Source organism: Mercenaria mercenaria, chromosome 8, assembly GCF_021730395.1.
Source record: "Mercenaria mercenaria strain notata chromosome 8, MADL_Memer_1, whole genome shotgun sequence".
Classification (NCBI taxonomy): domain Eukaryota; kingdom Metazoa; phylum Mollusca; class Bivalvia; order Venerida; family Veneridae; genus Mercenaria; species Mercenaria mercenaria.
Genome location: NC_069368.1, coordinates 85,985,500 through 86,129,678, shown reverse-complemented (window position 1 = coordinate 86,129,678; position 144,179 = coordinate 85,985,500). Strand labels below are relative to the sequence as shown.

Below are 144,179 nucleotides of genomic sequence, written 5' to 3'. Positions count from 1 at the left end.
TGACCCAGTGATTTCATGGAAACAAATATTCTGGCCAATTTTCATTAAGATTGGACCAAACATGTGTTCTCTTGAGTTTAAACAACTATTTTCTTAGATATTACCTAGTGACCTAGTTTTTGACCCCAGATGACCCATATTCAAACTTGACCTAGATTTTATCAAGGCAATCATTCTGACCAAATTTCATGAAGATCAATTCAAAAATACAGTCTCTATCACATACACAAGGCTTTTCTTTGATTTGACCTAGTGACCTACATTTTGATCCCAGATGATCCATATTCAGACTCGACCTAGATTTTATCAAGGCAATCATTCTGATGTAATTTTAAGACGACCAAATGAAAAATACAGTCTCTATCGCATACACAAGGTTTCTCTTTGATTTGACCTAGTGACCTAGTTTTTGACCTCAGGTAACCCGTATTCAAACTCGACCTAGATTTTATCAAGGCAATCATTCTGATATAATTTTATGAAGATCAATTGAAAAATACAGCCTCTATAGCATACACAATGTTTTTCTTTGATTTGACCCAGTGACCTAGATTATGACCCAGAGGGCCCACATTCGAACTTGACCTAGATTTTATCAAGGTAATCATTCAGACCAAATTTCATGAAGATCAATTGAAAAATACAGCTTCTATCGCATACACAAGGTTTTCTTTTGATTTGACCTAGTGACCTAGTTTTTAATCCCAGATAACCTATATTTAAATTTTATCTGGATTCTATCAAGGGAATTATTCTGACCAAATTTCATGAAGATCAGTTGAAAAATACAGCCTCTACTGCGTACACAATGTTTTCTTCGATTTGACCTAGTGACCTACTTGTTGACCCCAGATGACCCATATTCAAACACAACCTAGACTTCCTCAAGGCAATCATTCTGACCAAATTTCATGAGAATCAATTGAAAAATACAGTCTCTATTGCAAACACAAGATTTGTCTTTAATTTAACCTAGTGACCTAGTTTTTACTTCAGATGACACATATTCAAACTCGACCTAGATTTCATCAAAGCAATCATTCTGATTTAATTTCATGAAGATCAATTGAAAAATACAACTTCTATCGCATACAAAAGGTTTTTCTTTGATTTGACCTAGTGACCTAGTTTTAGACCCCAGATGACCCGTTTTCAAACTCCGCCTAGATTTTATCAAGGCAATCATTCTGACAAAATTTCATAAAAGTATGTTGAAAAATACAGCCTCTATCGCATACACAAACTAAATGTTGACAGACGACAGACAGACAGACGACGGACGCCGGACATCGAGCGATCACAAAAAAACTCACATGAGCATTGCTCAGGTGAGCTAAAAAGTGTGCAATAAAGTCTATAAAAACACTTTAGAAGCACAGACCGCAATTAAAGCCCTGCTCCGCTGCTATTCAAATTCTTTTGTGTGTATGCAACCCATGATTACAATAGGTAACAGTTAACGGTCACGTTCCACACTTTAGGACGCAAAACCGCAGGTATTTCATATATAATTTTATATAAAATAGACTCTATTGTGACAAGCGTCACTGTTTATAGTCAGGATTTTCATGCTTTTTCAGTTACAATTCAAGGTTAAAAGGTAGGACGGGAGCAGGGCTTTAAGCAAAATAATAGCAGATTCAGTTTGACTGTCTGTTCATGAAAATAATAAAATTTGCAGACACTTGTCACAATCCCTAGCGTTGGCTAAATGGAATGTTACAGTAGTTAACTGAATGCACTCAAACACTCCCAAAGGACAAAAAATGAGTCTTAGTACAGAGGGACTATTTAAAGCTACCACGTGGCATGTAATATTTTATTGCTTGATTTTGTAATGACTTACCAAATCTGTAGGATTTGAATCAACTTCCATTTCTGTGACAATGTTGTCATCCGATTGAGCCGTACTGTTAGGAATGCTATTGGATACCTGAAAGTATAAGATTCAATTATTAGTCCAAGTGATAATGCTTGAAAGGAATTATCTGAACAATAAAATACAGATGTTTTGGTTTTTTTTTTACACAAAAAAGGTTGGTGATGTCTATCTATTTTGAATCCACAAGCTACAGTTGAAACCCTATAAGAATTGAATGCGGTAAACACAACAAAAGCCACATATTGTAAAACACATGCCCACAACTTGTAGAAAAAGTAGGTAATGGGCATCAAGAAAGTTTCATTTTGTTTTGTTGATTTTGTCACAAACTTTTAAGAATGAAATATTCTTAGTCTGGGTAAGGCCTGCTCTTTCTGGTGAACTCTGAAATAGTTATATTTATACAAAATACTAAAGACATAAATTTCAAAATCATATACCGTTTTTGTTTTCCTCTTGGACGTGATGTGTCCCATATCAATATATTCTTTCCTGCAAGAGAAAATATATTCGTCTGTTATAAACAAAACAACTTGTTTGGTTCATGTTTTAATGGTACTGTACTACTGTCAAAATTTATATACATTGTAATACCATACTATCTTTTAAAAGTATTTCATTCAGATTATTTTATATAAAAACAAGTCAATCCATATTGTTGGGCTTTAAGTCACACCAATTTAAGTCATTTGGCAACGTTACAGATTTTGATGGTACAGAAAAACAACAAGGTACACTCTGACAATATTTCAGTCACTGGCTTGCACCTAGCCAGAACCACTGACTTTCAACAAGCCACATCCAAACCAGGGTTTTTACCCTATGACATGGAAGTGATGGAGAGCCGTCTAGGAACCAGATCCAATATCAGTGTAAAAAGCATGATTATCTAATTTGTTACACAAATGAACAAATAGCAGATTATCACACTGGAATGCAAAACATAATCTAGACACTTACACTTTCAACCTAAATTTCCCTGGCCCTTCAGTTAGTAATACCTCAAGGCAGGTCTCCAGCCGCCTTTCATCATCTAATCTCATTAGATTCTTATAGAATTTTTCTGTGACATCACCAAATTTTATAATCATGGTCCAAATCTTCGCTGGCAGCTTGGCCATTAGCAAATGGTGCGTCATCTGTTGCTGAAGTGTTCTTCTATCCTGAAATAAGTACAGATTTTGTGGCGTCATCTCATCAAATGTAAAGTTTGAAAGCATTAGGCTTAGCAGTTTTACAGAAGCCTACTTACATGCAAAACCTGAGACTAATTAGAATGCTGGCTAAAGCTCTACAATATATGTAATCGTCAAGTTAAAAAAATTATAAATGACCAGACATCGTAAAGTATTTATTTTATGGAAACATGTTCATGACTAAAATCTGATAAAACTAGAACTGTCACAGGAATGACGAATACCCCGACAATACGGTCTTGTCACAGAAAAAATGGCAACCATAAGAAAGACATGGCCACAATTTAAATTTAAATCGAACTTGACCTGTATATTGTAATGTACCAAAAACATTTAAATCGGCTGTCACTGGAGTGTTTAGTGACTCCAATGGCGGATGAATATTGCACAATAGCTTGAGTCTGTGTTAAGAATATCAAATAATAAGAGAGTTACAGATAAAGTGTATCAAAACACTATATAAGTATATTTCTAAGCAAAAAGGAGGCATAATTCAGGAAATATTGGGCAAGAGTTATGCACCTTGTGTCATATGATGTGGGTGATTATGTGGAACAACTACTTCAAGTTTGAAACAAATGCATTTCGTAGTAACTGAGATATAGTGAAAATGCATTAAAATTAACCTTAAATTCTAAGTAAAAGGGAGCATAATTTATGAAATATTGGTGACAGAGTTATGCACCTTGTGTCACATGTTTGGATGATAAGGTGGAACATCTGTTTTAAATTTGAATTAAATCCATTAAGTATTAACTGAGATATAGATTTCGGGACGGGACGGGACGCGATGCAACGCGACGTGACAAAACTGACTCCTATATAGCGCCCCCACCCCTCCCCGCCCCAAACATGTTTGGTGGGTGTATAACAAGAGTGAATATTGGTAATGCTATCACTAAAGCTATTTCACTCATCATCATGTAGTTCATTTTAAACTGGAAAAGTTGAACAGAATAAAGCTTATATGGATTATAGCTACCATTCAGCAAAACTTTACCTTAAGTCTAAACACAATGACTAGCATGTCTTTCCATTTTGCTTCTGATTTATCGTCAAGTCGACAATCCCTCATCAGCTTGACCTTTTCCAGAAATGTCACTGGTCTCTTCTTCTCAAGCAACAGAAAGTTGTGCTGGAAGCCAAGGGCCAAAGCAGAAGTCTGTGGTAAGGACCTATACAATCTGACTTTCACTAGTTCCACATCGAGTGCCCCTTTCTTCTGCAGAGCCTTGAGAGCCTCACGGGTGTGGTTCCCGCCAAGAACCTCTATCGTCGCTTCACCTGGTTCACGGAGACGGCCAAGGTCTGTTCCTGGTGACACCATTCCAATCATCATCACCAGTTGGCCACATCCATTCACTTGGAACGACTCCACCAAGTTTCCAACATGGTGACGATCCAACAGCCTTGTTGACCCTGATGGATGTTGGGGACACAAGTTGCATACATGCACATCAATCGTCCCTGAAAACAGATTTTTAAAATGGGTTTATTATAATGAAGACTTACTTAAAGCGACTAATCCACATATTGTGAATTGTAATTTTTAAAATAATTTATCACAGGCAAAATGCAACCTCTGTTTCATATATTTAGATGAAACATAATGTTGACTAGTTTATAGTTTCTAGAATTACAGGAACATTCGAATTTTAGCAATTTTTCTCGTGAACTTTTATAAACTGTTACAACTAGCTAGTTACAACGCTTTATTTTGTAAATATTGATAAATATAGAACGAGATGCGACAGTATTTAAACGCTATCATCACGTGGGCAGCAAACCAAAAGTGCGCATGTAGTTTGATGGATCAATTTATATACTCCTCTACCGATAAGGAAAGTCAGCATGATTTACTTTGCCTAATCTAGGTAACAACCACTATCGTACCGAATACCACTATCTAAATAACGAACCGTTCCATTATTAAAAGTACACAAACATTGCTCACCGCAAAACAGAACTATAGTTAGCGCACAGAATAATGGTATTTAGAAGTAAAAACAAAACACTAATATCCCAGTCACACATACGGCGCAGATAGCTACGTCCAGCCACGGATAGAAACGTAGTTATCCGTATCGATCCGTACCTGAGCCGTACCTTAACGTAGTAATCCGTATCAATCCGTACCAATTTGTACGGCTCAGGTACGGATCGATACGGATAACTACGTTTCTATCCGTGGCTAAAACGTCATAATAGTGTGCGATACCTATCCATGTTCGCTCTATTGATAATCACGTGATGTTTGCTGATGGGAAGTCCGTTTTTTTTAATCCAGGAAACCTTAATCAGAAATAATAGTGAATGAATGTTTTGTCTTATATTAATTAGGAAAAAATCTGGCGCCATGATGTGTGGGTTAGTCGCTTTAAGTTAACAAAAAGTATACTTGGCCAATAAATTAGTTCATTTAATACATTTGTCATAAATGACATGGTACCCGAGTTGAATCAAAATGTGCAGGAGTCTATTGTGTAAGCTACTTAGAGATATTACTTCAATGCCATTTGTTACGCGATAATGGAGACTTTTTACATTCCACTATAAAATAAAACTATGAACAAGAGCTTCCCATAAGACAGCATGCTTGACTATTCAAACGAAATTATTTCATGACATTGATATATATTTGGTGGCAAACAAGATAGCTATGATGGCCTTGGATCTCTCTATTAAGTTTCATAGCTGACGTGAACTGTAATTTGAAAATATCTGTAAAATTACTTTGAAATTGAATTTGAGCCAGTGATTTCTGCCACTAGTTATACATAAAGAAGCAAATAAAACTCAAGAATTTTGAAAATGCCTCATCTAACATATTTTTCACAGGGATACTTGTGTACTTGTATGTTTATCATTTTTACAGTAGATAAGAGTATCAATACATTTTGTTTATTTTTTGTGCGTGTTACTTGAAGAGTGACTACCTTTCCTAAAACTTTCATTCGGATTAATTCATTCCAATAAACAAAACATTCGAACATCAGTAAGAAATTACTGTAATAGTCATGATGCAATTAAATGCTATTAAACAATAAACATCCAATCATAAAAGTCAAGATGATTTTCATGCTACAATGCTTTTCTAGGTATTGCTGATGTTATTAAAATTAATTACATATTGATGTCACACAAGGCCTCCTAAACAGCAGCACACATACTCCTCCATACAACAATAACGGAATGCTGAATGATCTTGTAGTGTAATAATGCTTCAATAAAAGTTTTGATATATGCCTACTTTTGAAAGGAATAAAAATCCCTGAAAATTTTTCTAAACACTTGATTTGAAAAAAAGTCGAAATTTGATGAAATGGTGGTTCCCGAGTTTATAATCAAATTCAACATGTAATAAATAAAATTTCAGTCACTAGTTCCTTAGATAAACTTGTAATGAATAATGGAAACCTTCCCAAGTTCTTTATGGCCATGTCGTGAAGGAATTTGGTACAGAGATATCCAGGAAATTATATTTCTGTAAAATAATTCTGAAACTACTCTTGCATCTTTTTGCATGAAAATCTGCAAAGTTTCTATCTAAGACATGGCTAAGATATGGCCGGCCCCATACTGAAGTTTATGAATAACCTGTGTGATGAAGGTCACTCAAGGTCCTATTATGTGAAATAATTTTAAAGTCCAGCCAGACGTTTCTGACAAGATTCCCAAATTTCACACTATAGCCAGATAAGGAAAGCAGCACCAAATGATCTGACAGAATTTTGTAGGTCACCAAATACATATATATACATTAAATTAATATAAAACTCGACATTTTTTTTACTTTTCCATAATTATATTCATACAGAATTGTGTTCTAAAGGCACAGATATCCCCCGGATATGCGATATTAAGACAAAACAGTATTTTATCACTTGGTTATGCAAGAAGGTTTATATGCAGCAGAGTATTTGAAAGAAACTGAGATATTATGCCAATACAAGTTGTGTGCAAGTTTGATTAAAGCTGATTGCAAAATGTGGTCGCTATTGTGTTCACGAGCCAAAAATAGCAAATTTTGGCCCTTTAAGGGGTCATAACTCTGGAACCCATGATAGAAACTGAGCTATTATGCCAATACGAGTTGTGTGCAAGTTTGATTAAAGCTAATTGCCAAATGTGATCTAAATCATGTTCACAAGCCAAAAATAGCAAATTTTTTGCCATTTAAGGGGCCATAACTCTGGAACTCATGATGGGATCTGGCCAGTATTGGAAAGGAACCAAGATATTATGCCAATACAAGTTGTGTGCAAGTTTGATGAAAGCTGATTGCAAAATGTAATGCTGAGAAATAATTAATTTATGTTTGAAGCAAATCCATCTAGTAATAAGATATTTAGCTTAAGTGCATCAAAACTTAAGCTAAGGTGTGGACCGAACGAATGCTGAAGCGGATGTCAATGCCAGGTCAGTAGAACAGCTCTCCATATACTTTGTATAGTCAAACTAAAAATGGGGAGAGAACATTATTTTTAATGCTACAGACCATGTTTGCTGAAGATTCATCAGGTTGTTTATAAGAATAATTTTCTTAAAATGTTTCCTATTTTTAGTTCTAGAGTTCTATAGAGGTCCTTTAGGCCCCCTAAGCAGAACCAATTATTAACAATTTGAGTGAGGACCTTGCTAGGATGCTACAAACCGTATTTGGTGTTATTCTGACCAGCAGTTTCAGACGAGAATATGTTTATCCGAATTGTGAACAAAGGACAATGGATGCCAGACCATCCACCTATTCTAATAGCTCACCATAAACTTTCCGGGTGAGCTAAAAGGCAATAGTAATTGAGAGTGCATTGCATGTGAAAAGTTAACCAAGTACAGTGCAGGTGATAAGGAGACATATAAAAGCCAAACAGAAAGTATCATTTTTATATTATAATGATTTGATTACCTTATATGGTACATTATCAAATAGTCTATACTTTGGTGATTTCACATTGGTTTATTATGTGGCCTTGAGCTGTCATATTAACCATTGGCTAAGCAGCCTTGAATCAATAGGAAAGTCCTCAACCAAATAACAAAATGAAATTGAAATCATCTAAGTAATGTAGTGAGCGAATGTTCCGGATAACGGATTCCGGCTATTAGACTCATGCAAAAGGCTTGTGGGATCGCCATCTTCGTCTAGAGAGTCAGCCATATTGGAAGACTGTCAAAGCGTACTACACAAAGCCGTAAATATACATTCATACAGTAGCCATCCATCTAATTGGTGAGTCTGTAATTATATATAAATAATTCTAGTATATCTTGGTGGGTTCAAAACTGGTGGCAGCGCCTTATTCGAACCAATAAGACCGCTGATAGTAAATCGCTACCTGACCGTGGGAAAAGGGTCTTTCTTTTAATTCACCAAGATTGGACTGCGTTTGCCACTCTAATTCATTTTAGGGGAGGGAAAAGAGGAATTCTACGTTGATTCTTGGATTGCTACCTGTTTAGTCAGTGAAAAAAACGCGTTTAACTCATAACGCATCACTGCGCATGTCTGTCGGCCATTCTGGAAACAAACCATTTCCGTGAAGCCGGTGTTGGGGTAAAATTCTCAACCGGTTTTTCTAAAATATTCTGACCCGATATTTTAGAGTTTTTGAGGAGAGTGTGACCAAATTATAGTTACACTAGATTGGAATCGAGTGTACCTGTAAGTAAAGAACCAAAACCTAGTTCTTTTCTTAGTGTATTGCCATTTTGACACAAAACCTGTCATGGCAACTGGTGGATCCGATTCTGCGAAGGTGCCAGCTGTCCAGATAAATTTTGCTGTTGAGACTGAACTGCAACAGATACCTGGTATTGGTAAGAGGTTGGCCAAGGCCATTATAGCCGTTAGGCTAAGTAGTGGTAATGTAACTCCCGAAACTCTTGGTGTTCTGTCCAGACGAGAGTTTTCTGATGATGAACTTCTTCAGATTGACTTTACCCCTAATGTTAAGCTGGAGAGTTCAGGCTCGGAGGGATCTGGTGACGAGGCTACGGAAGTTGGGCCAAAACCGCCCGCTTCTGCATGGAAAAAGGCATTATCGGCTGCTGCAGACAAAACAAGTATGCTGGAACAAGTAAAGGTAAGGCAAAGGTTATCTTTTCAGGAACCTGTCGTGACGCCGCTTAAACCAGTGGCGGACATCAAAAGCGAGCCACACTGCACTAGTACTCCTGATGTGGGGGGGACCCAAAACCCGGTCTTCACCCCAGTGCAGCCAGCAGTTACAGGTAGTATTATGGCAAGTGTTCCAGTTTCAGGTATGCAGTCATTAAATCTCACTAACATTACCCAGATGCCAACGCCAGCCTCAAGGCCCAGCCGTGGTGCACACACCAGGGTGAAGGAGTTTGTAGCTTCCCTGCCCAAAAACTTAATCTTTGATGGGAGGGGAAACTGGAACGCCTTTAAGTTACAGTTACAGCGGTATGTAAGGACTTTCGAGTGGTCAAAACAAGAAGCACTTGATTGTCTAGTGTGGAGTTTGAGGGGTAAGGCCCTAGATTAATATGAAATTGTGTCTGACGTGGACCAGACACTTTCATATGAAATGCTGTTGAAGAAGTTGGATGCCAGATTTGGCGAACAAGAAATTCCAGCTATTGCGCAAGCTAAGTTTCAGCAGGCCACACAACAGGTAGGTGAGAACTTGGACGACTGGGCGGATAGGGTGCTTACTTTAGCAGCCCGGGCCTTCAAGCAGTTACCGCCTGAGTATTGTACTGAGCAGTCAGTTAACCGCTTTTTACAGGGTATGCTGGATCGGGAGGCGGGCCATCATGTGTGCATGCAAAACCCATGCACAGTACAGAACGCAATTCAGTTGGTCCGTAAATTTCAGCAGGTCCATCTGGCAATGTATGGCAAGGGCAAGCCTGAACGGCGTAGGAGCGGGGATGATATGGATGAACATCCTCGTGCTGTACATAACGTATCTAAATCTGACCCACCCGTGGCAGATTTTCAGGAGGCTCTTAAACAAATGGAGTCTCGTTTAGAAAAGAAACTTGGTCAACCACAAGCGGTTAATCAAGTGTCGGCTGAAGCACCCAGCCAAAAAGGGGATGACTTCCGGGATGCCCTGAAGGAATTGGAGAGCAGGTTAGAGAAAAAGATTGACCAGAAACTGGGCAAATTCCCAACCAGGGACCGACCAAAGGGTTGGCATGCCAAGGTGTCCTGTTTCAATTGTGGTGAAGTGGGACATATAAGACGTCATTGCACCAAGCCACCTAAGGAGTCTTTAAACAAGACGGGGTCACGCTAACTGGCCAAGCCATGGCCCATGATCAGCCGCAAGGCCAGATTAATATTGAACAAGGTACTGCAATCATAGTTGATGACCCCAAATCCCGGGTTACCAGCACTTCCGGTGTAGACCCTGTTGACCCCAAAACCAGGGACACAGGTGTAGACGGAATAACACAGTCACAGGAGGATGTCATTGAAGAGGTGACTGTGCGACACATGCAACCAGTCACTGAATTTTCCATGAATATCCAGGTTAGCAACCATATGGTGAGGGCCGTTATTGACACAGCAGCCCAGGTTACTATACTGTCTGACAAAGTATATGAAGCTTTAAAGGTTAAGCCACAGAAGTTAAGGACAGTTAAATTGTTAGCTGCGGGAAGGGATATGTCTATGGTAGGGTTTGTTGCAGGTCCTTTTAGATTAAAGATTGGTGACCGTTGGTACAGTGAGAACTTGTATGTAGCTCCAATTGATCAAACTATGTTGTTTGGGGCTGATTTGCTTATCAATAAGGGTCAATCAGTACTTGATTTGGGGCGGGGCATTTTGCATTTTGATGGTATGAACATTGTTTTGGATGGGGTCACGGATTCGAACCAGCCCAGGGTAGCTAGGGTGTCTGTGACTAAACGTGTTGTCATACCACCCCACTCAGTAGCTAGGGTCCGTTGTACCATGGACAGTGATTTGTCTGATTATTTGATTGAGCCAGTGGACAATAAGAAATTCCTAGCCCCAAGAACATTCAGGGGTGGGGGCTCTCAACCAATCATGTGCTTGGTTAACCCCAGTGATTGCTTTAGGGTAATAAAGAAGGGTAAGCAAATAGGTAAGGCATATGAAATAGATAATGCCACTGTGTACAACCCGGAACAGGAAGACTCGGTCAGTATCAACTCGGTCGGTCTACAAGCTGAGTCCGAAGCCACTATGGGGGACACCAAAACCTGTGTGCCTCTACATCTACAGCAGATGTTTGATGAATCATGTGAAAAACTTGATTCAGAGCAGTGCTTGCAGCTAGCGCAAGTCCTTGTTGAATACCAGGATGTGTTTGCGAAGGACGAGTTCGATCTAGGAACTTTTAATGCAATTGAGCACAGGATTGAGACTGGTGATGCACGTCCAGTTAAGCAAAGGATGAGACGGACACCTGTTTGTTTTGCTGGGGAGGAGGAGGCTCACCTTGAAAAAATGCTCAAGGCCGGAGTCATACAAGAATCAACATCGGATTGGGCTTCAGCACCGGTGTTGGTCCGGAAAAGGGACGGCTCTGTCAGATGGTGTATTGACTATAGGGCCGTTAACCTTATCACGGACAAGGATGTATTCCCATTGCCCTTGATAGATGATTGCTTGGATACACTTTCCGGTAGTACCTGGTTTTCAAAATTAGATGCTAATTCTGCATACTGGCAGGTAAGTATTCGGGAAGAAGATAGGAAGAAAACAGCCTTCATAACAAAGTATGGCTTGTTTGAACATGTTAAGATGGGGTTTGGGTTATGTGGAGCACCAGCAACCTATGCTAGAGTTATGAACCTAGTGCTGCGGGGTCTGTCATGGAAGACCGTACTAGCCTTCCTAGATGATATTTTGGTGCTTGGCTCAGATTTTCAAGACCATTTGAATAATCTGTGTGAGGTGCTTGCAAGGTTCCGTTCTTATAGTTTGAAACTCAAACCTAAGAAGTGTGTATTCTTCCGCCATGAAGTGGAATCCCTTGGCGAATGGTGACTGGCGACACCTTACGAATGTCCAAATCCGACATTCGAGTGGTGCAAGAGTGGCCGGTTCCTGCAAATGCAAAGGAAGTTGAAAGATTCATGGGGCTTGCGAACTATCATAGAGGATTTATTAAAAACTTCTCTAAGTTAGCTGAACCACTGTAAGCGGTAACTGGTAAGAAAGTCTTCCAGTGGACTGATGAGCAGTCAGCAGCGTTTAAAGCATTAAAGGATGCTTTAACATCACCTCCAGTGTTGTCATTACCTAATGTAAACGACGAATTTATATTAGATACCGATGCATCTGATTGGGCAATTGGTGCGGAACTCCTTCAGGTGCAACAGGGGGTGGAAAAGGTGATAGCCTATGGCAGTTATGCTCTCACAAAAGAGCAGAGACGGTATTGTACCACCAGGAAGGAACTCCTGGCTGTGGTGCGATTTACTAGGCAATTTAGACATTACCTTTTAGGCAAACCTTTCAAAGTCCGTACCGACCATTCGAGCTTGAGATGGTTGATGAGGTTTCATGAGCCGCAAGGGCAGTTGGCGAGATGGTTGGAGGAACTGTCTCAATATAATATGGTGCTGGAGCACCGGGCAGGTCGCCACCACACTAATGCAGATGCACTGTCCAGAATGCCGGCTAGAGGTGGGCAGTGTGGGGCACCGGTGGTGGGTGTACGACCGGAGGACTTACCTTGTGGCGGTTGTCGGTATTGTAAGAAGGCACTGAGAGCTGGGTCTGGTTCCTCACCGATATAGACGATGTTGTGCCGTTGGGGGTCAAGCCAGTGGCTGAAGGCATGGAGTGGTTTGGCCAACCTAGTGTCTTTCAGGGTTTGGGGTCCCACGCGCAAAGGCGCTTCGTCCATGGGAGTGAAATTGAATCTTCAGCGGGCTGTCTCAGTGAGAAGTCGGTGCGGGCGGTAAAAGGTTACTTCACATTAGAATGTGAGGAACAGGAAATCCTTGGGGGTCGGGGGTGTACTGGGTGTGAAGTGGGTGAAATACCTAATCATGACCTAGAGTATACAGTAGACATATCTGATGTCAGGAACTGGAAAGCAGTTGTAGACCTTATCCCATGGAATGCTGCAAGAGGATTATCAGCAGGTGCAGTAAGTGTGAATTTGGTCACAACGAGGCGGGGCGCCAGGGAAAAGGGTCAAGTCCCAGTTCAGCCTTCAAAAGGCGGATCCCCTGACTCCGGGGATCAGTCGATTAGCCAGGCGGGCCAGGTAGCTCCAAAACCTGAATTACCTAGCCATCAGGTTAACCAAAAGAAGCCTGTCCCAAAACCGAGAAAACAGGCGAGCCAGGCAGCTGCAAAACCTCAGCTACCTATTCATCCGGTACAACTGGATAAACCTGTTCTAAACTCTGAACAGGGATTCGTTCCACCAAAACAGACAATACCTCAAACAGATGGTAAGGGTGGGACCACGGGGAATCAACCTAGTAGCTGGGGGTTCTCCAATTCTGATCTTATTAGAGCACAGGAAGACGATGTTAATCTAATTGTAATCCTAGAATGGTTAAAAGATGTATGTGATCCTGACCAAGCTATGTTGTTCCGTACGAGTCCAGAGTTGAAATCGTACTTGTTAAACAGATTTTTTTTCAAAATGTTTGATGGGGTACTCTACCAAACGAATGCACACACTGACGAACCCTTGTTAGTGTTGCCCAAGTCCATGAGGGGGGAGGCTATGAAACTCCACCATGACCTACCGTCTGCAGGCCACCAGGGGGTAGCAAGAACCCTGGAACGGCTAAGGGAAAAGTTTACCTGGTATGGCCTGAAACACGATGTCACTACCTATATTCTAGGGTGTTCCATTTGCAACAGCAATAAGAAATCCGCAAGGCATGGTCGGTGCCCCTTAACAGAATTCCATGCTGGGGTACCTATGGAGAGGGTTCACCTTGATTTTCTTGGTCCACTGCCTAAAACATCGCGGGGGAATGAATATGTGTTAATGATGGTAGATCAATTCACGAAATGGGTAGAGTGCATACCCTTACCTAGCCAGACTGCGTTGGAAACAGCCAGAGCCGCTGTTGACAACTTCTTCTCAAGGTTTGGGGTACCATTCGAAATATTCACAGATCAAGGTAGAAATTTCGAATCCAGTCTGTTTTCAGAGGTCTGTAAGTTATTAGAAATCCATAAAGCCCATACAACTCCTTATCGGGCATCTGCAAATGGCCAGGTGGAGCGTTATAACAAAATGCTTATGGACGCAGTTAGGTGTTTCATAGGTACGTTTCATAACCGCTGGGATCACCACATACAGCAGATCGCAGGAGCTTTACGGTCATCTGTAAATCGCATGACTGGTTACACAGCAAACAGATTGATGCTGGGACGTGAAGTTAATATGCCTGCACACCTGATGTTTCCATTGAAAGGTACAGAACCATTAGATCCAGATTCTTATGCAGGTAAGCTTAAGGTTGCCCTAGCAGAGGCCCATGACACGGCCAGGGGTAAGTTAAAAACTTCAACGGTCAGGATGAAACGGGATTACGACATAGGGCTTTTGGAGAGGTCGTATAAGTAGGTGACCCTGTATACATTTTAGACACAGCAGTTCTAAAAGGTAAGTGCAAGAAGCTGTGTCCGCCTTGGAAAGGCCCTGGGGTTATCGTAACCAAGTTATCTGCTTTTCTGTTCAGGGTAAAATTCAGAAACTCTGTTTTTGTAGCTAACCATGACCGTCTGAAACCTTGTCGAGATAGGCATCTACCACATTGGATAGTACACTGGAAAGAAAACCCAGTGGAAGTGAAAACAGCTCGGGGTGATGATAGGGTCTATTGCTTTTGCCGGAAACCCTGGCAGGGGCGATTCATGATTCAATGTGACACTTGTGAAGAGTGGTATCATGGTGCATGATGTGTAAATGTATCACCAACTGATGCTCTAGATATTGATAGCTATAAATGCACGGATTGTAAAAACAGGTAGGACATTTGTAGGACAATTTCCATGGTCTGTTTTTCTTTTTCAGATATGGCAAAAAGAAATCTTGTTGCCGAACTTGAGGAGTTCGAGGCTGAAACCGCCAATGGCTTGGTTATGACCACGGAAAAGATCCTACAGGTCATTCCATATTGCACCGGGGACCTGAGGAAGCGTGCAGAGGACGCTCTGTTGGGTCAAGTTAGGCTAGCACGGAGGCTCTCAAACAAGCCGATGCTGAAAGCTCTGGCAGGTAGAGGTGGAATCTACCCCTGTCGCTCCCTCGACAGAGCATATCAGGGATTACTCTGCTCCAAAACCTGAGCATAGGAGGCACCATGGTAGGGGTCCTGCTCCAAAACCTGAGCAGGAGGCCCAGTCTTCAAAACATGAGAGTAGGAGGCACTATGATAGGGGTCCTGCTCCAAAACCTGAGCAGGAGGCCCAGTCTTCAAAACGAAGTTACTCCCGCCTGAAGGAACAACATGCCCCTCGAGATATGAGGCGTGAACACCCATCTGGCAGAAGGGAGCAGCGATACGAACTCTCCCGGAGAAGCCGAGAGAGAAGGGAGAGAAGCGAATCGGGTGAACAAGCAAAGAGGCCGAGGGTAGCGGAATCGAATACCGCAAGCAGAGATCATCACGATAGGCAACGTCAATCTGGGTCCAAATCCGACCACAGAGACCATGATAAACTACGTCAATCTGGCTAAAAATCAGATAAAAAGAAAGCTAAACGAGGTTGGTCTGGCCCTCGGTGCCCGATAACTGGCTGCGAGGAAGGACTATCCATGAAACATAGCTTCAACAGTCATCTGCCGCTCTTATTCCACCCTAACCTAAGTGGAAAAGACATTTCAGCCAGACGTAGGACTGCTCTGGTGTTCCTGCAGAGAGTGCTGGTGGGGGCACATAAAACGCTCTCAGATCTTATCCGGTTGGCAGACAATACCGATCAGACTCCAGGAGACCATAACCTGTCTCCTGAGCTGAAAGCAGGAATGACCGAGTTCTGTGTTGAGACAGGTATTCCAGTACCTGAAAAGTGGTGCATAAGACCAAGGGGGAACTCCGAGACCATGCTTCTGCACTGGAGTAAACTTCTTGCCTTAGTCTGTTGTTGAGGAAGGAGGAGCAGGAGGATTTCAGGGAACTATTCCAGCCATCACCAGAGGAATTGGCCCAGTTACCAATTCCAGTCCAAGGCTTTGATGCGCACTGCCATCTTGACCGAACCATGGCAAAATTCGGGATTGAGCAAATGTCCTTGGAGACCATAAACCAGGCTGCCGTCTGCAATCCGGAGTATGAAGTGGACACTCGGAGAGTTGTGGCGGTTTTCTGTGATCCAGACACGTACCCAACAGAGGATGAGATGAGTTCATGGATCACACAAGGTGCCGTCATAGCTATCGGCTGGCATCCACGGACATCAGGCACTGAGGAGGACTGGCAACGTTTCACCACTCTGATGTCCTCCCCAAAGGTTACTGCTCTTGGAGAGATTGGGCTTGATAGGACTGAACATCCAGACACTTGGTTCACTCAGATGCTCAATATGGAGAGGGCCCTGTCGACACTAGGACCAAAACACGTCTTGGTGCTCCACAGTCGCAGCTTGAATGACACCCAAACGCCGGATGAAAGTTGGTTCACGATTCTTCAAATACTAAAGAATCACCCCAATGTAGGTAGGGACCGTCTCGTCCACTGTCACTGCTTCACAGGGACGCAAGCCTTGACTCACAGGTGGCTGCAGGAGTTACCAAACACCTATTTCGGTTATACCAACCTGGTGAGAAAATTCTCAGAAAAGGATGATCCTGAGAAACTGGAAAGCATCCGTCGTATGGAGCCTAAGAGGATGCTGTTAGAAACAGATGCCCCATACTTTGGCACCGGAGGAGTTAGGCGTACCACCCCTGCACTACTGGGATATGCAGCATTGGAAGTTGGAAGAATCCGTAATGAGCCATGGAAGGATCTTCTCCGTCGGTGCTCAGAGAATGCGTACCGGCTGTATGTCCAGGGCCAGCCTCCTGAATTATAATGGACCCAAAGGGCGGTCCAAAGTATGGGGTTGGTAAGCACAGCCAACCGGGGAACAGTCTTTTCAGCCAAACCCGCTGAGAAGTGCATAACCACCACTCACCTAGCCAACCTGGGTAGCATTTTTCTTGGCCAAACCCGCTGAGAAGTGCATTACCATCACTTACCAAACCGACCTAGGTAGCCGCCTTCTTGGCCAAATCTGCTGAGAAATACATGTACTGATGAGGATCCCAGCAATTCTTCACCTACAAGGTTCTCCTTTTCAGAGTGGGGAGGAGTGTAGTGAGCGAATGTTCAGGGTAACGGGTTCCGGCTATTAGACTCATGCAAGAGGATTGTGGGATCGCCATCTTCGTCTAGAGAGTCAGCCATATTGGAAGACTGTCAAAGCGTACTACACAAAGCCGTAAATATACATTCATACAGTAGCCATCCATCTAATTGGTGAGTCTGTAATTATATATAAATAATTCTAGTATATCTTGGTGGGTTCAACAGTAAGAAAAAAATTCAAGTATAATTAATAAAAAATAAGTAATGAAAAATGACTGTTACCTTGAACTGATGCGTCTTTTGTCTTGTCAGTTTCTTATTCATCAACTTTTCCTGTGATACAAAAATGAATACAATCACTTAAATTAATTTCTACTGTGAGATTGGCTGAATTTTGGTTAAAACAAATTAATCAGTGTTTAGAAAAGACAGAGCCATTTGAAGTCAGCTTGTTAAAGATCATAGCTGTTGCTTAGCAATTAAAAGTTTTAATAGAAGTCAATTTAATCAGAGTACTGCAGAAACACAGCTTTTATTCTAGGCTATAGATATGAATGATGTTGAACTGTGACTTCCAGTATTACAACAGAACTTCTTTAAATCAATATATATTTTATACTTCCCTATTCTTAAAAGAAATTTCATTTATCTGAGTTTTTTTCAGAATACCTTCATTCCTTTTCTTCTTTTTCATAATATCGTAATGACTATTTTTTAAGATGAACATGTTCTGTGCTGGATAATGCAAAACACAACTTACTACTAGAACAATCTGAGTCAGAGCTGTCCATACTGACAGTGGACTGGTCATCGCACTCTTTCACTGAAAAAAAAAAAATATCGTATTGAATATAAACTACATAAATATATTAAATTATAATTTATTATTCCTCATTGCCAAATATATTATTCCTCAATGCAAAAATACTGATTCAAATTCCCCTTAAATAACAGGAGTTCTAGTAATTATAACCCCTTTCCCTTCGTAGTGCAACAACCTTGATATATATATACAAATTTAAGCACCATATTAAATGTATCGGCTATCAAGGTTGAACTACTTATTAAAAGAATTTTCAGTTTGATACCTTACTTTTAACGCTTATAATAATAAAATGAAATAAATGTATTTTGGTAAAAAGATTAGCATTATACAGTCCCTATAGCAAGTCTACAGATCGTACAGACGGACAAAACTTACCTAAGCTATTTATTTCCATAGAAATAATTGATATTCACCAAAGCGTGTTGCTTTAGAGCCTTAGTTGATGTAAAAACCTTTTTTTTTTTTCAGAAAAATAAGTTGTATTTTCGTGTTTTTTTTTACATCATGGCACCCATGTTCGAGCCCGAACGACCCTTAGGGTTGCGTTGGAGCATTGCGCTATACCTGTTTGAAATAGTTCCTTAGTAGTTCTACAAATGCATGTAACTTTTATTAAGATATCTTAAAATACTTTTGTTGTTATATTTCAATGAAAATGACCGATTTTTGAAAAATGAAATATACTAACAACATTTGACCTAAATTACCTCGACATGTGACAATTCCTGTCGAGTGTCGTTGCCCGTTAAACTTTGAATCTTGAATCTTGAATCCAGTTGTCGTGTGTCGCATTGAATGTCGTGTGTCGTGGTTAATCTTGTGTGTCGTTGTACATTGTCGTGTGTCGCGGTTAATGTCGTGTGTCGCGTTTTCAAAGCAACACACATTCAAATGTTAAAATGTCGTGTGTTCTTGTACATTGTCGACCGTCACGTTGGATGTCATGCGTCGTGCCGTGTGTCGCGTTGATTGTCGTGTGTCGCCCTCAATAAAATTACTTCGACATTCAATTTTTACTGCAACATTTTTGCCAAACCCTAACGCGACAATGAGACATTCAAATGTTAAAATGTCGTGTGCCGTTGTACATTGTTGTCCGTCGCGTTGCAATTTCGTGTGTCGCGTTGATTGTAGTGTGTCGCCCTTTGATGTGGCATTAACCGGATTCCGTAATACAGCGATAGAACTTACATAATATTGCATGTGCAGGTAGCTGTGTGGTCAAAACCTTTACCTGCCTTGATTATGGATTCGAGACTTACGTCTTACCGTAGCTTTTTTCAAACTTGATCTGTAAACTTAATGGGCAGGAAAATTCTCACATTTCCGATCAAATTTGTGTTTTCATGCTTCATTTATTGAGTGAAATACGCTTGTAATCAAGTTAACCGTTGTAGGTAATGTTGATTAAAAAACGTCTTTACTGTCTTAAATAAAATGACAAATTAATGGTCACCAGCTTTCCCAGAAAATAAATACTACAAGAGAAATCATTAAAATTTGTGAAATATGTTACATAAAATAATGTAAGGGTTAAAGCAATATTGATAACATCACATTACAGTTTTTAAAATGTATTTGAGTTGACTTCGAACCCGAGATAACATGAGTGGAAGTCTGACACTGTACCACTTCATCGGTTAACTAACTATACTAGTATTATTTTTAGTAATACAGGTACAAATATTGCGTAAACTAACGAAAACGCCGGAAAATAATGGCTAAGATAAATGACTGCGAGGTAAATACCTATGTACAATAGCTATACTTGTGACTGACCCGATATATCATGCCACTCCCCTGCTTATAAAGTTGTCTGTTTCAGCCAATTAGGTTCAAAAGACAAAAAGTAAGTCACACCTCTAGGCATGTCATAATAGGTGTAATTAATCAACGGAAATAAGTCTGTGTATTGTCTATTGTCGTACTCAATAAGTTTATTTATTTAAAATGTAGTTACGCAATCAATTATTTATGGATAATCGTAAATGAAATGAAATGTGATTTAACTTGTCAACTATCATTTAAAAGTACGCAACATATTTATTATTTGTATGTTTACAAAATTTTATGGTATTCTGTTGGTGAAAGCTATTTTGACTTGAACATAAGAAAATAATGATCCTCTAATACGTTATAATAAGTTTATCAAATGGATGCTGTGGGTAAATATTTTGTAAATAAATACAAACTTGTACCAAGAAATCAAGGTTTCCTGACCATAAAATTAGGTCACATGAGAGGTTTGTCAAGTATTAAATTATTCTTCAAACCATATGATACATGTATAATGAGAGCTAAAGAGTTACAGAAATAATGAAAAACAATACATTAAGAATGTAAAACAGGACTATCCAGTCTGTTGTCGGATTAGTGAAATAACATTACATCATTATTGTTTTTAAACTTTTACAGTAAATTACACGTATTCGGGATTAAACTTGAACTAAAAGTATATACATGTACAAATAATCAGTAAATATACATCAGTAAAGGCAAAGAAGTATTTAAATACCTACAAAAGAGCATAGAGGGATGCGCTCCATCGCTAAGTTCTAAAAATGGCAATGAATTATTAAATATTTTATAGATGCTCTAACCAGGAATCCATGTTTTCAAATGTTGCTAATTAGTGACTTCATGGTTATAAACTCATCTTTAAAGATGAAAAGATACACTGACTTTGAATTTATAAAGTATCCATTATACTACAAAGACTGTAATATGTATTTTACTTCATTTTAATATGAGTATGCACCGCCTGCTTTGCTATATCAATACAAAAACGCTGGAGACGTGCGTTCGATCCTATCACTTCTGTTATTATTTTATTATTATTATTATTGTTATCTTTGTTTTGTCTATCGCTGATACAAAAAGGACAGATTCCGTAGAATGTGTACATGTAATCATTGTAACATAAAATTCATTCACTTGATGAAGACAGCCATATTGCAGGCTAATCACTGCAATTTTTTAATGTGTTCATAATAGCAATTCTATTCAACATTATCTTTTACCAATCTGCAATTAACGTATAATACAATACACAGAATGGCACCAAGAGATAATCTCGCGTTTACATGCGCATGCCAAGCGCCTCAGGTCAAAAATACCCCGCTGCGATCACAGCGATACTGTTATTTGTGTCACTTTTAAGCGGATAATTAGTGAGAAAGGAGCTAAGGGATTTATTCAGGTTTGTTTTCTCGAATATACGATTTCTGTACATGCACTTAAATTTTGCGGGACATTTACCAGACAGTTTTTGATGTTATGTAGAGAATATGAAAGACTATTAGACTAAACTTGAATTTCTTACACTTTACAAAGACTAAGTAGGGGAGGAGAGCGCCTTAATGCAGGGATTATTGTCACAGTCACAATCCTTAATTCATACAAGATATTTTCAAAACTTGGGACAATTAAGTGTATATATTTGCTTCTTTCTTAAAAAACTGTATAATTTATTTATGTGCGTCACCATTTTTTGCTTTTCATGTCTTTCATACTTAAACTATAGTTTCGGACGGACTGTTTCTTGAATATTGTCGCGAATAAAAGCGAGGTTATGATCGTTAAGTTAGTCAATTGAGATTTTTTCTGTTTCAGCACTGCTTAACATAAAATGATTACACTCTTCCAAATACATATAAACCACTGTTAGATTGTTTGTGCATTTGACTTGCGTATATTTCAATTATAATTGTACTAAAATAAAGACAAAACCTGAAGGAAAATACGAAAGCTACTTCTGCTTCTGTGAAGTAAACGCTTTCTGAATGTTAGTAGTCAAAACTATTCGCACTCTTCTCTTTGGACCTCGGGTAATAGTTTTGACTGTTAGCCGACAGGCCATTCAATAAGGCAGTGGCTAGGGGTCCGGTAACCAGACCTCTAGACCCTGAGTCTAGATGTCCGGTTACTTGGCCTCCAGACAACCCGTACATGGCAGGCTAGAGGTCAAGTAATCCTTATAGATACTGAGACTTTTCTTGTATTACAAAGAGCAGACTATATTAACGGGAGATGATTTAAAAACTTATTAAGTAATACTATATAGAATGTCACATTTATCGATACAACATATGAGCCGCGCCATGTGAAAACCAACATAGCGGTTTTTCGACCAGCATAGAATCAGACCAGCCTGCGCATCCACGCAGTCTGGTCAGAATCTAAGCTGTTCGCTAACGGTTTCTCTAATTGCAATAGGCTTTGAAAGGAACATGTTCTAAAACAACATTTGGGCCTTGAATTAAGGCCCGCTTCTATACATGATACATGTATATTACAGTTTGGAAAATATCCAGGCTTTGACTTGTATTTGAGATATAGGCTGGTATTCATGAAGCTCATAAGGCAAAATTTTCCCTAAGGGACTAACTAAGGGAAAAGTTCAAAAGCATTTTGTGGACTGTCGTCGAGGTAGTTGGAATGTCTAACAGTAATGTCACTTACAGTTTTGCAAAGTAATGAAGATTACTATTAAAGGTGCAAAATAAAGACAAATCAATAGACATAAATCTTAAAACAAGACTTACACATTTTGAAATATACTACTAAACATTGCGATAACCGTGCAGTTTTCCCTTGAAATCAACAAATGTACCGAGAAACAACTGATTGTTTCGGTATTTTCTTAGACTGACATGGGTGGTCATTTTGTCCTACTTTCGTGTTTATCGCTCTTCCGTAATCGGTCAGAAATTTTTCGGGATCACGTGATTTTAAAATTAATTCAAACGATCATCCATTTAAAAACGCGCGGCAAAATAACTGTATTTCCATGATGGTAATTATACAAGATTTGCATGAAAAATATGAGATGTACAAATTTTAAGTTTCAAATTGATAGTGACATATATTAGGCCAAGACAATGTAATTAATCTCTAAAAATTTATTGAATTAATGTGGCCATATGTACATAAATCAGTGTATTTAGGTAAATTTCAATCTAATTTTGTTTCTACAGTGTAAGATAGTTATTCATTTATATTCTTAAAACTATGCTGAAAAGAGATTAAATGAAAAAGTTTACAGACGAAGTTGTGAAAATACTTTTATACTGGAAGGGCCAAAATTTTCATCCCGAAAACTTGTAGAATAGCTGTATATTACCTGTATCATTAGAATGATTTTCATGAAGTTTTTGTGAGTTTATGCTAAGTTTGTAAAAATCACGTTATCGTTTGGGCATATAATATATGTTGCATCTATTTATAGTCTCGTTTTTGAGGATTCTTCCGAAAAAAAAAGAAGATGCGCGACGGGTTCGTAAGCAGTCGAAAAACATACATTCGGTTTGAAATTGGCAATATTTTTTGTTTATTTGTTGGTTATTCTTGAACATATTCATGACTACTTTGTCAGATCCGATTAAGTGGGTCATATTTTCAGTAAATAGGAAGTCTCAGCTACAAACTCTGGTTTTCATATAATACTCGTTCGAGTGTTAGTAGTGGACCTTTAATCTTATTATGTCTACACTTTTCTTTTGTACTATGTTGTTCAGGAAATTTAACATATTTAAGGATTTTCTAAGTTTTCTCCTAAGGAGCTATGAATACGGGTCCTGCAGGTCTCCAGATTCAAATTTCGCTGGGCCTACGATTGATTAGTTTGGCCGGGAACGGCCCAAACTACACAGCGTAGCGTAATCAAACAGAAATGAATAAAACAAAACTTAATACATTATATATTAACAGGCGGGCGATTTACCAAACGATGTCCTTAAGGTAGTAGACTGGTCTGAGGTCATTTTTTTCCTATGAATAACATTTTTTGAAACCTCTTTCTTTCAAAAGTCTAACTTATTTGAAGTTAACTGAAGTTTAAAAAATAGGGGGTCTATGGCTTCATTTTTTCGCAAATGCCATTTGAAGTGACACACTATAAAATGCGTTGGTGAAGTTTTTGACACTTTTAAATAGGGGTATGGGGTTAAAAATGGGTATATATTTTGCAATGTACATTAATCCAAATGAAATAAACTACCATAATCTTTGAAAATATCAATACCGATTTAAGATAAGTCAATCTGATGTGAAAATAGTTAGATTTCGGTATTTTATCACATGCTGAACATATGACCAGTACTTAAAACAAAAATCTATTAAAAAATTAGTTTTTGAGAATATAATACCAAAAATATTTTTTTAGTTCATGAACAGAATTTCTTAATAATTTGACATGTGATTAAGAAATCAATGTTGATACCAAAAATGTTGAAAAAAATATAGGTATATGAATTTAAAAAAAAGTTATTTCAATTTCAAACCTTGTGTATAACAACAATTTTGAAGAAAAACAACCAATTTCCTAATTTGTATAGATTTATTTCATACATAGAGATAAATTTAATTTAATTAAACATAGTTAATAAATATAAAATACAATGCTGAATGGTAAAGGTCTAAGTCGTTAATTTTCTTTTAAAATACAGAATTTAACATGAAATATGGGGTAAAATTACCCCACCCAGTTTTTTAACATTGATATTTTATTGAAAATACTGCTACCAAAATGTTTGTCAATGGTTTCTCAAACAACTTTACAAAGAGTTAACCTATGTTGGAAATAATCGAAACATGCAATAATTTGGCTAAACATACAATTGTCAGGGCCACATTCAAAGGTCAAAGTTCAAATTTTCCTTAAAAGAATACACCTTTTTATAATTTTTGAAGCACCTTTTTTAATTTATCACCATATTCTCTAAATATTGTTATATTATGATAGAGGACGATGAAGAAAACCTGTTGCAATTTAAATTTTAGTGAAAAATTTAAAAATCAATAACAAATATAGGGGGTCAAAGGTCAAGTACTTCACTAAAAAGTCATTATTTTCAAGCCTTTATGTAATTCATCACCATAATTCAATAAAAGAATCTAAAAATACAAGGTGCAACAAGATGACAGGGCAGCCTAGATAAACAACAAATGAGACTGGAATGCATGACTCAAAGGTCAAGGTCACACATGTATGTCACAGGTCAAATATATAAATACAAATAACAATTTTACCATCTTTTTGTAATTGTCTTTTTTGCAAAACTGTATTCTCAAATTACAATGTACAAATGTCCTCATTGATAATAGATATTACCCTATCCCAATACAGTACATGTTTCTAATAGATTTGCAAGCAACTCTGTAGAAAACAATAGAAACCGATAAAATCTCCGATACACAAAACTTAACACATGCACCGTTTAAACTCTCTATACATACTTTGCCCTCAATTTCAAAGTTTTGACAATGTTAACCCTACATGACCCAATTCAAGAATGACTTTGGTATAAATTACATACTAAGTTTGATCTAGATGCAAGAAATATTGCAAACTATATATAAATAAAAGCTTTTTTTCTATGATTAGCCCTTATGGTCAAGTATTTGACCCTACATTACCTGGTCATCATCAAAATAAAACAAGAGCTGTCCATAAGACTGCGCGCTTGACAATTCTCATTTGACTAAAAAGAGCTATCCATAAAACAGCACGCTTGACTACTCAGAACTAATTTTGGTAAAAATCCAAGAATTATTGACCCCACATAGGTGTGTCAAGTTTCAATACAATATCTTCAGTAGTTATGGAGACATGCCCTTACAGGCAAAACTTTAAAGTGGATTTTCTAAGTACAAAAAGACGCAGAATTCTGTTAAAATGTTATGAGACTTGGTGTGTGACCTTAGATATTGACCCCAAAGAGGTGTGTGAAGTTTCAATTCAATGTCTTCATTACTTATGGAGATATGCCTTTGTACACAAAACTTTAATGCAGATTTTCTAAGTTCAAAAGGGGTATTATAAACTATGTCAAAATAAAATTTTTGTCAAAATGCAAGCCAGCGTTATGGGACTTGGTGTGTGACCTAAGGTACTGACCCCGAAGAAGTGTGAAGTTTCAATTCAGTAGTAATGGAGATATGCCATTGCAAGCAAAACTTTAATGCATATTTACTAAGTACAAAAAGGAGCATAATTCTGTCAAAATGCTGCCAGAGTTATGGGACTTGATATGTGACCTAGGTTATTGGCCCCAATGAGGTGTGTGAAGTTTCAATGCACGCAAAACTTTAACACAGATTTTCTAAGTCCAAAAGGGACATAATTCAGCCAAAATACATGTTAAAGTTATGGGACTTGATCAGTTTAGTGTGGTCAATGACCTAGAATCATTCACCAAAGGTTTCAAAGCCATATTTCTTCTGTATAAGGACATATCCTTGCACGCAAAACTTTAACGAAAGTGTGACGCCGACGGCAACCACTACGCAGACACTGACGCCAGGGTGACTAGAATAGCTGGAGTATTCCTCTAATAGTGGAGCTAATTATGCACAGAGTTTTATGATGATCCAGTCAACTGGCTCCAAAATGATGCACAATTTTGTCAAAATACACGGTTATTTTGTGCATGTCGTTTTCTAGCCCGACTTATCGGATGGCAAAGCTAGCCATGGCTGCAAGTCAGAAATTTAAAAATGCCACTCGAGCAACAGTAAGCTTGTCTAGTCGTTTTCAACGCGCACTGTATACATGTAAAGAAAGGAGGTTTCTGCACAACAGCAAAGAGAATACATGAGAACAAATAAAAAATCCACCTACTTTCAGTAGATTAGAAGTGATAATTTCCAGTCAATCCATGGATTCCTAAATGAAAAACATTCTGATAGAGAGGTGAAATATCAGAAAAAACTGTAAGTGTACACATTTCGACAGAATACGGGTCAAAAAGCCCCACTTCCAAAAAGGACCGCCACCGTAGTACAGTGTCAAAATTATAAAAGTGGTGCACACATGTAAGAATATCTACAAATCAAGTACTCAAATGCGCATACATGCGACAAAAACTACCTCAACAGGACGTTCCCATAGCACAAGACGTCACGTAATTATGTAAACTGACTGTCAATCATTAGCAGCTGGAGTAGAACCAGACGTCACATGGTATCAAAATTAAAATAAAAACGATGAATAGGCGGTTTTGACTTGTCAATTAAACAAGAGCTGTCGGATGACAGCGCGCTCGACTATTAGAAGAATTGATTGAAGAATGGGGTCAAAATATTTCTACAGATATTCAGACAAAAGAAAAAATACATTAGACAAACAATGTTCCTGTATTTGTGGATTTCGATAAGTCTTGCACTAAATGGCAATGTGTGAACCAATTTCAAAGTCCAAAAAGGGCCATTATTCAGCCAAAATAGTTGTCAGAGTTATGTACTCTTGCCTACAGATTGAAATCATGGTGATAAACAAGTGTTCAAAGTTTAAAAGCCATATGTCAAATAGTTTCGACAAAACATGGACTTGTATGAAATCAGAACCAATTTCCAAGTCCAAAAAGGGCAATAATTCAGCCAAAATATATGACAGAGTTATGTACTCTTTCCTACAGATAGAGACTATTATACTGAATAAGTGATAAAAGTTTCAAAGCCATATGTCAAACACTTTACACAAAATATGAACTAGCACGAAAAACTTAACCAAGATTTCTAAGTCAAAATGGGCCATAATTCAGCCAATATCCTTGATGAAGTTCTGTACTCTTGCCTATAACTGGACATGGTGATAGTAAACAGGTGTTGAGAGTTTCAAAGCTTTATCTTCATAGACTTTGTCAAAATATGAACTGGTACAAAAAACTTAACCCAGATTTCTAAGTCAAAAAGGGCCATAATTCAGCCAAAATCCCTGATGGAGTTATGTGCTCTTGCCTATAACTGGCCATAGGGATGGTTAACAAGTGCTGAAAGTTTCAAAGCTTTATCTCAAAAGACTTTTGTCGAAATATGAACTGGTACGAAAAACTTAACCAAGATTTCTAAGTAAAAAAGGGGCCATAATTCAGCCAAAATCCTTGATGGAGTTATGTGCTCTTGCCTATAACTGGACATGGTGATGGTAAACAAGTGTTGAAAGTTTCAAAGCTTTATCTCAAAAGACTTTTGTCGAAATATGAACTGGTACAAAAAACTTAACCAAGATTTCTAAGTCGAAAGGGGCCATAATTCAGCCAAAATCCTTGACGGAGTTTTGTTCTCTTGCCTATAACTGGACATGGTGATGGTAAACAAGTGTTGAAAGTTTCAAAGCTTTATCTCAAAAGACTTTGTCAAAATATGAACTGGTACGAAAAACTTAACCATGATTTCTAAGTCAAAAGGGGACATAATTCAGCCAAAATTCCTGAAGGAGTTATGTGCTCTTGCCTACAACTGGCCATGGTGATGGTAAACAAGTGTTGAAATCTTCAAAGCTTTATCTCAAACGACTTTGTCAAAATGTGGACTGGTACGAAAAACTTAACCAAGGTGTGACGCCGACGCCGTGGTGAGTAGGATAGCTCTACTTATTCTTCGAGTAGTCGAGCGTAAATTCGTTGTTCTTATTGGAGGACCATGATACAAAACAGAAAGAGTAGGACTCACTCAAATAATCAGGTTATTTCTCGGGCGCTCCGCCTTCTTTAAATAAGCTAATTATTCTCGTGAGCCCATACTCTTTCTATTACATGTAAAAGCTGTGACCTCCTTGAGCTCAGGGCTTCTTTTCACCCTAGGGGCATAATATGTAAAATGTTGATAGAGAATCACTAGACAATGCTACAGACTAAATATCAAAGAACTAGGCCTTGCTGTTTCAGACAAAGAAGATTTTTAAACTTCTCTCCTCTCTAAGACTATGTAAAACTTGTGGTCCCCAAGCGGGGCTAATTTTCACCCAAGGGCCATAATTTGAACAATCTTGATATAGAAACACTAGACAATGCTACATACAAAATATCAAGGACCTAGGCCTTGTGGTTTCAGACAAGATATTTAAAGCTTTTTCCTCTATAAGACTATGTAAAATTGTGACCCCACGAGCGAGCCTAAATTTCTTCCGTGGAGCATAATTTGGACACTCTTAGTAGAGGACTACTTGACACTGCTACGTACTAAATATCAAAGACCAAGGCCTTGTGGTTTCAGACAAGAAGATGTTTGACGTTTTCACTCTATTTTTAGCTCCTGTGACTTAGTGGTACAATGGACCTGAACAATTTGAACAACTCTGAAAGAGGACCACCCAATGATCATTTCTGTGAAGTTTGGTCAAAATGTGATCAGTGGTTTAGGAGATGTCATCTAAGGAAATTGTTGATGCACACACGCACAAATGCACTGATGGACGACGGACATTGACTGACCACAATAGATCACCTTGAGGACTTTGTTTATTAGTTTTCTCTCCTAGTATTTTAAGAATTTTATTCCTACTTTTCTCCTTTTATAAAATATATTGCTGGAAAGCCTGTATACAAATTAGTTGCTAGACAAGAAATCACACACTGACTGGACAATTTTAGAACATTTAGTTACTCTAACTTTTCCATTTACTGTTTCTGAAAAGAGATTGGTAATCCCTTGTTTTCCACTTCTACAGAATACTATTTCAATATGTCTAAAAACCAATCCACTTCCGGCTACTCTTCTTGCCATAGATTGTGTTAACACTTTCATGTCAATCATTCTTTGAAGTGAGGGCAAATTTCTCCGGACTCTTTGTGAATAATTAAGGCTGAGGATAGAATATGCAACAGAAAATAGACATTTTGCATGTACATCTTTCCCAACATCTACAGTTGTATACAAAGCCTTCAACGCTTTCACATCCTCAGATGCACTGTGTGCTTGATATTCTTGGCCAAGCAGCTGGCCAACTAAATTTTCCTGCGAGTAGCTTTTCAACTCTGGATTATTAATCATGAACAGTTTCCGTGTGTCCTCAAATCCAATAACTATATTTCGAAAATCTTCCATCATGTTAACATTTTCCAGAGCATTAACAAGAACAAGGCTATCAAATGTTTTTATATTGTGACCAACAAGAATAACCTTTTGTTTTTGTTTCAAAAAATCAAGGAATGAAGTTAAAGCTCTTGATACAGAAACAGAATTGTTGACGAGAGCCCCATTTTTAAACAATTGTCTGCCTTTCACTGTTATGCCAGTTATCTTGGAAGCCTGGTTAGAAATAGGTTTCTTGGGAATAATGAAACGCTGAAAGGTATCTGTACTGTTGTTTGTTGAATATACAGTTTCAGCCGCAAGTTCTGTTATATGTGAATCTCTCTCTGAAAAAAATAAAAAATAAAACAATCGAGAATGCATAGATTCAGACAATGCAATGCCACCGACTTTATTGGAAGAAGCTCATTCGATGATGTCACATATCAAATATCTAGATTGTAGGCTCCAAAGCATTCTAATTAACTGATATGAAGAAAATTACTATGTCTACAGTGTTCACGAGCTCTGTCAATAATTTGACCTAGTGACCTAGCTTTTATGGTCATGTGACCCAGTTTTGAACTTGACATAGACGTCACTGTATTAAATATTCTGACCAAGTTTGATGAAGATTGGACCACAATGACCACCTCTAATGTGTTCATGAGCGTTTTTTAGTAATTTGACCTAGCGACCTAGTTTTCAAGGTCATTTGACCCAGTTTTAAACTTGACCTAGATATCACTGAGAAAGACATTCTGACATCCAAGTCTTTATTTACACAGAAGAATCTATCTAAGTTTACTTCAAATAACCTTTAAGAAATTAGAACATACCCAGACCAGTTGTTTCAAGATCAAAGACAACCCTACAGATTGAATCGTCAGCCATAATTGGGTCATCTTCAGGACATGGCTGATACATCGGAGCGGGAATAGCTTCCATATCAACATTTTCTTCTAAATCAATGCCTGATTGGTAGGTTGGTCCCTCTCGTACCTCCAAACATGCTAGTGATTTTGTCCTGTAATTAAAGGTATAGAACATGTTTTAAAAGTAAAGTATACAATTACGTAAAGGTTTTACAACATATGATTCAGGGTCATACTTTGTCAAAATCCATATCATTGTTGTCTCGGGGTGTGCTTATCCTAAAATATACACATTGTTAGTGGGAGTTAGTATGTTGCATTATAATGTTTAGTATATGGATGCATCCGGTCAAAATGGTGTGCAACATTTTATTTAGCATTCAATTGCCCCTGAAGTGTACTTTCATGCATTTGCCCCTGTGTCCTTGACCTTTGACCTGGTGACCCGAAAATCAGAAGGGGTCGTGTACTCAATAAGTACTATCAGTAAGTGAAGTTTGAAGGTCCTGGGTCAAGTGGTTCTCCAGAAAAGTGCCTTCATGCAAAGTTAACATTGGCCCCTGTGTCTTTGACATTTGACCTGGTGACCCCAAAGTGAATAGGGGTCTGTACTCAATAAGTACTATCAGCATGTGAAGGTTGAAGGTCCTGTGTGCAGTGATTGTTGAGTAAAGTGCCTTTATGCAAAAAGTTAACATTGTAACGAACGATATAGTTGATATAAATAATGTACCTTTTATCTTTATTTTGCCTCCTCAACCGTTTGGCTTCCACTGTACTTTGGTACTGTCTACGCTTTGTATGCTGATTGTCTTTCAATGCTGCAAGTGTTAAAGTGTGTTGTCCTGGTGACACATTCAACTTCTTGTAGACCTGTAAATTTTAAGAATTCATGAACACACTTTGTCAAAGATACTATTCAAGCCATTCTTGACTGTGAGTGTTAGATAGTAAAAATAGTATATATAGGGGAGATAAAGAAAAAAAGAAGAAAACATTTTTGATAATGAACCAAAACATTCTAAAACTTCATTTCTTGAATGGTATGATGCATCTATACAAAACTAGAAACAATTGTTGAATAAAAAGATCTTTTGTGAAAATAGTGTTACTTTTGAGCTCAAATTGTCTATAGCAAAAATCAAACAATGCTTCTAAACTGTAAACGAACTTACTAAACAATAGAGAATTTTAACCAAATGGTTAAAGAAGCAGAAATCTTTTTCACACAAAATAATATCTTACTCAAACTAAATAGTAAATAAATGCATGAAATATTTGCATTTAATTTGCTGTTTGTTTTGTTGAATGTGGTCATAATGTCTATATACATGTGAAAGGGTATATCCACTTTATAATTTCTGCCCCTTTAAAGTATCTCTGTGCAGCACTACATGAACACAACAGTCAATGATCATACTATTAACTAAAATATAAACATAGTAGCCTACTATCAAATGATAAAAATCTTCTTGTCTGAAACTACAGGGCCTAGGCCTTTGATATTTGTTATGTAGCATGACCTAGTGACTTAGTGGTCCTCTAGCAAGATTGTTCAAATTATAATTCTGGGGTGAAAAGAAGCCCCTATCTTCATGAAACTTGGTCAGAATGTTTATCTTGATGATCCCTAGGTCAAGTTCTAAACTGGGTCATGTGGGGTCAAAACTAAGTCCCAGGCTCAAATCAAAGGAAAAGAATGTGAACACTCTAGAGGACACATTTATGCCCTTATCTTCATGAAACTTGGTCAGAATGTTCATCTTGATGATCCCTAGGTTAGTTTCGAAACTGGGTCATATCAAAAACTAGGTCACAGGCTCATATGGAAGGAAAAGCTTGTGAATATTTTAGAGGATACATTTATGCCCATATCTTCATGAAACTTGGTCAGAATTCATGACTACTCAGGTGAGCAATCTAGGGCCATCATGGCCCTCTTGTATACAAGTTCTATCTTTATTGAAGTCATATAACTAGATAAAACACTGTAATAGGTATTTTGGAAGACAGGGATAGAATTGCTTATACAGTCAATCACAAATATGAGATCATTTTTTACACTATTCTGTTGTGTTTTTCAATTTCAGTGCAATAATATTTTTAAGACTTATTTTATGATCTTGTTGTTACAGGCTTGTGGTTGATCTTGGCTGGTATGAAACACATAATAACCTTCTTAAAATCATGCAAACAACAGCATCCAAATAAAACATTATCTTATCTTACATTCATGACAAACTTCTTATTGCCTTTGTTTTTCAACGCCGTGGAACTGCCAACCCTATAACTGAGTTGGGCAGAGCCAGACAAGAACTTGTCCATTGGGGCTCGTGTGCTGGCCATTTTATTAAAAGACTCATTGGTTTGTGTACTCCCCATTTCGGAGTACCTAACAGAATTCTTAGACAGGGACATCATGAAATTTAATAAGTCTTCTTTGAATGCAACATCGGTGAGTGGCCGTCCAAATGGCAAGTTCTTAAATCTGCTCTGAGATTTTGCTTTAAAACCACACCATTCAGCGTCACATGCAGAATGATCACCAAATGGGTGCTTAGCGATTGCCACAAAGGCTAGTTTTAACTTATCGGGATTTCCCTTGTTTTGTGCAATTGCATATGTGTAACACAAACATAAATAGTTAAACACTTTTTGACTAAGACATTTGTATTTTAATTGCAATGACTTTAAACCTTGTTTAAATTTTTTTTGCAGATGGTTTTTCTCTGAAACTTTTTTTATGTTGGGATTAATTTGCTTCGATTTGGCAGTAGTGGTTGCATCATCATCCGCTGCAACGCAAGTAACCTGAACCCCTTTATCTTCTAACTTTGTTATCATTTCCTCGACCATGTCTGGCTCCATGCTTTTACTACTGCCAGCATAGTTCCTTCTACAGTCATGATCTTCTGGAACCTTACCTAAACGTTCGGCGGCTGCACATTTTCTACACGATCTTGATCTGACTGCATATGCCAGTACCTTTCCCCCATATGTGCCAATGAAGGAGCTATGTCCTGAAAGAAATAATGCAATAAAGAACCAAGCTTAATTGATACATCAAGAGGTTATAAAACTTATTTCTATTCTTAACCAGATTGGCATAGTTTTTAAGATAACATACTTCAATGATTTTGTCCCCACCTGCATGATCCAGTTTGACTTAGATATTACCAATGGGGAAATATTGACCAAGATTCATGAAGATCAAAATAAATTTTTGGCCTCTATAAGCAGTAACAATGGTTTTAATCATTTGACCCAGTAACTTAATTTTCGACCCCACATGACTCATTCATTCTCTTTATCAACAATAAGCAACTACATGTACTAAAAAAGCATATGTGTTAAAACGCATATGCCACCAGTATTCTTAGAAGCTAGAAATCATTGAGACAAACATTCCGACCAAGTTTGATGAAGATTGGACCAAATTTTCGACCTCTTTACAAGCTATTACAATAATTTGACATAGTGACCTAGTTTGCATGGTCACATGACCTGGTTTCAAACTTGACCTTGATAACATTGAGATAAACACTTTGACAAAGTTTGATGAAGATTCGACCAAAAATGCAACCACTGTACACAAGCCTTTTCAATAATATGACCTAGTGACCTAGTTTTTTAGGTCTTGTGATCCATTTTCTAACAACATTTAGATAACATTAGGATAAGCATTCTGACCAAGTATAATGAAGATCGGACCAAAAATACAACCTCTAGAGTGTTGACAATTTTCTCGACAATTTGACCTACTGACCTAGTTTTCAGGTCACATGACCCAGTCTCAATTTTGACCTAGACGTTATCAAGATTAACATTCTGACCAGGTTTCATCAACAGAAATTGTAACTAAATGTGACGAAGCTCGGACCAAAAATGTGATCTCTGCAGTTATAACAAGCAAATTTTGACGCACACACTCTTGAACGACAAATGACTGACAAAAGGTGATCACCCTGACATTTTATTACAAGTGAGCTAAAATGGTGTGATGATTGACAGCAGTTTTACTATTGACTAACCTGACAAACTGTCATAAGATCTCCCACTTCCTCGTTTCTGCCATCCAGCATCAGTGCTACCAGTAATAAAGTGTTCTCCTGTGTGTCTGGAATAAACATATTTCAAAATGGTTTCACACAAAGCTACAAAACTGATTACAATCAACCCATATACTGCAATAATCTAAATACAAAGTATGAAAAAGTACTTAGAGGTGATTGTTATGACCTTTCACTGAACGTTAAACATCTTTTCTTGAAAATTTCAATCCAATATTTTAATGTGCATGTGAATTTTGCTCTAAATGATTAAAAACAATGGTTAATGACCACCTCATTTATGTTTTCAGAATGACCCCATAATTTACTGTTTTCAACATTCAATAAAGGGTCATTTTTCATAGCGGATTTCAATAAATTGTAAAATGAGTAATGTTCTATTTCAGTTTACAAGTGTTCATTACAAACTGACGATGCTTATTTCATCAAGAAGGAAAATATTGATAATTGGACTGCGACGCAAGATTTTCAATGTGGACAAAAGGTGTCACATCAAAAACACGAAGTCACTTATGCTTGACTTCATGCACCTGTGCATTATCAATATCTAGAGTATATAAATCAATTAGAAGTGAGTCTGTGGTATTATCATAATATATAACAGATAAAATCACAATGACGTCACATAAGATGACCACATTGTTCAAAATCTCGCGCCACAATCCATATGTTATTCTTACCAAAAAGCATAATTACATGTACCTGCCCATTTGCAACTGAAAACACAAAGGATACATATAACAAAACAAGGCAGTCTGAAAGACAGCTAAATCCCCCGCCACTGGTATGGATAGTGAAAGGGTAAACCTTTGACCTTGAGCTGTGACCTTGACCTTGAACTGACATGGCTGACCCATGAATTCTGCACATCATCTAGATGAGGTGATCATTTGACCCAAGTTTCATGAAAATCCTAAAAGGGGTTTAGGAGATAAAGAGCTCAAACCTTTGACCTAGAGTTGTGACCTTGAACTAGAGTTGACATGGCTGACTCATGAATTCTTGATGAAGTGATCATTTGACCCAAGTTTAATGTAAATCCTTCAAGGGGTTTAGGAGATACAGAATGAACACAAAATGGAAGACTCAAAATTTTGACTCTAAGTTGTGACCTTGACCTTCAGCTGGCATGGCTGACTCATCAATTCTGCACATCGTCTTGATGAGGTGATCATTTGACCCAAGTTTGATGAAAATCCTTCAAGGGGTTTAGGAGATACAGAGCGGACACAAAATGGAAGGCTCAAACCTTTGACCTCGAGATGTGACCTTGACCTTGAGCCGACATGGATGACTCATGAGTTCTGCACATCGTCTTGATGAGGTGATCATTTAATCCAAGTTTCATAATTATCCTTAAGAGGTTTAAGAGATACTGAGCGGACACGAAATGGTAGCCTCAAATCTTTGACCTAGAGTTGTGACCTTGACCTTGAGCCAACATGGCTGACTCATGGGTTCTGCACATCGTCTTGATGAGGTGATCATTTGATTCAAGTTTCATGATTATCCTTCAAGGGGTTTAGGAGATACAGAGCAGACACGATATGGAAGGCTCAAACCTTTTACCCAGAGTTGTGACCTTGAACTTGAACCGACATGGCTGACTCATGGGTTCTGCACATCGTCTTGATGAGGTGATCATTTGACCCAAGTTTCATGAGAATCCTTCAAGGGGTTTAAGTGATACAGGGCGGACACAAAATGTTACGGAAGGAAGGACAGAAGGACGGACCGAGACCATTCCTATTGTAAGAACCTAACGTTCTGTATATTAAATTTTATCTATTGTTTTATTCATGGCGCTAAATGTGACGTTTGGCGTCAATTTGTACGTGACGTCCAGTATACGTCTGACGTCGTTTCCGCCCGTTACTTTTGTTATAGTTTAAACGTGAGTTAAGGAGCTTGGATGAAATTTACTTTGTTAAAGTAAATTTATTTGAGATACTAAAGTTGGTAAGGTTTTGTATTTTTTATTCAGAAATAATTGTTATCATTAAGTAAATATTGTTATTATTTAAATCGTCCATTTTTGCAGTAAAGAATTGATTTATTATTTTTATTAAATGTAATTTTTGAATGTTTGTATGAATGCTGTTTTGTATAAATTTCTTGTACGTTTGTTTGAATATCTGTTTTTAAATTTATTGTAGAGAATCGGCATTTACGGCAATTACGGCATTTATGGAGATGCACATAATTGTCAGAAAATAAATGATAGAAGCAGCATATCTCGCTTATGTATGAGTAAGAATCCCGAGTCCCTTACAATTCTCAACTGGTATCCTGAAAAGATTCTGGATAAAGATTTTGGTTCATGAGAGATCGAAAGATGGAAACTGCGGAGTTTACCTCGGCAAAGAGGTCACGTTCTGCGCACCTCGCACAGCTGACCAAAATTTACAATGAACTTGAGAGACAGATGGTGTCTACAGAAAACGCTGAAAAGGTAAAACACTTATACAAAAATCTATGTGACAGATATGAACAGTTTAAAAACACTCATTTTCACTGTCTGGAATTATGTGATGAACCCTCTATCATAGAATTGTTGGAGACGAATTATTCTAGTCAGCAGAAAAATCTAACGGAATTCAACGAGCATTATTCCGAGTGGCAAAAACAGTCACTACAGTCGGGTCAAGATGATAATATATCTACGATTAGCAGAACGAGTACAGCACGGTCATCTCGTGCGCAGTTACAAAATGCAAAAGCTAAAAGACTGATTGCAGAACATAAACTAAGAACACTAAGAGTAAAACAAAAAATAGAACAAGAGCAAAGGGAATTAGAAAACAAGCGACAATTACTTGTACAAGAGAGCGAATTAGAAGAAGCAAGGATCGAGGAATCTGTCTGGCAGGAAGATATCGAATGTCCCGATAATAATGGTGGTCGGAACTTTCCGGAAGTAGCACGTGACGTATCCGTTAGCGGGCAGGATTCAGCAGAAACGGTAATTTCTCGTGACAAAAGCAATGGTAAGTTGGAAGATTTGACATCCACCAATATAGATACGGCTTTCCACAGGTTGGCATCCACTTTGCAGGAAGGATTTAATCTGCCTAAACCGGAACTGTTGACATTTAACGGAAGAGTGACAGATTATTGTAAATTCATAAAGAACTTCGAAACAAATGTTGAGGAAAAAATCAGTGACAGTAGGTTAAGATTAAGTTATCTTATACAGTATTGTGTAGGCGAGGCTAAAAGTTGTATTGAGGACTGTGTTTTACTTGATCCAGATGATGGTTACAGGCGTTCAAGGAAAATTTTGCAAACTCGCTATGGTAAGCCTCATGTAATTGCTAGAAGTTATATTGATAGTTTAGTATACGGCCCTCAGGTAAAAGCCTCCGATGTTGATAAACTTTACCAGTTAGCTTTAGAGATGCAAAAATGTGAAATAACCCTGTCCCAGTTAGGCTTTATTTCTGATGTAAATAACTCAGAAAATCTCAGGCGCATTGTTAAACGCTTACCTATGCATTTACGTACAAAATGGGTAGAAGTTGCGCACGCTATTATTGAATCTGGCAGAGAACCCTGCTTTACTGATTTAACAAAGTTTGTAGATGAAAAATCCCGTGTCGCATGTTCAGTGTATGGCCTTGATCTCGTAAAAAATGAGTCCCAGTCAAAGGTTGACAAACTGACCAATTGTAAATCAGATACTCATGTTAAAGGCAGAGTGACCACGTTAACCACTCGAACAGGTAATGAAAAACCAAGGTTCGAACGTAAATGTTATTGTTGTTCAGAGACATGTTCAGATTTGTCATCATGTAAAGTATTTGAGTCTATGAATTTAGGTGAGAGAAGAAAACTTGTTAGCAAGTTGAAATTGTGTTTTAACTGTCTTAAGGGCAAACATTTTTCAAATACTTGTAGAAAACCAAAACAATGTGTTGTACCTGATTGTACCTCTAAGCATCATACATTGTTACACTCTTGGGTAAAGCCCGAGTCTGACCACACAGTTACACAGCCGTCTGTAAATTGTGCTGCTACGAATGGGTCATTTTTAAAAACATGTCTAGGGATTATACCTGTTGCTGTAAAAGCTAGGAACGGTAACTCTTGCCAGACGTATGCGTTGCTTGACGACGGCGCGGATAAGACTCTGTGTGATGAACGGTTATTGCAAAAGCTAAACTATCCTGGGAAACCTGTTACCTTTCAAATATCCACCATAAGTTCCGTTGCCAGTAGTTCCGTAGGACAGGAAGTTGACCTGCACGTGAAACCTGTTTCCGGTGGTGATGAAGTAAAACTTAACAATGTATGGTCGGTGAAAAGGCTACCAATTACTACTAGGTCTGCTGCTACTGCGGAAGATACTCGCAAAATACCCTACCTATCTGACTTGAAAATTCCACGTGTCGACGTCACTGACGTCATGTTGTTAATAGGCACGGATTCACCAGACGCACACGTTCCCCTTGAAGTTCGCGCCGGAGAAAGTAATCAGCCGTACGCAGTTAGGACGCGGCTTGGTTGGACAGTTCGTGGTCCTGTTCCAGGAAATATTGAAAATAACGGAAAGGGAACAGTGAGCATTCACTATGGTCAATCTAGTGACGTCATGCTGCAACAACAGCTTGAGCGCATGTGGACGTCGGATTTCAATGACGTGCTTCACAATGAGAAAGATTCTTTGTCCCTGGAAGATAAGAAGGCTCTATATATTATGGAATCAACTCTGACATACGAAAATGGCCACTACAAGATGGGACTACCCTGGCGAAATAAAGATGCATACTTACCAAATAACCTGGCACTTGCACATGCGCGTCTTCACCAATTAAAAAAGAAGTTTTCCCGTGACGCAGAGCTTCACGAAAAATACACACTGACAGTAACTGATTATATAGAAAAGGGTTACGCTAAAGAAGTAACATCTACAGAAGATACAAATCGAACTTGGTATTTACCTCATCATCCTGTTACAAACGAGAACAAACCTGGGAAGGTCCGAGTAGTATTTGACTGCGCTGCGAAGTTCAAGGGTATTTCATTGAATAGCCAATTACTTCAAGGTCCTGATTTAATGAACAATCTAGTTGGAGTACTAACCCGTTTCAGACAAGAGAAAATTGCTCTAATTATTGATATCAAGGCAATGTTTCACCACGTGCGCGTGTGTAATAATGACTGCGACGCTCTTCACTTCCTATGGTGGCCTGGAGGGGACATAACTAAACCTCCGAAGATATATTGTATACAAGTCCACTTATTCGGTGCTACATCCTCCCCAAGCTGTACAGCGTATGCTCTTAAACGAACAGCCGCAGATAACACTAACAGTTACGAACCGGAAGTTACATCAACAGTTAACAGAAATTTCTATGTGGACGACTGTTTAAAATCCGTATCATTTGAAAAGAGGGCAGTGGCCGCTAGGCAGAGTTACCAAACTATATATTGGTCGGGATGGGCATGTACGTAGCTGTGTGGTAAGGACTCGCAATTCAGAATCAGTTAAACCCATCACTAGACTATGTCTGTTAGAGAGTTCACAGTAATGTTTACAGTCAATAACTCGGATTACGCTTTACGTATATACTATTAAGTAGGTACTCAGATAATAGTGACTTGTAAAACAATGACATTTTTTGTTTATATCTGTTAAATTTTAGGCTTCTACTGTAAGCTGTATCCACATGTATAAAGACACATGTAACGCTAATTGAATTTTAATTGGCAATAAGGATATGTTTTTTGTTGTTGTTTTTTATGAATCAGTATATAGACATGTTTTATTTCTAAGAGTTGCTAACAAAAGTACATGTATTTGATGAAATTTAAGTAATTTCATGGCGGGGACTGTAAGAACCTTACGTTCTGTATATTAAATTTTATCTATTGTTTTATTCATGGCGCTAAATGTGACGTTTGGCGTCAATTTGTACGTGACGTCCAGTATACGTCTGACGTCGTTTCCGCCCGTTACTTTTGTTATAGTTTAAACGTGAGTTAAGGAGCTTGGATGAAATTTACTTTGTTAAAGTAAATTTATTTGAGATACTAAAGTTGGTAAGGTTTTGTATTTTTTATTCAGAAATAATTGTTATCATTAAGTAAATATTGTTATTATTTAAAACGTCCATTTTTGCAGTAAAGAATTGATTTATTATTTTTATTAAATGTAATTTTTGAATGTTTGTATGAATGCTGTTTTGTATAAATTTCTTGTACGTTTGTTTGAATATCTGTTTTTAAATTTATTGTAGAGAATCGGCATTTACGGCATTTACGGCATTTATGGAGATGCACATAATCGTCAGAAAATAAATGATAGAAGCCGCATATCTCGCTTATGTATGAGTAAGAATCCCGAGTCCCTTACACCTATAACCCCCCTCCACTTGTGGCGGGGGATTGATAAAAAGATACGTAAACCCACTCTTCATTTAATCTTAGCTCCTCTTGTAAACATTCATTCATCGTCTCTTCTGCATACTCCTCTATAACCATTCCAGCTTCCCTTGTTCTCTCATTAAACACCCACTTACTCACTATTGGCATGTTCAGAGACAGAAATACTTTGTTTATCTGCTCCCCTGTCAAGCTTGCATAAATAAGTGCTGAAAACAGAACATATGATTGACATAGTGACAAGATACATTCATATTAATGTAAACTAGAGCTGGTGGCTGAATTTGCATAATGGATGGGCTGACACTTCAGTCAATCACTAAATGTGGGTCAGTGGCATAAAAAAGGAAGAAATATATGATTTCTATGACCTTGACTTTTTAGTGATCATTTGTTCCAAATTTTACTGAAATCCTTCATACAATTGTGTAAGTCTTTCATTTGTGATCACTTGCAGACTTTGCAATCCAATGAAACAACAGTCTCTTTTAAAAAGTCATTCAATTACATTTTCTTTATACCTGTTGCAAGCTTAGTATTTCCATCCCATATTCGGCCATGTCTTTTCCCAGTGGGGACGCTGTTTACTTTTAAACAAGTGGTGTTGGAACACGGAACTGAAAAGAAAAATCAGTAGGCGTTCATGCGATTGTTAAAGAATTTTTTGCCGGCGTGTATCCCTCGGTAGTCCCTTTGAAATACCGAGAGCGCAGCTCGAGGTATTTATGTGTGTTTCCAAGGGTTTACCTTGTGATATACGCCCTTATATATGGATCCTTGGATCATTATTTGAATGATGTTATATATGCGAAATATCTTATATCTGGGAGTTGTTCAGGAATTATTTATGGATACACAGATGGTGGACTGAAAAAAAGTTAATCACAAAAGCTCAATTTGTCAAAATTTACCCATTTGTGGCACACTAATTCAGGCACTTACTTTTCAAGGTTGCAGATACTCCGCAATTAGTTATGTCTGTAGTATGGTTAAGATGCAATGGTACACCACAAAAACGGCAACCCGATAGGCCATCAGCTAAAATGCCCAATTCCACTATTCGTCTTCCTTCCCTCCAGTGAAGGCCTATTGCTTCTTTCTCTTCTTCAGTCGTTGCTACAATCACCTCACGTTCACTAGTCCCAAATTCCATCATAGGGGCTGCTACATTTACCTCACATTCACTAGTCCCAAATTCCATCATAGGGGTTGCTACATTTACCTCACGTTCACTAGTCCCAAATTCCGCCATAGAGGTTACTACATTTACTTGACGTTCACTAGTCCCAAATTCCGTCATAGTGGTTGCTACATTTACCTCACATTCACTAGTCCCAAATTCTGTCATAGAGGTTGCTACATTTACTTGACGTTCACTAGTCCCAAATTCCGTCATAGAGGTTGCTAAATTTACTTGACGTTCACTAGTCCCAAATTCCATCATAGGGGTTGCTACATTTACCTCATGTTCACTAGTCCGAGATTCTGTTGTAGGGGTTTTTACATTCACCTTACATTTAGTAGTCCTAGATTCCCTCATAGGGGTTGCTACATTAACCTCACGTTCACTAATCCCAGATTCCCTCATAGGGTTTGCTACATTAAGATGATGTTCACTAGTCCCAGATTCCCTCATAGGGGTTGCTACATTAAAGTCACGTTCACTAGTAGTAACTTCAGTGCTTAGAGTACTGTTACTTGTGATAGAAATGTCTTCATCTGCTACAAGTCTCATACCTAAAAAGTAGATAAAATGATTAGTCTTAATGGAATATCCCATTTGTCAGCCAAAATCAATTCTTTCACAGGAATATAATAGGAATTTTCAATTATCAAAAGTGACAGTTTTCAATACAAATACATACAAGTGCATATATATCCGTGAACAATATACGGTAAACATTTAAAAATATGTGGAAATGAATATCAAACAAGAGCGCCGCCAAGTGGGGCAATATACGCCTGAAGGGTTACATCACAGGATGGGAGCAAAATTTAAAGAACATGACTGTTGAAGCCCAAAGGACAGGAACAACAAAAAGAGGAAATTCAATAAAGAAAAAATTCTAAGTCCACAAAAAAATTCTTACCAGGTAAAGTTATGTCAAAATACATCTAGAAATTGGATGTACCATCCATGTTGTACCACAGAAAAGTGGTCTCGGTTTTTCCCTACAGCCAATAATAAAAAAGTTTCAAAATAAGCTATATATAGTAAAACAAGAGGACCATGATGGTCCTGAATCGCTCACCTCTTCCCACATGACCCAGTTTTGAGTATGACGTCGTTTTTTCTATTATTTGACATAGTGACCTAGGTTTTGAGCTCATGTGACCCAGTTTTGAACTTGACCTAGATATTATCAAGATAAAAATTCTGACCAATTTTCAAGAAGATCCATTGAAAAATATGGTCTCTAGAGAGGTCACAAGGTTTTACTATTATTTGACCTATTGACCTAGTTTTCGAAGGTACGTGACCCTGTTTTGAGTTTTACCTAGATATTATCAAGGTGAACATTCTCACTAATTTCCATGAAGATCTCATGAAAAATATGGCCTCTAGAGAGGTCACAAGGTTTTTCTATTTTTATACCTACTGGCCTAGTTTTTGACCGCACGTAACCCAGTTTCGAAACTGACGTAGATATCATCAAGGTGAACACTCAGATCAATTTTCATGAAGATCCATTGAAAAATATGGCCTCTAGAGAGGTCAAAAGATTTTAATAATTTTAGACATACTGACCTAGTTTTTGACCACAGTTGACCCAGTTTCAAACTTGACCTAGGTATCAGCAAGATGAACATTCAGACCAACTTTCATACAGATCCCATGAAAAGTATGGCCTCTAGAGAGGTCACAAGGTTTTTTTATTATTTGACCTACTGACCTAGTTTTTTAAGGCACATGACCCAGTTTCAAACTTGGCCTAGATATCATCAAGGTGAACATTCTGACCAATTTTTATGGAGATACATTCATAAGTATGGCCTCTAGAGAGGTCACAAGGTTTTTCTATTTTTAGACATACTGACCTAGTTTTGACCGCACATGACCCTGTTTCGAACTTGACCTAGATATCATCAAGATAAACATTCATCCCAACTTTCATACAGATTCCATGAAAAATATGGCCTTTAGAGAGGTCACAAGGTTTTTCTATTATTTGACCTACTGACCTAGTTTTTGGTGGCACGTGACCCAGTTTCGAACTTGACCTAGATATCATCAAGATGAATATTCTGATCAACTTTCTTAAAGATCCCATGAAAAATGTGACCTCTAGAGTGGTCACAAGCAAAAGTTTACGGACGCACGCACGCACGCACGGACGACGGACGACGGACACCGCGCGATCACAAAAGCTCACCTTGTCACTTTGTGACAGGTGAGCTAAAAAAAGGGAAGTAATTAAATAAAAATTTATTGTAAGAGAACAAAAAGGGATCTGCCAAATAAAAACAAGAGCACTGCAGTGCATAGCAATATATACAAAGCAAAGTCATATATGACCTTTGACCCCTAAGTGTGACCTTGACCTTGAAGTTAGTCATCCAAAACAAGCGCTCTGCACGTTGTCTCAGTGTGGTGAACATTTGTGCCAAGTTTCTTTGAAATCCTTCAAGCAGTTCAAGAGTTACAGAGCGGACACAGCAAAGTCATATATGACCTTAAACTCCTAAGTGTGACCTTGACCTTGAAGTTAGTCATCCGAAACAAGCGCTCTGCGATTCGTCTCAGTGTGGTAAACATTTGTGCCAAGTTTCTTTGAAATCCTTCAAGCAGTTCAAGAGTTACAGAGCGGACACGAAACATACTCATATAACCTTTGACCCCTGTGACCTTGACCTTGAAATGAAACATCCAAAACATGCGCTCTGCACGTCGTCTCAGAGTGGTGAACATTTGTGCCAATTTTCTTTGAAATCCTTCAAGCAGTTCAAGAGTTACAGAGCGGACACGAAACACACTCATATGACTTTTGACCCCTAAGTGTGACCTTGACCTTGAAATGAGACATCCAAAAGATGCGCTCTGCACGTCGTCTCAGTGTGGTGAACATTTGTCTCAAGTTTCTTTGAAATCCTTCAAGGGGTTGAAGAGTTACAGAGCGGACACGAAATTGCTAACCGACGGACGGACAGCATCACATAATACGTCCATTCGGGCGTATAAAAATGTCTGCATATTTTGTAAATGAAGGTCAGGATGAAATACAAGTTTATCTGAGCTAAAACAAGAGACTAAGTGAATAAGGGGTCATAACTCCTACAACACTGAATGAAACCGTACACGAAACCACAGCTGCACAACTGAACATTCCTGTAAACTTTGGTGACTCTAGGCCAAATTTTGGCGCTAGGCGCGACACAACAATCTATATATATAATTTATATAGGAAATAGAAATAAATTATCTTCAATGATATAAAACTGATATAAAACTGATTTGATTGAAACAAAAATATTGGAGATTATCCAATATAGTAAAAAAAAAAATAAAATAAAAGATTGTTTTTTGGCCAGACCAAAAAGAGTAACTTCGGATAAATCCGACAGTCGTGTATATTCGACACCTTGAATTAATATCCGTGCGGAAAAACCCACAATGTCCTTGAATAATTCCGTATTGCTGAGATTATCAACATAATTTATGCTTTCGTCAACGTTAAAGAAAAAACTTGCTTGACCTTCCCTAATGAACATCCGGTCTAGAGGTCACGGCAGTGTGCACGAGTTTTGCGAAATGTAAACAAACAAACACAGAATTTAAAAAAAAATCATACTTTTACAATGTATATAATCTTTAAATTGAAATCGCACATTGGTCTGCACCTGTTCTGTTTATTTTATTCATTTTGCACATTTATGCTGCATTTTCACATTTTAGTGAACACGTGTAGTAAAATGACGATTGACATACATTTTCACATTAGCCAATCAGAATGGTTTTGTAACCTAGAACGGAACTTCACCAGGGAAGTTCAAGCAAGTTTTTTGTGTAACGCTGAAATAACTATAAACTACGCGTTGTTTTTCTAAGATAAGATGTATTGAAGAAATGTGACCGGTACACAATGGAAGATAAATTACCACTTGTTTGATATCCATAGTACACATTTATGGAACTGCGTGTTTTAGATATGAAATGCGCGATTGAAACGGGTTAGTATATTTTTCCCTTCATGACCATGGTTCTTATAGAATACCTAGGGGCAGGTTATAACATGTACAGATGCATTTTCTTTCTGGTCTGGCGCCAGTGAGATGATGTAGCTAATTACGTCATTAAAAAGCACCTGTACATTTAATTAGCGTGCACATAATTACACCTGGGACCAATATGAATAAATAACAATTAATTATCAATAGACAATAAAAATTCATGCAAAGACATAATATATTGAAGAGCATACAATAAGAACATATCATTGATCGTTATTTAAAACAATCATAGCCCAGTACTCCACATGTTTCGGTAACAAAAACCCTTCTATCAGATTAAAATGTGGAGACAAATTAATGCGAAGTGTTGCAGCTACTCTTGCAAAACTTGCCCCTGCCGTTCAGATGGTAGAAAATAGTACCATGTCAAAAAAGAAGGCAGCAGCTAATAAATAAATAAACATCATTAATGAAGCTATATATTATATTGTTTCCCGAAACAATTAGCCAGCGTTTGTATAATCTACTCAGGGGCGGCAAATTCAATTGTCCGTATTGCCCAGGTTGTCCCAAGTCAAAATCAGATTTCGCTGCCCCTGCTACTGAACAATAAAGATTATTGTTTGTTTTTCTTTTTATAGCTCGAGTTATGAAATCTGAAAAATTAGAGCCTACTCGTCAGCATAAAACCATGTGTTATGTCTGTTGCGAAATAAGCTGTTTTTAATGCAGTTCTACAAAAAATGATTAATGCTCAACTTGTATATTTTTAAAATACATCAGGGCACTGAATTTGCCCGAAAGATGTCGAACTTACATAACGACAACAATCAGAATAAAATCCATCATACTGACGATGTAGATACAAACACTGGGCAGCGTTTTATACTGAAGACGCAGAAAAGGTCTACTTTCGTTTTCATGAAATGTTCGCACTGGTCATTCTGAATCGAAAATTGCTTCACCGTTTTTATGCTTAAGGTGTCGAATATACCCGAAGTTACTCTACTTAAAATAAGCTACAATTATACACAGGTCTTTGGCCAGACTAGTCCAAATAATTGTACTCAAAGAGATGAATATCGTGATATTTTTTGAATGGTCGATATCCACTCTCCCTACACTTGGGAAGACAACGTAAAATATCATAATGTAAAATCGGTCAACTCAAGTTCTCATTACTTAGACTATGGCCAGACCCGCGAATGGCAGGCAAAAATTCTATCGGCCATTTGGGTCATTTAGCCATGGTTAATATGAATGAGTTAAGCAGTCAGTTGGAAAATGACTGTGTCATGCCTGACATATATTTGATTTGCCTGCATGTAAAACAAATTCTCTATCGACCGGTTTATAATTCGTAAATGGGCCATTAAATCCTAAGAAATATTTTTCATAGTATACAATCAGATATTGGGTCATTTTCATTAGTGTTCCCAGAAACCCCCAAATGGGGGTTTTTCACCCCCAGAATGGTACAGTTTTGGAAACATCTGTTATACATCTCTTCGTGAGGGGGTGCAAAAGTGCAAGAAAAACTCAGTTTTCACCCCCAACTTTAAATGCCAGTGGGAGCACTGTTTCATGAATGGAGTTGTTCTTTGCGTATCTTTTCAAACAAAAAAAGTTGCTCTAAGTTTGATCTGTCATCTTGGAGACAAATGCAGATTCCTCTTCATCTGTGATCTAGACTATCGATTAAAAGATGCATCATAAAGATAGAAAATAGTACTCACATAACAAAATAATATAATCATCCTCTAAAATACAGTTGGTATACAAATAATAATGATTATAGGGCCGGCTACCTAGACCTTAATTAGGCTATACGTAGCCAGAACTGGATACCAAGGCATTTGGTCTATGTAGCCGGAACCGGCTACCTAGCCACTGCCAATTTCAAAATTCCCTGAAAATTCAATGACCTTGAAAAAATTCTTTCTTTTTTTCAACTTCGCTGGCAAGCCTGTATTATGTATAATGTGGATAGGCTAGAATTACGAAAGTATTTGAACAGTTACATGTAGATCTACCAAATACATAATAAAACCTACATAAATAATGCTGTACGCCTCCAATTCTAAGATTACGATCGGTAATCCTAACCACTGCCATAAACATAACTTACAATATAAATGATCGAGATCCATTGACATTGTTGTAATCGGAGGTTCTGTTACACTTCCTCGAACACCCGCCTTCCACCTCTCTTTCATCGCTTAGCTCATTCTATTCCTTTTTCTCTCAAAAGCAGCGTTCAAAAAAACATTGTTTTGTTTACATTACGTCTGCTGCACAGTAAAGCAGTTGCCGCGTGAAGGGAGGTAATTCATGATGTCGTAAATTTAAATCACGAAAAGACGCTGTAAAACGCGAAAATAAGTGTAGTTTGCTGTCTTTCTACCGTTCTTTCAATAATTTCGTAATGTTTTCCACCTTTGCGCGGGTTCGAGAAGTTATGTTGTTTTTTTTAAACAACTACCGTATGCAGTGAAAAAAACCTGGCCAGTCTACTACCTTAAGTTTCAGTATAAAAGTGAAAAGCGGAACAAGTCGAAAATGTGTATAATACTTGATTCATATTCCAGTAAAAGAAGTGATTAAGAATATGAATATGTTATCTAAAATATTGAGAAAGACGCTACATTTGTCTATCTGTTTATTCTACCACGCAGGCAACAGGATTAGAGCTCTTACACTTTAATTTTTATAATACGATTTTTTTAGCAAATTTGATCTTCAATAAATCACACAGCCATGATGAACTAAAAATTCTGCTTGTTTCAAAACTTCCTTTCAGTGTTTTACTCTGTGAAGTCATATTTCGCTTTTTATCGTCAAGATATATATTCAACCTGTGTATTTAAGGAACTATTATGAAAACTGTTCTTAAAGAATTTTACACGGGTATAAAATTTACTTTTACAGCTCTTATCTCCGATCACACATTAAACCAGAACGCACCTAAAATACCGGAATACACCGGAATAAACTTTACATAACCGGAATGTTTTGTTTTTTTTTTTGTTTGTTTTTTAAAGGTAAAGGTATTATTTTGAAGGATTTTTGACAGAATTCAATCATGAATGACACAAATATTTAACTTACGAAAGGAAAATAAAATACGTTTACACAAAACGATTTCATATGTTATTGAAGTTTGGCGTGCGCACGGGTAATTTCATACCCGTATTTATTTAATTAAAGGCGCAAAGGGTGATATATGACATAAATAATTACGTTTCACGTGTCACCGCCAAACATAATGCAATCAACAATATAAAATCACGCTGATTAGAGATAAACATTGATAACACGTGTCATCTTGTGTAATCCAGTACAAATATTTACGACCAATTTTATCAATGTGTGAAATATGATTACCTTTCAAAAGGACGTATGAATGTGTTTTTGAACATAGACTTGTTTGATTCAAGAATATTTTTATTTAATAAAATAAGCTTCGCCATGAGAAAACCAACATAGTGCCGCGTTTGTGACTAGCATCCGCGCAGTCTTGCCAGGATCCATGCTGTTCGCTTTCAAAGCCTATTACACTGATTTCTAAGTTAAGTTTTGCGTTAAGGTCAACTTTTCTCCTTTACGGTCAAATCTATCAATTTAAAACCTGGAGCAGTTATTCGCCATTAGTTGACACTGCACAGCAAGTACCGTAACTCTGCATTGCTTCGGACTTAGAGAATCATGGCTAGGTTTATAGGACTTAGAGAATCATGGCTAGGTTTATATTTCTTTTTATACAGAAACAAACAATTCAGATGAACATCTGCATCCGTAAGGCGGTGCTCTTATTGTGTAAAAGGATAATGCAGTAATTCGTTCTGTACCTGATTCTACTTTATAGTGTAAGTCTGTATTTTAGTTTATTTTTCTGTTACTCATTTACTGGGCGTATGTCATAAAATGTTTACAACATTATTGTTCTTTTTACAGGTCATCTAAACGCAAAAACCGGTCATGCGGATAAACATCAAAATGTTGAATTGAATTGGTATTTGAGACTTAAATCTTCAGAATATTACTTCATAAAACTGGTGGATAAATCGAAGTGGAAGTCTTTAGGAATGGCGAGTAAACAGTTGTGTCTCTTTGGAGAAACGATGATACAATATTTACGTCTACATTCAAATGATGCTATTCAAAGTAACACAATACTCAAAGAAGCTGACATCTGGCAGTGTGAGAAAGGAAGTCTACTTTTGCACGACAGGAAAAATGATATTTGCATGCATATTTTATCGGAAGCAGCTGCAAAATCACGGTCAGGAAACTCTTTGAAATTATGGTGTGGTAGCCGATTTTACTGTTTTTGGTCCGCCTTGGCGGGACGATATTAAGATAGAGTTTTAAATGAAAATCTACGATAAAGTCTGATGATCTCAAATGTGGAAAAAATAGACTTGATTAAGAAGTTTCCGCTAAGAAATAAAGCCTCTGCATTGGACCAGCTGCATTTTTTTTGCCGTCATCTGAAGATCTTATCTTTCAGGAATAAATTCGCTGGACCAGCTACTCTGCCTAACTGTGACCTCCATTTATCTGTCTCTCCATCCGGTGCGGCTCAAACTCCGATGCTCTCGATCTAAAGTCGAACGCCCTACGACTGAGCTATCATGGCTAATGATTCCACTTTCTGTGATGTAATTTTGTCCTAATAGTAGAGCGATGTTAAAATAAGTGTTCACGACGTTGAATCGACAACGGCCGCATACTAACGTTTTCTACAAAGCTAAGCTTGTTTAAATTAAAATTCGTTTACAATTCATGTGCGAAGTCACTACTGCAGAAGACAATTCATATTGGAAGACGAATACACTGCCTATCGCTTCGAGCTGATACCAACGCGAAGGTAACCACAAGGACAGTTTACTGAGGTATTGACACACTAAATAGCTGTAGGCTCTTCTTTTATTTATAAGAAATAGAAGAACTTCCAGTGGCTGCAGCGCACACTGAGTAAGGCACACACCGGGAACCATTTGAAAAGACTGTGACTTAGTTACCTTATCTTAAGGAATGTTGTCAGTGCAGTATACAAATCGAAAGAATGACCTATTTTCCATGACAAGTTAAGATTTTTTACGACGAAAACGCTACCAACATTTCAGGGATAGATCTGTTAAATAATTTCAGCCAAAACAATACATCAAAAGAAAGGAATGTATTTCTACAAAGCCAAAACTGCGATCTATTTGAATCTGTTATTTTCTACCATTTTGTTTGCACCATTTTCTTATTTGTTAATGTCTGTATACCAACAGAGTTGCAAGTCTGCACGTTTGAAACAAATAGTTTTACAATGCTGAATTTCATTGAACCTTTTCCTTTAAAAAAAAAAATCAGTTATTAAAAGGATAAGATCGTATGCTAAATTTATTGTACGACCGATTTTGCCTTGATTTCTTTTTAATGTGCCATTCATAAAAGTTCGAAAATTTCCGATGGTATAAAATCAATAGTTTTCAGTTAAAACATAAGTTTATTTGTTGGTTTGTTTTGAGCTTAGCGCCGTAGAAACAGTGTTTCAGTCATGTAATGACAGACAATTAACCTAACCGGTGTTCATTGATTTACAAACCTTATCTCCGCAAGTACTTGCCAACTTCCCCACATAAATCAGAGGTGGAGGACAATGATTTCAGGTATAATGCATTTTATCAGATCGCCACGGAGAGCACACGCCTCGCACAGCAATCGAACTCACGACTCCGCGATACCTAGATCTGCGTTCTCCCTATTTGGGCTAAGCGGGCGGACCTAAAACAAATAAATAGCTGGATTCTACAAAAATCAATAGTTTCATTGTCGCAGCTAAATCACTGAATGATAGATATAACTGCACCAGACAAATACTTTTTTTTTAATTTCTATAACTGAAAAACGCATCATCGTAGAAGTTGCTTATTACAGAAATTATACTGATGTTATAAAACTAATTCATTACTTAACAATGTTTTGTGGTGTTAAGGTACATCGACTTTTATCACATGTCGTATTTAAAAGATATAAATGTAGCTGCACTGGTTTTATTATAACTCCGCCAAAGGCGAAGGGGATATTAGAAATGCTCTTCGTCCGTGCGTTCGTGCGTGCGTGCGTGCGTCCGCAACGATCATTGTCCGGAGCATAACTCCAAAAGTACTGGAGGGATTTTCTTCAAACTTCATACACTGATAGAACACATTAGGAGGAAGTGCAGTGTGCAAGAACAATAACTCTACCTTGCCTATTTTTTGAGTTATTCCCCTTTATCTTATTTTCTTAAAATATTTTGTCCGGAGCATAACTCCAAAAGTACTGGAGGGATTTTCTTCAAACTTCATACACTGATAGAACACATTGGGAGGAAGTGCAGTGTGCAAGAACAATAACTCTACCTTGCCTATTTTTTGAGTTATTCCCCTTTATCATATTTTCTTAAAACATTTTGTCCGGAGCATAACTCCAAAAGTACTGGAGGGATTTTCTTCAAACTTTATACACTGATAGAACACATTGGGAGGAAGTGCAGTGTGCAAGAACAATAACTCTACCTTGCCTATTATTTGAGTTATTCCCCTTTATCATATTTTCTTTAAAAATTTTGTCCAGTGCATATCTTTTTCATGCATGGAGGGATTTTGATATATCTTGGCACAAATGTTCACCACCACGAGGCAGAGTGTCATGCGCAAGAACCAAGTCCCTAGGTCTAAGGTCAAGGTCACACTTAGAGGTCATAGGATACAAGAGTGAAAACCTTGTCCGGAGCATTTCTTCTTCATGCATAGATGGATTTTGATATAACTTGGCACAAATGTTCACCACCACGAGACAGAGTGTCATGCGCAAGATCCAGGTCCCTAGATCTAAGGTCAAGGTCACACTTAGAGGCCAAATGTCAGATACAAGAATGACTTTGTCCGAAGCATTTCTTCTTCATGCATGGAGGGGTTTTGATGTTACTTGGCACAATTATACACCATCCTGAGACGAAGTGTCATGCGCAGTTCCCATCCTTAGAATTACTTCCCTTTGTTGTTACTTTAAATAGCTTTTATTGTAACTTTTTCATTACTAGTCGTAGGGAAAAATCGAGACCACTTTTCTGTAGTACAACATGCATGCTACATCCAATTTTGAGGTGTATTTTGACCAATCTCTACCTGGTAAAGATTTTTGTGAGAACTTGCAATTTTTCTTTTTTTTTTTTTTTTTTTTTTAAGATTAACTTCCCTTAGTTGTTACTATAAATAACTTATATTGTAACATTTTTACAACTGACCGTAGGGAAAAAACAAGACCACTTTTCAGTGGTACAACATGGATGTTACTTTCCAATTTTAGGTGTATTTTAAGATATCTCTACCTGATAAGGAGTTTTTTTATGGACTTGGAAAAACAAAAGACTTACAATGATTACTAAACAACCACAAAATTAAAATTCCATTTGCAAATACAGCTGCTAGAGTACAGAAATTTGCTGTGACGGGCGTATATTGTGACATTCTGGCACTCTTGTTCCCTGTTAGCTTTCCATTCTTTCTTTTTACAGTAGTCATATAGAAAAACATCATAGCTGTACTGTTCATGAAAATTCATAAAATTTAGCAGTAAACCACCTCACCACTGACTTATTCTTTCTTTCACATCTTTAAAACCCCTGACGCAGACCACAACTAAACGGTTCTTCAAAGCTTTCCCCAAAATTAATACTTTCAGACACTAACTTGTCAGGAACTTTAGCCTTCAATTATAATATGCCCGGCGGGGGGATTGGCCATGTCTAACATGGCTCTTGTTTTACTTGTTATTGTGTTCTGTACCGATATGATATATTTCATAGTACCAATAAAGTAGAATATTTTAAGTTGAGATATCGCTTTCTGTCTATCTATTTGACCTTCGGTCACATTTTCTATACCTAAGTTTAAATCCTAATGGTACAGCCGAAATTTCATTGAAACTTAAGATGCACACAGATAGCGCTGAGACGAAGTGCATTGTACAAGAAACTGAAATCTTGTGTTGAAGTATTCAGATTATTTCCATTTATGTAGCTATTATTTTTGTCCAAAAATACTAAGAACATCTCGGACAATGTAACTTTTATCAAATTTATGAGATGGAAAGCAGTACAGAAGAACAGTACCTACGTTGAAAGCATTTAAAATCATCTCCCTTTTGTACTTAATTTTTCCCGGCCAAATGCGTATTTCAAAAAATACTAGGAAGTTGAAATCATGATGTGCATTGTATATCAAGGAGTGCATGAGAATTTTAAATGAGAGAATTGTAAAATGGACTGATACTTACGATCTTATTGTCGAAGAGCAAAACGGTTTCCGTAGAAAGCGCAGTACCATTGACCGTGTCTCAAGCTTGACGAATATCATTGACACACGCAAGAAAAATAGACAGGCTACATTCTGTGCCTTCATTGACTTTCGTAAAGCCTTTGATTCAGTGAATCATGATTGTCTTTGGAATAAATTAGTTGATATTGGCATGTCGTCCAAAATGCTCTTTGCGGTAAGGTCGTTGTATCATGATATTTCATCTTGTATTTGAATCAATGGCCATTATACGGATTGGTTCTCTGTAAACACCGGTCTCCGTCAGGGCTGTTCATTATCAACTGTGCTGTTTAATTTATACATCAATGATTTGGCAGTTTTGTTAAAGAATACTAGAAAAGGTATTGATATCGGTAATGAACGGATCTGTATTTTATTGTACGCTGATGATATTGTTTCAATAGAGGAAAATGAAAGTGATCTTTAGCTCATGTTATCAATTCTCAATGATTGGTGTACAAGTAATGGCATGTTTGTTAATGTTAGTAAAAGCAAAGTTGTGCACTTTATGCCCATTTCTGTACAACAGTCTGATTTCGTTTTTAAATGTGGTGACTATGATATTGAGTATGTCAGTAGATATGTATACCTTGGCATTACACTAACTGAGCATCTCGACTATAATGTAACAGCAAAAGTGGTTGCTCAGAGTGCTGGTCGTGCCCTTGGGCTTCTCATTGATCGCTTCAAAAATAGTGGTGGCTTGCCCTATAGTGTCTATACAAAGTTATACTACTCATATGTAGTCCCAGTTATAACATATGGGGCCTCTGTCTGGGGTGTGCGCACATTTTCATGTAATAATGCAATACACCACAGGGCAATGAGATTCTTCATGGGCACGGGGAAGTACACACCAAATGCTGCAGTGCAAGATGACATGGGTTGGAAGCCTATTATAGTTGATCAACTGAAATCAGTCTGTAATCATTGGAATATGTGTTTAAGGTATGATTCTGCTAGAATAAATTGCAAAGTGTTTAATTGGGCATTGAGTAAAGGGAATACTAGGTGTAGAAATTGGTCATTTACAGTGCAGGAGAAGTTAAAATCACTTAGTTTAGATGCTTACTTACATTTACCATTTTCACATAGTAAATTCATAGATGAACTAGATAAGGTGTTATTTCATGAACATTTGGTTAAATGGAATACTGATGTTAATCAGACAATGAGAAAGCTTAGAACGTGCAAGCTTTTTAAGAATACTTACGAAACGGAGCATTATTGTAAAATTACTATGCCATTAGCTCACATATCATCTTTAGCTAAATTTAGATGTGGCGTAGCCCCGTTGAAGATAGAACTAGGACGTTATACTAATACACCTGAGCATGAGCGGGTCTGTCCGTTCTGTGTTGGTGCAGTTGAAAATGAAAAGCATGTATTGCTCGACTGTCCTGTTTATAGGTTGGAAAGGCAACAGCTAATTGCCAAGGTAAATGAGTTATACCTAGTAGATTTTAGTAGTCTAAACGAGTCTGAAAAACTAAAATACTTGTTTAACCACCCAGAATTGACAAGATTAGCCAAAACCTGTTTTGAAATATTAAAAGTTAGAAATAATTGGTTGTATTTAAAAAAAAAATATGTAGCATAGTCATGTCTGATATCTTAACAAGTTTTAAACCTTTTGAGATACATTAATAGAGCTCAATGTGATAATATTTTATGAAGTCAGTTGTTGCTTTTAATTACTGTACAGCTGTATATAACTGTTTTACGCTAAGAAAATCCTTTTACTAGGTATTTGAAGAAATCTGTTGCTCTCTTCATTTCTGATTTAATCGGAAATGATACTTAGTATTTTACAACATTTCCCATTGGAGTACTTTTTTTGGTACACCTGTAACAGACAATATCAGTTTCTTAGTTAAATCAGTTTTAGCATATTTTTTTCGACAACTCCATATGTTGTTGTTGTCATGTCTAACAGAGTTCCCAAAAGTTTTAATCATATTGTTAAATAAGTTAAGCAGAGTAAATTGCAATCAGGTCGCAGTAGACTGGTTTTATTTTCATGGTAATATTATTCCCATGACGTGGATAATCAAACTTTTGGATACATGTTAATAGATTCGAGTGTCTAACTAGTAATATAAAAGTAAATGGATGTATCACCTAACTTGTTGTACGCAATTGTTTTTGGTCAATCTGTTATTCATTTAATTGGCAAGGTAGTATATATTTTATTATACATGGGAATGGTCTTACTTTGGAAGGAAAACAGTTAATAGTGTTATTCATAAAATTAATTAAACAAATATATACATTCATGTAACCATTTGGATATACGTACACTCGTGTACACACTCGGTCACTTATTCGACATCCGTACATTTATGTACTCACTCTGTCAGCTACACAACATTCTTACATTCATGTACTCACCAAACATTTGCACATGTACTCATGTACTTACTTGGTCACTGCCAACCTTTCATACCTTGTTTGATACCTGATATTTTTATCCATAAATGCCACGGAATATAGTACACGTGTTTTTATATATTAACTCTTATTATGAATTTGTAAGTTAAATGGTACTTTAATCTGAATAATTTGTATATTGTCTCTTGTAGTTCTTGTTAGAACGGTCATTTACAATTGTTTTAGGTTATATGTAAATTTCTATGCTTGTAAATGAATAAGACATAAATAAACCATATATATATATATATATATATATATATATATATGTAACGTGTAACGTGTACGAATCAATGCAAAGTGTTTAAGGCTGATCACTACCAAATAGAATGTAAGTAGTCCAAATATAAATAGTACTAATCTTTTATCCTTTCCTAGTGCCTTTTTCTCAACAGCAACGTGTTTACTTTTACCCTACCGCGTTTCAGTATGTATAACTTTGCTTTCCATCGAAATCGGCATGTTCCTACCGCATTCTATGTAAAAATGGCGGCGTAAGAATCTAATGTTTTGAAAAGAAAAATTGAAAGAAGCGAAAAGGAGTAAATTTAGTGGATTGTATTTAGCGAACTGTAGCTTTCTTATATAAAAGTTAACACCCCCTTTTTTTTTTTTTTTTTTGTTTTTCTTAAGTAGCGATATAGTTCGTTATGGAAATGTAAGTCTCTGAAAATCTGATATGCTAGAAAATGTCGAAAACCCGTTTGTTTTAAAGTGAATGAATTTTATATAAAATAAAGAACAGCCGGATTTAGTGGTGTTCAGCCTATTAATCATGTGCACGTGGAACAAACACGCTGGTGCCACTGTCCCCATTTACAAGCAACAACAACAAAAAATCACCATATAAATGTTTGTTTTAATATAATTGCTATGTATATACACCCACATTTAGTAATACAATAAATCATATTGGTCTCATGTATACATGCTGTAGATTCTGAACCTGAATGTAAATAAAAAGTATCTGCCTGTCTGTCTGTTTGTCTGTCTTCTATTTAAAAAGATCACAAGTTAATAGTTAAACGAAAACATGTTGTAAAAATCTGTCCTATAACCTTTTACTTATTTCGCAAAGTTCTGCTTAAATTTTCATTTTCATGCCACTGGCTATAGCGACTGAACTCTTCGTTTGTTCCATAGTCCGTGCTTACATTGCATACTAGAGGGACAAGATGTAACCGCACTTTTTCTTTGATGTCATTCATTGCATAAGCTTTAATGTGGCTATTTTTCTTTTACGTGGCTAAAGGGTCAACAGAGAGATCAAAAAGAACAGCCGCAATCTAGTTCATAGTTACACGCAACAAACCTTGTGGCAAGTCATACAAAGTAACCTATATATAGATGACACTGACCTTCATATTATTATCTTTACCTTAAACTAAATACCTTTAAACAACACCTTTTATCATAAACCCGGGGCATGTTTTGCTTTTTATAAACGCAGCTTCTTGTTTGATTGAATGTATAATATATTTTAGACCAAAACATTCGACTCGCACATTCATTAAAGGCAAAGAAAATCTCTTATATAAGTGACCCCCCCCCCCCCCACCCACCAATTACCAGACATTTTAATCCCCAATATACAAGATCTTGTCTGGTCCAGTCTGATAAGGGTCCATAAAACCCCTGTATACTTGACATGTAGCCTAATTATTGTCAGAGAATCATAAATTTTATTGCCTACAGATAAATTGGTTATTTCCTGTGTTTTGCATTTTATTGATTGAAATGCTGTTGTCTTTAAGTTTACACTATGTTGCACGAGGATTTGTACAGATGCTTTCGCAGATGCGTAACGACTGGGGCCGCCCCAATAATTCGGCCAGTAACGGCAAGACGGTGTTTCAAATATTTTGAATATTTTGAAAATGTCCAGATATTTTTATCAACTTTCTACACTCATGCAAAAATTGGAGAGGCGAAACGGCGGTAATCGACAGAGCGTTACTAGGGACACGTGTATTGTCAATTAGCGAAATCGCCAAGTGTCAAAAATCAATACATTAATTGGGGGGGGGGATTATCTTTTTGGTGGTGGGGCGGACGCTCGTCATTTAATGGAGCAAAGAGCAATAAAAATGATATATTTTATAGCTCTTTGAACAGAGCAAAAGTGTAGAGTTTTCGATATAATCTTCAGTACTTAAACTTTGTTAAAGGGTGCAGTTGTGCCTTAGTTGAGCGCCGATATTGTTTTACAATAGCGTGACATTTAGAAGCAGGTAAAGGCTTAATAAGAATATTTTAATTGTTATTTATCTGTAGAATATAGATGCAGAATATATATGCAATAACATCTGATAAAAATAAAAACAAGCAACATTCGTCTTTCACATCACTCTTTCTTGTGTTTTACCCTTTCATAAATCGTCGTGTGAGTGGAACGATGCTCTATCTACCATTTTTTAAACGTGGCGAAAATCGCTTCCAAAGTTTAACTCTCGTCTAGTTTCTTTATTTCTAAGGCGAAAATGATGATAAATATATCTACTTGTTCCTTGTGCTTAGTTCTTTCAGACTGTAAATGCTTTTAAATACATTTCATTTTTACTTTTTTGCATTTATACATTTTTCACTATAGAGAGATAGAGCAAATTTGAGACAAAAAAAAGAAAAAAATGTTAAAGGTGTATTGCTCTATCGGGAGATAGAGCACTGTGAATTTACAAAATTGGACATAGAGCAAGATGATATTTATTACAATTGTATATTGAAAATAGTGCAAGAGCTCTTAAACAGTAATGACAGTCACTGTACTCATTTTGAAATTAAAGGAGGATTGGATTTGGTTTTAGTATCATCAAACCGACATAATATCATAGGCCATATTGCAACTTTCAAGATTTTCTTTGAGGAGGAGGACTCTAGTTGCATTTTTTTGGCACGCGTGGATACCTGGGTATATGACTTTCTTCATGTCAACTGGATGGCTTCCTCACATGAAAAAGCGAGGTTTCAAACAGTGGTGAGGGGCAGGTGTTCAAAGTCGGAAGATTTGGACCGATTTGGATTGGTTTTACCATGCTGTCCGTATTGTTCAGGGTTAACTGAACTGCTACGCTATAGACATAATTGGCTATTAAAGTAGGCACATTTGACCTACTTATTTGCAGATGGGTATTCGTAAACCATATTGAATTATTGTGTTAAACAACAGATTTTGGAGTTTAATTACTCAGTAACCGCAATAATTATTGTCAACAATGAACAAAGATCTAAAATCTTTTTTAGTCGTTACTATTCTATTTGCCAAATAGAACTAGCTTTTCATTACGCTGAGTAAGATTTTCCGTGTTTTGTTATCAGTTGGCATTAAGTTTGACATAATACTAAGCATTATAACAATACCTAATGACATTGTCTTTGCAACTAAAATTAATATTCTCAGTAATAATTGCATTCTTTCACAAAACGACAGTTTTTATATTATGTTCAATTTTTGCATGTAACTGTACTTGTCAGTCACACCAGTTCTCTTTTACACAACACACTCAATGTTATATTCATGTCTCTTTTTAGCTATTAGTATAGGTGGATTGTACGGCGTCCATCGTCCGTATTCCTGCGTCAACATTGTACTTAAAAAATTTCTCCTCTGAAACTACTGGTTACATTTATACCAAAACTTGGTCAGTAGAATTTTGGGATAGATCTCTATTAAGTTTGTTCAAATGGTTAATCTTGGCCTCTTTAAGGGGAGCTACTGCCAGCTAGAACAAAAAAAAAGAAAAAACATTTAAGGAACTTCTCATAAACCGCTTGATGGATCTTTATCAAACATAGTCTGTAGCATAATTATAAAATCCTCTCCCAAACTGGTTCAGATGGGGACGATTGGCCCATTTGAGGGGTTACCAGAGCTAAAATTAGAAATTCACTTAAATGATTTTATCTCATGAACCACTCAATGGATCTTTTTCAAACTTGATTTGTAGCTTCATTATAAGAATCTTCACCAAAATTGTTCTGTTAGGGGCACTTGGTCCCTTTCAGGGGCTGTTAGGGTTCAAAATAGAGATACCTTTAAACGACTACTCATAAACCATTTTATGGATATTCAGCAAACTTGGTCTAGAGACCAGTAAAAGGTCCTTTCTCAAATTTGTTTGATTAAGGGCACTTTGCCCCTCTTAGGGGCAACTAGAGCTACAAATAGAAATACTTTTTGGTCATGAATCGCTGGACGGTGGCATCATTAGAGGGCTCTCTCTCAATTTTATTCAAACGGAGACTGTTTGCACATTCTAGGGCTAAAATCAAAAATCCCTTTAATGACAACTTCTAATGAACCACTCAATTGACTGTCATCATTCTCGGTCCGTAGCATCATTATATTGCCCCCTCAATTTTTTTTAATTGTGGGTTGGGGTGGGGGAGCGCATGGCCCTCTAAGGGGCCACTAGACCTAAAGCTACAAATGCCTTTAAATGACTACTTCTCAACCGCTTGATGGATCTTCATCAAACTTTTATTAGGTCCTTTAACTAATTTATTCAATTAGTGTGGCCTCTTTTAGGGGCTAGAGTTGCAAAATAGAGATACCTTTTACTAAATTCCTCTACAACTCCTGAATGGGTCTTCATAAAACCTTGTCCAGAGCATCATTATAAGGTCTTTTACCATGTTTTGTCTTATATCAAATCTATTCAAATAGGGACACTTTGGCCCTTTTAGGGGCCACTAAAGTTGAAAAAGAAATAACTTTAGAGGATTTCTTTCGATGGTTATTTGCTTTGGTGTGTGACAGCAAAATGATAATAAAAAATAATGAACAGGTTAAAGGATTTTCATTAAACCTAGTTAGAAGCAATGTGAGATGGTTATGGCGTTCTTCAGTTGAAGGACTTAGGCCATTTAGGCCTCTTGTTAACTTTTCACATAATTCTGACAATTAAATTAAGGCTCAAAGATATTACATCGCAAATAATATGTCCCGGTCACACATTTCATACTAATCTTATTGTATATATTCCATTTAGTTTCTGCATGTCGTTGTCAAATCTGGTGGCATACATTTCAACTTAATACTGAGTATCATAACAAGAATTCATAGCATTTATTTTGCAATTAAAATTTGCAGTCACAGCACACATGTTTCATATTTGGTACAGTTACATCATGTTATACTTGAATAGTTTTGTGGCATTGATTTTGATTCACACCAACCATTTGTAATAAGTATTGACTACTTAAAATTCTAAGAAACATATATATCTATTCTCTCTCACAAATACAATCGTTTTTTTCTATTCCTCACAGTTTCTTCATGTACGTACTTTCATTTAGTGAGTTGAATTTCAGCATTGCATTCCTTGTTTGATATTTGTAATTGTTTTTTAAGTATTTAATTTTCAATTTTCTCTGTTGCAAGTTTAACGATAGGATTTTTGTGTCTGAAAGCAGGGATATTGTACTGCCAGTTCTTGTTGTCTTACGAATGCTGCATTCAGCAAAATTTGCATAGCTAAAAAAAGTGATCAACAAGAAAATTAGTTGGCGCCTTACTGTAACTTTGTAAAGTAAAATATGTTCTGTTTTTGGTTTTATTTCTGCTGCTCTTAATAGACAACTTACTATCGCAAATTTGCTTCTCGGAAACATGTTTGCAAATACCGTTATTATATTCAGTGGTATTTCTTAAGACACAGCTTCGGAATGACGAAAATAGTTTCTATCCGAAATACACATCAATACAGGTCTGTTGCAAATCTTGCATGTATTTTCTTGCCTACAGCTTAATTGAGAATGCTATATGTTTGTATAAGTAATAAAATGACCTGTATAAGCAATCCCACCTATGCATGTCGTGTAGGTAGGCATTCTAAGTATATTTCAAACATGCTACAACTATGCCTATCCGCCATATTTTGTTGTGATCACATGCATGTAACTGTGCATTCTATTGGTTAAAATGGAGTTAGAGCAATTACGGATTAAGTTAAATGGAGATAGAGCACTCCTTTACAAAGACTAATGATGATCACATGATGTTAGTTTATGTGTATGATTGGTCAGAATAATTTTAAACATTACAGTGCTTTAAGTCCTGGAGATAGAGTACTTTAATCGTTACTGTTACATTCAAACAGAGGACATGGAGAAAAGTATTACGCAGGATCTTTCTCTATGACGTCAAATGTTACGTTTTCTTGCTCCAGAATGATAGAGCTCGGTGAGACGAACAAAATGATGTAAAAATCTCATTTTTTCAAAAAAATGGAGATAGAGCACTATAAGAATCAGGCGACGAAATGAATTGGTTTCAATATTTTCTGACGATGATTGATGCCTGACGAGAAAAGCTCATTACATATGTTATAAGCTTCCAACACATTGATACAGTTGCGCCGTTTTACAGTTTCTACAGTTTCAAGACAATGAAACGTTTTTTAAATTTCAGTGTCTTTCAGAATTATTTCAAGCATTGCTTAAACAGAGCTTCTTGATAAAAGTGGCACAAATAACGTCTTGATATAATAAGTTATATGTTATTTAAATGCAAGTAAATCGTGTCAATTATGGTGCAATTTGCAAAACATTTCCCACAACCTGGCAGGGGACACCCCTCCCATACCCACACCCCCCCCCCTCCGTCAATGTCTCATGTCGCCCTAATACTAGATGCCTCGCGACGCGCCGGTTTCGTCATAGATAACACTTTGGCTATAAATGTCTATTTAGTAGTCTACTATTTTAGCCTGAGAATCGTTTGGACAAAATATTGTCCATTGTAAAATATTTGTAGTACTACAAAAAAATCATATACGCAATACAAGCTATTTACTTTAAGTCAGCATTACTAAAATATTGAAAATACGTGTCTATTGTTTACGGAAAACGTTTTATCGATCTTTTCTATTTCAAAATTACACTGCTGACGTTTCATGTTAATAAATAAAAATGGCTATATTTCATAACATATAATGTACTTTGCAAGTAGATAGTTACTTGATAATCAGCTTTGCTACACATTGTGAATTATAATATCTGTTTCTTTCCATATAGCCAAACTAGTCTGTGATACGCATTATAGATTATATCTGTTCCGTCTTAAATAAAAATACGATATTGCCACTGTCTCGTATTTTGAAGACTCACACACTTATATATATACCGAAATTTTTAGCCATATATGCAATAAAGAATTGATATAATGCAACATTTTGAGTAAATTGTTTGCGGAGCGCCTGAGACAGCCGTAGAAAGCAAAGAACTTTATTACCAATCAATTTCTTTTTGCATGTTTATCGCTTATTAACACCTTTTTATTAGGGGACTAGGGGTGATCATGTAATTTATTACAAATATAATTATCATGTTGGGGATAGCAGCGGAAGCACTGCGTCTATGTTAACGGCCAAATTCCCGGATATATCAAACACCATGTGCATTCACGAACGGTGTAAGTGATTTCTTACATCTAGATAACATTTTCAACAGATAAAGAAATTTATTAATTGGTTCAAAAGCTCTTTATCAACGTTGCGTAATACTCTATTGTTCTCATTTTACAAGTTTGTTGTAATATATATTTGTAAAATACCACGCAGTTGTCTTAAAAATAAATTTCAGTACTAATTTTTGCGAACAAACTTACAAATTTTGAACATTTGGCAGTCTTATTAATTCTGTTTTCAGTGCCGCCAGACATTTCTCCCATAGCATAGGGCTGATTAAATCTCCTCCATAATTAAATTAAACAAATTCCAGACCAGCAAAGTTGTACAAATCTATCACAGCAATGGCGCAAACCAAGAGGGACAAAGATCTTGCCGAAACCTACTAACCATGTATGTTGTTGTGTTTAGACTGCAAAAAAAACAGAAAGAAAAAAGAAAAAAAAACATGGAATAAAGAGAAAACAGATAAAATGAATCCATTTGCATTTATTATATCATAGTATTAATGGTAGTCATAAATAGTTTACGATAGTAGTAAGGTAAAATAAAATTGAAACAAAATAATTAGCGACATTCTAAACCGAATGGATATGTGCGTATATTTATATTTGTCTTTGAATTGCATTTAAAAGCAAGCAACTGACAGGAAAATCAGTTTAAACTTATCAATTGTCAGACTTCCTAGAATAAAACAGAATGGTGTCGAAACAAGGGGAAACTGTTGTCATATTTGCTGTCTACAGATATTAAAGAAATATCATTAAATGTATAATAAATATTGAGAAAGTATTAAAATCCACTCCCCGGCGAATATTTATCTGTATGCTCTCGATTTAAAGTCTAGTTAATATAAGCTTACGTTTCATCTTTCAGAAAAAACGTCTTAAAATAAAGTTAATATACTGTGCACTGTCCAGATCTTATTTATTTTTTGAATAATAATGTTGGTATTGTGTAAATTATTAAGAAGATTGGTCACTTAATAAAGCATTTTTAAGTATAGTTTACATACAGTCAAAGGTGAAAATATAGATACTTTCAACGGCGAGAATATATTGCTGAAAAAGGTTAGATGATACTTTTGTATGAAATAACATATAAATGACTTATGTATCCAATGTCTTGAACTGAATAAAATAGATTAAGCCAATTCATATTAAAATTCCTAGTAAAGAGAGACAGACGATTCATGATGTATTACGTTATATTATACCATGCACATTAGTGACACACACGGCAGTTTTAACATAAAGTTTATTAGAATTACATTTGAGCAGATTATTATTGACCCGTTCAACGTTCAACGCTTATATTTTTTTTTTCGAAATCGGCCTTAGTTTACGGGGAAAAGATCTTCCCCCTTCTAGCCTTTCCGGGTACCGCTCGTCGGCGTTTCATATTCCCAACTCACACCTCAACATCACTTCCTTCGAAAAAATAATTGTATCAAACTTATAATAATTAATCAGTAACAGTTTCTAAGTGAAAGCTTGTGGAAATCAATGGCTGGTTAGCAACAAGGGAAGTGCACTGAATAATCCGTGTTATTTTATTGGTAAATATCATAGATAACAATTAATTTGAATGACAGCCCGGATCCATCCATTACATTTCATCCATTTACATTCATTAAAACAAGGAAGTAAAAAAACTACTCCTTGCCACTGAAAATCAATTAGCATTTATCAAAGTAATGGTGAAACAATCTATGTAGCAAGATTTTGTGCTTGTTGATTAAATGTGCCAACACAAAAAAAAATCTAAAATCTTCTCTGTTCCTACCAGTATTGTATTTCATAATAACTAAAATTATCAAACTTCCTTTAAAATATTTGAAAAATAAATTAATTGCCGTGGCAAAATCTTGCCATGGCAAACTTACCATGGTAGAATCTTGCCATGGCAGAATCTTGTCCTGGCAGAAACTTGCCATAGCAAAATTGCCATGGCAAAACCTTGCCATGGCAGAATCTTGCCATGGCCAGTTTTTGCCGTGGCAAAATAAAACAAACTGAGTTATCGATATGAAACAACATATTTCTACCAATACATTCGTTTGGAAATAGTTAAAATCTCTTTTTAAGAAAAATGAAATACAAAAATTGCTATGGCAAAATCATGAATTTTCTTGCCATGGCAAATAACCGATTTGCCATGGCAAAACCGCTTTTGCCATGGCAAATGTAATTTTCTCGTACTGATTTACATAAAAAACAAGTAATGATATCATATAAAAACATACTAACTTTAAAATAGGTTGGTTAATGTAACAATTTAAGGCAATTTTCATTTTTGTAAAGCGCGTATAAATATGGGCTAAATTTGCCAAATACCGGCGTGGCAAAAAGAAACCGGCGGCTATTTTTTGTAAAATCATTTTTGGTTATTTCAAGACTTAGAAATCAATTTCTAGACTTTATCAAATGTATTTCTATCGTTGAAAATTTTAGTTCTATCTCTAATTACAGTGCATACTTTTTAATTCCCCTATTAGACTCTTCAGATATTATAAAACAATCCAAAAACGGTTACTTTTTATTTGAAAAGTATTTTAAGTCTTCTAACGTTCAAAAACGTTCCAGTTGCTTACCATTTCTTAGTAAGACAATCGGTCAAAGAAGTCATTGCATTTCAGTTCTATTCTGCAGAATTTTATTTAACTTTTTTGGCCTGGTAGTACATCGATGTGTCAAAAGATTGTTAAACCAAACTTTGATACACAATAAAGAAAGGAAGTCGAATTAATGATAATGCTAAAACAAGCTAACTATGATCTAACAATGTTATTCTATATCTGTAGATGGTAAGCAGTTAAGCTTGCATTATTGAACTAGAGTTTAATTAATCTGCCTTTTCTCTTCACGATGATGTTATAAGAAGAAGACCTTGTTCAAGATGAGTCCTCTTTTTGGAGATGATAGTAATAGCAGTTGTTTAAAGATGGTTAAATGTGACTGGAATCAAATTAGGAAAGACCATATATCAAATGGTTCCGTGTTTAAAAATTTGTCATTACGATGTGTGTATTTATTCATAATTTAACTAATATTATCTAAGGCACACTTTTTTTTAAATGTATAAATATCTTGGACAATGACAGTTACCGTTAGAAAACATTTTCTATAATGAAAGAGTTATCAAAGGTACATATAAGCAGACTGTTTTATTTCAAAATTTAGATGAACGCATGTTACACAGGCTAGTTCGTATGATGGAAGTTGGCAATGTACACTATTTGTGTTTCTTTATATCTTATAATTATGCTTAATGCAATTCTAAACTACTAACACTTAACTGTAAAATTATATTGCCGTAAACTTTTCATTTTCTTCAATGACACCGTCATATTTTGTTTGAAGAAGACTTTTGGAAAAACTGTACACTATTCTGTTAAGGGTGTTACAGCGTATGTGATGATGCTTAAATAAAAGAAAAAAATAGACATCAGCTCAAACTTTAACTCCACATTCTTGTTCTTTTTTCATTTTTCATAGAAACAAGGACTTTTGTTACACCCTGTCACTTGCATTGTCTTTATTGTATCTTACAAATATCTGATATTATGTTTAAGTCTTTGGAGACTTCCCCTGAATTTTAATTTTGGAAATTTATACCTAATAGATCCTTACCATTTATAATAAATATACTGAATTGTTTTGAGCAAGTAGAAAAATCTTTATTCAAAGGTAAGCATCTTTGGGAATATGTATGTTGTTTAATAGCACATGTACTTCGACTGTAAACGTTCTATTTTGAAGAAAATATAAAACTTCTTTTTTTAAAAGTATTTTTTTCTTTAACTTTGTTTTAGTTGTGTGTGTAACATATTTATCTGGGTACTCCCAGTAATGAAATATGGTTAACTTACGTATTTTCTTGAACGTAGCAGTATTATGTCATTTTGACAGCTCTACTTTCATTTTGATATTTTGTACAAAACAGAATCTGGACGAGCAAAGTACATAATAACGTCTCTTGAAAGACACCTCTACTATTCCGAACAGTTTGGTATACATTTTATGAAAAACAAAGGCTTATGAGGCCTAAAAACATAAAACAAATATTCACCCGAGGAGCAGTTTCAAAACACTTTACATGGACCTTAAGATGAATGTCTTAAGCATGTATGTGAATTGATACCACTTGTTATACCGAATTACCTCTTAAACCCTGTAAGACTGATTGGATGAAGAAAGAAGGAAGTATTTCTGCTTAAATTTGCAACTGAAATTATGTTTTAACATGTATAATATATAATACTTAACTCAACAAAAATAACTGCTTCTGTGATTTTAAAACATAAATTTGTGCGTTTTAGTAGAAAAACAATGGTTGACTTGAAGGTTAAAATAAATATGTAACAGTATTTTCATCAATTTGAAAATTAAGATAGCCGCCATACAGATGGCCTAAAAATGTTACCAATGGATTTTAATAGGTAAAACATGAGCTATCATAAAAACATAACTTTTTTTAAAAAAATATATGAAAACTACAATTTGTCACAGACCATTATCTCCATATTGGTAGAAGTTTTTTATGTACCCCTAAGGATGGGGGCATATAGTCGCCACCTTGTCCGTCCGTCTGTCCGTCCGTCTGTCTATCCGTCACACTTATTGTCCGGAACACAACTCAAAAAAGTATTGAAGATACTAATTTGTAACTCCACACAATGGCTGAAATAATTAAGAGAAAGTGCAGTGATAAGGAACCGTAATTCTAGGTGGTCCCATTTTTTAATTATCTGCCTTTTTGTAAAAAGCTTGTCCGGAGCCTAAGTGCAATACTATGGAAGAGTTTCACTTGATACTTTATATATTGATAGAGGTCAGTGAGTGACAGTACAGTGTCAAAGAACCATAACTGTAGCTGACCCCATTTTTGAATTATTTCCCCCTTTGTGAAAAATGTTTGTCCAGAGCATAAATTGAAAACTGTAAGAAGGAATGACTCGATATTTCAAACAATTATAGAGGGCATTCAAGGAAAGTGCAATAACCAGGACTTGTAATTCCAGCTGTCCCCATTTTTGAATTGTCTCCCTAAGTCCAAAACTATGAAAGGGATTGACTTGATAGTTAACATAGATAGAGGTCAGGTAGAGAATGTGCAGTGTCAAAGATCCATAACTCAACCTGCCCTATTTTTAAATTATCTCCCCTTATGTGAAAAATGCATGTCCATAACATAACTTGAAAACTATATGAAGGATTGACTTTATACTTAACACATTTATTAAGGTCTTTGAGAGGAAGTGCAGTAACTATGCACCTTAACACTATATGACCCTGTTTTTGAATTGCCCCCATTTTTTGATATTTGCTTTGGGGAGCATCTATCGGTGTTATCGATTGCCTTGTTTGTTATTTGAAAAAGTGAAACTTTAGCTACGTTCGGTGCTAAAATGAGACTGAGGTTTAAAAGTTAAATAAGTTTACAGCACTTATTATTCAACACTTATAACTACTTTATAATGTGTTGAAATTTAGATGAACACTTAATATTTTTACGAAAACACGAGAAGAATATCTGGTAAAGTAAACTGATTATACTTTAAGAGTTCAAATTATCTTTCAAAACCTAACAACCAAGCTGGAAAGACAAACGAAGTGTTGACAAAAAAAATGTAGTTTTATTTTGATAAAATTTACAACCGGGAAATCTATACCTTATTAATATTCCTAGATTCTGTACAAGTAAAAACCTGTTCTTCGCAAGTAACTGCAACTTCCCTCACACGAATCAGAGGTGGGGTACGATGATATCAGACACAATATATGTTATCAAACCGTCACCGAGAACATACAATTGAACTCACGACCCCGCGATCCGTAGATCTGTGTTATCCCTACGCAGCTAAGCTGGCGGGCTACATTGTATATTACTAACTGTTTTATAAACAGGTGAAGCTGATATACACAATATAGTCCAAACAAATTTCCTTATATGAAGCTCTTTGCTAACTCTTGTGAAGTTTGTGACCCCTACAATGCATCATTCATGAAATCATAGTTTTATTGGTCTCAGTTGTGTACAGACGTCGCCTTGTTATATAAAACACGTGCATGTGGCCAGAAGGTCCCCATTAAGAGCGTCCATTGTGATGTTTGCTGTTCTATATATAACTTGCAGCTATGATAAAATAAATCAATGTGAAAGAAAAATAAATCTATTCCAATTATAAGGAAAATATGTAGTTATGTGGTATCCGAATATACTGGGCAGTCAAATTTCCATCCCAACACAATTTAAACTGTCCAATGTATTTTATATCTAGAAGTTTACTGGATAACCACATTTCATTCTAAAGCTGACGTTGAAAATAGTTATTTGACTTTATATCCAGAGACAAATTAAACTAGAGCTATCACTCAAGGTGATGAATGTACCCCGCACGCACTGACACAGTACATTGCAATTTGACGCACACAAGATTGCATAGTAACCAAAAAACAAAGTCTAATAACTCTGCAGAATATTTCTGAACTCTAACATGCACCGTGCAAAAGTAAGGTTGGTACTGATCACTTGTGTGAAGTTTCATTAAATTGTGCGCACTGGTTCTGTAGATAAGGCGCGCACAACATTGCATATACAGACGTTATGTATATAGCAAAGTAACAAAAATCAAAGTGCCATAACTCTGCAGAATACTGACCTAAAAGAACATAAGATGTATCGTGTACAACTAGGCTTGGTACTGATCACTCGTGTAAAGTTTAACTAAATTGTGTGCAAGGGTTCAAAAGATTAGGCGCGTACAAGATTGCATATGCAGACTGTATGTATATACATGTAGGATATTAACAAAAGAAAAGGTCCCATAACGGTGCAGAATTTTGTTCTGAAAGAACCTAACATGCACCATGCACAGCTAAGGTAACTACTGATTACTTTTGTTAAGTTTCATTACATTGTATGCATGGGTTCAGAAGATTAGGTGCGCACAAGATTGCATATGCAGACTCTATGTATATAGTATGGTAAACAAATCAAAATCCCGTAACCCAAACAAAATTCTGAAAGAACATAACATGCACCATGCACAACTACTGTTGTGAAGTTGCATTAAATTGTGTCAAAGGGGTGAGCTGGTGCACAATATTGTGTCTACGGACAGACGGACATACAGACAGACAACCTGAAACCAGTATACCCTCCTTACAACGGGTACAAAATTCAGTATGACTTTTTCGGTATAGCCCCGTAAAGCAATACATAACGATTCAGCCATTTATGTCATAAATTAATATAACTATAGCGCAAATATCATAAATGATACCGCAGTATTACAAATCAAGGCGTAGATTAGATTGAAAAAAATATATATAATTTTGCTTCAAAATCACAATAATGCCTTTTTTGACGTTATACGATTCTATCATGCAAATACTATGCAAAGTGCCTGATATCACTTGCCTGCTAATTGTTTTGACCTGATATCAAAATTAAGCTCCTCCCATATTGACGGATTAGCTTTTACATCAGTTTCATTCCAGATTGAGTCCAGTTTTAGTTTTGCATGTTTTTTTTCTAAACAGATTATTAAATCTCAACTAGTAATTTAACTATGCCTGTCTCCACTTTCATCACACAGACAGTAGTACCTACTGACGTCAATGTGTAACGTTCATTATAACATCAAAATGTTTACATCATCATATACGGATCGATTCTTTGAAAGGATTATAATACACCTGACACTATACTTACTATTCTTGATTTATGCCTGATAGAAGGCATCGTTTTTACTAAGTAGAAACAAAAGCGATTGTTTCAATTATAATTCATGGAACAGTGTAAATTTAGTGATTTTAAAATCTTTAAATTCTCTGTGACTGTGTCTGGAGCTGGTAGTGAAATTTTCAGTAGATTCTATGTGATGTAGTTGCCCGAGTCCAATGTTAAAAAGTGTGGAAATAAAGCATGTTCTGATTTATGCAATAGGATGATTTCTTTATTATTTTTATGCAGGTTAGAGTCTATCTTATTGTTAGTCTTTTATAAGGATATCAGAAAATCAATAAACTTTGTCCAAGTTGAATTCAAGACGGCTGCCATATTGTTTCGTTCAGATGTTTCAGGATCGGATTAATTTTTAAGTCCGTAAAATGTGAATTTATTTTTGTTTTCTTCAGAATCAATTTTACAAAATAAGAGATGAGGACATATGTTGTACTAGGCAGGTATTATGAGTTTCATGATAAATAGAATAACAGACAACTGTCTTTTGATATCAATGTTTATCAGGCTCGGCAGATATGGGCGGAAGGTTTCCTCACACCTCCAAGCCCATATCAGCCCCGACCTGACAACATTGATATCAAAAGCAGTAGCCTGTTATTCTCTATATCACACAGTTCCATAAATAATATAAGGAATTTATGTATTCATAATCTATATTTTCGTTTGGCATATATCGCATTGTTGAGCAATTATTTTCGAGCTGCACTTTATTTGTACAATATGTTTATAAGCAACCAAATGACTCATCAAACACCTGTTTTTGAGATTTTCTAATGTTAAATTTGATTCATCCCACACAAGTTGTACCACAGAAATATCTAACATGAAGACACGTTGTTACATATACATTGGTTTCTTATATGAAAATATCAAAGATGGAAAATAGTCGATTGGAGTATATGGTAAAACATATACAAAATCACGAACACCTTCTAATTTTTTCTCTCAAATGACATGACAATTTTACAAAAAAGAAGTGTGATACTATATGTTATAACAAAAAAACAAAAATTATTGGAAAGATTATATATTTCTTAAATCTGACAAAACAACACGTCTTTTTATTGGATGGAACATATACAACTGATCCGATTTTCCTCGTATATATGCTGCTGTCGTTCCAAATCCACTCTTTGTCAGTATCAAAATGTCACAAACAGAAAGAATATACTGCTCTATAACAGCAAACTTAAGTCCTTCACAAGCTTGCTTCTGAAACATTTCATACTTACCCAAACGATCAATGTGAACAATAGTAATATTCATTTTGATACTGTTTTCAAACATTTTGAAAAATGCTTGGCGGATAGAATCTGAATCAGTTGCTAGATAAAGGACATATTTGCTAGACACAATGTATTTTTTCAGAAAGTCGAATATTATTGTTTCGTCAGGTTTTGTCCTAAATAAGCTATCCTCTGGTATACTTGGATTCTTGCCTGTACGTATGTGACTACACACAAGTGTCTTTCCTTTTACTTCATGTTTATCAAATTGTTGAAGGTAATCCAAACTTGTCTGTGTTGGTTTAAACAGTATTTGAAGTACAGTGTTTACTGCTTTCCACTTTGACATGTGCACAAGCCAGTCTATATGGTCTCTAACGTCCTTGCGTTTCCGGAGTTGATAAAACAGATGAAAATTTATTTTGATGAACACGACCTTCCATCGCCATTTGTCAAAATTTTGATTAGCATTAAACAGTTTTGCTCTATCAACAAAGTCAAACATCTTGGAATCCTTTGTTTCTATTGTATTAACGAATGATTTGCATACGGACCAGTCATATAAGTGTGGTTTTAAAACGTTTTCAAGGGCACATGGCTTTTCAGAACTGATGACAAACGCTCTTGATGTTAGTAAAGCTAGTAAAAACAAAGAAACAATACCTCGTTGTCTATCACCCAGTCCACCACAAGACCTAGAGTAATCGCAACTATAGACAATGAATTTGTGACGCTGGCACTCTTTTTCGCTCTTTACTGTGATATTATTTAGCTTGAAGTTATGAATCATATCAACAAGGTCTGGGATCGAACTAGCTGTAGATTTACTTAAAAAGTGTCTTTTGAGAAGGTATGAAGAATTCGAATATTGTTTAGTAACATAATTATTAACATATGTTGCATTTGTGTTTTTTGACAATTCAGACGTTGTATTTTCTTTGTTCCACATTTGGAGAAAGCCTGACTCTGAGTAAAAGTACATTATTCCACAGGTTGTCGTAAATGATGCCATGGTTACGACCTGTAAATAGAAAAGTGATATAAACAGAACATGTACGAGAGAAACCTTTCCTTCATTTAACACTTCCTTTATCATCATCTACTAGGATGTGATGTTTCAAGTTTTTAATGTTTACAGCTTGCTTTTTCGACGAATACGTAGAGCTGTTGCAAACATCCTTTCGCCGGCGTTGGCACGTGTTTCATTGCTCTAATGTGCATTTTTTACAAAATTAAGTCCCTTTTTCGACTGAGTTATTTCAAGTAATGTTTTTGTATGTATGCTAATATTTCAGAACAGATTAATGGGAATGGATTGAAACTCCAGACACATGTTCAAGGTAATGATCTGACATGCATTGGACAGGTTCACTTACCGAGAATTGTAATTTTAATACAAAGTGTCACTTTTCAACCTTCGAATTCATAAATTCAACTTTTTTAACTACAAGGCTGTTCAACAATCACGTTGCTATTCTCAAACGGCTATCGTTACAGTTTTGTCAGCTTATGATTTATTTAGGTTGTCGTGCACCTTGTCACTAATATAGTATAAAATATATTGAAACATAGCAATGCATAATACTTCGTCGCTGTCCCATAAAATGCATATTTCATTAATGATTGCAATACATGTCAGTATTGAAGATATTTTGAAACATGAATATTTAACATTTTTTAGGTTGTTTTGTTATTTTTATGCTCAAATATCTGAGTAGGTCATTATTTTTCTAATTAATTAATTTTTCAACATAAACTCAAAACAAACATACGCTCATGTTTCCGGCAGTTTGTTTTCATTTCATTTTGACTTAAAGAAAATCCCAGGTTTGAGATATGAACAAAATGTTATAAACCCAACCGTATTTCAAAGATTTTATTTCCCATGATTAATGAATATTCTGATAATTTCTTCAAAATATGAAAGAAAACATACAGAAATATGTATTTAAAATAATACTTTCTTTTTACATACCAAAATGGAAAAAGTGGAAAACCACAGGTCGCCCTACACGACATAAACGAATATGATGCAGGCTCAGTTTAATTGAGCCTGTTCATGGACGGTAAAAGAAATGCAAAGTACCGCCCAGGACCTCTAGCCTCGGACTGAGCAGAACTAAACATTTAACAAGTGCTCGTGGAACACGAAATGCCCCCCTTGATGCATTCAGTAATTGCACAAGGAACAGAAATTATATGCTCACTGTAAACAAAAGTTCTATCATTCTGGTTTAAACTGACCTTGACCTTTAACCTATTAACCTAACAAGATATTACAAAGTGATCTTGGCGCCATCCACTGAGCCATTTTTGAATGTTCCAAATTTCAAGACTAGCTCAAGGTCAAATTTCATTTTGGTACAAAACAATGTGTATGTGGTCCAAATTTGAAAGATGTGGCTTGAGAAATGTGAAAGCAGGTGACAAGATCAATTTCAAGGTCAAAGTTCATTTCGGTAGACAGAACTATGCATGTGCTTCAAATTTTAAGGCTGTAGCTTGAGAAATGTGAAAGTAGGTAATAGGTAAAAATCAATGTCAAATTTCAATTCAGAACACAAAAATATGCATGCGGTCCAAATTTGAAGCCTGTAACTTCAGAAATGTGAAAGTAGATCACTAGGTCAGTCTCAAGATCAAAGTTCATTTCGGTACACAAAACTATGCATGTGGTTCAAATTTGAAGGCTTTAGCTTGTGAAATGTGAAAGTAGGTCACTAGGTCAAAATCAAGGTGAAATTTTATTTCGGAACTCAAAACTATGCAAGTGGTCCAAATTTGAAGCCTGTACCTTCAAAAATATGAAAGTAGGTCACTAGGTCAATAACAAGGTCAAAGTTTTTTTCGGTACATAAACCTATGCATGTGGTCCAAATTTGAAGGCTGTAGCTACAGAAATGTGAAAGTAGGTCACTAGGTCAAGATCAAGGTCAACTCATGTCAAGGTTCATCTTGCCACTCAAAACTATACATGTGGTCCAAATTTGAATGATGTAAGTTATGGACATGAAGGTTCTAAGTTTTTCCCTATATAAGTCTATATAAATCATGTGACCCCTGAGGCGGGGCCATATTTGACCCTAGAGGGATAATTTGAACAAACTTGGTAGAGAACCACTAAATGATGCTACATTACAAAATATCAAAGCCATAGTCTTTGTGGTTTGGACAAGAAGATTTTCAAAGTTTTTCCCTATATAGGTCTATGTAAACCATGTGACCCCCAGGGCGGAGCCATATTTGACCCTAGGGGAATAATTTGAACAATCTTAGTAGAGGACCACTAGATGATGTCATATACAAGATATCAAAGCCCTAGGCCCTGTGGTTTTGGACAAGAGGTTTTTCAAAGTTTTTTCCTATATAAGTCTATGTAAACCATGTGACCCCCGGGGTGGGGCCATATTTGACCCCAGGGAAATAATCTGAACAATCTTGGTAGAGGACCACTAGATTTTGCTACATACCAAATATCAAAGCCCTAGGCCCTATGGTTTTGGACAAGATCAGAAACCGTTTTAACAGTTCCTTGCCAATGTGACATTGACCTTTGACCTAATGATCTCAAAATCAATATGGGTCATCTGCTGGTCATGGCCAACCTAACTATCAATTTTCCTGACACTAGGCCCAGGCGTTCTAGAGTTATTGCCTGGAAACCATTTTACTGTTCCTGGTCACTGTGACCTTGACCTTTGACATACTGACCTCAAAATCAATAGGGGTCATCTGCTGGTCATGACCAACCTCTCTATTAACTTTCGTGACCCTATGCCTAAGCGTTCTTGAGTTATCATCCGGAAACCGTTTTACTGTTCAGGGTCACTGTGGCCTTGACCTTTAACATACTGACCTCAAAATCAATAGGGGTCATCTACTGGTCATTATCAACCTTCCTATCAACTTTCATGATCCTAGGCCCAAGTGTTCTTGAGTTATCATCCGGACACCGTTTTACTATTCAGGGTCACTGTGACCTTGACCTTTGACATACAGACCTCAAAATCAATAGGAGTCATCTGCTGGTGATGATCAACCTCTCTATCAACTTTCATGATCCTAGGCCCAAGCGTTCTTGAGTTATCATCCGGAAACGGATTGATCTACATTCCGACCGACTGACAGACCGACCGACCGACCGACATCTGCAAAACAATATACCCCTCCTTCTTCGAAGGGGGGCATAAAAATGTTATAAGTACTAAAGTATTGTTTAGAGACATCAGCAGATGTATTCATACGACGGTGCACATGGAACCTTCAATGATACACAGAGTGCAATTCCATAAAAAAGTGGCGTATAGTGCCCAGTTAAAATAATACCTTTGCCCTAAACGAGAAAACAATGAGAATAACTATACAAACTGAAATTTAGAGAGCGGATCAGATGTTATGGAGCCTGCATATCACAGAAATCAGGCACCATATCCAAGGGGTGATTAAACGATACCCAAATCTATCAATCAAATATAAAAAAAAAGATAAATCCTGTACAAGTATTTTGAACAACATGCACATGTCATACAAAAAAGTTGTATCTGGGTCATTATGAAATACAGACCCACCAAACTTCATATGCATGTTGGGCATACTTGTACCTTTCTTGTCGTGTGAATTAAATCCAATATATTTTGTACTAAATTGAATAACAAGGCTTGAATAAACGTAAAACACTTCACAATTTCACTGTATTTTCCTGATTTCACATTCTTTAAATTTTTTTCAATTTATTTTCATTCAATAAAGGAAGGTGGTAGTTCTTGTTTGACTTTTATATAGAAATAATGTATGTACATTATTTACAGTAAAATGTGGGCATGCTCTCAAAATAAAATGAAGCAGTGCATCTTTCACTTATATACCATTATGTACAATAAATGTGTGTTTTTAGTATTTTTCTTCTTTTCTGTGGGGGTGTATTTTATTTTTTAATTTACTACCAGCTACTTGATATTCACTATATTAACTTTACTTAGCAATTCATATTCCTGTTTTTTCCGAATATCGAATAATTATTTACACAAAAAATTTCACTTTTACTTTTCACATAACTATGCGGCTCTGCATTGGCTCAATAAACACACACTTCTGTCAGAAGCACCTTTAATTTAGCACACTTTTAAGTAGGCCAGAAATCATTTTGAATTATTTGAAATGTAGAAATATTAAATAGTTGGTAGAATTTATGATAACAAATATTTACAACAAATGTCATGCTTGGTGCATGAAAGGTAATGCATGACACTATAAACATGGATGCTGTCGTAAAAAGAGAATTTAGTGCAGTAAATGTATAGATGTTTAAATTAATACATATATTTAATATTTTGTAAGTGATTTACAAGCCCTCCTAATGTTTAAAGAATTAATTAATTTACACAATGATTTTGAGCACTATTTCACAGATCGCCCCGGACATTTTTCAAAGTGGTACGGCTTATAACACTCAACACAAAGATTCATCCCACATCCTTTACAACCATACTCCGTTTCGCGTCGTTTTCCATTTTTCGAACACACCTTACAGGTTCACTTTTTCCCAGATAAGCCGGTCAGCGTATCCTGCCTTTTATTTTCCTGCTTTATTCCAACCATTTTAGGAGAATGACTCTTTACCAAATCATTTGACTTTAGGAATACTGAAGCATAACCCTTTAGTAAAACTGGTATTATGACTATGTACAGAACTGGCGCGAGTAAAATACTCATTCATATAAGAAGGGGCAGAACCTGAATGTATTTTTATGCCCCCGAAGGGAGGCATATAGTTTTTGAACCGTCTGTCGGTCTGTCGGTCTGTCAGTCTGTCCGCAATTTTCGTGTCCGGTCCATATCTTTGTCATCGATGGATGGATTTTCAAATAACTTGGCATGAATGTGTACCACAGTAAGACGACGTGTCGCGCGCAAGACCCAGGTCCGTAGCTCAAAGGTCAAGGTCACACTTAGACATTAAAGGATAGTGCATTGATGGGCGTGTCCGGTCCATATCTTTGTCATCGATCGATGGATTTTCAAATAACTTGGCATGAATGTGTACCACAGTAAGACGACGTGTCGCGCGCAAGACCCAGGTCCGTAGCTCAAAGGTCAAGATCACACTTAGACATTAAAGGATAGTGCATTGATGGGCGTGTCCGGTCCATATCTTTGTCATCGATGGATGGATTTTCAAATAACTTGGCATGAATGTGTACCACAGTAGGACGACGTGTCGCACACAAGACCCAGGTCCGTAGCTCAAAGGTCAAGGTCACACTTAGACGTTAAAGGTCATTTTTCATGATAGTGCATTGATGGGCGTGTCCGGTCCATATCTTTGTCATTCATGCATGGATTTTAAAATAACTACGCATGAATGTGTGACACAGTAAGACGACGTGTCGTGCGCAAGACCCAGTTCCGTAGGTCAAAGGTCCTAAACTCTAACATCGGCCATAACTATATATTCATTCAAAATGCCATCGGGGGCATGTGTCATCCTATGGAGACAGCTCTTGTTTAAAAATGATTTAGAGTGATTTGTACCACTCTTCTTGTAACAGGTAACCAGCCCAACTGTAAGAAGTGCTCTGTATGATTGTGACTTCTTTGATAAAGTCTGAGGACAAACCTAACGATCTTGTTTTGAGTAACCTGGAGCCTATTCTTCAGACTCTGCGAAATACCATAGTACCATACAGAGCAGGCGAAGTGACATTAATTTAGCATTTTCTTAGTGTACAATGATATAAATTTTTGCTTTCAATACAGACACTTAAGTCTTGCATTTGTTTTTTTAATGTTTGATGTAGCCATAGTCTCATAACTCAAACATTGATCAAATGTAGCACCCAAATATTTAACAGAGTCGGTGTGCTTAATCACCGTACCATTACATACTATATGAAGGTTAGAATCCTTCTTTAACCTGGGCTTTGAGCCAAATAAAATTGATTCTGTTTTCCCTAGGTGTAATGACAATTTGTTGTCAGCTAACCAGTTACTAACTCTTTCAAGTTCTTGGGTTAACAATTGCTCAGTTTCTAGCTGACACATACTGTTTGAATCCTAGGCGACCGGAGTATCCAACCATAGCCTCATCAACTGTCGTTTTACGGTGCAGTTCATAATCGGCCATCAAATTTGCACGTACGGCTTCAAGAATCGGTCGAACATGTGAAAGTTTGTCATGGCCTGGTTTTCCGCTAGCCGGATTGCATGATATATCAGCTACCTGGAAGTATTTACTGATTTTATCATACCGATCGCGTGTCATCCTCTCTTTTATTCCACGTACTAAACATAGGATCATACTCCAGTACATATCCAAATTAGGTGGTGCAATAATCCCCATCACCCTGGTTCACAGAAAAGCTCCTTCTTCTTAAAAGAGCGGCACGCAAATCTGAACGTATGTGGAAGAAACATAGAAAATCACATCTGTATGAAGCCTTCAAAACAACACGTAAAAATTACGAAAAAGAACTCAAACGTGAAAAAAGATCATCTCTGAGTGAAAAAGCTCTAAATGTCAAAGGTGACTCGAAAAAGCTTTATAAATTTGTATCTGAGACAACTGGCACTAGGTCTGAGAACCATATGCCAACTGGACACGACAATACATTGGCAGAGAAATTTGCAGATCATTTCATGAATAAAATCGAAAAAATTCGAGTACAGACGAAATCATGTGAACTTGATATTCTGCCAACAGAAGTGCTAAAATCTTACTTAGATTAACTATTACCTGTTATTACCAAATTAAAAAAATTTTCGTTGCGTTCAAACAAAATGGAAACAGGCAACTGTAAGACCTTTGTTGAAGAAAGTGGGACTCGAACTTGAATTTATAAACTACAGGCCTGTTAGTAACCTCCCGTTTTTGTCAAAACTAATTGAAAAAGCAGCTCTGTTCAGACTCAACGATCATGTAAATGAACACAATCTTCTACATAGAAAACAATCTGCTTACAGGAAAACCCAATCTTGTGAATCAGCATTGTTACGTCTAGTAAATGATTTACTGTATGCTATGGAAAAGAAAGAAGTTACTGCGCTAATTGCCATCAATCTCAGTTTCGCCTTTGATACTATAGACCATGACATTCTCGTTGATGTGTTGAACAAGCAGTATGGCTTTTGTGGAACAGCACTGAGCTTGGTTGATTCCTATCTGCGGCCCAGCAGTTGCAGTGTAAGTGTCTATTCAGTCATGTCCTTTCCACGCCAGTTACATTGTAGCGTTCCACAAGGGAGTCGCATAGGACCGTGGCTCTCTTTGGCATATGCTGGGACACTGTTTGATGTTATTCCACCTTCGAGTTCAGTTTACGGCTTTGCGGATGACCACACTGCTAATAAACGCTTTAACTCATTCTGTACGCGCGACGCATTTATGCGTCGGTCGATTTTTATCTGTATACCGCGTGCCGCTTCTAGGCGGTGTTGTTATCTACATCTGGAATCCGCACGCCGCGTACATGCGTCTTTACAGTAATAGCTCTGAATTCCGCGTGACGCTTTCAGTCGTCACATTTCATTGGTTTTAAATGAAATCTTAAAGTTCTTTCTAATAAATTGGACCAATCACATTTTTTGTTGCGTAACAGTTTTAAAACATAAATAAAACCGGATGTTGTGAAAAAATAAATGATTTCGTTGAAGAAAGCTGTAAAAGCGAGCGTCGTTCGAGTTATAATTTGTGATTTCTCAAAAGAATGAATATTATGATTCTTTATATGATCGAAACAAAAAAGATAAATAAGTAAATAAATAAATGAATAAATAAATTAATAGATACCAACGAAGATTCATTGAGAAATGACAGTTGAAATAATGCAAACCAAAAATATATACTTTTTCGCTCGTCGCAGTGCAGCAAATAATACCATCTGTGGGATCAAACAATTTTACTGCTAAATGAGTTAACTTCTGATTATAACCGCTCTTACGTTTTATTACAATTAAGCCAGAATTTCATTCAAATCTGTCAAAATTAAGCAGAGATAAAATTAAAAACCCAGCTATGGAGCTAGAAAAGGCCTCGAGTATATTCTTTATAAGTACGGATTTATTCATTTATTTATTTATTTATGCACCTATATATTTTGTTCTTAAACTTCGAAACTGTCTCTTGATCTTATTTCGACAGCTCGTGTGTGATACTTTAGAAACTCTACAAAATTGTTTCAAAATTCAAATTTTCATAAAAAAACATGATTAAAATTCTGAAAATTAGTCCAAAATAATCTTATTTTCGGCGCTGTAGTTTTTGTCTAAAATAGTTAAAATATTCATCTATTTTCATTTAATTACATTTTCATATTAAATACATACACAATTTTTATGAGAAATAACTTTATTTTGATGCGTTTTGATTGTCTGGATGCGTATAACTGATTAAGTCAGTGTTAGAAAATGACAATAATATTTATTTAAAAATATTTTAAGAATTGTTCTTATTTGTTGTTTAAATCCGTGCATGATAAAATTTAGCATTTTATAAATGTTGTTTAGCCTAAACAAAATCTGATGTTTTGTGACTATTCAACAGTCTGTTGAAATGAATGTATTACACAGCTGCATGAAATTAACTTTGTTGCGTAGCTACTTCAATTTACTTACAAAGTGCAAATTCCATACCTATTAGCACATATTTGATGTCACTAATTAACAACAATAGCACAAGCAAAAAACCAAATGTCAATATTATCTCTCAAAACATCACTAGGTATTCAGGGTAGATTGGCTTATCAGCCTCCTTAGGTGGCCGACAGATAAATATCAGCAAAGAAGAAGTGGAGATAACGCTTTAGGGCAGAATGAGTTAAACCATCATCTTCAACAGTGAAATCTCAGGCAATACAAGAACTAGAACAATGTGCTATAACAATAAACAACTGGATGAATGAAAATAAGCTCCGAATGTACAATTCCAAAACCGAGTTCATCATGCAATGGTAGTAGGCAACAGCTCTTTAAGTGTGCAACTGACAAAATATGCATTGTAGGTGATGAAGTGAAATCAGTGAGCTTTATTTGATATCTAGGTGCATACCTGGACAAAAACTTGAATCCAAAAGAGCATGTTAAACGAAAGTGTAGAACAGCGATGCTCGACAACTTCAGAATAAAATGTATTCGGAAATATCTAACCAAAGATGCTGCTGAAACTCTTGTGCTGTCATTGGTGATATCCTATTTAGATTATTGCAATGCCATTTTGTATGGTATTGCTCAAAGCGAGGTGAACAAAATGCAACGAATTCAAAACATGTGTGCAAAACTTGTCCTAACTCGAAGACAATATGACAGTTCCAAACAAGCGCTCTATGATCTTCACTGGCTACCCATCAAAGCCAGAATCACATTCAAGGTGCTCACCTACATGTATAATTGTTCAGTCGGAAATTCTCCGGAATATCGTTCAGAACTTCTCATAAAACAAACTCGGACAAGAAACTTGCGTTCTTCAAATTCCATTACTGGGTGTTTCGATGTTCCTTTTAACAAGCGCTAAACGTTCTGTGACAGAAGTTTTAGTACTGTTGGACCTAAACTCTGGAACGAATTGCCTCTCGAAATAAGGAACTCGGACACATTAGATATTTTCGAAAAGAAGTTGAAAACTATTATTTTAGAAATTACTTTGCACTCTTTTAGAGCCTGTGACTGTGATTTTGAAGATATTGTGGTAACATCAACTGGATGATTTTTACTGTGTAAATACATTCGAATATGAACAATTCTATCACTATTTAATACAAAAGTACAGTTGTTTGTAATAACTTATGGACATGTCACAATAACTCACTTTTACTTACTAACTAACAAAACAGCTATCTTACTGTATCTTAATATTCTAATATTTTATTAATCTTTTCTGATGCCTGGGCTTTTGTTTAATACTTACTAAATAGTTATTCACAATGATATTCATGCTCATTTATTTCTTACATCTTTATAATGTCTTATTTTTTAGACGTAAATTTTTTTTATGTGTTTGTAAAAAGCCATTGAATATGTTTTACGTAAAAATAGGCGTTTAATCAAATAAAAAAGTGTCAGTTTCAGTTTTCATCACAATTTGAAATCCAAATAGGTTCTTATTTCACTAAATGTAACGTTCCTCCATTTATCATCAGGTTTCGCCAGCTGCTTTTTTGCTCCATAGTTGTCGGTCTCGTCCACGATTTGTTGAATCATCTGCGGCGTGAACAATAAATTGAATACAATCCATTTCAGTTTTATTTACACCCATAATCACGGAAGGTGACGGATTTCCACTGAAAACGTTAACATTTATCGGTCGAAGATTAGCACTCCATTCCTGTACCCCACACACTTCATCGTTACGTCGGTTCCCATTATGTCGCTGAATTAAGTCCACTAAAGGCACATCGTCGTCCGAATCGTCGTCACTAGACATAGAAATATCTGAATCATTCACGGTTTTATTAAATCCCATCATATATTCCATTTCTCCGTCGTCAATATCCGAAAATCATCGTCCTGAAAGCTCGCCAGGTTTACAATTTTAGTTTTCTTTCGTTTTGAAACTCCCGCATTTACAAACTAAATGGCATAAGATTTTTGCAAGATGTTCCTCTAAAGAACCAAATATGGTATGCAGAAGGTAGGAACCGGTTGCAATACTTTTGAAATATTGCAGAAAATTTAAATTTTCCTTGCATTTTTACCAATACATAACTTCCTTTTTCACCCACTTTATCATTTTTTTTTTCAGTGAAATATATACATTCTATGCACAAGTCGGTAGGAATGAACATGTTGAAAAGTTTCGCCAAAACTGTGGGTGAGTAGCTTTAGTATGAGTTTTTGGTAAAATTCAGGATTGAGTGGGCATGATCATTATAATCTTTGTTATCTTTTTCTTGTGTTTATCTGTTTAATATACTTTATATTTAATATAACACATATATATTACATTTCTATTTTTAATACAATACATAATTAATTTCCAATTATATCAATAACTACATTTTCTACTTAAAGCAATAAATGTAATTGTTATATTGTGTCGACTAAATAAGAGCCAGTTGAGATTAACTGTAAGACGTATGTCAAAGTAGCCATTAACATGGTAAAATTGGAAATGGAAAAGGAGTTAAATGATACTTAAGGATCTTTCACCCTTCCTGAGTCAGACATTTCTCAAATGCCAAATTCGAATAAAATGTATACTTCTTCAGCCAGAATTCAACTAGAGGTTAGTAAAAGCTCTGATTCAGCCGAAGTCAATCGTCTGCAAATTCTTCTAGATGAACTTTCCTCGGGCATGTTCATCGATCAACTTTGTCTGGATTATAAAATTCCAGAGTCTGAATTGGAGCACACACGTCAGATGCTATTCAAAATAATCAGATAATCTGACGATTATAATCGGGATATTGATCTTAAACGGCATGGCGAACCAGTAGCTACAAAACTAAACCACGATATACATATGCTTTTATCAGTTTTTGAAGGAGATGACTATCAAACTGTTGAAGATATACTCAGTTCACAGGAGAGCATTCGAACCCAATATTCTACATCGATGGAAATGATACCAGATGTTCCAACTGCCGTTTCGTGTCTATGCAAGAAAGATATTGATCTGCTTAAGGACACTATTTCATTACCTCAGGCAGATATTTTGCAAGCGAAACAAAAAAGCCGCCGAGGGGCAATAGATCGTATATATAAATTAAAGGGTTACATTCTTCTATCGACGACCTCAAAGATGAACTTAATAAAATGTTTAATATGTTTACAAGGCAGAGTTTTCAATTTCTGATGAACGCATACGTTGTAAATCTGAACAATTGAAACAGAACATTCATTCGAAAAATACACTGGAGGAAAGCTCTGGGAACTCTTCTCAGATAACGCTGTATACGAGTTGTGAACAGAAACACGTACCGTAAATGGCAAAACTATTGAACTATCAATACCAATCCTATGCAGACATTACATGTAACGCTCCCTGTCTGCAACAAACTAAGCAGTGTGAACGTTCTGTGCAAAAACAACATCCTATCCCTACGATTTTCTCGAGGCGCATATCCTGTACACTAAACCAAAATATCCAAAGGCTCAGTAATGCTCGCCGAGAACAACATCAACGCGATGTTAACTTTCAAATAATCAATTAAAGAGTTAGCATCCTCAAAAGAATTTCAGATTCATCATAACCTTGACAGGCAATACGAAGACACTAGTTATCAAGATTATGGTGACGAATCAAACAATGGGATTGATTTTAAATAGTATGTGCGAAAAAGACCTAAGAGTTGTTTCTATACTGGTGGTTTTGGTTCTAAGATAACGGAAACAAAAATAGCAAATTACATTAGAAGAACGTGCCCTAAAATAACCAAAGTGATCATTTTCAGAAAAGCAAAATTTGGATGTGTGGTAATACGGGTGAACGTAGAAGACCACAAAAATGTGGACAATATGACAGATGAAGAGTTTTGGCCGCATTGTGTAACATGTAGACCATGGCTTTCGAATAGTATGTACCGTAGTCTTTTCAGTAGAAATGAAACAAATGGTGCAGTGAAAAACCGAATCCATCGAGGAACTATAAAACAGAGGATTGGTTTCAAGGATGGTTCAACAGTGACAACAGACGTGAAGGGTTAGATATTAACATTAACGATTAAAATTGAACTTACTTGCTGCAAATGTATATACATGATAAACTAAGAGTTGCCACGTGGAATTCGTCGGGTGTTACGTCAGGTTCAAACTATCGTAGTAATTTTCTTGAGCAGAATTGTATACATATATGTGGTTTAGTTGAACATATGCTTTATCCATATGACCATAAATTTTGAATTGTATAAACTGTACTTTTGAGAGTTTAGCTAAAACAGACCCTGACCTTAGTATTATCAGAAATAATAGGGTTGAAAAAGGCAGGATCGCCATACTGTGGAATAAGATTCTGAATGACAAAATATACAGTGTAGATATAGTATAGGCATTTAAGTCTGTATTTCTCCTGCTCATAATCTGTATATTTTTCAAATTGATTTGCTATGAAAAAAACATTCGGTAGAGACCTTCATAAATAGTTTGGATGATGTAGAAACTGTTATATGTAGGTTTATCGATAAAGGTACCATTATAGTAAAGGATTTTTTTGTGGGGGAGGGGTTCGTTGGGGGAGGGGTCGGCGGTTCACGTCGCACCGACACATAGTAAAGGAGGTTACAATACTGAACTCCCTTGCAGACAACAACATTCTTTTCATTTCGATAAACGGGGCACTTGCTAGTTGATCTTACGATCAGGAATCAGCTCATTGCTATTGAAGGATCAGATTTATGCTCTAGGGCGGTGTTTAGTAATCAGCCTTACAATAGCAGCCGAGAGGCGCTAATTGATCTTATGTTAGTACGGTCAGATAGTTTGTATTATTTTAATTCATGTACTATGTTTGATGATGACTTTTTTAATTTATCCACACAGCGTCCGAAAGTGTGCACTTTGAATTATCCGTAGAAGTGGAACATGCAATATATGTATACTATATTATTAACTGGAAAAATGTAAAACCAAATATACAAGAAAGATACCATAGAAGTATGGAGGGAAATTCTCCGTTAGTTATTCTGCTGAATTCCGAAATCAAAACAAAGAATGACACAGACAATTTTATCAAAATATTATGGAAATATTGCAATCTGTGTCGGATAAGTGCATACCAAAACCAATATTTAAACCTTATATTAAACCATATTTAAATAACGAACCGTCTCGACTTCACAAATATATGGCTGGTAAAAGGCAAACTTAATGAAAATAGACCAAGAGACACTAACTCTTTAAGTTTTGAAAATTACAAATCGGCTAAAATAGCATTCTGTTATATTCACAGAACACTGGTAACTGAATACATAGAAATTTTCAAACATTAGGTAGATACCGCTAGAAGTAGACATAATCGTGTTTTGGAAATTGATTAACAAAGAACGCAAATAAAAAAACTGAATCTGTGTTTAAAATGATTTTCGATGGTGAAACATACCATGAACCAAACCAACAACCCTGGGTGGAAAAACTATTTTGAAAAGCTATACAAACCCACTCAAAATGGAAACTTTAACTCTGAGTAACTACTGTATTGCAGCACAGAACTTAACACCATAACTAACTCAACAAATAGAGCAACTACTGAAAATGTTAAGAAAGACGAAGAACCAGTCAGAAAAAATTAAAGATGTGAAAGATGGGTATGATAGCATATCAAATACGGCGGAAATATTTTACTATTAGTTATTACAAAACTTTACCAGAGCATGTAAGACTTTATGCGTTTTCACTACTATATGCAAACGATCAATTCAAAAGAAGAATAAATAGAATCCGGACAGTTATCGTGCTATATCATTTATGTTCTACTGTAATCAAATTATATGGAAAATGTATACTTTATATAAAAAAAATATGACAATACATTGACAGTTAATGCTATTTGACATCACTGAGTAAGGCCAAATTGGATAGCCAAATGAATCTGTCTTACAAATATTCTACTAATGAACAGTATTTGTATAATGCAAAGAAAACATACACTATTAGATGGAGAAAGACATTTCTCTTTCCGTTCATTAAACTACATTGTACAAAGAACAACTTAAATAACTATTGTCGGGGCTTCCAACCCTTAATATTTAAGATGAAAAAGGGTATCCATTTTTAAACTGTTGCTAAATCAACCTTACTTGGATTTTTGTTATAAACATATGTATTGAATATGTTTTAAAGACAATTGACAGTTTATGTTCAGAGTCAATATAGAATGTGTACATGTTGTATAGTGTTGGTATATCGCTTCCTAAGTTATTGCACGTTTGAAATTGTATATATGTATATAAAGAATACTGTTTATATATGTGTTTAACTGACTGGAAATGTTTAACTTGTCTTAATATTTCATTTGCATTGTCTTTGAATATTATATCTCTTCTAAATAGAGAAAGTAAAGAAGACCTATTTATCTGCATTAGCGCTTATTTTTAAGTTTAAAATAAACTGTTTGAAGTCATCAATTACAGAGTCCTTCTTATAACATAGATTACAGATTATCGTGTCCAAAAGCGCTTAAAATTTGTTTTCTGTCAACGAAAACCCTGCATTTTACAAAACTTTGCTTATAACCATAATTAGTTTAAAATTCTAGGACAACTACTCTGCTCCGATTTTGAATACAATACACAATATTCAACTTAACAATCTTTCGCTTACCTCATACCTATCACAATCGTATCTAAGAAGTGAAGAGGGGATATGGCTTGAGAATTAACAGTTTTTTTTTTAATTATTGCATGCTTAAGATTCAAAACACTGGGAGTTACTCTTAATGTATATTTCATTTATTTTGTGTTACAGGATTGTTGTAACATCATTAACAACTGTGTGCAAACCTTTACAATCAGACACAATGCTGCTTTCTGTTTAAAAGTAAGATGATCAGTAAGACTACTTGCATGAGAGCAATTCTATTAGTAGCAACAGAAGCTGCACCATCTGCCAATTTATTTACTTTAAAAAATAGCTACAATATTTGCATTAAATCAATTAAAATATTAACTTTGGGTTTTGTAAAATGATTCATTTTTGCTTGCCTTTTTCATAGTCAGGAAGTCCTAAAGGAGCGTCTAATTGAATCGGTGCATCTCCGTAACATTAACAAGTCGTTTCTGTTTTAAACATAAGTATATAACATTACATTTTATTTTTCTAGTCACTTTGTGTTTTTAAGTAAAGTTATGTTTATCCAGAAAACTTTGTGATTCTTATCTTAAAAGCATACCAATTCTTGCACTGATATGTTTTTTTTCTCTTTATAAGATCCAGATACTAAGTAATTACTATTTGTGTTTATTCCATTGCATGTTTCTTTTCTTTTTGTAAAGCTTTAGGATAGCTTTAAGATATCTAATTCGTTTTAGCATTTAAAACTCGCGGTTCTTTAGACAAGATTCTTTTTGTACTACTCTTTGCTATATCTATCATTTTATCAACTCTTTTACCGATTTCAGTTGTAATAATGTTCCCACATTCAAGAGCTTCATTTCCAAAAACATTTTTCTAAGCATTACCAACAGTAGGTGGAAATACTGTTTTACGTTACGTAGCAGTTGTATCACGTAAACCAGACACTTTTTTATGTTTAATGTCTTCTTCCGTATGAACATATATATGTATTCCTTTACTATTATAATGTACCGTTGTTATCTCTATTCATTATATTAATTAATTATGAATTTATTATTCCTTAAACATAAGTGTAAAACTTGTATAAATGTTATTAAGCAGCAGTAAGAGGATAATACTAGGACTGCTCAGCCCAGTGTCATTATACTTTCACTGGGTGGGCTGTCCTGTCATGTGTCTAGGCGTGGTATTAGGTAAGGCAGTACTATAAAGTTTGGATAGCATTATGAGAATGAAACGCAGGTGAAATCTTTAAGTTATCATGCCAATGAGACACAATGATTTTCTTGATATAAAGGGTATTGCAGAGTATGAATTTCCCAAAAATGCTATAGACAGAGATGAACAAAAATCCAGTAGACAGAAATAAGTTGATAGTGTTGCAAAAAGATAAACCTGGAAATGTATATGTTGAATACATTTTTGATGATTTACTGTTCTAAAATCATTTTGGAAAGCAGCTTCAATTATGTCAAATGTACTGCTATTAATCATCGCATCAGCCAAAAGGAAGTATATTATCTCACTTTGTTCTATGGAAAAATACCGTTACAAGTCCATTAATATTTCAAGTATATTTCTTCTGAGAAAGAAGCCAGCGACTTCCTACAAGAACGGGGATACATTGCGAGGGGGGGGGGGGGGGGAGCGATGAATCAGACTTTGAAACAGTACACACGAGAAACACACATTGAATCACATGTAGTTTTAGCTTCGCACAAGAAAATAATGTTCTCAGTATTAGTATCTGGAATAGATTATCAAAATGATTGTATTGTGCAATTATTATAAAATTGTCAACATATCTGGAGTTTTTATACTCATTTATACACATTTTACTTGACATTTCTATTTCTAGTAAGTGTAAATTAGTTTACTATGTTTTTTATAAATAATGTTCGTAAATGTTTCATTTTGTTCTAGGTGCTTTTATGGCAGTATGGTATGCGACATACTTAAAATAATGGCGATGTTATAGAGCACCATGACCACTTAAAGCGTTTGAACTCTCGGATTATGTTGCATTTTGTTGTATGCCAAATTGTGTTAAGTACAGTTTTTCTATAAAAGCATTTCAATTAAATTTTGTGAGTAGTCTTTTTTCATACTCTTCATAACAATATTTTTTACTATAATAAAACCAAATACTAGAGATTAGCTTTCGCGAAAAACGTATGTCTTCCACCACTTACCACACAGAAAATTAAAATGCCACAAATTAAGGACCATAACTCCAGAAAATATTAATGAACCATAACATTTCAACTCCTGTGATGTTTGGTAGAAATCTGCCAAATTGTGTTAGAGAGGTTGCCAATATATCATACATTTTGACTAATAAAGGACCATGACTCCCCTTAAAATGAATGAAGCAGAACATGCCGATAATATGCATAAAATAATTGACAATGATCTCTCCATGTAAACTTTGTTGGAATCCGCCCTATTACATAAGATATGTGGCTAAAACATCATAACATTTGACAAATCAAGGGTCATATCTCTGGTGGAAAACACCAAGCCGGAACATGCCCAAGGTATGCACAATTAGGCTTGGCAATAGTCACTTTTTGAACTTTAGTGTAAATCCTCCTGGTTGAATTGGAGCAGTTGCCCGGACAAAATACAACATATTAATGGTCAAAACTCTGACAATAACTGGACTTGAACATAACGATAATGTGTATATCTAGGCCTGGTACTGACAACTCCTGTAAGACTTGGTAGAAATCTGCCTAATAATATAAGAGGAGTGGCTAAAAATAATAAAGTTTGATAAATCAAGGGCCATTACTCCGTTGGAAATTATCAAACCGGAAAATGTCTACAAAATGCATATTGTGCTTGGATTCAGTGTTCTTACTTTTTCTAGTTTTCTTTTGGGTTACAGTGTCCACTCAATATCTCTGTAATGGAATTTCGCTTAAACTGGTGCTTGGAAGCGTCAGGGGAGTAGCACATTTTATAACCTCTTATGAAGAGACTCAATCAAAACGAGTCTGCTATTTTTTGCTTGGTTGCATTCTATGCTTCCAAAGGATCTTATTATGACGTTCAATCTTTGAGAGAATTATTTGACAACGTTTCTGTCGGAAATATTTTATCGTTTTTAAAGCAGATAGGAATATATCAAAAGATCTAACACTTCTTATTTTTATTTACATCTTGCAATATTATTATGTTTGCAGCTGATATTTTAACACACACGTACATACATTTTTACATTACTGCTTTTAGATATGCTTTACATTTTTACATGGATGCTTTTAGATAGGTTTTACATTATTCATAGTGTTCTTTACATTTTTACATGGATGTTTTTAGGTATGCTTTACATTTTTACATCAATGTTTAGGCTTTACAGTTGGCGTTTGCAATATGACTTCTTCTCGGCGATATATGACCATTTTGTGTCGATTCGCCATAAAACCCAACTCACTCACTCACTCTTATGGATTTAACTGGCACTGATCACACCTGTAAGGTTTGGTGCAATAAGAGTAGTGACCAAAACATCATAAGATGTTATAAATCAAGGGCCCCGACACCGCTGCAAATATTGAAGTAGAAAATGCCGATGATAGGTTTGGCATTATCAGTCTTGTGAAATTTAGTGTAAATCCATCCAATAATGTGGGAGGAGTCGTTCGGGCAAGCTGTGTGACATACAGACAGACTGACGGTCAAACGAACACTCTGATAGATAGACGGACAAGACGTAATCAATATGTGTCCCAAAATACATGTGTGAGACATAACAACTTGAATTCTCTCATTCAGTTAAAATGTGTTTGTGTAAAAAAAAACCTTCTTTGGCGTGTTTCTCTACTATTTGAAAAATGAAGTTATACCGTTCTGGCTCAAACCGCTCGATACCTATACCGTTTTAAGTAATGGGCATGTACTGACTCTTTTCTCCATCCACTACCTTCTGGAATCCAGTTACCAATGCTGTCTACAGTGTGTCGTTAGTAACAGTTAAAGTATTGGGCTGAAAACTAAATATTGTTTTTCACGAAAAACACGTATGTCTCTCTACACTTAGTACGCAGAAATTGTATTCTGTCTCAAATTAAAGGCCATAATTTCAGGAAAATTCTCTAAACTATAACATTCCAAAGATATACACAACAAGTCTTAGTAGTGGTAATTCCTGCAGTGTTTGGTTGACCTCCAACAAGTGGTATAGGAGAAGTAGCCTAGATCAAAGAATTTGACAAATCAATGGTCATGTCTCCGCTGAAAAAAACATTTAATTAGAACAAGATGATAGAGAGATGAACAAGATAGAATAAGAAGATACATAAATTAAAAGCTTTATATGCATTAATTTTTGCAAAAAGATTTGAATTTTCTGAGCATGCAAATATATACAATAAAAATATTTCAACAGTGGATATATAATTATTATTTCATATATACGGTTTGGTGTAACCATGCTTGCGTAATGACACACCTATAACCAGAATTGTCCGAGGGTCTGATTATGGCGCCTAAGGCACTGATCCTTTATATGGACCAGTAAATAGCAGCTGTGAAGATCGTTTATAAGGGCGTTTTGTTACTTTGAATAGTAAGGTGTGTGAAATTTAAAATGAAATGTTTGTAATAGAATCCAAATTTGCATTTACAAGCCTTTAACTGTTTCGAATCATCACTATAAAGTATATCGGAAACGTTCAAATAACCGGTGCAAGTGGGTGTGAGGATTGCTGAACATTTCGTTACTTCTCATGAACGGATTCAGTCAAACAGGTTTCAAGATATCACCTATTTTGACAAAAATGTTACTTATATTTCTTTCAACCAAACTGTATGCCAAAAATAAATGCTAAATCATCAAAATATGGCTAATACTGTAGCTTTAACCATTCAATTTTTACTTATTGCGACAGAACATTGGCCGGAATATGCCATAATTTGATGTAAAATGCAACACGCGGATATGCGTCGGTAATTTTAAATATCTATTGAAGTAGTAAAGCTCTGGTTCTGATTTATATAACAAAAATAGAAATGTTTCATCATGGCGCTTTAAAAAATCATAAAAGATAAACAGAACTAAAAATATCAAAATCCTCCAGTTTTTAAAGCTTTTTTTTTCTAACTATATTTCTTAGATGCATGGTGACCCTAAATTTTTTCTTTTCTTTTAGAAGCATATTTGTGTGTCAATAACGCGGCAAAATATTCTTAAAATCTTAACTGCAGAATTTGTTTTGTAGATTTAGATGTGTTTAATTCTATTGAATGTTAAAAATGTAAAACTCAAAGAGATTCGTTATTGACATTCACCCATATGTAATACTGCTATCACCGTGTATTTATAGTAACCTGTAAAACTTGATATTCCTATAGCATTAAGTTGGATATTTTATGTTTTGGAAAGTACTCCCATTTTTTCAACTTTTTGAACTGTACATTTTGTGTTTTTATATCTCTTAGAAACTAATGTTCTTCAAGGTTTAAAAGTATGAACAAATCTTTAAAAAAAAATCTTAATTTGATCATCATCCTTACTTTATTTTGATAAGATAACTTTAGAAGGCATTTTAGTGTTTTTAGTTTTTTCGAAACCGAAAATTAGACAGCATTTGAGGGCTTACGTATGTCTAACTAAAAGAAACTTACACTTCCCAGCAATATAACAATGCGCAATATTTTAATTCAGTTTCTCTGCCACTCTTGTTCTGGCTAAACACTATATACAATTTTATTGTCAAGGTTACTTTTGTACTTTACATTTGATATATATAATATAGTTATTCCTATTTGTGACCATGGTCCTTCTTTTTAGTAGTAAATATTGGAATTTTAAAGAAGTAAAATCTTCTTAAGTTTCAAAAGCAAATGGGATTTACATCAGTTATTTCAGCTAGCAGTTGGATTCGACTGATTTGCTCATGGAAATTATTTAAAAAGCCATATGGATCTTCTTTCACGAACAACAAATATTTCAAAAATATGTAAAAATCATATATAACTATATTTACTTTAAAGCAAAACACTTTTCTTTATGTGGATTGTTTCTTTAATATATAGTATATCTTTAGTATATGCAGCTGTAAAGATTATTGTTTGCAAATATTTTTCATGTGTTGTCCAATAACAAATAATAGAAATATGCATTTATCTATGTTTGACTCTCGCGTTGTTAATATAGATCTGATAACAATATAAATTAACTTAAGATGTAGAAGTTTGGTCCTGATTTCTTAAAATCATTTTATGTTTAACGTGAAGCTTAAATGCAGATATTCAGTTATAGCAGGAACAAAGTTAAAAATCTTACATATTACAGCTTACACTTTTGGCAAAGGAGATTAGTAAGCAAATTAGACAACTTCTCTTGCCAAAATTAAACATTATAGAATAGATCAGTTTAGAGCACTAAGAAAACAAACAAATTCCATATTTCATTTTGCTGTACTTGTGTATCTTGATTTACTCATATCTGGCTCGCAGTTTTTGGTGAGATACGCGTTGTTTGTGTTCTGTTAAATATCTAAAAAAATATTTGAAATATAGCTCTAAAATTTTGATATGACGTGAAATATCCAAAAAGTAAAAATTGTAAAAATAATCTGATGTTCACTTATGACCCTAACCCAACGCCTTGACGGACTACTGTTTCAAGTATTTGTACAATATGCATTTGTCGCAAGGCCAGACACCAATTTTATTTTTGTATCTGTCTATTGTGTAATATACGCGTTGTCTTTGTGTATTGTCTTCCATATATTCAAAATAAACGTAATTTTCCAAAAAATCAATAAATGGTAAAATCAATCTGATTTGCACTTTCCCTACCCACACGTCCTATGCGGACTCAGTTAGATATTTGGTACAATATTTTTTGTCGCAGGGCCAGACACCAATTTTATTTTTTGTATCTGTCTATTGTGTAATATACGCGTTGTCTTTGTGTATTGTCTTCCATATACATTTCCAATACATTAATTCGTTTGTCATTTTCATTTTCATATTAATTAACCATGGAGACGGGCATCAAACGTATTTGACTTTCCCCGCACTCCAATGTCACATATGCGCACTTCAGTAGATAGAGAATGTTGTGGTTCACGCCATATTTTTTCTTGTTCGTGTATGCACATCTCAGTAATTAGAGAATATTGTGGTTCACGCTAATTTGTTTCTTGTTCCTGTCTTACGACAATGACCCATTTTAGTACCCATCCAACCCAAGGTACGGCATTAGTGACCAGTGTACCGTTTTGATATGGAGGTGTTCGAATTCATGGGTTGTGTATTTTGGGTGCGAAATTTGTCAACTAAAGAGTTTTACCGAGAGTGACGTCATTTTGTAAACTAGGGATTGCCCTAGTTTGTTTCGAGCTCTGAAAAATATGATAAACTTAAGTGCACACAACTAATATTAAATCAGAAACAAAATGGATTCAGATAAACAACATGAACCGGTTTTAAGATGATTCATATCAACAGAGTGAGTTTGACCAGGATTTGAGGAAATGAACTTGACAATCAACATTGAGAATGATTTGCTGTTTTCACACTTCTGAATTTCAGAAATGACAGTTATTTTCAGTGTATTTTAGGACATTAAAGTATCTAGATTTGAGATATTATCAATTCCATTGTGAAAAAGTTTTCCTTACAGTAATTATCAGTTTTGTTTAATCATACATCTGATAAGTTTAGAATCACGAAACTGGAGGTTTGTTATTTTTCGGCTAGAGTCAGGGTCTCAAAACTGAAAGTTTTTTATCGACATAAATTAAGCGCGTGATCGCACAATTTAGAGACAACATCCAAAAGTTCACGTTGTTTTCTATTCTACTTTTAAATATACACACATCAAAATACTAAAGTGATACAATATAGTATTTTAACAAGTTTTAACAAGTAGCACATTGAGTTTCAAGTTTTACTGGTAGACATTGAAATGAATTACAAATTTAAATATCTCCTAGTGAAATATAGAGAACTTATTTTTGATATATTTTTCTAAGTTGCTGATTCATGACAGTCCTTGCAAAAAATAGAATCACTTTTAATTTGTCATATTTAAACTTTTGTTAACACTTATCTAGAACGGATTCACCACAATTACAACATTGTGTGTATTGGATAAAAAATTCGCGTCGCGAAAATATGCGACATTTGATTTTTATGGTGTAAGAACTATCTGTCAACAGAATTTTGGTACTTTATTTGACAAATGTTGATGTATCTTTGTATTGTGGGAGGTACATACCATTTTCTGGCAGAATCATGCATTTAATTGTTACCAAATTGCAGACAGTCATGTACCAAAAATAGTAACGGGTTGGGTTTTCTAATAGTTATTTGCGTGATATCATTAGCGAACAAAACTTACTATACAAGAATTTCCTTAAATAATCAAATATTTTATTCCTATTGTTTTTGTTTTTTTGTTTTTTTCAGGTTGAATTTTTTCACATTGTTTATTTCATTGCCAACCCTTGCATTTCATCTAGCAAAGTGTTGGTGAGAAATTTAACCTTTACTAACTTTTCCTCTATTCATTCAGTAAATAGAATCTGCTGGTCTTTTTCTTAGCAAAATCTTTCGAAATATATATATACATGTGTAGTATATCCAAGTGGGCATTCCTATAAATCTCCTAATTGTGTATGTGAAATTTATTTTGTGTGTTTCCCATATATCATCTATAATGGTGTCGTGTCTGACTAAGAAAGGTAGTGATTAGCGTTAGATCATAGGTTTGTTTTGTGGATTGATAATTAGTGGTGACAAATTTCTGTTGTAAACTTGTGATTTTTTGTGCATTTGCTGACGAATGTCTTTGATGAAGTGGAACAACAGTACAAAATTTATATTCGAAGAAAAAATCTTTGGTATATTCAAAGAAACATTTTGGTTTGCTTGAAATACCCGCCTATTTGTTGTTGTGTTTTTTTTTGCCACTCCTGTATTTGGCAAATTCAGCCTATATTTATTCCCGCTTCACAAAAATAAAAATTGTTTTAAATTGTTGTATTGACTAACTGTTTCAATGTTAGTATGAATTTATTTCATATCAGTACTAGTATTTTTGTAAAAATGTATGGAAAGATTGCGGTCTTTAGCCATGGCAAGAAATTTTATCATTTTGACATGGCATTTTTTCCAATTTTCTAGAAAAATGCATGTTTTCTCTATTTCTGCACATATGTTTAGGTAAAATTGTAACTATTTATATCATTATCTCATTTTTAGCTCACCTGTCAAATAGTGACAAGGTGAGCTTTTGTGATCACCCTTCGTCTGTCGTCCTCGTCTGTGCGTCCGTCCGTCCGTCCGACAACAATTTCTTGTCTGCACGATAGAGGTTTCATTTCTGATTTTATTTGAACCAAACTTGCATACAACTTGTATCACCATAAGATCTTGGTTTCTTTGTTGAACTGGCCAGATTTCATTATGGGTTCCAGAGTTATGGCCCCTGAAAGGGTCAAAATTAACTATTTTGACATTGTCTGCACAATAGCAGCTTTATTTATGATTTTATTTTTACCAAACTTGCACACAACTTGTATCACTATAAGATCTTAGTTTCTTTCTTGAACTGGTCAGATTCCATTATGGGTTCTAGAGTTATGTCCCCTGAAATGGCCAAAATTAGCTATTTTGACCATGTCTGCACAATAGCAGCTTCATTTATGATTTTATTTTAACCAAGCTTGCACACAACTTGTGTAACCATAAGATCTTGGTTCGTTTCTTCAACTGGCCAGATTCCTTTATGGGTTCCAGAGTGATGGCCCCTGAAACGGCCAGAATTAGCTACTTTGACTTTGTCTGCACATTAGCAGCTTAATTTATGATTTGAATTTAATCAAACTTGCAAAAAACTTGTGTCACTATAAGATCTCGGTTCCTTTCTTCAACTGGCCAGATCCCATTATGGGTTTCAGAGTTATGTCCCCTGAAAGGGCCAAAATTAGCTATTTTGACATTTTCTGCACAATAGCAGCTTCATTTATGATTTGACTTTAACCAATCTTGCAAACAACTTGAATCACCACAAGATCTTGGTTCCTTTCTTGAACTGGCCAGATCCCGTTATGTGTTCCAGAGTTATGGCCCCTTAAATGTCCAAAATTTGCTATTTTGGCTTTTGCAGCCATATAGAGACTTCATTTATGGTTTGATTTGATACAAACTTTCAAAATATCTTCAACAACAATAAATCTTGGATTCAATGACGAATCTGTCAGATCCAATCATAGGTTCCAGGGTTATTTTATATCTTATTACCTCCCCTTATTGTATTCAAAATGGATTTATATCAGTAAGTACTTATAGGACTTATTTGAAATGTCAAATAAAGTTTTCCTGTAAGAAAATATCAAATATATTTCAATCTAATATTTCAATATTTCGCTTAAAATAGAATATAAAGAAAGGTTTAAATTTCACAGAAGCAATGTCAGTTCGTCAGTCCGTAACTTTTAGCACCAGTGCCGTATCTTCAAATATATATAATAATCCCACGACATGAATATAGCTTATGTACAAACTATGTTTTTGTAGTCTGAGATCATTGCCAAATGTCAAACTTTAAATGTTTAATAAGCAAAAAAGAATTCTGTCTCATAGATTAAATTCAAACGATAAAACTTGGATTAAATGTTATTGTGATGATTTGTCGTACTATTGTGGTGATCGTACGCATTATATTGTTTCTGTTTAGAACAACACATATATTACTCGAACTTATATCGTCGACATTTTTTACGCCGATGATCTCTCATTCTTATTACGTCACTGTAGTCTCATTTCATTCAGGGATACGTACCGGTGTCAGATTATTGGAAAGCAGGCGGGCTAATTCAAAGTGCATTGGCGCAATTACAGTTGCATTTATATGAAACTATTATCAACTGACAACATTTGAATACAGAAACTATTTTGCGGTGAGATATTGCTCCATATCATATTATTTTCATTTGCTTGTTCCTTTTTGAGTGCGTTTGATAACCTGGACAAATCGAGCTCGACTTTGCACTGTCCTAAATGTTGGGTTGGGAATCACTAATGATTAAGCCGGTTTTCAGACGTGACCGAGATGGACGTAATGCCAGACTGAAATAAAACTACAGCGATAATTACGTCACAAATTGGACTTTCAGACTGAAATAAATTAACAGGATAGTCACGTCACAGAAGTGACTAATTATTCCCTACCTAGCTTGGAAAGATATTATCCAGGTAAGAGATCGACTTATCTTTTCCATAGGAAGGAAAAATTACACATGCGCATTTTAATGTCATTTTAGGCGTCACATTATAAAGAAGTAGTGTATGATCAGGTTTCATTAACGGTAGGCAAGACAAATGATCTAACTGAGTTAGTGCTCAGTTTTCCATTCCATACTGTATCTTAGTAATGGGAAAAGCCTGGCTTACACGATTAGTCATATAAAGGTTCTTATATAGATCTACATATATTTTCAACTAATGGACATTTTGCGAATTTCGCAATGTATTATGTCCTCGTGTATTTTTTACATTTTTATAAAGTTACAACTCAGTCATATAGAATCTATTTACCGGATTTTGTTAGTGAATTTCGTCTACTTGAACCTAGACCTAGCTTTACTTTCTTTTTATAGATCTATATGAGAAAAATATACAAGTTCCTTTCATTTTTTGAAATATATAATTATCTACACAATAAGTACGGTGAATACTAGTACTCGAATATGTCGTGTCTAAATCTAAAATGGATTATTTTGTGGGATCGGTAGCCACTGTTTAAGCAATTTAACTTCGGTTCCAGTGGAATTTGAATCTAAGGACAGATCGGTGCATGGTAGTCCAACTCGTGACGCAATCATCACTTTCATTTCATTTCGATCTGATGTTACGTCCAACGTAATCATTAGTGCTTTACATCCGAACATCCGAACAAAAATCAAAAACTTCACAGTATGCAAAACGGAAGAAACATTTTAATTTGACGTAATCTCGTGAAAAGAAACGTTATTTGACATTTATCTGCATAAGACCTACAGATAAACAGCTATCACACGAACACACGGCACTTAGCACAGTGTGAAGTCGTGCTCGATTTGTTCACCCAACTTTAGCGGGTGTTCATGACGGGACAAACACATGATAGTAGATATGAATAGATATGAATAGATTTCTCCCTAGATCTGTTTTGTTCTCAAATGTTTACTTTATTTTTAAATCATTTTAAATATACAAATAACTGCCTGCGTAAATACACTTAGAATTAGCCTGACATGTTGTGTTCCCCATTATCTGCTATCCGGTACCGGTACCTGACGGTGAATAAAATGCGCCAACAGTGACGTAATAAAGCTGTGACGCCACCAATGACGAAAAACAAATCGATAATACAGGTCAGTGGATGAATTACTTCAGGTCCTGCAAAATGCTCATCATGACGCAATATATCGTGTCTTGCACAAGAATAAATTTGCTGTTCGCAATTAAATCATCATTATGCTTGCAACCAAGATTGAAAAACTTAGGTACCTCAATTACGCCGATTTTTAAAAGACGGACCGTCAGGAGAGATAACCTGAGTCACGGATTGGGAATAGGTGCATGGATACGACACAACTGCAAAGGTAATATTTCGTTTTACATCAAAGTCCAGTCAGTAAATTTGACTCACCTTTTGAGGTTTATTGTTTCTGGAATGTATAACTTTTAATTACAATTCAGATATTGTATAATTAAGATTGAATCCGTAAATAGAATTGTAATAGAGATGCCAAAATCACAGAGGTCTACAAACACTTCTTACTATCGAATTCTTTCTACTTGTATCATATTTACAATGACGCATAAAGAATTTCTTTATTCAAAGTGATGATTTTATTTTTGTGGCAAATCAGACTTCGAGCTCCCAGTGGTGAGGGACAATTGATTCGAAGTCAGCGAGTTTAACCATTTGTATAAAGCTAAATTTACGGTCATTGGGCATCACACACGACGTATTTGTTATTCATACTGGATGCAATGATTCATTAAATTGTTTAGGCTGATTTAAAAGTTATGCCCCTACGTTTCAATTTCTTTGATGAAAATGATTGATTATGTTACTGGAGTTACAACTATGGCGTTGCACTTAATCTTAATACACTGAAAAGTCTTCGTTACTTTTTTAATAATTGTAAATTCAATGTCAAGAGAATTGTAAAACAAGAGGGCCAAGATGGCCCTAGGTCGCTCACCTGAGAAACACACAATAACAGTGTAAACATGTTTGACCTAATGATTTCATGGAAATAAATATTTTGGCCAATTTTCATTAAGAATTGACTACAAATGTGGTCTCTTGGGTTTAAACAATTATTTTCTTAGATATGATCTAGTGACCTAGTTTTTGATCCCATATGACCCATAATCTAACTTGACCTAGATTTCATCAATGCAATCATTCTGACCAAATTTCATGAAGATCAATAAAAAAAAAATACAGCCTCTATTGCATACACAAGGTTTTCTTTGATTTGACCTAGTGACTAAGTTTTTGACCCCAGATAACCCATATTCCAACCTGCCCTAGATTTTATCAAGGTTATCATTCTGACCAAATTTCATGAAGATCAATTGAAAAATACAGCCTCTATCGCATACACAATGTTTTTCTTTGATTTGACCTAGTTTTTTGAACCCAGATGACCCATTTTCGAACTCTGCCTAGATTGCATCAAGATAATCATTATGACAAAAATTCATGAAGATCAATTGAAAAATACAGCCTCTATCGCATACACAATTTTTTTCTTTGATTTGACCTAGTGACCTAGTTTTTTACCCTGGATGACCCATTTTCAAATTCAGCCTAGATTTTATCAAGATAATCATTCTGACCAAATTTCATTAAGATCAGTTGAAAAATACAGCCTCTATCGCATACACAAGCTAAATGTTGACGGACAGACAGACGACAGACACCAGACGTCAGACGGACGCCGGACATCGAGCGACCAGAAAAACTCAACTTGCTCAGGTGATCTAAAAAATAGGTAAAACTTAACTGATGAAAGACACTGTGCACAGTCCTGACGTTCTGGCACTTGGCGTTTGATGTCATTTTTTATAGTTTAAAATTACAAGACATGCTTAGGACAAGAACGCGGGGGATATGACTAGGACGGCAGAAAAGCTGACAAATATGTGCTTAGTCCACATTTCCTGAAGAGTGACGCAAGTAAGAAGGAGGAAAGAAGGATTTTCATAGAAACACGATTACCTATGATAATTGTACTGTCGTGCCATCACCATCGTGTCTGAGGTCGGATCGCGTGTACCTGATGTGACAACGATGGTCCTTGCACTCCATCGTAGTTAATAGCTAATTTCTAATATAATATCATAAATCATCTCCCCATATTTTCCTTTGGAATCATCCGTAGTTTTATCAGATTATCAGTTTGTCGTAATTTTGAAAAAGGAAAGATTGAGATTAAACGTTTTTTCGTAAAAATACCTTTCAATATTTCAATAAAAGCAGTCTTACATTAAATAGCTTGTACTTCGGATATAATTTTTTCAAACATTCAACATTGGACAATATTTTTTGGTTCAAACGATTCTCAGGACAAAAAAAAGGAGACTACTTAATAGGCATTTATGTCCAATGGGTTATCTATGATGATTGCATCTGTACGAACCCTCGCGCAATTTTGTGTAAACTAAATTAATGTGCGAGTCGGATGTTTGGCCATGTCTAAAATAATAGCCTAAGATACATAGAGTGAATCAAATAAGAAGCTGCGTTATTAAAACGCAAACTCATGACCCGGGTATATGACCAAAGATTTTTTGAGGTTTTTAATTTAAAGTGAAGGTCATATGAAAGTCAATGTCATCTATATAAAAGTCAGTTTGTAGGTCTTGCCACAAGGTGTATGAACTAAATTGTGTCATCTATGTTAGCTGTAAGACCAAAAATGTTTGTTAAGGTTTTAAATTTGAAGGTGAAGGACATAGAAAGGTCAAGGTCATCTATATATTGGTCAGTGTGTAGTAGGTCTTGCCACAAGGATCGTTGAGTGCGAGGATGAACTAAATCAGTTAATTTCAATATAATTTCTTGTTTCACATTTGCATTTCATAAATATTGGGATATTTCAACTACAAGAGGCAAGTTTTAAAAACAGCCTAAAGCTTCGGAATCAAGATAGACAAAGGGAGGTAGTAATAATTTTATAAACTTGCATTTCTAAATAATGTTGGCAAAATATGTACTTCTCAATTCAAATATTAGACAACTTTAGTATAATTGTGCATATATTCATATTATTCTTAAGCAAAATATGTTTATTTAATTTATACTTATGCTAAAATAACGCCATCTTGGTTGAGCAACCAGGATCGGAAAACACAAATTTTAAAAGTACTTCCAGTTATGGATCTGCTGTGTATTAAGAACTCTGTGAAGACAAATAAGTGTAAATGATCACCTGATTAAGTCCATTCAACAAATCCATTAATTGCCCAAAATCTGATTAACCACCGTTAAAAGGCTCAATTACAGTGCTTACAAAGATAATTGAAAACGGTTATTAACAAAAATAAATTGGTCAATCAATCGTAACATAATGTTAATTGGTGGATTAATAAGAATGCCTTAATAACGTTTTTTTTTTATTGAAAACATGGTATATGCCCCCGCTAAATTTCGAAATGTACAGACATATAGAAGAAATCGATCAAATAAAATCAGCAGCGCGTATAGCAAAAATGTTGAATATGACCACATATATGGCTTTTAAGTAAGTAAACTGGTCTGAAGTCCATACATACCACGTAACAACATTTAATGTAGTTCAACTTGCACTTCATTCTAATACCGTCATGTTACCATCTTAGGTAGCACTTGGAATTGTTTAGACATTTCGCAAGATGGCCGCCTCCATAAAAAACTAGTAGAAATCGCAATCAAACAGAGATCTGAAAATACAAAGCAAAGATCCAACATGTATTTATTAGTTACTTTTATTTTATTTTATAAGATACTTCAGTCTATATACAGCTAACTGTGTTCACGTAGAGATAGCAGCCGTTAGTTTCTGTTTCGAATTTGAGCCTCTAAGTTTGCATGGAAGTTAACATTTTTTTTTTCTATTAATTTTTGTTTGATTTAAAACTTTATATTCGGCATATTCAAATGGATCTATTGATGCTTTATTTAGTACTGCATTATCTCATTTGCATTTTTTGCATTAATTCTACACCAGTTATACTTTACAGAATTAATGCCGAAATCTTGTAGAATATAATTCATTCAATTCATTGAGGCATTTTTCTCTCCGTATAGTATTCCCTCCGATTCATATTATACCTCAAATCACAATGGAATCGTGAGAAAGGGTGTATGACGTAATTTACGCAGGTTTATTATATATTTTATCATAGGAAGTGATAAAAGGTACCTTAACAGTTTACATACATTGCAGGTTAGAATGTTTCATCAATTTCGTAAACCAGTGAGGACTTGAAATAAAGGCTATATAATGTTTTGCAAATCCATCTTTGATACGGTTTTCGTGTTTATACACCAACAATGGCAAGGTTTGCAGAGCGAAATAGAAAGAACATGTTAAACATGTTAAATGTTCGGATAAAAGCAAATATGCGTTTCTTTAGGATAGACTGGCATTTTACTAGGAACTATTTAACTTTCTATTTCCCTTTTTTCGGTTATTGATTATAGACTTTTCGTGAGTAGTAGACGTATGAAAAAGTGTTTTGCAAATAAGATTTTGAGAGTTTTTTATAGCGTAAAACAAAGGGGACCTTTAATCTGAAACCAAAAAAAATAGACATGTTTGTCTCCATATAGCCGGTACTGGGTTGGTGCGCTGTAAAACCCAAATCAACGTCAAAATCAACATCATTTGTGCTATGTTAGCCATATTTCTATCATTGTTATTACTTATATATGTTTCGAAGGTTTCCTTGTTTTCTTTAAAAAAAAAGGTGATTGTTTTCCTTGACTGATACAAAATAACAGCTAAAACATATTTCGAAAGACAATTGTTTTACATCTATTTTAGCCATAAAAAGCAATACATTCTCAATAAACAGGTTGATTTATTTATCTATTTCTTCCTTTTTTCAAATTACTGTTACATTAATATTCCTGTTATTTCATTGCTTATTAATGCTCATCAATGTATAAACATATAGTACAATTAAAACATCAAATAATAATTTATACAAATTAAGTACATTGCCACCCTAAGATATAATAACTAACGCTTCTTAATCCCTTGTATATACAAATGGACGATACTTTTATCAATGAGGTGTCATAAACGTTTGACCTTTATTTAGCTTAAGGACAATTGAATATTAACATGATCGACTGATAAATGTATAGTTGCCTTTTTAAAAAAGTAATAAAAAACAGACGCCTTACAAGACAATCAAATACACAATTGCATGTTTTCTTAAGGTAGACTTTTGGAGTATTCTGTCGTAAATTTTATTTCAAATAAAAGAGTTATAACTAAGGAACATACGTTATTCTATATGAATACATGTAGACAAAATAGTCTTATTTTAACGCATTTATGTAATGAATTAACACTGAGACATATTATAACAAATTTGACAGTTTTTATACAATGCCGTCTTGATACGAATTTTAAGAATAAAATATAAAGGATTTCATCTAAAAACAATGATAAATTAGGCTTAAAAATCCTGTAACATATGCCTCGAAGAAAAAAAAACGTAACTTGTCTAAAGCAAACCGGTAAATCTAATAATATGAAATTATTTTTGAATCAAACATACACAACTTTTAAAAGAATATTCGCATAAGTCGGTGTGATCAATGCTCTTTTGGTTCTTTTCTGTATGGACGAATAAAAATCGGTTAGATCATTCAGCACCAGGTATCACGGTTATTGTAATTCAATAAACGTATTACAGTGATTAACTCTCACACATTGTACACGCATTGTACAAAAGTCTCATGTTTCAAGCGTATTTTATTTTCATGGAGAAGGACTTAGACCCATATAGACAAATATGGCGATACCAGTAACACAATGAAATTAATATTTTCTAATATCTACATAATTTTAAGTCATATCCTGTTTGAGTAACCTTTCATACGTATAATTCCAACTATACAAAATAAAATCTTACATTTACATAGCACCATACAATTGATAATGTACCTGCATGTACAAAATAACATAGGTCGTGTAATACTCTTATACTTTATGGACTATTTATCTTAAACTACTTCTATTTCTTTTGTAATGTTATATACAGACATTTTAAACCATACAATGTCACTTCTTGTTCGAAAATGTGGCATTTAATCTCTGTATAAATAATAAAATACCCACTAAGTACTAAAACAAAATGCATAAGAGTTGTCATAAAATACGCCGTAGTATCATTTCCTCTCACTAGAGCATAAGAAGCAGTAGAAAAAGAGAAATAAATGGCTGCTCGGAAAACTACTTTTATTATTAAATAAAAGCACAGGGCCGTCGCTGGCTTCGAAAAAAGTGGTCAAGCCATTGGACGCCGAGGGAGTGAAAGAGGGGTGGGGTCTCCCCCGAGAACGTTTTTAGATTTGGGATGCCAGTAAGTGCATTTTTCTTGCATCTTCAATGCATTTTCGCGTAAGATTTTCAGTCAATTTCATCATATTTTTCGAGGACAATTATCCAACCTTTACCACATTTTAGTAGATTGCTATCAATGTTGTTGTTGTTGTTTTATAGTAGAGAGTAGTAGAGACGTATGTAGGCATTATGTTCGGTTTAAAGCAATTCTTTAAGATTAGTCCAAACCATCAGAAGAAATGAACTTTCGGTTAGTTTTGTTTCATTACGCCGCGAATAACACAATTTTTTTTAAACAGTTATTATATTTTTAAAATCATAAAAACTAGAGTAAAATTTAATAAATCAAACCCTTAAATTAAACATTTCCTTACCTCCTAAACACAAGTTTTCACTTCGAAATTTAAAGAAAGCTTTATCTGAGTTACACACGAAGTTTGTTTTAACTCCTGCAGACAAAGCTTCAAATAATATTATTATATGACGCATTTACTACACAGAAATATTACAAATAGAACTGAAACATACGAAAACTTATCAGTTATCGCTACAAGATAAATATAATATTGTAAAAAGTCATGTAGATCAATGTATAAATTTTAATGTCGCACTTGACGATAATCTGATGAAGCTCCCTACTCTTTATTGGGTCCCTAAACTACACAAAACTCCATATAAAGCTCGATTCATTGCAAATTCAACCTTATGCACTACGAAAATATCTTTCTACTTCTGTATTCTTGTCTTACTGCAATAAAAGACCACGTGCAGAAGTATTGTTCCAAGGTATATGAGAACTCGGGGGTTAATCTGTTTTGGTCCGTCAAGAACTCTGGAGATGTTATCAAAAAGCTAATAAAAAACACTTCAAATGTTCGACTATAAGTACTTATGACTTTTTTACTCTTTATACTAATTTACCACATAATCTTATAAAAGAAAAACTGGTAGCTTTAATTGAGAAAACATTTTTTAAGAGAAATCGTTAATTATCTGGCATGTAATGAAACAAGAGCATTCTTTTCTAACAGTAAATTTAAGAGATACACCCTGTGGAATTGTGATCAGGTTTGTGCAGCTCTAAGGTTTCTATTAGATAAGATATTTATCAAATTTAGCAAAAAATCTTACAGACAAGTAATTGGTATCCCGATGGGAACTAACTGCGCCCCACTCAGTGCTGATTTATTTTTATACTGTTATGAACGAGATTTCATGCTTAGTTTGTCCACTGAGACACAATTTGAAATTATTGAAGCTTTTACCTCGCGGTATATAGATGATATTTTAAATATGGACAACTTATATTTTTCAGAAATGATGAAACACATTTATCCAAAAGAGTTACAGCTTAACAAGGCTAGTACTTCAGATTTAGAAGCGTCATTTTTGGACTTAGATTTAACAATTGTGAATAATAATCTAGAAACGAAAATATATGATACAAGAGACGATTTTAATTTTGAAATTGTCAACTTCCCCCACCTTGATAGAGATGTCCCTCGAGCAACATCATACGGTGTCTATATTTCACAACTTATTAGTTTTGCAAGAGCTTGCTCAAAGTTAGAGGATTTTAATGATGAAATCTTCATATCACCAAAAATTATTACAACAGGGTTACCGTTATCATAACCTATGGAAAGCTTTCACTAAAGTTTACAACAGATCGTCCGAACTGTTAAAGAAATTTAACACTAACCTTGCAACACTTTTAAAATTTGGTCTTACACACCCGGAATACTATGGAGATGTAGTTTCTAAAATTCAGAAAATTCAATATAGTCCTAATTTTAATCAGATATTTGTAAAATGTGTTAAAAAGTTTATCAAAAGAGGATACAATGCGAAAATCCTGAAGCACATTGCATGCTTGGGGATTGACCCTTCTACAGTAAATCGCTACGCTTTCCTATTGATGGTGCGGTGACTAATAAAGTGTAAGACTCCTTGATGCTGTTCTAACTCCTACAAAAACGGACGGAGGGAGTGGAGTTTTGTCTTGCAGCTTTCTTAGTCGTGCCGTTAAAAGTTAGGCTCTTGGTGCTCTGACTTCAGACAAGTTGTTGAGCACATTGGTGTAATTATACTTTAGATTTACCATAATTTTATGTTTAATTTAATATGATCTGGTATTTTTTTCACTAATGAGCCTTTCTCAGCAGGGAGTCATTTTATTTACATTGTATTGTCTAACTTGTTGAAAATAGGGTAAGTGCGAGGTAGGCATCCCCTTAACGCGTTTAAACCCCCAATTCCCTTTATATAGGTTCTTGACCGTTCCAAGGCAGTGCCCCTATTTTCAACTTTCTGTCCGTCCTGTATTTTGTGTTGAATATGTTGTCTAGTTTGTTGTTAGCGTTTCTTTCCTCTTTCTCCTCATTCCCCCTATCGCCCTCTCCCATCCTTTCCCCTTGCCTTTGCATCCACTTTCCTTTTACTATGAGTAAGTTATCGTGTCCACCTTAATTTTGGTTGCTGGAATCTTTAGGCGGTGCCCGATTGATGTTTTTTCCTGCTTATGTGTGTGCGTGCGTGTGCTTGTGCGTCTGTGTGTCTTGGGCGGTGCCCTACAGTGTTGATATATCTTACTTGTCTGTTTGTTTATCTATGTAAGTTAGTTATATGTGTGCGTGCGTGCGTGCGCGTGCGTGCGTGTGTGTGTGTATTTTGTACGTGAGAGTCTGCGCTGCTGTTGTTTACATTGTAGGGTAACTGTGATTAAGGAACATAGCTTTCCCTTTTTAATATCCACCCTTGTTCTACTTTCCCTTCGACATCTACCCTTACCTTTTATCTTTTATAGATTACAGATTATAATGGGCCTGAGCAGTATCCGCCGGAAGTGAAGGATCACCGAAAGCAGCTTATGCCAGTAATGCTTGGTGCCAGGAAACAAGGCAAGCGGGCAGTCCTTGTAAGAGACAAACTTTATATCAACAATGAATTGTACGGTTCGAAATAGGGATGGATATGGGTAGAGAAAAGTGTGACGATCTGAAAATAATCTCATGGAATGTTGGTGGATTAAATTCTTGTGTAGACGACGAAGATGAGTAAAACTTAATCCAAAATTTTGATTTGATTTTTCTTAGTGAAACATGGCAAAAGAGCGATGACACATTTTCATTGACAGGATATGAATCTATGAACCCTTGTATGTACCCAGGCCTGAAAGTCTAAAATCAAAAAGAGGGCATGGTGGAATTTGCCTATTGTATAAGGAATTTCTATTTCTATATCAGAAATGACGACGACTTGTATTTATGTATATTTCCCCGAGTAATTCTGTTTATTATAGGTCTCTAGGTTTTTATCAGTCACTTGAACAATATATTTAAAAGTGTCTTGAGTACGGAAAAGTGTCAGTAATTGGGGACTTGAACGCTAGATATGGTGATCGGCCCGATATATTACAAGATAGAGAAAATTTTGAAAAGTACATTTCAACTTTAGATAAATGTGAATCTGAGGATTTTACAAATTATATTCCATGTAGATTTTCTATGGACAAAACGATTAATTCTTCTGGAAATAAGTTATTAGATATTTGTTTAAGTTGTTAACGGCCGTATTGGAGACGATGCGGGTATTGGTAGTTATACATGTATGTCAACTACTGGTAATAGCATGATTGATTATGTACTTATTATGCCTTATGATCTTTTTCATGTAATCCATGTGATCAGTGGTTTTATTGTACAAGATTTATACACATGTTCTAGTCATTTTCCAATATAGCTTAATTTGCACATAAATAAAAAATCTACCTGTGTCCAATGAAAGCGAAATAAGTATGATAAGATTATCTGGAATGCTGATAAAAATTATGAATATAAAAGTTTTATCGAAAATGAACTTTTAAATCTTGAAACAATTGTTGAGTGTATAATTTCTGATGATATTGATATAAACACGGGTATTGATTAGTTTTCATCTCTAATGTACGATAAAGCTTACAGCGTTTTCGGAAGGACAACTGAAGTGCCACAGTCTAACAATAGCCGGAAATTTAGGAGTCCCTGGTATACAAAAGAATGCGAAACCGCTAGAGGTGAGCTCTGTTCCATCAATAAAACTTACAATAAGAGTAAACTGACCATTAACGGTACTTTGCTTGTTGAAAAACGTCGCAGGTGCCGTTGGGCTAAGCGCAAGGCACGCGCTAAATTTAAGGCTAATAAAAAAAAAATGCATACTTTAGCTTCTACACAACCTCAGAAATTTTGGAAAGCAATAAAGAAATTAAAATCTGATAAGCCTTAAGGTAGTAGTATTAGTGCGGAAGAATTTTATAATCATTTTAAAAGTGTTTTTTTTTCTGATGATGATGATACATTTATAAATAATGATGCCGACAATTAATTAAGTAGTAATATAAATGTTAATGTTCAGCAACTTGATACTATGTTTACAGCTGACGAAGTTTTAAAATCACTTTCAATGCTGAAAAGTGGTAAAAGTGGAGGTATTGATTGTTTCATCCCTGAGATGTTTATTGAATGTAACTACGTTATTTCGCCATTATTGTGTAAACTATTTAACTATATGTTTTCACATTGTACATATCCTGAGAGTTGGACTAAGGGTGTTATTGTTCCTGTTCCTAAAAAGGTGATCTAAATAATATCAATAACTCTACTAGGTATTACTTTAAATAGCATTTTTGCAAAAGAATTCTCAACCATACTAGATTCAAGACTGTGAAAGTGGGCGGAGGAAAACGGTATGTTAAGTTACTATCAGTTTGGATTTCGTAAAGATAAAAGCACTCTTGACTGTTTTTTAGTTTTAACTCAATAAATGATAAAGTAATTTCGCAAGAAAATAAGAAATCATATTATGCATTTCGTTTGATGTAAAATACAGGAATGGTATATCGTACAAATTATTAGAATGCGGAGCTTCCACAAAATTTGTAAAAATGATACAAAATAAAATTACGAAAATGTTAAAACATGTGTGCGGGCTAATGGAAAACTGAGCGAAAGCTTTGACAGTTTGAAAGGTGTTAAACAAGGCGAACAATTGTCGCCTTTGTTGTTTTTATTCTTTATAAATGGTATGTATCAATTTTTATATGACGAATCTATTGCCTCGTTTAATGTGGATGAATTACGTCTGTTTTTACTTTCTTTTTGCTGACGATACACTATTGAAGTCTTATACAAAGGAAGGGTTACAAAAACTGTTGAATGATTTGAATTTGTATCGTAGCAATTGGGGTATTAGTGTAAATACTGATAAAACTGTTGTGGTGGTTTGTAAGAAGGTTTAATAGGCCGGAAAATATTGATTTATATTATGATAACCATAAGTTTAATATAGTTACGAAGTTTACTTATTTAGGCGTTACATTGTCAGCTAATGACAGTTTTTATCAGGCGCTAAAGTCACTACCTCAGCAAGCTATGAAAGCTTTTTTTTTTCATTAAATTCACTGTTTGAAACGGTATCCTTGGAAACAAAGGATAAACTGAAGTTATTTGATTCTATGATTACATCGATTTTAAATTATTGATGTGAAATATGGGGTTTTCATAGGGCACCCGATATAGAAAAAATACATCTAAAGTTTCTGAAGCATATTTTAAAAGTTCGCCAACAGACAGATAGCGCCACAATTTACGGAGAATTCGGACGAGTTCCATTACATATAATTCGTAAAATAAGACTGTTAAATATTGGTTCAGAACTATTAACTTATAAGTAATTTGATCAACGTGATGATCACGGAAGTTTTATCTATAAATGGGCCAATATTATCAAACAACTACTAGACGATTTAGGATTTTCTTATCTGTGGAATAATCCAGCAGTTTCGAATACGCACATTCAAAGTGTAATTAGAAGTATATATGATCAATATTTACAGCAGAGGTTTACAGAAATTAGAGATTTGCCTAAACTCCAAACTTACTGTATATTTAAGAATAGTTCTGAAACTGAAAAGTATTTGAATTGTGTTAAGAGTGATAATTATAGAATTGCTTTGTCTAGATTTAGATGTTCTGCACATAATTTACTTATTGAAGAAAGAAGGTACAGATATATAGAAATATAGAAAGAAACCACCAAAGAATTTGCACTAAATGTAATACGAACTGCATTGAAAATGAATATCATTTACTCTTAATATGTCCTTATTATAGACAGCTTAGACTTAACTATTTACCAAAATATTACTGCCGCTGGCCAAGTTTGGTCAAATTAAAATCACTTTTAAATTGTTCACAGAGTAGTCTGATTAATAAATTAGCTAAATATGTCTACGAAGCAAACATTCTACTAGGATAATACTTCCCTAGCATATAGAAAACTTTTCATATATAAATGATTATTTGAATATGTATAATGTTGTATAATTTTGATTTGTACATGTCTTTCCTTTATGTTGTTAAGTTGCAATAACTACATATTTTGCTCATACAATTGTATTTATACATTATATTTAATTTCATGCTTTTGTCTTTTGTAAACATTGTGTTGTATCATGTTGTACGCCACTATATCGGCAATAAACATTCATTTGTTTATGCCAAATAAAATATTGAATTGAATTGAATTATCTTTTATAGATTATAAAAGAAATCGTTCTTTAAATCATACCGGATTAAAGATCCATCAGATAATCGTTTAATTATTATTAATCCAGTCAAGCAGGGTCGATACTTTTGACACGAAGTGTGCCGAAGTTGTTTTCACACCTGCATGCATTCATGACAGATACTGCTCGTTGTTGACAATTTCATTAACAAGGCAATATTTCGGCACTTTTAATCATAGCAAAAAAATGAAATTTAATGCGAAAAATCTGCGACGGCATTGAAGCCTAACAAATGAAATAAAGAATATTTATGCAAACTTAAAGAAATATAGCTTTTAAAGTTCACTTTTTTTAATTAATTTCAACATGAATGATTTATCTAAATGCTCTAGTTTCTAATATTTATTGAATATTGTCTTGGTCAATAGTCAACACTATTTGCCCCCGGTCCAATTACGTGTTTATTACATGGCATCAGAAATATTTTCCACAGTTCTGTTTTCAAACCTTTGACACATTAGCCCAGTAAACATGCGCAAGTGTAGACCAATCATATAGAACAAAACCATGGACCGATTATTTGTTTAATGAACCCATGTAATAACTATTAACCAACAAGGCATTCAATAAGTGTTTTAAAAGGTAACATCAGAAATCATATTCGTTCCTTCTAGTGTTGACTATTGTCCAACACAATTTTGTATTGAACAATAGACCGGTCAGTAGTACAAACTATAGACCGGTGAATTAATGAAGTGAGGAAATTATTATTATATATAAACGAAAGTGACTGTGGCAAACGAAAGAAATTATTTTATTCCCTAATCTGTTAATGATCAGTAAAAGCAGTTACATTTTCTTTCGCCATTTCTTTTATTTATTGCATTAAAGGAATACATATAAACTAGATATACATGTATAGAGCAAAGACGAAATTTGTTAATAAATATACAGTCTGAAAAAAGACTATAAAGAGGATATTTGTGTTTCAATGTGAGATCGAAAACGACAACAGTTGCCACATGTGAATTTGTAAGACATCGTTATCATGAGCGAAAGATATTCTTAATTTACAGTAATTATGTTTTTCAATTTTGGTCCATATTTTAATGGAATTTACCCATTTTATAGCTTTTTTGAAAATACTACATACATTCTCTATAATATTGAAATAATTGACTGAAAAATATGTAATAAAATATTTATTATACCTCACTTAACGCCCAATGCAAATTTTCCAAATATTTTAACTTGAATAATATTTCATATTCCCCTGTGATTTAATATCCGATTCTCATGCGCAATCGTTCTTTGTGGTATGATCCGAAATTTAATATCACATGCGCAACAGCGCTTTTTTGGTTTTTCGCGCATTGATATTATTTTTCATATCTCCCAATTGGGGATAGGATGCTTGACTGCAACGATCAATTTTGTCGAGACGCTTATATATACTTTAGGATTAGATTCTGTACTAGTATTCATGCATGTGTGAACCCTGTCGATTTTTTTCCTCTCCTTTTTAATAAATTGCACTCCTTGCCAAAAACTTCGAAAACAACTTTTCATCATATTGTGAATATAAAGTATGATCATAGGATATATTATATGTTTAGAAATAAGAAAGTTACCGCCGTTTTTCGAATGTTACTGCTGTCGGTTACCGGCTGAAATACGTGCATAAAAGTAGACTGTCGGGATTTATTGATATGTGAACGTCTCTGCTAAACCTAATTTTTTTTTTTTTTTTGCTACTGAAAATTCGCCACAGTTTTGGTGTGCTCGAAAGTAAAGACTCCTACTATCTTTATTTTACTTGGTTTTAATTATCAACTTTTAATGATTATTTCAATAAATCATTTAACTCTTTATGTTGATTTTCAAGTAAATAGTTTGATCTTTGTTTGTTTTGGTATGATGAAATAAATATTGCATTCCTGAAAGGTTGATATGAAAAACTCACCCCTCGAAGTATGAATATAGACCTCGGTCGATATTCCTATATCTTGAGGTGAACATCTTTTTTATAATAACATGATTCTGTACAACGTATGAATTTATACTTTGTCAGCATTACATTAGATAAGACATTCTCTTTCTAACGTATATTTTTTCTTTCTGTTATTATCAGACTGGTAATATTTTTAGAAGGGCAGCTTTTGAAAATATTCTGTTTAAGCGACGAGTCCATACATCTGTAACAATCCGGTTGGGCGTAAATTTGATAAAGAATTTAACAATTTAATGCATTCAAAGTGTAAGCGAGTAGTATTAAGTAAATGATAAATTGTGACTGTTTCAGGTATGGCTTCTTTTTTTTAAGATTGGCAAAAGATAATAGGTAAGGGCTTCTCGGAAGCACAGAGCAACACAAACACAGCCTCAGACTGCTGTTCACCTACTATCAGGCTGGTGAATGTGTGACTCCAAGATGAAAGTTAAAGACGGAGATGGTAGTTTCAGACCAAAATCTTGAATTAATTTAAGTCTCATTTATAAATGAAACCATCGCTATTCCCTTTGTGAGTATTAATAAAATTGCTGACAACATTCATCTCACATTATGCAGCCGATAAAAACAAAATAAGAGAAAAAAGACGCTATGAGATGCTGGCTGCATGTTCATGAAAATGTGACAAAACATTACGCCTCCACTTTCTGCTAAGCGTACTAAAAGCAATCGTTTAGCAAGTAAGTTTGTTATACTATAGACAATTTTAATTCGGTTGCTCCGTTGTTTGACAGGATGTTAAATGCTCTTTGAGTGTGGCAAAAAGACCTCTCAGCAATAAGTAAACAAACATAAAATGATCATTATATTACGAATTGTATTGCTACGATAATTAAGATATTGATCATACAATTTATCTTACTTTAGGAGCTGCCTTTCGTCCGCCCGAGGGCATTCTCAAGTCTTGATAACAACTGTACACTCTCCTACTACAACTGAACCTGACCCAATCTTTTCCAGTACTCCTGCTCTTTATGTCAGATAGTATGGAAACCTACACCTGAGAGGGAATATCGCCGGAGGCTTACTATGGGAGAACCTCTGTCAATTTATAATTTACGTTATGTGCACTTCAACGTAATGTGAGTAACAGTTTCGGGTGACTGCATTTTCGGTATGTGTCGTTCCCAGTTTTTTTATTTCATTGATTCAGCAAGAAAAAGTCTAATGTTAAGCGAGAATGAAAATACAAACACAATTTATCAGAAAAACATGATATTATAGAATGTTCAAATTCCTTTTTACGTGAGGCTATGATACAAAGTTTCAAAGAAATAAGGTTCAGCAAGTAAGAAACAGTACGGTATCCGCTTAATTGCGTTGTGTAGTGAAACACTACAAGCCCAAATAATTCTACGAAAATATGCATGTTTTATGTTATGAAGTAGTCTTAAAATACGAATTGTTTCAACTATTACTTGGTCCCGATTAGCACTGTGTATGATGCGATATATACAAAAAGTAGCAACAAAAAGATGCTTCCCCCGCTAGACTGTACATAAGTATTTGAGCTAACTGAACTCATGTGCTATGGAACGGACACATTTGCGCTACATGTTCACCCATCAGTTTCATTGAATTCAGTATATAACGGGTAGACATTCCTTAAAATGAGATTAATAAGACCGGAAGGGTAAGATTTCTTTCACTGGTTCTGCGTAAAATTCACCAATCAAAGAGCGCTGGAACCACTTGATCTGATAAAGCTATGACCAGTGTGATATTTTATTCCAAAAAATAAAAGAATGTATGAAAGATAAATAATTTCTTTCTTCAACCCACTAATTCTGTATAATATAGCAGAAAATTTGAAATTGTTATTATCTTTGAGGGAATATATTTGCCACAAGCATGTATTCAGTGTTTTAACAATATTTATTTTTATTTCTCGCTTACATGTCATAACATAAACCATATTTCTGAATATCACTTAAAATTCGGTAAAAAGGAACACAATTTAAAAAAAGAAATTTACATACTGAGTAATTTTCAATACAATACGGAAAGTATTTAAGTACGGATGTGTACGAACGTATTGACCTGTTTCTATTCTGATTCTATCAAACATTGTTGATATGATTAAATGAGAAACAAATATCAGTATATTATTTGCAAAAAATGAACCAAACGGAGTAAACAGTGGCAGTAGCGAGTAAACACATTTGCGGCTCTGTGTGTAAGATGGCAGTACGTTTGGGGTTGTGAACTGATTCAGCAAAACATAATATCAATTAGATTGTATCTTTTATGCTACAAAAAGAGGTTATTATGGAAGGAACAAGACTCTGATAGAACATGTTTCATTTCGCAACAATATATATTCGGCCCTGACACAGCATTAAAACATCGTGTATTGACAGCAGGCGAATCGCCTAGTTAATGAATGAATTTTCTCCCGTTATTACATGCCTTAAGCAGACTCTAAATTACCAACGACGTAGATAACTTCATCACAATATACTTACTTGTGTAATCCTAATTTCATCAGTGTCTCAGACATTAGAAGTTCATGCTAAAATTGTTGGCTAATCTTCACTGGTCATCTTCAATGTTATGTCAGGTCTCTTATGTCATGCCCAACACAGGTTTTCATGTCATAATTTTCATTCAGATATTTCTGTTTGGCCTTCCGACTAAACAACTTATATATGTACTGACTATGAATGTGACTAGTTCAGATTTGTGACTCTTGTTACCTCTCCCTCTTCTAACTATGCTAGACACAGTTTTAAAACTTGGTTTTGTGTTCAGATTGTTGAAATATTCAAATATCTACATTTGTATCAAGTGCAAATGTAAAAACTAGAAATAATGTTGAAACGAAAGTTACATACACAGCTTTCTGAATAATTTTATAAGAAAAGGGGTTAGTTACAAAATTTTATAATTACATTTGTAATAGGAATCTAACTTTTTGCGATGCATCTTTTTGTTTCTGAAAGAAAGCTCTAAAAGAACATATGAAAAGTGAAGAATGTCATGAAATGTCACTTAACCCTTATCCTGCTAAATTTCTGTAATGAACTTGTCCATCTTTCAATTTGGAGAGTACCATTAACTGTTAAATTGGGCGCATACCAAAAAGATACTGACTGTATGGCGATCAGTGCAGGTCGTGATCAGAGTGCACGGATGTGCAAGCTGATCATGATCTGCCAGAATTAGTCGTGTCTTGCATGATAAGGGGTAAAATTAATTGTCCACCTTAAATAATCAGTGATTTTGTGGTTTAACAATATCAAATAAAATTGTTTGGAAATCACCTCCATAGGAATTATACCACAAGGTCACAGCCCAAGTGATATATTGATACACATTCTAATGAGAAGTGATGAGTTATTCAATGATGAAATTGCTGTTAAGTTTGGGATATGTTTCTAGCTCGACTATACCAAGTATGTGGATAGCTATCCTACTCAACCCAGCGTTAGAGTCCCTTTCGTGTCCACACCTTAGTTTAAGTTTTGATGCACTTTCACTTAATCTCTGTTATAAATTACTTGATGGATTTGCTTCAGACATAAAATATGGAATATATTCCTCATCCTTACCCACATCAGATGACACAAGGGCCATACTTCTTGTTCCAATTTTTCATGAAATATGTCCCCTTTTTACGCAGAATTTATTTTATTTTTTGATGCACTTTTTATTTCTGTAAGTACAGGAGCCTTCTGTCAGAAGAGATTTCATTCAGACTTACAATATCACCCACTTCCTATGACACAAGGGCCATCACTTTTGCACCAATATTTCATGAATTATTCCCACATTTTACTTAGAATTTCTGGTTAATTTCTCCATTATTATACAGTGTAGTTCTTACTCATATGACAAAAAGTTCGTAACTTTTGCACAAATATTTTATGTATTTTTACTTAGAATTTCAGTTTAACTTTTATGTTTTTTTTTTTCATGATAAATGCTGTTGTTGATAAATGGATTTGATTCAAACTTTGACTGATTGTTCCACATCATCATCCACGTCATATTAAACAAGGACCATAACTCTAGCACCAGTATTTCATAAATCATTTCCCCAATTTTCTTAGAATTTCAAGTTAAAGTTATAATGCTCTTTTTCTCTATCAAACTTATTACTAAAAGGATTTTATTCAAACTTAAAGTGGCATTATGTACATCTTCCTGCACATAGTGTGTTTTTGATGAATGTTTTATAAAAGCAATTTTCGGTTGCTGTGCATTTAAATGTGTTAAATTAACGATAATGCCGTATATGTATTTGAAGTTGGTGCTCTAGAAAATAAAGAAATCGGACTAATAAAATAATAGTTATTTTCTTCAATCTTCAGTGCAGTAATTTTCCTTTCCTATAGGTAGAGATTTCTGTAGTTTAAGGAAAGCAACTCCTGCGTGCAGTTTGACTTTTCTTAAAAGGACTGCACAGGGAATTATCTGAAGTCAGAATATGGTTTTTAAATAAGAAAACAGGCGTTTTCAAATATGTTCTTTTTTCCTGTGACGTCATGTATATATTTTATCCACGTTTGTTAAACAAAGGGTTAGGGTTAGGGTTAGGGTTTAGGTTTAGGGTTAGGTTCCTTTCCTATAGGTAGAGATTTCTGTAGTTTAAGGGTTAGGGTAGAGGTAAAATACGATATGAGATGAGATTGAATGAGATGACGGCTTGTGATTGGTTGATTTTTTCATGTGACTTATTTGGTTTTTATTGGATGAAAATATCACGTGATGCGTGCGCACATCTTGTTTTTAAAAAGCACTAACGTTTCATTTCTGATTTGGATGCTTTTGACTAATCAGCTTTTTATATAAGAAATATAAAAGTAAAAGTGTTTCATTTCTTTAAAAAAATATTGGATTTAGGACATAGACGTAAGTTACTTTATCTATAATTTATTTTAATGCACATATATTTTTGTGTAAGTTTATATTGAAGAAAAAATAATATTAGAATAATTTTGCAGATGTTAGATTTTATATGAACGGTGTTATATCTACCGATGTATTAGATGAAAGCTAATGGTGTTTGTTATAAGTGGATGATTACGATATAAAATGAGATTGAATATATATCACCATTTGATAAATCATCATATGCGCCATACATGGTAATAATATTTATCAATGAGGGTAACCATTTCTAAATAAATAGTGAGTTAAGGTTTAGCAAACTTGAGATTCATAGGCCAAACCCCTAAACATGCCTCGATAGAAGTGACATATATAAAAGCGTAAAATCATAGAAAATTAAGAATGAAAAAGTTTTGTAGTAAACCTGTAGTTAACTCTAGTAAACCCCAATAGGTGACTACGGTAACCATATCTGAAATTATGTCAGAAGATACTGTTGTGTTAATTACAGTTAACTGGAGTGATTAACAATAGTTAACTGGAGTAGTTAACTATAGTTAACTGGAGTAGTTAACTATAGTTAACTGGGGTAAAGTGAAATGTGGCAGAAATCGTTAAAAGTGATAAGTGTTATAGTTACTCCATGTTTTATCAATAGTAAAATATATGTATAAATCATTATTTTATGATAATTCTTTTGCGCCAGACATGGTATTTATATTGATCAATGAGGGTAAGCATTTCGTAGTAAATAGTGAATCAAAGTTCAGCAAGCTTAAGATGTGCATTTGTGTCATTGGTCAAGGTGGAAGGAAAGTCCACAGTGAGAGGGAGAGAGTAAGATAGAGAATGAATCCAGGATACAACCAGAGAATCACTAGAGAGCGGACTGCAATTGTATTGGCTGATTAAATTAACGGGCGGAGTTTAATGAATTGAGAACTTTAACAAGTACTAAAGATAGAAAGTTTGTTTGTGTGTGCCTTCAAACGATGGCATAGATCTCTGTATTTGGTTATGGTTAGGGTTTAGGGTTAGGGTTAGGGTTTAGGGTTAGGGTTAGGGTTAGGGTTAGGGTATTAGTGAGAGGAAGATTCCGTGCATAAAAGCGTTCACGGAAGTATGTTTGCGCATGCGCGAGAAATGCATTATTGGTAAAATATGTCATCATGCGATGGCGTGCTCTGATTGGCTGAATTCAAAGTTGTTGATAAAGAAGACGCCATTTTTGTTACATAGTGAATGCAGTAGGAATATAGAAGCGTAATATTTTTGATTTTTTTGCATTAATGAAAAGGTAAGAAATGTATAATTAATTGGAATTTTACGAGCAAAGATGTTTCTGTTTGTCCGCTGCATTTATTTCCGAAAGAAATATCATAAGCATGCATAAAATTGCTCGCAGGTGTTATTGAATGTACATGCATGACGGGTAGCAATGCTGATTTGGTTGTTTTAATCATTTTTATATAGGAAATCAGTGCTCGAACCCGTTTTTGGGACGAAAATGGCACTTGTGGGACCATTGTCCGTCCGTAGGTCTGTCTGAACGAACTCGCCGTGCGTTCGTGCGTTCGTACTAGTCTCATTGCATATAGAATACGTCATAAGGTCACGTGAGTTACGGAGCTATAAATAGATGCCATATGTCACATGACGTGTGATACTACACCATATTCTTAAACCCTGAAAGTGAAAGAAAACCCAAACCCATGACTCTTACCCTAGACCGACAATTTTGCTCGAACCTAAGTCGGACCCAAATCCCAACCCAAACCCAAACCAGACCCAAACGTTTACCTAATGTCAAACCCAAACCCAGTAGTCAATTGAGGAAGACACCCGACCTTTTGATATTGAACCAGTTCAAAACAACCCCAAAGAGAAACCCCCCACTCTCGAACCCAAACCCAAACTTTAATCCTAACTTTAAACCCACCGCAAATTCAATCACAAACACAACTGAAACCCAAACAAAAACCAAAGCCTAACCCAAACTCTCAGATCCAAACCAAACCCGAAGTAAACCTAATTCAAACCCAAACCAAACCCGAACTGTGAATTGACAGTGACCTTTACCCCAGACCCAGACCGACTATTTTGCTCAAACCAAAGTCAGACCCAAACCCTATCCCAAATACAAACTGGAACGAAAACCCAAACACAAACCCAACCGAAAGTCAAACCTAATCCCAAACCTTGTAAACCTTTTGATATTGCACCAGTCCAAACCAACCCCAAAGAGAAACCCAAACTCGAACCCAAACCCAAACTTTAACCCTAAACTTAACCCACCCCAAATTCAATCCCAAACACAACTGAAACCAAAAACAAAAACCCAAACTAAAGACCCTTACCCCAGACCGACTATTTTGCTCAAACCAAAGTCAGACCCAAACCCAAACCCAACTCCAAACTGGAACGAAAACCCAAACCCAAACGCAAAGTCAAACCTAAACCCAAACCCTGTAACCCAAACCCAAACGAAAACCTAATGTCAAACCCAAACCCAAACCAAATAGTCAATTGACTATTAACCCAAACCCAAACACAACCCAAATTCAAACCGAAACCGAAACCCAACCCCGAACCAAACCCCAAACGGAAACGTAATGTCAAACCCAAACCCAAACCCAATAGTGAATTGACCAAGACACCCGACGTTTCGACAATGCACCAATCCAAACCAAACCCAAAGACAAGCCCAAACGCAAACCCAAAACCCAAACGCAAACTTTAATCCAAACCTAAACCCAACCCAAATTCAATCCCAAACACAACTCAAACCGAAACCCTCAAACCCAAACCCAAACCAAACTTCAACACAAATCTAAACCTAAACACAAACCCAAACCTAAACCCATCCCAAATTCAATACCAAACCCAAACGAAATCCAAACAAAAACCAAAGCCTAACCCAAACTCTAAGATCCAAACCAAACCCGAAGTAAGCTTAATCCAAACCCAAACTAAACCCGAACTGTCAATTGACAATGACCCTTACCCCATAACGATCCATGTAGCGGCTGAGTGAACTCGCCTCGATAAATCCGACCAATTTTGCCAAGTATGCAAAAACAAATATCTTCTCTTTGCAGGAAATACAAATATCACTCACTTGAAATGCTTTATCCATTTTATAGTCCAATAATCCTACACACTGATATAAATTATATATCCGAAAGTGTCCAAAAAACAGTTTTATCGTCAGTATTAACGGAGCCATATAAACGTGTACTAGACCCTACACTTCACACCTTATATCTATATTATGTTGCATTAGACTGATTGGTAGGAGGCATTTGTAGCCTATCCCGATGCTTACTTAGATGTCGTATGACGATAAAAAACTGGGGGTTTTCTCGAACAATTAGTTTATACTGATCAAAATACAAGGCTGTAGCAAGAGGTTATGAATTAACAAGAATCACTCTGTAAACTACAAAATGTACAAGAAAATAAATCAAACAGATATGCCACTCCATGTAATAGGAACTAATACATCAAATTATTTCTTTACATAATTAATTCCATTTGTCTGTTTCTGCAAACAAGAGATGCACATATATTAACTGTTTGTGAAAGGATATCTCTAGGATGCCTCCACAATGTTTCAACACTTTTGTATGTTTTCAGTTCGCCTATTGCATGCACAACACGCACATTTCCTGATATATCTGTTAAGTTTTCTGTATTTTCGTCTTTCTCCGGGATGCTTTCGCCTCAATTGAGCGGACTTGTATGGCGTCATGATACAGCCCCTATTTGGATAAATTTTGTCCAAGAGCAGCAACTCCTCCAGAAATGGCAAATCAGTACCTATCTGCTGCATTAGCCCGTACTGCTGAGCATCGTTCGGATGTCCTAAATATCCGCCCTCTATATGGCGTATAAAGTCATGTACATCAGAAACAACCTGTTTATCAATACAGTGAAAACAGCGGTGCCCTGAATAAAAATGTTCCTGTGGTTCTATTTCTGGCCTATATATTTGATGGGATGTTCCATCTATAGCACCTACAGCCATAGGAAGTTTGGCCCAACCACCTTGCATAGCCCGCCATTCTGCAACTGCCGGCCATTCAACATAATGCTGTAACTTGTCATAATCAATTTGGGATCAGAGTTTTGATTTCACCCAGTCACCAGTGGGCACACTTATGCCAACATGGTAGCCAACAAATGGTATGTTGGATATGTTCTTATCTAAATCATGAAAAGAAGCATTCTGTTTCTTACTGAGAGCAATGGTCACGTTCAGGCTCAAGTGAAATCAGGTTTTGTAATTGAAGTAGAGTTTCTGGTGTTTCGCCAGTAAACTGGTAAAATTGATACCTGATACATCTTCAGCGAAATGTCTAAAACGCAAATCTGTGTTTGGAGAAGGTGGCAAATTGACGATGACCATCAAATTAGTTATGAGATCATTACCATGTTCTGTATGATCCGGCAGGAGTGGCACAAGAGCTGGCAACAACGCCAACAACAATCGTTTTAGTTTTTCGTCCATGAAACCTGAAGTAAATGAATATATACATGTGTCAGATTCAACACCTTACAACAGTTTAAGTCGCTTTCATAACGTAGTACACCGCTGTAAAATATGTTTATAGAACGATTTTCACGTGCGCTTTGAAATACATCTGTACATAACGTGTGTATCAATAGCTTTTTCTCTGGCTTAGGGAAAAATGAATGCTTTTAAGTAATACAAATATATGAAACAGTATCATGTTCTAGATTATTTTATGTAAATACAAAAAAAGCAAATACTAACCTTTTTTTTCTCGAAGATTTTTTCTTTACTCAAAGTAATTAATGCGTACATGTAAACACGTTTATCTCGGCAGCAGACAATGTAGCAATACATTAGGCCAGACACATGTGGTTTTCATGTTATTTATTTTTGTTGTTCTCCATGAACCCTTCTACAACGAAAAAAGAAGTCTGTAAGAATCTCAAAGGAGGAGACTTTGTTAATTTTACAATAATATCGGGAACATCCGACTAGATTGACAGATGTTGTTGACGATGTTCGGCAAAATACCGACCGTTTGTCTGCAGCAGCTCAAGCGTTATATAGGACGGGCTCCGTTAAACAACTTAGGGACAGTATGTCAATAAAATTATTAAAATTGTTGGCAACACCAGATAACATAGATGATCAAGATATAAGTAAAAAGGGTTACAGTTAAACATTGATAAAATCATATCATTATATGGTATAAAGGAAAAAACATTGTTCGAATTCAACTTTAATACAGCATTCTGTCTGGGCCATCATGTCCCGGTGTATCAAAAGTACAAAACACGAAACAATGACGATGAAAGTCAAAACGAAATCAGTGAAAACGAAATCGTGAAATCACGATGGTGGCCGATGTAATTCGTTTTAACCATCGTGGTTTCATGTTTTCTACACTTTCGAGATATTGTTATTGATATTTCAACTTCAATCATCGCGGTGTTTGGTTTTTTGTCAATGTAGTTTTATTCAATGCGGTTAAGAAAAAAAATTAAAATCACGATGGTTAAAACAGAAAACCATACATTTTGAATCATTTCGCCGCAGGAAATACACGATGCATGTATTTTGTTTTGCTTATTCATCAGTATCGAAAAACTGTCCCTGAGGAATATAATTTCAGATTATTGAACAGTAGAAAAATGTACAAAACACAAATTATACGCTGAATAATTATATGAACTCCAATTTTTTATTGGGTATAATATTCAGCTTTAAAGTTTTTCTTTTTCTTTTGGAAGGACGCAACGATTTGGTTGTTCAATTTCCCGGTATCATTCAGCGCCGTATTGGATATAACTTCGACTCATGAATTGCCCTGCCTATTGGTATGATCAATTCATGCCTATAATCAAGTGATCGTGATGTCCCTACCGGGGCATTATAAATGAACGTACAAACACATTTATAATAAATACTTTTCAAACTGATATGTTTCAGGCAAAAAGTGAAGCTTATTCGTGCACAGGAGCGGAGACTCGTAAATCATGCTCAGCCTAGGCAAGCACCGGCAGAAGACCAGGCTGGACTGCAACTTATAAATCAAGATGTAGCTGCAAGACCAGACCCCGTGGCACTACCACCTAGGGCTCCCAATCAAGTTGTTGCACCTCCACCGATAGCCCTCGATCAAGCTGTAGCACGTCCACCTAGAGCTATTGGCCAGGGTCACCACCGCGGCAGGCAATCGGTCTGGCTGATCAAGCCCAACATCAAGCAGCCGATCGCGATGACATAGCGGCCGGACTTAGTTCCGACAAAGAAATAAATGATGAACCACCTCGGCGTCGTCGGCGTCTATCTGACTTGATCAGGGAAAACAATGAACGATTTCGTGAAAAAAAACTGTTCCAAAACTGTTAAGAGAGTATGGTATTGACCTTAATAATTGATAATAAAAATAATGCCGTGGAATCAAATTACTTATTTTTATCTATATTATTCTGCCCGCCGTTAAACAAGTTTGATTTTTTTTTGGCCTAATTATTTTACTTTGAATGCTTAGAGATGCCCCCTACACAGGTAAATGCGTCCTTAATACGGTGTACAACTCGTCATCGGGATAAACTAGAAATGCCTAGTATTAGAAAGATATCAATTTTAGTCACTGGTTTGCACTAGGTTTCTACATTTTCAAGTCTTGAACATAGATAATAATAACAATTAACAACAACTATAACTGAACGTAGTGAAGTGAAAGACATTTCGCTATACAACAATGTAGATGCTTTCCGACCATACTGATCTAATCTATTCATCTTATTATCTGTACAGATATCAAGTTTTATTTTGAGTTTGGTTGTGCAAAACTGCATTAATTACGAATACATGTAACTCTTTTTTACAAAACAAAATCATGTAAAAGCCAGTAAAAATCTTTAAAGACATCAGTTGTCCTACTTTTCGAGCTAACTTTTGTGACAAATTTGCATGTGAAAAGCTTGACAAAAACAGTTAGAATACAGACAAAACACAGTTAGAATACAGCTATGTCTGCCTGCCTGCCTGCCTGTCGGCATCTCTCTCTCTCTCTCTCTCTCTGTCTCTCTCTAAGAAAAATTTGTTAGTGATTTAAAAGATAAAAACAGGGATGAAGAGCAAGGTTATAGTGAAGTGTGTTCAATGTTGCAAAAAGCGGCATTGAACTGCTCAATGGTTGAAAGGAAGGGAATGCCAGGTGGACGATAGTCCTGAGGAAAAAGGAGTATCTGTAGTAGTCAGTGGTTGCAGAGTTTAACCTGTAAGACAGCTGATGATAATGGCATGATTGCCTTGTTAGGGGATAAGATATATCGGGAGTCAATGCGCCGGAGATCTAGCCTGCACCATTTTAGACAATATAGCATGTCAGTGACACTGGAAGTGCGGCCAAAGTTGGACATGGTCCAACTTTAGGCCGCTTCTATTTGGTCTATTTCGGTTTGTGTGTATGGAGACCAGACTTCGGAGCTATATTCCAGCTGTGGTCTGACAAGGTTCTTATATGTCATAGACTTAAGAGGTTTGGATTTAACCTTTATATTCCTGCGAAGGAAACCTAGAGTTTGATTTGCCTTTTGGTTGAACTGTTTATGTGGGCGTCCCACCAGAGATAGTTTGAGATATCCACGCCAAGTATTTTGCCGAGGTTGTCACCTGCGGATATTGACAAATTGAGGCTTAGGTTTGAAACAAAGCTAGTATGCAGCTCGTTGTCTATTCATTTACTACGGATTTGACTATTGTGTGTTTGGCTGTCATTCTGTTCCTGCCTGAATGACAGTTTAGAGTTTTCACGTCGGTGCCGTTTTCCCATATATGACCAACGCCCCAATCAGAGATTAGTACTTTAAGTTCGAAGGGATAGTACAGGAAACAGGAAGTGTCCCATTTTAGAGATATCGCCTGTTCTTTTTTATATGTCAGTTGTATAACAACAGTACACGGAACCTCAACTTTAAGACTTATCCGAAAGACTGTTTGCGAATTTAATGGGTCGGTTCCTGTTCCTAGAACCTGGTAATCTGAGAACGACGTGTATTTTATATCATATCAACAGGCCATGTTTTGGATACACTGGAAACGCAGGTTGATAAAGAGGTAAATTTTGTCAATTTAGTAAATCTTACTGAAATACGAAAGTTAGTATTTTCTATGATAATTACCTGTTATAACGGTATGCTTTATATTACGGTTTAAGTATAAATTTTAAAAGTAGTGTGTTTTCCTAGCTTGATCCCATGCAAGTGTTTGATCTAAAAAACTTGCATGACTTATTCCGGACAAATAAGTTCGCTGTCAAAGAACCGATTATAGAACGCACAAGCTATTTTGTATTTGTATTTTTTTCACAAATAAGTTCCTTTGCTTATTGATTAGTCGAATGAAGGAGTTAATATTGTCAATAAAACATAACCTGGAGTAACACTGACCACATAAACACGTGAATGTAGAATTATCTAGACTTCCATTTTTTAGTAAAAAGTATGATGTATTTTGACTTTAAGACCACATCACATTGCCATTAATGATATATGTCGTATGCAGTCGATGTTTACTAAAATTTGCCGAATTTTATAGTTTTATTCTTTTTTGTGTACCGGAATGCAGGCTCAAATCAAATGCAATGTCCAAAGTTCATGACGTATTTAGTTAATTTCTGTAATTTACAAATTATATTGTTACGAAGCTTATACTGAAGTTTTAGTTGTATTCAGTTATGTTTACAAAACTTGCGCGAATACTTTGATGCAATTGCAGCAAAATTAGTCTTGTAATGATCATTTCTACAAATAATCGGAATGTGTGTCAGTTATCGGCGGTGTTCACAAGACAGGCATCGGCACATAATTGACAAGTATTGATTTTCAAATAATTTTGAAGCCACACAGCGTATAAAGTCTTTTAATAAAATTACCTTTGAAAACCTGTTAAATCAGTCCATTTACAGCAGCTGCCTTTTATACAAAATAATCCTCGCCAAAACCGAAAAATTTCGTGCAATTAGAGGAAAACACTTGCATCTGAATATGTGAAGATGTTTAAGTAAAGTACTAGTATCCAATTCGTGAATCTAAACAAATAAGGGTTACGGAAATCATTCGAGAATAGAAACATACGAAATAGTCGATGAAGGGACTAACCCCTTTTACGACACCAAAATAAGCCTACGCTTGTGTTTGTATTAAAACTACACGTGAACAGAGAGTTGAATTTCATTCTGTATTCTCTATACACCAAGGAAAAATGTCACAAAGTATACTAACATTGACTTCATCCCAGGTTTCGACAGTCAGTTACTCTTGAACTGGTCCCTTACACATGTCAAAATACAGAACCAAATGTTATACACTCAACGAAAGTTATAATGTGTACCATTATCATGAGTATGGAATCACCTTTGTTTTGTGATTTATTACTTTAATCAACCATAACTTGCAGTACAATCCCGTATTGATGTTTTTACCAGTTACGATAAGAAAAGACAATATCGCATAGAGTAAAAATCCGTTGAAATGCACGTGCAAAATGAATGAGTTGGGTTTTACGGCGAATCGACACAAAAAGGTCATATATCGCCGAGAAATGCACGAGCAACTCTATTTGTGGTTTGAAATAAAATTGCACGTGACTAGATATTCAGTGTACATAATACCCATACGAAAAACATAATATGCCCAGGACAACAATCCAAGAAAATGGTATAGACAGGAGGCTAATTTGGTTATGTGCTCCTCATTTGGAGGTGCGTTCATAAAATCTTTTTATTTTTTACAAGAAAACAATTTGTTGGTAAACATTGATTACAATGCAAAGTATTTTGTCTTAATTGTTGTTCTAAAATTGTAAGTTGTTCATACATAATATTACCTTTAGTGGCTTAGATTTCAACACTTACCTATTTTACGCAGTACCATTTTATTCGTCACGTAGGCTTCATATCGGATTTTAATTTTGTTTACAATACCTTGAAACAATAATAATTTTCTGATAAAATGAATTAATGTTCATTCTGTCGGAAAAAGAGTAGGTCTAAATACTTTAGATATGCGAGTTTGTTACTTAACAAAACGTATAGAAAGTATATAACAATGAATTCTTCTTGGAATGAAGAATACGACCAGATAGTCACACTAAGACTACGACTCTTTTAGTCGCACGATGGTCATGTTCTTTTTAAAAAAAACAAAGGGCTGCTTCAAAATGCATTCGGAGTTCACTTTAAATGTATTAATATACTGACAAGACATGTATATAGTTCTTGCCAACCTTTAAGTTAACGCACTGGTGTTTTAAAGACTGACAATATATGCTAAAAATGTACGCTGCTATAGATCCAATAGCACTATTCAAATGGTATAGTTTAATATTTCTTCAAGAATATTTAACACTTCTTTTGCCAAATATTCTAAAAGCTCAAATGAAATCTTAAACATGTGCTTTATAAAAATATCTACATTTTTCCAACGTTCTACTTAATTTGATAAACGCATTATCGTTCCTAACTTCGTAAAAAGATTATTTCCAAGAATATTACGTCTTTTAAACATTTGAATACCAAACTAGTTATTGTCAGCCCTTAGTCTACACCCAGAGGTGAAAACTACTGTACAAAGTATACATCGCAGCCATTTACACAATTCAAACGTGATGGAGCTCTAATATTACTTCAATTGAATTTTATTATGTCAATAACGGCCTTTAATAAGGGGTTTTAGCATGCCTGTAACTTAAGCCTGACAACATATCAACAGCAAAGGCACATTTCATGATGTCCGCTGAAGTCGTTGAAAAACTTAAATGTTGTAAAACTCTGCTGGACCCCTCGTCCGACTTTTATGCATGGAGGGACCTCTCTGAACATTTGCGTATAGTTTGGTACACCTTACGATTTCCGCGAGTCAGTTGGATAGTTCTTTAAATGACATTTCGGACACACGAGGTTAGGTAAAGCAAGTCGGAGACTCGACACCGACCTAAAAAGCCCTAAAACATAACTTATGGCAAGCTTAACATTGAAGTGGCTGCTCAAACATATGCATTAATTTGGACGTGCTATTAAAGCCTCCGGGTTAATCTCAGAAAATTGTAAATACGTATGTCAGAATAAGTCTGTAGAATGGATATCATTAAATTATTTCGTTGGTTACTGCATATCTATCGTTTTTGAGGGTTCTTCTACATAATATACATTAACCTTGAGTGCTTTTATAAACAAGTACTGTCAAAAAGTATCGAACTTGCTATGTTTATGATAATTACCGACTAGTGAAACTGAAAATACGCTTTTTTCTGACTGCCCAGCTGTGTTCATTTGCTGTACTTGTTATACTTTGTAATTCTGAACAAGACGAATGATACACACTTACATTTGGAATTTCTTTTTAACAAAGAGTCTTAGAACAAGGTTGCCTTTTTACAAAAAAATATTATGTAGAACATAATTATTTACAAACAATAAGTGTATGTACACATCATTCAGTACATTCAATCCTTCTGTGTATGTTTGTGTCATTAACGGTAAAAAGATATAAGGGGCAACAACGTTAAGTAATTCATAATAATTGTTTTATTTTGCAGTGTAACAGATTCATGAATGTCTACATAAATGGAAGTATCTATCATCAATTCACAATTATGCATAGAAAGTTGTGCTACAAAAGGAACTAGAATGGGGTCGACATTAAATTACACACGCCCCTGAGAATGCTTCATTCAATAATGTTACAAACGGCGGCTTAAAAATGTTATCAAGTAAAAACTGGGACAAAACTGAAACAATTGAACACAAAACAAATGCACATATCTGTTTGATGTTCATGATGCTTTACAAATTTTATCTGAAAGGAAGACAAATATAGGACACTACAATAGTAACAGCTATCAGAAAACGGGCAAAAACTCCAGGAAGAATCACCGACCATCAAGTCCGGACAATATGCGCATGTCCACTTCATGTTGTTGATGTTTACAACCAAGTTTCAGTTGAATGGAAACCGTAAAACTTTTGTTCACAATGTGATGATTTTTTTCGAAGTCCGAAACGGTAACAACACCAATAAAAGTAAGTCGGCGATACAGTCCTCATGTTGATGATGTATTCCGAGTTTTATATGAATTTGATGACTGTATGAGTTAAGCTCTTCGGCGCCTGGTACATAAAAGGAGTTTATTATATATCAACATCATCCCGATTGTTAGTACGCTTTTCGAAACGTAGTGAGTTGGGGTCATAAATCTAGTTTAAAGAATGATTGATATTTGAGCTAGCAGTCCTGGTAATAAATTTAACATATCATTTTGTTATGACAGATATTTGTGCCAAGTTATGTGAGCGCCAAAAAATTCATAAAAATATACAGACAGAAAAAGAAAATCTATGTTAAATTGTTGACCTTTGCCCTTTAAGATGACATGTTTTAATCTAGTATGCGTCACATCGAACAGTAACGTTCATTGACTGTGCCAAGTAATTTGATAATCCACTAAATTATGGAAACTATGGGAATCTCACTTTCCACCACTGAGGTTACTTATCATCAAAAGTACATGCTAAAAGCAATAGCACATTTACACTGAAAACATTATAAAATGTCTCCCCCTGTACTTTATAAATGTAAATATGGATCAATTTATAGAGATACAATGTTAACTGTCCAATATATGATATTTGTTTCTCTTAGTTTAATACAATTTCTGGTCGGACAAGAAAAAGGTAGACTAACAGACAAACCGCAAACGTATAGTTTTTCAACCACACTATATTATCAAGTTACAATTTTTATGTAGTACTCTGCTCAGAAAAAAATATTTTTATTGTGCCATTACTGACAGTACACATATTTGCTTGAAAGAGATAGTAAATCAAGAAGCACATTTCGAAACTTTCATATTTTATGAACAGTGGGTGACCATGTGGAAGAACCATTTTAGGTTTGAATAAAATCCTTTTGGTAACAACAGCTAAATAGTGAAAAATACATTAAAATTAAACTTAAATTCTAAGTAAAAAAGAGGGGAAAAGTCACTAAATATTTGTGCCAAAATTATCGACCTTGTGTCATATGATAAGGACGACAGTGTGGAAGACTTTTTGTAAGTTTGAACCAAATTCATTAAGTAATAAGATAAGTGAAAGTGCACCGACATTAACTGGAAATTCGAAGTAAAAAGGGGCATACTTCATGAATATTTGTGCCAGAGTTATGGAGTTATTTGTACGTGCCTTGATTTCAAATTTGTCCTATTTTTTTCACAGCACGTTGTAAATCCGTGTTTCGAATCGTGATTTATGCACATCTGACTATTATCTGTGCAGACTTTAGGCATTATATCGTGATAGCTGCCCGTTCATATGTTTAAATCTTGTAAGTTAATTGTGCTGTATAGGACAGCATGTCCTGATTTCGAGCTGTTGTCCGTATTTGGTCAGAATGCTAGTTATAACCGTGTTTTCAATTAAGCATTGATATAAGCCTTTGCTAGATTTAGGCGCTATCTTGATTTCAATCTTGTTTCCTTTTCTGTTAAGAATATTTCATTTTTCAGTGTTTCAATTATTTTAATCATGTTACTCTTTCCTTTAATTAATGCACTACATCAAGATGTCAGTCCGTTCATGTGGTTAACGCTTACTATGCTCTGAACAAACATTTTCAACAGGGTACATGGAAGATCATTACACAACTAAATATTCATGAAGTTGTTCAATTTTATTTTGTTTATCTCTTTGTAAAGTAAAGGCACTTTATCAAAATGTCTTCCCATTTATTTTGTTAACTTTTGAAAGTTGTTTTGCAAAAAAGATCATCTCTTGATTTCGACCTATTATACTTTTTGTTATACAACATGAACCTAACAGATTATTGTTTCGAATCGTGGTTTTGATAGGTTTTATTTTACCCACCTCTTTGCAATATTATCGCTCTGCATCGAAGTGTCTCTCCATCTCATCTATCTAGTTATCTATTACTGTGCTGTAGACAAAATAGTAAATATTTACACGTGTCTTGAAAGCCATCTTTTGCCTGACTTTGTTCAGAATACGTTATATATTGGTGTTTCTAATTGTGCCTTTTGATCACATTTATTTTCTTAACCTGATAATTATTATGGCTCTGCATTAAGTTATCTATCCGTTCATTTGGTAAACTCTTACAATTTCTGTTGTAGACAGCGTCATGAAAACTTACTATTGTCTTGTCCTTTTTGTATTCCTTTCAAACTTCGACCTTTTGTCCGACTTTGTTCATAACACGTGATATATCTGTTTTCCAAATAGTTTTATGTACATTTGTCTAACCTCTGTGCAGACTTACGGAATCATATCATAATGATTGTCCGTTAATATGTTTAACACTTACAAGTTTGGTGTGCATTGTAATATTTTATTTTGTAACCTCTATGCTTGATTAAGGCACTATAAGTTATGTTGACAACAGCATTATTATTTACACGTGTCACGATTTCAACAGTTTGTCCGATATTATTCAGAATATGTTATATTTCAGTGTTTTTCTTACCACTATGCTAAAGTAAGCTACGACTCTGAGGTCTCTGTACGTCTCTGTTTTAAGCTCTGACTGTTTTTAACGTGCTCTGAATAAAGATGGACAAAGGTTCAACATCAATACTCCAGTAAATGTCCATGATATTGTTCAGCTTTATTTTGTTTATCTCTTTGTAAAATAAAAGCTCTATACATAATTGGCTGCCGATTTATTTAGATGAATCTTACAAGTCGTAATTCAAACAGGAACACGATTATTTATCTGTGCCTTAATTTCAAAATTTCGTCCAATTTTCAATAGAACACGTTATCTATCATTGTTTCAAATAGTGTTTTTCGATTTTTTTCATTTTCTAACCTCTATACAATAGTATGATTATACATCTACATGTTTCTCTGTCAATATAGTTAAAAACATAATAGGTAAGAGTGAATTTCTCGGAAGCACAGGGCACCAAAATCACAGCCCCAGAGCCACGTAGACCTACAACAAAAATATTACAGACGGGTTGTTTCAAGCATCTCACAAATACATATAAATTTATGCTAAGTATAGATAGAGGGGGGGGGGGGGATGGTAAAGGGGTAAAATGGGTTGGGGCGAAGGAATTTGAAGGGGAAAGCAGAACAAGGACGAACACACAAAGGGAACGCCATGTTCCTTAATAACAGTCACACCACAACGTAAACCACAATAGCGCAGACACTCATGTACAAAAAAACAACACACAACCGCACACAACTAAATAACATAGAAAAACGAACAAGTAGGATACAAGAAAATAGTAGGGCACGTTTTAGACTCACAAGCATACAAACGCACCCACACAAGGTGGAAAAAACCAAAAACAATCGTGTACCGTCTAAGGAAATGTGTTGTAGCCAAAATCAAAAATGGTTACTCGTTTATTGATTGCGACCTTTTGCCCGATTTAGTTCAAAATACGTCAAAATACGTTATATATCTGTTTCTCCAATCGTTTTTGTATCAATTTTATTTTCAAAACTCTGTTCTCAGTTCTCAGTATCCATGGCATAAGCGTCTCTGTCCGTTCATGTTTTTTATTGTAGACAACGTCATGACCATTTACTTGAAATTGGTTTTGACAATTTGACCGCCATTATATTTCACTGTATAAAATCATGACTTTTGGTCAATTGTTTTTTAACCTTTTGTTAAAATATGGCTCTCCATCAGGATGTCTGTCCACTCATGTGTTTAACGGTTACAAGTTGCATTGAAGACAACATTATGAATATTGCCTCCTAATTTTATTTCGACATTTTGCACGATATTCTTCAAAACTCATTATATCACTGTCTATCATTGTTTCAGAACATCCTTTTTACAGTCTTATTTTTCAACTTCTATGCATTATTATGACACTACATCGAAATGCTTCTCCGTTCATCTAGTTATCTATCACAAACTGTGTTTTAGACAAAATCATAAATATACTTACTCGTATTTTGAAAGCGACCTTTTACCCGATTTCGTTCAGACTACGTTATATATCTGTGTTTCCAATTGAGTTTTTTGCTCAATTTTATTTTCTAAACTCTGTCGTAAATTAAGACATGACATCAGCATTTCTGTCCATTCATGTGATTAACTATTATTAGTTGCATTGTAGACAGCATTATGATTATTTGCTCGTGTATTGAATTCGACAATTTGCCCGATTTTGTTTCAGAACTCATTATATACCAATGTTTCCAAAACGATATTTGATAATTTAATTTTCTAACCTTTATGATAAACTAAGGCTCTACATCAGGATATCTGTCCATTCACATGGTTAACTCTTACAAGTACTGTAGTACACAACATCATGAATATTTACTCCGGTCTTTATTTCGACCTGTTGTCAAATATCTTACAGAACTCTGTATATATATTACTTTTTCTAATCATGATGTATATGCAGTTGGTTTTCTAATGTTCATGCTTAATTTAGGCACTGCATCAGGATATCTGTCTGTTCATGTGGTAAACTTTTACAAGTTGTATTGCACACAGCAGATATCACGAAACTATTTCTATATTTCTTAAGAAGGCATTGAAACATCGTTACGTTAAGTTGTATGTAAACTATCTTAATTACAAACCTTTATATATAACGTGCCTTCAATACAAATTCCTCCGTGGTATACTAAACAAGAAGATAAAAACGTTTCTATTGCTGATGGGCACGGGTTCAATTCAAACTCGGACATGTTTTTTTGTTTAACTTTGCATTTTAAGGAAGTGTAGACACCAAAATTCATATTCTAATGTTGATAATATCACCAAACTTCAATTTATATAAAGGACCTTTTTTAAGCCAAATCTAAGAGCCCAGTGTAACGAATGGTGTGTTCGTGTTTTAAATCTTCTATGATAAAAGGTAGGGGTAGATTTTCCGGAAGCACAGGGCACCCCAAACACAACCATAGAGCCATGGATCGCACAGTAGGCCCACAACAAAAAGAAGCTGTAACTGAAAAATATAGCAGACAGGTTGCTTCAAAAATCAAAGAACGTTGTAAATATATGCAGAAAACAGAAAAATGGGGTGGGATGGGAAGGGGAAGATAAAAGGGTCGAGTGTTGGGGGAAGGTTGAGCAAGAATGAATATTCAACAGGAAAAGCCACGTTCCTTAAACGCAGTATTCCTACAACGTCGCAGACACGCACGTTCAAACGTCACACACACACACACACACACACACACATACTGGTATTTAACGGAATGTCACTACATGTGGCATACCACCTGAAACTGACTACACCGCTTTCTAGAGGTCGTAGACTAAAAATAATTGCATCATGTGGCTACATTGTCAAATGTCAAAGTATGTAGGGGTCGAAAGTATAATATTTTCAATTTTGAAAACTTTGAAATTTCACCTGAAAGTCACTACAGTGTCACGTGATCAATCTGACACACAACGGAAACCGACATCAAATGTGACACACACTTGCCTATCACTACAGTCGTTACACACGCGAAACTCACTTCAGTTTTTGCACACACGTGTAATTCACCACTGTGTTTTCACACACGACGGAAAGCGACGTCAAATGAAACACACTTGCCTACCACTACAGTCGGAACACACGCGAAACTCACTTCAGGTTTTGCACACACGTGTAATTCACTACTGTGTTTTCACACACGACGGAAAGCGACGTCAAATGAAACACACTCGCCTACCACTACAATCGGAACACACGCGAAACTCACTTCAGGTTTTGCACACACGCGTAATTCACTACTGTGTTTTACACACACGACGGAAAGCGACGTCAAGTTGCTTCTTGCCTACCACTACAGTCTTAACATAATCAAAACGCATTCAGTTGTTGCACACATATGTAATTCACCACTGTCCTTTTCTCGCACGACGGCACCAACCGTAACTGAAAAACAAAAAATTAATATCTACCGGGGATTTTCATCAGGAAATCACTCGTTTTCCCTGTTTGTTTTTTCAAAACGGGAAGGGCAAAGACTTGGTCGTCTCATTTTGTACAGTACAAATGTACCAGGAAAAAAATAGTATTTTGTTTAATTTCTAAAAATTTTAATTCACAACAGCTTGGGAGTGAACCCATTGCTCGCAGGCCGATTCTCGAGATTCTGGCCTTCAGTAGACATATGTATCATTTGAAAGGGGGGGGGGGGGGGTCATTTTTTCATACACATTTTTCATTTTGAACTCATTTAGGATAAAAAACAAGGCCATATTCTTGTCCCAGGTCCGATACTGGTGCCTGTGTTACAAAATTGTCCGAAATTTGGTAAATTTTTAAAATGCAATATTGATGATTTTTTTTTCAAATGTAGATTGGATTTTTTGCACTCATTTTGGGAAAAATACATACTTTTTGGCATTGGGTATATAGTCGAATATAAAAAGGGCTGAAAAAAAACCCTTAAACACTCCCAAACCATGTAGCATAATGGCCGATACCCCCTCACCGTAAAACCGGGAATGGGCGTTTATTGGTGGTTAATACCGGAAAAACGGGATTTAAACCTAAATGTCGGTATTGAGAATATTAAAAACTTCTCAGAGTTTGAATATTTTTAGCTAGCAAACCTATAGCCACTTCATCTTTTTTATAGCTTTTGATAGAAGTAAGCAGAATAACATCTGAACAAAATAAACTTGATGCTGTGCAATTTTTTTTCATCTAATAAATATAAGCAAATGAAATTATACTGTACCATGTCCACAAGGGCCATTATCCGAAACGGAAGGCACAACAGTTAACATGCCTACTGTAACTTATTGCTTGAAGTGTACTACTACCTCCCAGTATCTAACATCTACGTTCCAATATTAATAAAAGAAAATCATAAATGATTCGTTTCTCCTTGCAAAGTTTTGATGTCCAAATTAAACATGTCTGCCAAGATGTGTCCGTAACATTTCCGCTTTTGACTGCACTGACTTTGTACTATATCGTTGTCATCACAGGTGCTGGACACTATACTCCTTCACTGTTGCTTCAACTTGTAAAAAAATATTCTTTGCTCAGAGTGATATTGTTTCTAAAGCAGTAACAGAATCGTTTAATCAGGTTTCTTTTTCGTTAACATCAGAGCTTTCTAATGAACATCATAACAGTTATCAATCCGGTATACCGTGCGTTTTTTTTTTCTGTATTAAATCTAATTAATCATTAATGTTTCAAGTCGTTGTGTTTTCCTTTAAAAAAAAAAAACCCTTTGGCAAATCCGTTTGTAAATAAAATGAAGTTGACTATCAATGGGTACTCTTAGGCTCGAAATAGAATACTGTATTTGTTGTGTTCAGTTTTCTTTGAATCATCATTTGTAAAACATGTTATAGTGTACTGCGATTCAAACACGTGCATGTACATCTGCCCTTATAAACATTTTTTTTTCACAGTGATTTTTCTCTGTTGTATGTTGTAGTAATTTGTTACGATGTGTACTGACCTGACCTTGGTCTCTAAAAAACAATCGCCGCCATGTTTTATTACGGTCTACTGCGCATGCGTCATACCGGAAATGGAGTAAAGTGTGTTTTTGGGTTAAAAATGACCCAAAAACTGTGCGCAAATTTTTTCGACACACTCCGGCAAATGACCATGAGCTGAATTTTATTTTAATGAAAGTTTGATGAAAAGAAGTATTTTGCCAGATTTCTAAAAGTCGCTACAGAAAAAACGTAGCGAGTGTCCAAATTGTAGCGAGGTTGTTGGTGTGCATGCGCTCAAATGTAGCGACATTCCACCAGAAACAAGTCCACACACACACACACACACACACACACACACAAAGCCAACACAAAACGAAAAAAACAAAGGAACACAGTGGGGCACCGCCTTGGAACGGTCAGTGGCATAAACACCACTGGGGAGCTTCAACCGATTTATGGTGCGCATCCAACCTCACTCTTGCCCCCACCATGTTCCAAAGACACGGGACAGTATAAATAAAGGTAATCCTCTCCAGGTGAATCTCTAACACACGTAATGGAAACAAAAAGGCATGGCATATAAAACACAAAAATGCTCGTGTAGAAATATATAAAAGGCTAAACTTAAGAACCAAAAACGTATGTACTCAATGCCTTTGCAGAAGACAGAGCAACAAGAGAAACACCCTTAAGGGCCCGCCGAAACAGGCCAAAAGACAGATATCAAAACAGTTCAGCCCTGGTGGGATTTAAAAACCGCTTATCATAGAGTCTATCCCTCCACCTCTTCCGTCAGGCACAATCAAAAAGGGAAGCGTAGTGTCCAACTGTAAACGGGTTGAACACTAAACATGTGATATGTCTCAAAACAGTTGGGTCTTAACCTCTTTTCATAAAACGTTTCATACTTTTACCAAATACAGTTGGAAAATTACCATGACCCAAGATCTTACGAAGTTTGTAAACCACATCCCCATAAAAAACGGGTTTAGAAATACCTTCTCGCAGAAGTGTCTTTAAATTACTATTGCATTTTAGAACCAAATCAGAATTACTATAGTAAAATTTAGCAAAACATTTACGCAATTTGTAATAACGGTAGCCTTGCTGAAGAAGTTTACTTGTAATATATTGATTACGTACATTGAAATCCTTGACACGACAACACTCTCTGGCAAACCGAATTAATTGAGAAATATATACCCCATAAGATGTAGCCTAACCTAAACCCCAACCGTAACCCTAGAGCGGAGTGATTCCGAATATTTCGAATGTGAATATAAAGTTCATAATTATTCTATAATCAGTTGCTGCTTGTTTTTTGTTTTTTTTTTTGTTATTTCAAACAGTAGTCCTCAGTTGTTTACATACTCACAAAATAAAACAAAGTAAAACGGTCACCATTTTCAGGTTACAACTTGAAATGTTAAAACAAATACTAGCTTTTCATCGCAATTCATAGATGGGCCGGTGGTCTAGTTGTAACACGCTTGACTGTCAATCCAGAGGTCCGGGGTTCGAATCCAGGTCCAGGCACTGGAAATTTCTGAGATGCTCTTGAGTGTCTCCCACCTAACTTAGAGGCCTGTACTGGTTCTTCCCAGGAAAGACGACGGCTTCGCGTGTATCGGTGCTTCACACCGGGCACGTTAAAGTACCAGACTGTCTATTCGCAAAGAGCTAGGCTAAGTTAGCTGGACAAGTCTGTATCTAAAAAGGATTTCTCTCTATCTGTTCTGGGGGCTTTATCTCACCCTGTCCCTCTGGTCAGATCGCTCTGTGTCTGTACTGGTAGAGGATGAATTTCTAAATTGCATATCAATCAAACAATCTCTACGTTAAGCTAGAGAAAACTTCTGAAATACGTATTTACCAAACACCGTTTAGTTACTCAAAACAGTTGAAATGAACAATAATTAATAATTATGGCAAAATAAAACGACAAACGCTTTCACAGCATGATCGCTTTTATAAACAACTGAATATTTAATAAATAATAATCTGTCACTCTCACTGAAAACATCTATTTATATTCATATAACTGTTTTCATGCATTCTCAAAATTTCTTGAATATGAGACATAGCCCCCACAAAATCTATATTCAGTCTAATGACAACAGCTTAAAAGGACATTTAACAGCTCAAACAGTGAATTTAAATTGAAACCCCTTTTTACGGCATAACCAAGATATCAAAGCCAGCGATCACCATAAAAGGACAAACGTTCACAACATGGTCAGTTTTTAAGTTGCTCTGTATATCATGTCACGTATAAAGGTAACAATTGCTTGTTACTTAAAATACTAAACAGAAAACACAACAAGCAACTATTACCAAAAATATTTTTTAGAAAAGTAACAATTCAAATACCTTGTGAATATTAATTAGCCGTTAAGTCCAATTCTATTATGCAAGAGTAGTTTAAATCCTGTCCTGGTCAAATTTAAATCCAGTAAAGGTTAATTCTAAATACTTCACACACATTCTAAACTGAATTTAGTATATCGAAAGAATATAGATCTTCTCTTCATAAATGATTTTAAATCAACAATATTAATGTAAAACAATCAAATGTTAAATTTCAAAACTGGTAATTCTGGTTCTCCCCTGCCCTCAGACAGTTTCCTATTTAACTCCTTGGGGCCGAAATGCGACTAAAGGCGCTATATTTTCTACCCCCGTAGAGTCGATATCCGACTATACGCGCGTTATCAGGACTCCCCAGGACAGCGATTGACGATTATAGTCGCGGCACCGAGATCATGCTGATTGCGTCACATCCTTGTTAATTTTTGATAATCCTGATAAAAGCCAAATTATTTTGCATACAGGCTATTATTTCTTAGATGTTATAATTATTAATTATGCATATAATTAGTTTCCTTGTTAAAATA

General features: G+C 35.5%; 3 protein-coding genes across 3 annotated transcripts; 1 reads left to right on the top strand and 2 right to left on the bottom strand.

The window, feature by feature from the left end:
* The first annotated feature begins 16,267 nt into the window (after positions 1-16,267).
* LOC123565572 (uncharacterized) lies at positions 16,268-17,080 on the top strand. The gene has a single exon (XM_045359439.1). It carries the CDS (start codon positions 16,268-16,270, stop codon positions 17,078-17,080), a length of 813 nt encoding a protein of 270 aa, XP_045215374.1.
* A 10,077-nt stretch (positions 17,081-27,157) lies between these two features.
* Positions 27,158-43,520, bottom strand: LOC123565569 (uncharacterized). Its single transcript, XM_053549223.1, has 8 exons — positions 42,246-43,520; positions 41,825-41,920; positions 41,332-41,512; positions 34,881-34,966; positions 33,079-33,869; positions 31,583-31,728; positions 30,814-31,001; positions 27,158-30,321 (listed from the first exon to the last, which is right to left on the bottom strand). Exons 1-8 carry the CDS (start codon positions 43,081-43,083, stop codon positions 29,510-29,512), a joined length of 3,138 nt encoding a protein of 1,045 aa, XP_053405198.1. The 5' UTR covers positions 43,084-43,520; the 3' UTR covers positions 27,158-29,509.
* Positions 43,521-67,678: 24,158 nt separating this feature from the next.
* Positions 67,679-116,396, bottom strand: LOC123523229 (uncharacterized). The gene is made up of 3 exons (XM_045300949.2): positions 116,204-116,396; positions 105,660-105,806; positions 67,679-74,664 (listed from the first exon to the last, which is right to left on the bottom strand). Exons 2-3 carry the CDS (start codon positions 105,696-105,698, stop codon positions 73,441-73,443), a joined length of 1,263 nt encoding a protein of 420 aa, XP_045156884.2. The 5' UTR covers positions 105,699-105,806; positions 116,204-116,396; the 3' UTR covers positions 67,679-73,440.
* Between the last annotated feature and the right edge of the window lie 27,783 nt (positions 116,397-144,179).

What these genes read in the sequence shown, in the direction of transcription:
- LOC123565572 (XM_045359439.1), top strand. Translation starts at nt 16,268, where the DNA reads ATGGCAAAATTCGGGATTGAGCAAATGTCCTTGGAGACCATAAACCAG.
- LOC123565569 (XM_053549223.1), bottom strand. Translation starts at nt 43,083, where the DNA reads ATGGGATATTCCATTAAGACTAATCATTTTATCTACTTTTTAGGTATG. An exon ending in ATAAGAAGTTTGTCATGAAT is followed by an intron (nt 31,729 to 33,078) that starts GTAAGATAAGAT and finishes AATTCTTAAAAT; the next exon opens with TTACAGGTCTACAAGAAGTT. An exon ending in AGGCAAAATAAAGATAAAAG is followed by an intron (nt 31,002 to 31,582) that starts GTACATTATTTA and finishes CTTTAATTACAG; the next exon opens with GACAAAATCACTAGCATGTT.
- LOC123523229 (XM_045300949.2), bottom strand. Translation starts at nt 105,698, where the DNA reads ATGAAGTGCAAGTTGAACTACATTAAATGTTGTTACGTG. An exon ending in ACATTAAATGTTGTTACGTG is followed by an intron (nt 74,665 to 105,659) that starts GTATGTATGGAC and finishes TTCTATTTACAG; the next exon opens with GTCGTAACCATGGCATCATT.